Source organism: Oncorhynchus gorbuscha, linkage group LG20 (genome assembly GCF_021184085.1).
Source record: "Oncorhynchus gorbuscha isolate QuinsamMale2020 ecotype Even-year linkage group LG20, OgorEven_v1.0, whole genome shotgun sequence".
In the NCBI taxonomy this organism is placed as follows: Eukaryota; Metazoa; Chordata; class Actinopteri; order Salmoniformes; family Salmonidae; genus Oncorhynchus; species Oncorhynchus gorbuscha.
The window spans coordinates 33,103,157-33,247,335 of NC_060192.1; the positions used below are offsets into that span (position 1 = coordinate 33,103,157).

At 44.1% G+C, this 144,179-nt stretch overlaps 6 protein-coding genes across 10 annotated transcripts in view; 4 read left to right on the top strand and 2 right to left on the bottom strand.

Annotated features, from left to right (window-relative positions):
- Positions 1–3,020, top strand: part of LOC124006692 (RAC-beta serine/threonine-protein kinase-like) — a 15,100-nt gene extending 12,080 nt beyond the window's left edge. For 3 of the 5 annotated variants that reach the window (XM_046316768.1, XM_046316769.1, XM_046316770.1), the window contains exons 13-14: positions 331–433; positions 534–3,020. In XM_046316768.1, coding sequence (XP_046172724.1) covers positions 331–433; positions 534–613 — 183 coding nt within the window. In that variant the 3' untranslated portion in view covers positions 614–3,020. The remainder of the gene's footprint in view (positions 1–330; positions 434–533) is intronic. The other 2 variants (XR_006833821.1, XR_006833820.1) reach the window with 2 other exon arrangements.
- Positions 3,021–17,340: 14,320 nt separating this feature from the next.
- Positions 17,341–27,684, top strand: LOC124006682 (serine-rich adhesin for platelets-like). The gene is made up of 5 exons (XM_046316745.1): positions 17,341–17,524; positions 17,629–17,703; positions 21,244–21,461; positions 22,967–23,388; positions 24,596–27,684. Exons 3-5 carry the CDS (start codon positions 21,251–21,253, stop codon positions 25,931–25,933), a joined length of 1,971 nt encoding a protein of 656 aa, XP_046172701.1. The 5' UTR covers positions 17,341–17,524; positions 17,629–17,703; positions 21,244–21,250; the 3' UTR covers positions 25,934–27,684.
- Positions 27,685–32,650: 4,966 nt separating this feature from the next.
- Positions 32,651–42,757, top strand: sumf2 (sulfatase modifying factor 2). Its single transcript, XM_046316747.1, has 9 exons — positions 32,651–32,907; positions 33,002–33,149; positions 36,544–36,658; positions 36,787–36,831; positions 36,917–37,067; positions 37,261–37,316; positions 39,146–39,230; positions 41,449–41,590; positions 42,433–42,757. The coding sequence occupies exons 1-9, from the start codon at positions 32,820–32,822 to the stop codon at positions 42,509–42,511; spliced, it is 909 nt and encodes a 302-aa protein (XP_046172703.1). The 5' UTR covers positions 32,651–32,819; the 3' UTR covers positions 42,512–42,757.
- Positions 42,758–58,376: 15,619 nt separating this feature from the next.
- bicdl2l (bicaudal-D-related protein 2-like) lies at positions 58,377–68,627 on the top strand. Its single transcript, XM_046316724.1, has 6 exons — positions 58,377–59,168; positions 59,731–59,850; positions 62,593–62,751; positions 64,768–64,859; positions 65,057–65,177; positions 67,215–68,627. Exons 1-6 carry the CDS (start codon positions 58,605–58,607, stop codon positions 67,512–67,514), a joined length of 1,356 nt encoding a protein of 451 aa, XP_046172680.1. The 5' UTR covers positions 58,377–58,604; the 3' UTR covers positions 67,515–68,627.
- Positions 68,628–69,356: 729 nt separating this feature from the next.
- Positions 69,357–86,031, bottom strand: abhd11 (abhydrolase domain containing 11). The gene is made up of 6 exons (XM_046316725.1): positions 85,799–86,031; positions 83,625–83,760; positions 79,947–80,120; positions 77,896–78,066; positions 74,718–74,899; positions 69,357–74,380 (listed from the first exon to the last, which is right to left on the bottom strand). Exons 1-6 carry the CDS (start codon positions 85,924–85,926, stop codon positions 74,245–74,247), a joined length of 927 nt encoding a protein of 308 aa, XP_046172681.1. The 5' UTR covers positions 85,927–86,031; the 3' UTR covers positions 69,357–74,244.
- A 14,046-nt stretch (positions 86,032–100,077) lies between these two features.
- Positions 100,078–122,396, bottom strand: LOC124006841 (claudin-3-like). Its single transcript, XM_046317030.1, has 2 exons — positions 121,360–122,396; positions 100,078–100,936 (listed from the first exon to the last, which is right to left on the bottom strand). Exons 1-2 carry the CDS (start codon positions 121,845–121,847, stop codon positions 100,279–100,281), a joined length of 1,146 nt encoding a protein of 381 aa, XP_046172986.1. The 5' UTR covers positions 121,848–122,396; the 3' UTR covers positions 100,078–100,278.
- Between the last annotated feature and the right edge of the window lie 21,783 nt (positions 122,397–144,179).

A 144,179-nucleotide genomic window follows, 5' to 3' on the forward strand; every position in this document is an offset into this window, starting at 1 on the left:
TCTGGGATTCGATCCAGCAACCTTTCGGTTACTGGCCCAACGCTCTAACCACTAGGCTACCTGCCGCCGTTTTTGCAGTCATGCTGGGCAGATCAGATCAATGGGCTAGTTCCACGTTGACTGCCATCTGACTGATCCCTGAATGACCTTGCATCATAAATAAGTAAAGTAAGTAGTCTGTTTCTGTAGCGCGAGGCAGCTTGAAATACAGGTACGCCCCCTGGACAGGACACTAGTCTATCGCAGGGCCTTACACCCTAATCCCTCTTGATGCTGAGTGCCAAGCAGACCATTTGCCAATCAATCACTGCTTGCTCTCTCCCTCCTCAGCTGACTCCGCCCTTCAAGCCTCAGGTGACGTCAGAGACTGATACACGTTACTTCGACGACGAGTTCACGGCACAGACCATCACCGTCACGCCTCCAGACAAGTGTGAGTTCATGTGTGTGCCTGTTGGTGTGTGTGTGACACAATATGCCACCAAGCATGCTTTTAGAGGTGATGTTGACTGAGTGTTTTCTTCGTGTTCTAGATACCAACCTGGACTGTGGCATCCCCAACCAGCCAGCACACTTCCCCCAGTTCTCTTACTCTGCCAGCATACGAGAGTGACCCCGTCTTTACCATACACACTGAAGATATGCATAGCGCATCAGTTCACACTCTCATCCACACACACACACACACACACTTTCTTGTAAAAAAAAAAGACTGCAAGCTTGAGACTCCACAGGCCAATGGATCTCTGGTCACAGCGGGGATTTAAGTGCCTAGTCTTGCAGCCATCTTGTCTGCTCAAACCCCGTCTACACTACAGTCACGCACAACAGCAGCCTGTGAACTGCACAGGACCTCAGTCAATACCTCATATCGTCAACATCAGCAGCAGTAGCATATCATCCAGGACACTACTGCTCCTCACTGGAAGGTCTAGTACAGGGCTGCCCATCCCTCTTCCTGGAGATCTACCGTCCTGTGGGTTTTCAGTTCAACCCTCTTCCTGGAGATCTACCGTCCTGTGGGTTTTCAGTTCAACCCTAATTTAAAACACCTGATTCTACTAATTAGCTGCTCAACAAGACCTTAACTAGCTGAATCAGAACGGCTAAATTAGGGTTGGACTGAACCTGCAGGACAGTAGATCTCCAGGAAGAGGGTTGGGCAGCCCTGGTCTAGTACCTATAGGTGGTCCTATAGGACACTACTGCTCCTCACAGGGAGGACTAGGACCTATAGGTGCTAGTAGTGTCCTATAGGAGGACTAGGACCTATAGGTGCTAGTAGTGTCCTATAGGACACTACTGCTCCTCACAGGGAGAACTAGGACCTATAGGTGGTCCTATAGGACACTACTGCTCCTCACAGGGAAGACTAGTACCTATAGGTGATCCTATAGGACACTACTGCTCCTCACAGGGAGGACTAGGACCTATAGGTGATCCTATAGGACACTACTGCTCCTCACAGGGAGGACTAGGACCTATAGGTGATCCTATAGGACATTACTGCTCCTCACAGGGAGGACTAGGACCTATAGGTGGTCCTATAGGACACTACTGCTCCTCACAGGGAGGACTAGGACCTATAGGTGGTCCTATAGGACACTACTGCTCCTCACAGGGAGGACTAGGACCTATAGGTGGTCCTATAGGACACTACTGCTCCTCACAGGGAGGACTAGGACCTATAGGTGGTCCTATAGGACACTACTGCTCCTCTGATTTGGATGGAATTGAGACACTGATCTCTTACACTCAGTTTTCTTTCTTTCTTATCCTCGCTCTCTCATTTTTGTTCTGTGTCTGTCGCTCCCTCTTTTCCCCTCTCTGTACCCCCTCGTCCTTCTCACGCTAACCCACTCACTCACACTGCTGGGTAGAAGAAAAAAAACACTGAACTGATTCTTGTTTTCACAAATGAGAAAGAAAAGTTTTCTCTCACTCTCTCATTGTTACAGTTTATAAGGAGTCATATTTCTGTGATTTATCCAAGTGCTCTTTTCTGTAACTAGCTGTTACCAATAGTGTTGAAGTGGTCCTACTGGAGGGGGGCAGGGCGGTCGTGGTAAACTATGAAGCTGTTTCTCTGTCAATGTGTTTGTGTGCTTGGAGAAAAGGTGGGACAACCAAAACTGAATGTCTGCATTTTGTGTTTGTATGTGTGCGTATGTCAGTGAAGTCGTGTGAGCGCTCAAATGTAAGCGACCTTGACGTGCATTGGTATCAGTAGAATAATTAACGACATCACACAACAGAGTTTTTCCGACTCGGAGCTCAAAAACCTACTCTGTATTTCCAAAAAGCGATGCAGGAGGGAGTACTACTTTAACTGTAAAATTCAGTGAAATGAATTAGTATTGCGCTTTTTATGACTGGGATCGTTGTGAACAGAACACAAAGTTGCTACAGAGAAAATGTATGAATGAATTACTGTACAAGGTGTGTAGGTACGGATTTGTAAACCCTGTTTTTAGTTCAGGACTTGTCTCAACACATCTGGTCTTTGATCAAGAGGCACCAGGCATGTGATTTACAACGGTCGACTAGCACTTAGTTACTTAAGCAGACCTCTTTACTCGAATTATGAGATTTGTATGTTTTATTCTTGTTATTTTGTTGCTTCGTTTCCTTTTTCAAATGTCATAAACGTCTGCTGTACTATCAAAAATGTCCGCACAGGTGGTGTTGAGTGGATCAGTGACGGGGCTCCGTTCTGGCCACAACATCAGGTGTGTGTTGAATGTAGTGATCACGCCTGCTCCTCTTCGTATGCTGTCTGACTGCTGACAGTCACTGGTCAACGAGATCCAGGTTTTTCTCTGTCCTGATAGTCATGTGAGCCTTGAGTCCATTGTGTGCCATTTGGAAATAGTTTCTGAGAATAACTATTATTGTTTTTTTTTTTTTTGTCTAGTTCTGTTGTTTTCCACCTCACTGTTTCCCTGACCCCTTTTGAAGACATAGCTACTCATTCAACATTCATAAATGTTTAATTCAATGAAATATTATTTCAATTTAAATTGTGTGTATTTGTGTTTTGTGAGACAGCTGTGTGCTTGTATGTCTGCGCATGCTTGCATTTGTACTGTATTGCCTATATACACATTCATGCTATAATGTAATCATGAAGTGCTTTAATAGGCTAGTCAAAGATTTTATCACCTCCCATCTTAACTGACACCCTAATCCCACTACAATTTGCATACCACCCCAACAGATCCACGGATGACAGAATCGCCATTGCGATGCACGTTGCCCTATCCCACCTGGACAAGAGAAATACCTACAGTACCAGTCAAATGTTTGGACACACCTACTCATTCAAGGGTTTTTATTTATTTCACTACTTTTAGAAAAATAGTGAAGTCATCAAAACCTATGAAATAACACATGGAATCATGTAGTAACAAAAAAAGTGTAAATCGAAATATATTTGAGATTCTTCAAAGTAGCCACCCTTTGCCTTGATGACAGCTTTGCACGCTTGGCATTCTCTCAACCAGCTTCACCTGGAATGCTTTTCCAACAGTCTTGAAGGAGTTCCCACATATGCTGAGCACTTGTTGGCTGCTTTTCCTTCACTCTGCGGTCCATCTCATCCCAAACCATCTCAATTGGGTTGAGGTTGGGTGATTGTGGAAGCCAGGTCATCTGATGCAGCCCTCCATCACTCTTCTTCTAGGTCAAATAGCCCTTACACAACCTGGAGGTGTGTTGGGTCATTGTCCTGTTGAAAAACAAATGATTGGATGGCGTATCGCTGCAGAATGCTGTGATAGCCATGCTGGTTAAGTGTGCCTTGAATTCTAAATAAATCACTGACAGTGTCACCAGCAAAGCACCCCCACAACATCACACCTCCTCCTCCATGCTTCACGGTGGGAACCACACATGCAGAGATCATCTGTTCACCTACTCTGTGGCTCACAAAGACATGGCAATGGAACCAAAAATAAAATTTTTTGACTAAAGGCCACCAATAAGAAGAAAAGACTTGCAATTGCTTGTGTTTCTTGGCCAAAGCAAGTCTTTTCTTCTTATTGGTGGCCTTTAGCCATGTTTTCATTATAGCAAATCAACCATGAAGGTCTGATTCACGCAATCTCCTCTGAACAGTTGATGTTGAGATATTTCTGTTACTTGAACTCTGTGGAACATTTATTTGTGCTGCAATTTCTGAGGCTGGTAACTCTAATGAACTTATTATCTGCAGCAGAGGTAGCTCTGGGTCTTCCTTTCCTGTGGTGGTCCTCATGAGAGCCAGTTTCATCATAGCGCTTGATGGTTTTTGCGACTGCACTTGAAGAAACTTTCAAAGTTCTTGATATTTTCCAGGTTGACTGACCTTCGTGTCTTAAAGTAATGATGGACTGTTGTTTCTCTTTGCTTATTTTTTAAATATTTTTTGTAATTTTTTTAACCTTTATTTAACCAGGCAAGTTAAGAACACATTCTTATTTTCAATGACGGCCTGGGAACAGCGGGTTAACTGCCTGTTCAGGGGCAGAACGACAGATTTGTACCTTGTCAGCTCGGGGGTTTGAACTCGCAACCTTCAGGTTACTAGTCCAACGCTCTAACCACTAGGCTAAGCTGTTCTTGCCATAATATGAGCTTGGTCTTTTACCAAATAGGACTATTTTCTGTATACCCCCTACCTTGTCACAACACAACTGATTGGCTCATATGTATCAAGAAAAGAAATTCCACAAATGAACTTTTAACAAGGCACACCTGTTATTTCAAATGTATTCCAGGTGACTAACTCATGAAGCTGGTTGAGAGAATGCCAAGTGTGTGCAAACCTGTAGTCAAGGCAAAGGTTGGCTACTTTGAAGAATCTCGTATTAAATATATTTAGATTTGTTTAGCACTTTTCTTGTTACTACATGATTCCATGTGTGTTATTTCATAGTTTTGATGTCTTCACTACTATTCTACAATGTAGAACCCTGGAATGAGTAGGTGCCCAAACTTTTGACTGGTACTGTATGTAAGACTGTTGTTCATTGACTACAGTTTAGCCTTCAACACCATAGTGCCCTCCAAGCTCATCACTAAGCTCTGGGTCCTGGGTCTGACTCCCTCCCTGTGCAACTGGGACCAGGGGCCTCGTTTTATCAGTCATGCGTAGGCACAAATCTGTGCATAAATCATGAGTAGTTTTTAATTTCCACACGAAGTGTAAGATTTATCAATATGAATGTTTTCTTGAGAGTGTGCCATGTGGTGGAATAAGGCAACTGCTTGTCAAGCGTAGTCTGAATGGGAAAAATACAGTGCATTTGGAAAGTATTCAGCCCCCTTGACTTTTTTCACATTTTGTTACATTACAGCTGTATTCTAAAATAGATTAAATACCCCCCCCCCTCAATAATCTACACATAATACCCCATAATCACAAAGCGAAAACAGGTTTTTAGAAATATTTGCTAATTTATTCAACATAAAATAAACTTATTTACATAAGTATTCAGACCCTTTGCTATGAGACTTTAAATTGAATTCAAGTGCATCCTATTTACATTTATCATCCTTGAGATGTTTCTAGAACTTGATTGGAGTCCACCTGTGGCAAATTCAATTGATTGGACATGATTTGGAAAGGCACACACCTGTCTGTATAAGGTCTCACAGTTGACAGTGCATGACAGAGCAAAAACCAAGCGATGATGTCAAGGTACAGAATGTAGAGTGCCAAGACAGGATTGTGTCGAGGTACAGATCTGGGGAAGGGTACCAAAACATTTCTGCAGCATTGAAGGTCCCCAAGAACACAGTGGCCTCCATCATTGTTAAATGAAAGAAGTTTGGAACCACCAAGACTCTTCCTAGAGCTGGCCGCCTGGCCAAACTGAGCAATCGGGGGAGAAGTGCCTTGGTCAGGGAGGTGACCACCAACCCGATTGTCATTCTGACAGAGCTCCAGAGTTCCTCTGTGGAGATGGGAGAAACTTCCAGAAGGACAACTATCTTCAGCACTCCACCAATCAGGCTTTTATGGTAGAGTGGCCAGACAGAAGCCACTCCTCGGTAAAAGGCACATGATAGCCTGCTTGGAGCTTGCCAAAAGGCAACTAAAGACTCTCAGACCATGAGAAACAAGATTTTCTGGTCTGATGAAACCAAGATTGAACTCTTTGGACTGAATGCCAAGCGTCACGTCTTAAGGAAACCTGGCATCATCCCTACAGTGAAGTGTGTTGGCAGCATCATGCTGTGGGCATGTTTTTCTGTGGCAGGGACTGTGAGACTAGTCAGGATTGGGGGAAGATGAACATGGAAAAGTACAGCGAGATCCTTGATGAAATCCTGCTCCAGAGCACTCAGGACCTCAGACTGGGGCAAAGGTTCACCTTCCAACACGACAATGACCCTAAGCACACAGCCAAGACAACGCAGATGTAACTTTAGGACAAGTCTCTGAATGTCCTTGAGTGGCCAAGCCAGAGCCCCGACTTGAACCCAATCGAATATCTCTAGAGAGACCTGGAAATAGCTCCAGTTGCAGAGAAGATTGAGAGAAACTCCCCACATACAGGTGTGCCAAGCTTGTAGCATCATACCCAAGAAGACTCGAGGCTGTAATCACTGCCCAAGGTGCTTCAACAAAGTACTGACTAAAGGGTCTGAATACTTATGTAAATGTGATATTTCAGTTTTTATATTTAATGCATTTGCACAAAAAAAATAATCTAATCCTGTTTTTGCTTTGTTATTATAGGATATTGTGTGTGGATTGATGAGGGGAAAAAACAATTGAATCCATTTTAGAGTAAGGATGTAACATAACAAAATGTGAAATAAATAATTCAATCATTTTTCGATTTCATTGTATTTCCATTGTGAATTCAAGCAACCTATCTTGACAGACTATATCATATAATTTGACCACATTGGTGCATTTGTTACAATAATAATCCACATAAAGTACAGTCATCTGTTAAATTAGAGACCTGTAGAAAAGTGAAACCATTGTAGACATACTATAAAAAACTGAGATGATGAGAAATTGAATGAGAGATGGTTGATCTTGGTCTATTGAAAGATTTGGCAAGCTTCATTTAGCAGAGAGCGCGGTTTTAGAGACAGGTTTGTTTTTTATAGGTGGGACTTTTTTTTGCAGAAAGTACAGATTGGCTCCTCAGATATTGTTTCTCAAAACCAATCGCATAATATTTGCGAGGACTTAAAACCTACTTTAAGAAGGCAAACGCATGCCATTTAGGTGCACATCCATGTGCTATCCACCCTGGGGGTTTTGGTAATGGACACTTCTGGTATTTGGTATATTATTAGGACCCCATTAGCTGTTGCGTGAGAGGCAGCTTCTCTTCCTGGAGAAAACATGACATAATACAGAACAGTAATAGACAAGAACAGCTCAAGGACAGAATTACATACATTTTAAAATTGACCCACACAGCCTACATATCAACACATACTGTACACTCAAAATATCTAGGTCAAATAGGGGAGAGGCGTTGTTCCATGAGCTGTTGCTTTATCTGTTTTTTTAAACCAGATTTGCTGTTCATTTGAGCAATATGAGATGGGAAAGGAATTCCATGCAATAGTGGTTCTATATAGTACTGTACTCTTTCTTGAATTTGTTCTGGATTTGGGGACTGTGAAAAGACCCCTGGTGGCATGTCTGGTGGGGTAAGTGTGTGTGTCAGAGCTGTGTGTAAGTTGACTATGGAAACTATTTGGAATTTTCAACACAATGTTTCTTATAAAATGAAGAAGTGATGCAGTCAGTCTGTCCTCAACTCTTAGCCAAAAGAGACTGGCATGGATAGAATTTATATTAGGCTTCTGATTACAATGAAGAGCAAGACGTGCTGCTCTGATCTGGAACAGCTGCAGCTTAACTAGGTCTTTCTTTGCAGCACTGGACCACATGACCACAGGACAATAATCAAGATAAGACCAAACTAGAGTCTGCAGCACTTGCTTTTTGAAGTGTTGTATATTCCCCATGGGCTGTAAAGGGATGAATTTGACCCTATATGGTTTCAAATTAAAATAGCTACGGTCATGCACGAGCACTAAGGCTGAGAACAATTAGTATGTATCAATGGTGATCTCCTACCATTGTGTGTATAATGATGGTAGAATTGTTTGATAAATAACACTTTTTCTATGCATAAGAACATTCTAAATTCTGTTCGTAAGTTATAGTTTTTGCACAATATTGATAAATGAGTCCCCCAGACTTCCTGGCAGGCCAACCCCAGGTGCTGAAGGTAGGCAACAACACCTCTACCACACTGATCCTCAACATGGGGGCCCAACAGGGATACGTGCTCAGTATAGAATACAGTTTAAACATATGAGATGAGTAATGCCAGATATGTAAACATTAAGTGAATGAGATACAGTAGAATAGTATAGAATACAGTATATACAGTTGAAGTCGGAAGTTTACATACACTTAGGTTGGAGTCATTAAAACTAGTTTTTCAACCACTCCACACATTTCTTGTTAACAAACTATAGTTTTGGCAAGTCGGTTAGGACATCTACTTTGTGCATGACACAAGTCATTTTTCAAACAATTGTTTACAGACAGATTATTTAACTTGTAATTTTCCAGTGGGTCAGAAGTTCACATACACTAAGTTGACTGTGCCTTTAAACAGCTTGGAAAATTCCAGAAAATTATGTCATAGCTTTAGAAGCACTGATAGGCTAATTGACAACATTTGAGTCAATTGGAGGTGTTCCTGTGGATGTATTTCAAGGCCTACCTTCAATCTCAGTGGCTCTTTGCTTGACATCATGGGAAAACCAAAATAAATCAGCCAAGACTGCAGAAAAAAAATTGTAGACAAGTCTGGTTCATCCTTGGGGGCAATTTCAAAACACCTGAGGGTAACACGTTCATCTGTACAAACAACTGTACGCAAGTATAAACACCATGGGCCCACACAGCCGTCATACCACTCAGGAAGGAGACACGTTCTGTCTCCTAGAGAAGAACATACTTTGGTGCGAAAAGTGCAAATCAATCCCAGAACAACAGCAAAGGACCTTGGAAGATGCTGGAGGAAACAGGTACAAAAGTATCTATATCTACATTGAAACAAGTCCTATATCAACATAACGTGAAATGCCGCTCAGCAAGGAAGAAGCCACTGCTCCAATACCGCCATAAAAAAGCCAGACTACGGTTTGCAACTGCACATGGGGGCAAAGATCGTACTTTTTGGAGAAATGTCCTCTGGTCTGATGATACAAAAAAAAGAACTGTTTGGCCATAATGACCATCATTATGTTTGGAAGAAAAATTGGGAGGCTTGCAAGCTGAAGAACACCATCCCAACTGTGAAGCACGGGGGTGGCAGCATCATGTTGTGGGGGTGCTTTGCTACAGGAGGGACTGGTGCACTTCACGAAATAGATGGCATCATGAGGGAGGGAAATGATGTGGATATATTGAAGCAGCATCTCAAGACATCAGTGTTAAGTTAAAGCTTGGTCGCAAATGGGTCTTCCAAATGGACAATGACCCCAAGCATACTTCCAAAGTTGTGGCAAAATGGCTTAAGGACAACAAAGTCAAGGTATGGGAGTGGCCATCACAAAGCCCTGACCTCAATCCCATAGAAAATTTGTGGGCAGAACTGAAAAAGCGTGTGCCTACAAACCTGACTCGGTTACACCAGCTCTGTCAGGAAGAATGGGCCAAAATTCACCCAACTTATTGTGGGAAGATTGTGGAAGGCTTCCTGAAACGTTTATCCAAGTTAAACAATTTAAAGACCATGCTACCAAATATTAATTGAGTGTATGTAAACTTCTGACCCACTGTGAATGTGGTGAAAGAAATAAAAGCTGAAATAAATCATTCTCTCTATTTTCAATTCCTGTCATGCCGGTGAATGAGGACCCAACAGCGACTTGGCGAAAACAGAGTATTTAATCCAGAATAAACTTTACAAAACAAAAAGCATAATACTACACGTAAAGACAAGAACAGACTGGAGACTTGATCGAGAACTGCAGGTTGCCTCGGGAAGGCACTTGAACCTAGCAGACTCAGACACCTGCTCACCACGCAGCATCTGAGGGAAACACGACACGACAGGGCAAAACATAGACACAGCACGGTGAATTATATATGAGGATCCGACAGGGCAGGTACGGGAAACAAGGAGAGAAATAGGGACTCTAATCAGGGAAAAGGATCGGGAACAGGTGTGGGAAGACTAAATGATGATTAGGGGAATAGGAACAGCTGGGAGCAGGAACGGAACGATAGAGAGAAGAGAGAGCGAGAGAGTGAGAGAGGGAGGGGGAGAGAGAGGGATAGAAAGAGGGAAAGAACCTAATAAGACCAGCAGAGGGAAACGAATAGAATGGGAAGCACAGGGACAAGACATGATAATAAATGACAAAACATGACAGTACCCCCACTCACCGAGCGCCTCCTGGCGCACTCGAGGAGGAATCCTGGCGGCAACGGAGGAAATCATCAATGAGTGAACGGTCCAGCACGTCCCGAGACGGAACCCAACTCCTCTCCTCAGGACCGTAACCCTCCCAATCCACTAAGTATTGGTGACCCCGTCCCCGAGAACGCATGTCCATGATCTTATGTACCTTGTAAATAGGTGCGCTCGACAAGGACGGGAGGGGGGGAGGGAAGACGAACGGGGGTGCGAAGAAAAGGCTTAACACAGGAGACATGGAAGACAGGATGGACGCGACGAAGATGTCGCGGAAGAAGCAGTCGCACAGCGACAGGATTGACGACCTGGGAGACACGGAACGGACCAATGAACCGCGGAGTCAACTTACGAGAAGCTGTCGTAAGAGGAAGGTTGCGAGTGGAAAGCCACACTCTCTGGCCGCAACAATACCTAGGACTCTTAATCCTGCGTTTATTGGCGGCTCTCACAGTCTGTGCCCTGTAGCGGCAAAGTGCAGACCTCACCCTCCTCCAGGTGCGCTCACAACGTTGGACAAACGCTTGAGCGGAGGGAACGCTGGACTCGGCAAGCTGGGAAGAGAATAGAGGAGGCTGGTAACCCAGACTACTCTGAAACGGAGATAACCCGGTAGCAGACGAAGGAAGCGAGTTGTGAGCGTATTCTGCCCAGGGGAGCTGTTCTGCCCAAGACGCAGGGTTTCTGAAAGAAAGGCTGCGTAGTATGCGACCAATCGTCTGATTGGCCCTCTCTGCTTGACCGTTAGACTGGGGATGAAACCCGGAAGAGAGACTGACGGACGCACCAATCAAACGACAGAACTCCCTCCAAAACTGTGACGTGAATTGCGGGCCTCTGTCTGAAACGGCGTCTAACGGGAGGCCATGAATTCTGAACACATTCTCGATAATGATTTGTGCCGTCTCCTTAGCGGAAGGAAGTTTAGCGAGGGGAATGAAATGTGCCGCCTTAGAGAACCTATCGACAACCGTAAGAATCACAGTCTTCCCCGCAGACAAAGGCAGACCGGTAATGAAGTCTAGGGCGATGTGAGACCATGGTCGAGAAGGAATGGGGAGCGGTCTGAGACGACCGGCAGGAGGAGAGTTACCCGACTTAGTCTGCGCGCAGTCCGAACAAGCAGCCACGAAACGGCGCGTGTCACGCTCCTGAGTCGGCCACCAAAATCGCTGGCGAATAGACGCAAGAGTGCCTCGAACACCGGGATGACCAGCTAACTTGGCAGAGTGAGCCCACTGAAGAACAGCCAGACGAGTGGAAACAGGAACGAAAAGGAGGTTACTAGGACAAGCGCGCGGCGACGCAGTGTGCGTGAGTGCTTGCTTAACCTGTCTTTCAATTCCCCAGACTGTCAACCCGACAACACGCCCATAAGGAAGAATCCCCTCGGGATCAGTAGAAGCCACAGAAGAACTAAACAGACGGGATAAGGCATCAGGCTTGGTGTTCTTGCTACCCGGACGGTAAGAAATCACAAACTCGAAACGAGCGAAAAACAACGCCCAACGAGCTTGACGGGCATTAAGTCGTTTGGCAGAACGGATGTACTCAAGGTTCTTATGGTCTGTCAAACGACAAAAGGAACGGTCGCCCCTCCAACCACTGTCGCCATTCGCCTAGGGCTAAGCGGATGGCGAGCAGTTCACGGTTACCCACATCATAGTTGCGCTCAGATGGCGACAGGCGATGAGAAAAATAAGCGCAAGGATGAACCTTATCGTCAGACTGGAAGCGCTGGGATAGAATGGCTCCCACGCCTACCTCTGAAGCGTCAACCTCGACAATGAATTGTCTAGTGACGTCAGGAGTAACGAGGATAGGAGCGGACGTAAAACGTTCTTTTAGAAGATCAAAAGCTCCCTGGGCGGAACCGGACCACTTAAAACACGTCTTGACAGAAGTAAGAGCTGTGAGAGGGGCAGCAACTTGACCGAAATTACGAATGAAACGCCGATAGAAATTAGCGAAACCTAAAAAGCGCTGCAACTCGACACGTGACCTTGGAACGGGCCAATCACTGACAGCTTGGACCTTAGCGGAATCCATCTGAATGCCTTCAGCGGAAATAACGGAACCGAGAAAAGTAACGGAGGAGACATGAAAAGAGCACTTCTCAGCCTTTACGTAGAGACAATTCTCTAAAAGGCGCTGTAGAACACGTCGAACGTGCTGAACATGAATCTCGAGTGACGGTGAAAAAATCAGGATATCGTCAAGATAGACAAAAACAAAGATGTTCAGCATGTCTCTCAGAACATCATTAACTAATGCCTGAAAAACAGCTGGCGCATTGGCGAGACCAAACGGCAGAACCCGGTACTCAAAATGCCCTAACGGAGTGTTAAACGCCGTTTTCCACTCGTCCCCCTCTCTGATGCGCACGAGATGGTAAGCGTTACGAAGGTCCAACTTAGTAAAGCACCTGGCTCCCTGCAGAATCTCGAAGGCTGATGACATAAGGGGAAGCGGATAACGATTCTTAACCGTTATGTCATTCAGCCCTCGATAATCCACGCAGGGGCGCAGAGTACCGTCCTTCTTCTTAACAAAAAGAACCCCGCCCCGGCCGGAGAGGAAGAAGGCACTATGGTACCGGCGTCAAGAGACACAGATAAATAATCCTCGAGAGCCTTACGTTCGGGAGCCGACAGAGAGTATAGTCTACCCCGAGGAGGAGTGGTCCCCGGAAGGAGATCAATACTACAATCATACGACCGGTGAGGAGGAAGGGAGTTGGCTCGGGACCGACTGAAGACCGTGCGCAGATCATGATATTCCTCCGGCACTCCTGTCAAATCGCCAGGTTCCTCCTGAGAAGTGGGGACAGAAGAAATGGGAGGGATGGCAGACATTAAGCACTTCACATGACAAGATACGTTCCAGGATAGGATAGAATTACAAGACCAATTAATAGAAGGATTATGACATACTAGCCAGGGATGACCCAAAACAACAGGTGTGAAAGGTGAACGAAAAATCAAAAAGAAATAGTCTCACTGTGGTTACCAGATACTGTGAGAGTTAAAGGTAGTGTCTCAAATCTGATACTGGGAAGATGACTACCATCTAAGGCAAACATGGGCGTAGGCTTGTCTAACTGTCTGAAAGGAATGTTATGTTTCCGAACCCATGCTTCGTCCATGAAACAACCCTCAGCCCCAGAGTCAATCAAGGCACTGCATGTAGCACCCGAACCGGTCCAGCGTAGATGGACCGACATAGTAGTACAAGATCTAGATGAAGAGACCTGAGTAGTAGCGCTCACCAGTAGCCCTCCGCTTACTGATGGGCTCTGGCCTCTTACTGGACATGAATTAACAAAATGTCCATCAAATCCGCAATAGAGGCACAGGCGGTTGGTGATCCTCCGTTCCCTCTCCTTAGTCGAGATGCGAATCCCTCCCAGCTGCATGGGCTCAGTCTCAGAGCCAGAGGAGGGAGATGGTTGCGATGCGGAGCAGGGAAACACCGTTGATGCGAGCTCTCTTCCACGAGCCTGGTGACGAAGATCTATCCGTCGTTCTATGCGGATGGCGAGAGCAATCAAAGAGTCCACACTGGAAGGAACCTCCCGAGAGAGAATCTCATCTTTGACCACTGTGTGGAGTCCCTCCAGAAAACGAGCGAGCAGCGCCGGCTCGTTCCAGTCACTAGAGGCAGCAAGAGTACGAAACTCTATTGAGTAATCCGTTATGGATCGATCACCTTGGCATAGGGAAGCCAGGACCCTAGAAGCCTCCCCACCAAAAACTGAACGGTCAAAAACCCGAATCATCTCCTCTTTAAAGTTCTGGTAATTGTTAGAACAATCAGCCCTTGCCTCCCAGATAGCTGTGCCCCACTCTCGGGCCCGGCCAGTAAGGAGTGAAATGACGTAAGCAACCCGAGCTCTCTCTCTAGAGTATGTGTTGGGTTGGAGAGAGAACACAATCTCACACTGGGTGAGAAAGGAGCGGCACTCAGTGGGCTGCCCGGAGTAGCAAGGTGGGTTATTAACCCTAGGTTCTGGAGACTCGGCAGGCCAGGAAGTAACAGGTGGCACGAGACGAAGACTCTGGAACTGTCCAGAGAGGTCGGAAACCTGAGCGGCCAGGCTCTCCACGGCATGGCGAGCAGCAGACAATTCCTGCTCGTGTCTGCCGAGCATGGCTCCTTGGATCTCGACGGCAGTGTTACGAGCGTCTGTAGTCGCTGGGTCCATTCCTCGGTCGGATCCTTCTGTCATGCCGGTGAATGAGGACCCAACAGCGACTTGGCGAAAACAGAGTATTTAATCCAGAATAAACTTTACAAAACAAAAAGCATAATACTACACGTAAAGACAAGAACAGACTGGAGACTTGATCGAGAACTGCAGGTTGCCTCGGGAAGGCACTTGAACCTAGCAGACTCAGACACCTGCTCACCACGCAGCATCTGAGGGAAACACGACACGACAGGGCAAAACATAGACACAGCACGGTGAATTATATATGAGGATCCGACAGGGCAGGTACGGGAAACAAGGAGAGAAATAGGGACTCTAATCAGGGAAAAGGATCGGGAACAGGTGTGGGAAGACTAAATGATGATTAGGGGAATAGGAACAGCTGGGAGCAGGAACGGAACGATAGAGAGAAGAGAGAGCGAGAGAGTGAGAGAGGGAGGGGGAGAGAGAGGGATAGAAAGAGGGAAAGAACCTAATAAGACCAGCAGAGGGAAACGAATAGAATGGGAAGCACAGGGACAAGACATGATAATAAATGACAAAACATGACAATTCCAATCAAGGGGCTCTATTGGCATGGAAAACATGTGTTAACATTGCCAAAGCAAGTCAGGTAGATAATATACAAAAGTGATATTATCATTCTGACATTTCACATTCTTAATATAAAGTGGTGATCCTAACTCATTCCTAAAACAGGGAATTTCTGATAGGATTAAATGTCAGGTATTGTGAAAAACTGAGTTTAAATGTATTTGGCTAAGGTGTATGTAAACTTCTGACTTCAACTTGTGAGATGAGTCCTTTCACACCGACAGTGTGGTGAAGGAGGGGCACCAGCAGCTCTTCAACCTCTGAGGCTGAAGAAATTTGATTGGTCACCCGAGCCATGGTCTGTTCACCCCACTACCATCTAGAAGACGGAGACAGTACAGGTGCATCAAAGCTGGGACAGACAGACTGATAAACAGCTTCTATCACCAGACTATCAGACTGTTCAACAGCCACCACTAGACTGCCTCTGTCTCGTGCCCTACCATCTGCCCAGTACCCTACTCTGCCCCTGACACTGTCACCAGCCGGCTACCACCGGGTACTCTACCCTGCAACATAGGGTCTGCAGCTCTATGTCCATAGTAATTGAACACGGGTCACTTTAATAATGTTTCCATACTATTTATATATCTACTGCTGTCCTAAATGTTTTCTTTTTTCTTGTCTTTTTTATTAGAGTGTGTTTATTGACATTTACTGCATTGGTTGATATGAACTAGGAACATAAGCATTTTGTTGCTCTGTTTTTTACTGCGAGAGGACACGTTAGAGAGAAATGTCCCCTGATCTGTCCTGTTAGAGAGAAATGTCCTTAATGAGGACACGGGGAGGATTGCTACACTGCCTCCTCTAAACAGGAAGTCACGTCCACGTGCTTTGACTACTCAGTCCCCTCAAATGTCCGGACCCTGCACTACAATTGCCCCACATCCGCCATCCCACTTCTGTCACAACGTAGGAAACGTCGGGGCAGGGAAGCGAACGGCACCAATGGAGCTGTTTAAACGGTTAAGTGCCTTGCTATAGGGCACAACGGTAGTAGAAGGCAACAAGGATACTGATACATTCCTGACCTGCCAAGAATGTGTGAACAAAATTCAACAAAATGATTTACTGTATCACTATTGTCAACATATTATTCAATCTTCTAACACACACACACACATACACACATATTTATTCACACAGAGCAAGAATCAGAATTTATGACAATAATTAATTAATCAGAATGAATGATATCAAGTTGGCTATAATTGCTCATAATATATGTGGTCTTTATTGTGTAAACATAACTACCATGTCCTTGCATATGTTGTTCGTTAACGAATAGTATAACAGAGTAATGAAATTGTACTCAAGTCTCTGGAGTGGTTTTCAGCGAATGTGTATGACCACATCCCCGAGACACACGAGCCACCCTGGTGCTTTTACGCACTCACCGCGTGGAACATGTGCGCTCGAGGAGCTTGGCCACGCCTCTGAAATGCTTTCACATGTTGCCGCACACGTTCATACCGTTCGCACCCTTGCAAAACTCAAATCTGTGGTCTCTCGTCCATGTGGGTCTCGCTGTAGCTGCTTCACAGCACACCTGAGAAAATACCCGACGGGATTATGACGATGTCTCATTCATAAACTCTTAGTTCAATTTAATCTCAAATGCAACATGGTGCCATCCCTACATGAATGGTTTTGAGCCTAGTGTGAGCTACATGAATACGTAAAAAATATATGCCTTGCTCATTGTCATTTGGTAACGTATCTATGAATAGCCTACTGCCCGTGTGTGTGTGTGTGTGTGTGTGTGTGTGTGTGTGTGTGTGTGTGTGTGTGTGTGTGTGTGTGTGTGTGTGTGTGTGTGTGTGTGTGTGTGTGTGTGTGTGTGTGTGTGTGTGTGTGTGTGTGTGTGTGTGTGTGTGTGTGTCTGTGGCAGACACATGCGCTCCCCTACACTTCGCTCTGATTTGAGCCTAAATCCCGCCTACTTTTCAGTATACCTCCTCACGTGGATTAAACCATGTTGCCGCCCGCACACGTGTTTACGCACGGGATTGGCCACAGCACTGCTGTCTATGATGGGTACGTCACTGCTGACCGGGGCATCACCACTAGGCTATTACTATTCAGATAAGGAGGAGGGTCTATGCGTAATGCACATCATCATGGAGGCTTTTTGTACGGACAGGGCGTATAGGTGCATTGCCAGTTACAATGTATCGACTCTAGAACTCAGCGACAACATTAACGGGTGTTTGAAATACTTTTACATTGTTATTCTGGATGAGGATGCCCTACCGAGCAGGAGGTAAAACATTTTTCTACAGGATGGTACCCTAGCTAGGACTTGAAACTTGAGGAAAACAGTTATCTACATGATTCAAAGATGCTTTGGTTGGTATCTGCCTATAGACTGAACGCTTGTAAAGGTCCTAGGGCGGTGATGTTGACAAGGCAGACGGTTTAAGGACAAGGACAGAATAAATGGTAAGACAAATTATAACATTGGCTTCATAATGATTATACTTCATACTTTTGCATGCATATCTCCAAATATCAACAGTTTAATAATTTAAGGAGTTTGTTCCAATATCCCCAACTCTATAGCCTACTGTTTAAACAGGTCACGCTACCAATTTAGTGCGTTTTGTGAAGTGTAACTTGGTCCCCAAAAAATAACTTTGTTCAACTTCATAAAAAAACGTTTTCCAATTTTATGAGTTAAAAAAAATATATTTCTACTACAGTAAGTACCTGTTAAGTACCAACTAAAATAATAGGTTTGACCTCACAGTCTTGATTTAATCTAAAATCAAACATAAATCCCCTTGTGACGTGGGATTGGAAGCTTGTTGTGTGCAACCGGGAGTGGCAATTAAATGCAAGCTTCACAAAGACCATTTTATTGTTAAAACATTCTAGCATGTCTATCTATGGGTAACCGGGTTGACGTGTTATACCCGACCCCAGGGCCATGCACAGACCTTTTGGGGGGCAGGTGCTGAAACTGTAAAAAGGGTCACTGTGGTCACAGACTTGTTGAGCAATTATGACTTTTATTATTTAGTTACATAAAAACAATAGATGGCATCTTAATGGTTAATTAAATAAAAACATATTTAATGTAGATTTAATGACGACTTGGGGGCAATGGATTCAGAACAACAATGACCAAAGCTGTACATTTTATTTTACCCAAAACAAAAGGGCACTTTAGAGACTGGAAGGGAAAGGGGCATGTGCTCTGTACAGGTAGAGCTCTATCTGCGCACGTGCCTGCTCAACCCGCTCAGTTTTCCACCACAAAACATCAGAAAATGGCAAAAAAAGAGTAGAATCAGCTCACCTGCTTTCACACTATGGTTTGACTATTAGTTCTATTATTAATCTATTATCTATTATTAATGAGAGTTCAGTTCACGTAACAGGGTTGACCTTAAAATAAGGGACACATGTAAACTAATCACTAATTACGTGAAATAAATAATAATCTTCAGAAATGACTTTTTCAAAGCAGGAGCATAACTTGGGTTTTACAATGATGGTACAAAACCTGGAACTTTAGCAAGTCTGATGTATTGATTTATCCATGTGGTCTATATTAATAGGGCACTTCATTTAATATAACAGGCGTTTAAAATGCCTTATTGGTGCACAACTTGTACTTAAAATATCAAAGGGATGCAAAAGGAACTCTTTTGGTGGAACGACCCAAATACTACTTTATGAAAACTTAGTGAGGGCTTTTAGTCTTTTGCTTATGGCCAGCTGACTAAACCCAACTCCACGATTTACGATGGAGTTGAGCGGCGACTATTGTTTGCGGACTTGACCTCCGACATCACACAAAGTGAAGTTTCTATCAAAAACGACTGATTTCAGCACCCTGATTTCAGCACTCTGATTTCTGTGTATTCTTTGGATGCTGAAATCAGTCGTTTTTTGATTAAAAACTTCATTTTTATGTGACGTCAGAGGTCCAGTTCGCCCATAATAGCCGCTGTTCAACTCCATCGTAAATCGCGGAGTTGAGTTTTTAACAGTTATTTAACTCGGCAAGTCAGTTAAAACTTCTTAAGGATCGGACCCTTTTTTTCAATTTTCCCCTAAAATAACTCACCCTAATCTAACTGCCTGTAGCGCAGGACCGAAAATGACACACCCTAATCTAACTGCCTGTAGTTCATGACCCGAAGCAAGGACATTCATATTCTTGATCCCATTTGAAAGGAAACACTGAAGTTTGTGGAAATGTGAAAGGAATGTAGGAGAATATAACACATTAGATCTGGTAAAAGATAATACAAAGAAGAAAATAGGTAAATATATATATATTTCCATCATCTTTGAAATGCAAGAGAAAGGCCATTATCTGACTAATGACTCTAGGCACAATTAAAATGTTGGCCACTAGATGGCAGCAGTGTATGTGCAAAGTTTTGGACTGATCCAAGGAACCATTGCATTTCTGTTTAAAATGTTGTATCAAGTCTGCCCAAATGTGCCTAATTGGTCAATATTTACATTTTCAAGTACATAACTGTGCACTCTCAAACAATAGCATGGTATGTTTTCACTGTAATAGCTACTGTAAATTGGACAGTGCAGTCAGATTAACAATAATTTAAGCTTTCTGCCCATATAAGATATGTCGATGTCTTGGGACATTTTCTTGTTACTTACAACATTATGCTACTAACATTAGCGCAACCGTCCCAAGGGTGGGACACCGATCTGTAGAGATGTTTATTAAGTACAAATTCTTATTTACAATGACAGCCTACCCTGCCCAAACCCAGACGATGCTGGGCCAATTGTGCGCCGCCCTATGGGACTACCAATCACGGGCCGGTTGTGATAGAGCCTGGAGTCGAACCAGGGTCTGTAGTGACGCCTCTAGCACTGAGATGCAGTGCCTTAGACCCGCTGCGCCCACTCAGGAGTTTAATCATTTAGATTATGATAAGGAAACAATGAGTGATCCATGGTCTTCAGACCTGACAACCAAACTAAATTGTTCTGTGTACTAGGCTATGCTTTTATATTATGAGGATGCTAAATATTCTGTGCATCGTGCACACGTGTCAATGGGGGTTGTTATTTCTATGTAGCAGCTATAGTGCCACTGCCAGCCAGCAATTACATAACACGGTTGGAGGAGGTACTTTGCACAGAGGCTGTCTAGCCACAGATGATCTTATCAAGTTACTCCTCCCTCATCCGCATGCAGGTCCTAGGGTGTTTACTCATAGGCTACGCCACGTTACAGCGGCTTATAGCAAACATGTGAGCCCTTACTCAGCGCTGCTTACTCCAATTACCCAATTACTCGCTATTCAAGTCATGCTGGATGTGCATTGTGGTGATGTAGATTTGTATATCCCTTTTTTTTTAAATGTGGCAACAGCAAATTGCTTAGATCATTAGGAAGTAAGAAAATGGTGTCCCATGTTTCTCCCCACATTCGTGATCCATAAACTGATGGAACTGTAAGATGTAGGCTAATGAAAAAGTGATATTTGATGTCCTTAATCAATCAACCTCTTGGGGACCATTGCTCTATCGTGTTGGTACTCCAGCATAAATATCTATTCTGATACCCTCAGGTTGAGCTTTAATAGTGATAAGCTGGGGATCATTTAATTCACAGGTCTGTTATATAAAGTGGAGCTGGTGTCATGTATATGCTGGTGAAGGCTGTAATGTCAAAATCCATTGCTTTTTTTTTGAGCAATTAAGAAGCATTTTTTTGTCCTCTCTGGGAGTGTCTGAATATCTCGTGCGCATCCAGTTAGTTCCTCAGTTCATATGCCTATTTTGGACTATGAGGTCACAAGCATATACTTTTCTCCTTTGTACACACTAGCCATCCATGCCCGAATCACAGTAGGGATATATGAAAGCATCTTTACTCTACTGAGTTATAGCTGAACCAGCCACGTAGCCCAGCATTAGTCATCAAGTTGATCAGGAGGACACCTGGTGTCATTGCGGTGTACATGTTTCTCACTGCTCTCCTCCCTGAAGGTCCGTGATGCCAAAGGAGCAGGCACATTTTGGGGAGTGGCCCGAGCGCGTACCCCAGGGCACCTCTAAGAATGCCAAGGATAAGAGTAACAGTGCCACTCTGCGGGCATCCCAGTGTGGCACTCACAGAGACCAGGAGGGTAGGAGAATGGGCATGAACGGGAGGATGTCACTGTCTGACTCGGAGAAGGACTCAGAGAAAGACTCCGGATACTCTGGTGAGTAACTCTCTACTTTTGGCCACAAGTAACATAGTTACTAATTTTGTCCCCCAGCAAACATTGGCACCATGTGGCCCAGGGTTGGGGTCAATTTGAATTGGCCCATAGAGATGTATAGAGATCATTACATGGAAATAACTCATATTGCATGGACACTGCCATTGAGGTCTTCCTCCATTTTAAAGTAGTCATTTGTGTGGGGATTCCTATGAGTTGGCAGTCATTAGCCAATGATCAGAGTATTGTTTTCTTTAAATTGGGTTGCCTATGGTTTGTAAATGGCTTTAAGCTATATGACCGCCATCTAGTGGCCACAAAAAAAGTTAAGACACAAGATTTACTGCAGGTGGCGGTAAGTCACCAATATTAGTTTTATACATTTTCAAACGTCAAAAGAATACAAATATTGACTGCTTTAAAATGGAGATAGCCTCAATGGCTATCTCAATTTACAGACAACATAATGGCTCAGATATAACGTGTTCTCTACACATCTCTATGAATTGGCCCCACCCCACAGGAAGCTAAATTTGAATTGAAGGAAGTAGAATTTAATTAAAAATAAACCAATTCAACTGAGACGTAAAACATGGAAGTCTCATTAATTTGATAAATCTTTCATTAAAATGATATGTCACCAATTCATGCAAAGAATACACATACCATTTAAAATATTAGTTTGATTTTAACTCCGATGTCAAACAGTATTTTCTTTGTAATGAGATGTTATATTGTTCCCTCCCATACTGCAGTGTTTGATTATTGCATTATGGGAATGTGTTTTTTTTTTACATTAAGGGATTTATTATAGACAACACACAACATAATCTTAACATATTTATAGACCACTGTAATTGTTTAAAATAGTTTTAGGAGAATGAGTTGTAATAATGAAATATTTCAATCTTATGCTACATGATATTGGTAACCATACATTGTCAAAAATGTTTTTCATCTTCGTTACATTGGCCCTAATGCCTTCACTTTGTGTGAGCAGCCCATATCTGTTGAGGGTAGCCCTCACTTTGCCTGCAATAAACGCACCCTTTCGATCAACTGCCACTATTGGGCTCATTTATGTACCAATATGAGTTCATGGTCTTAGCCCTACAAAAAACAGTTTACAACCAGGAAATGGAATCATTAAAACATTGGGACCAGCTGGGTTTGCGTACAGCACATACTGGAGGAAAGGGAAAGAGGATACCTAGTGAGTTGCACAACTGAATGCATTCAACCGAAACGTCTTCCACATTTAACCTACCGCTCTGAATCAGAGCAGTCATAATGGTATCGTAAATTCACCCAGCTACTTTAAAAGATGAATTGCACCAACTAAGTTGCTCTGGATAGGAGTGTCTGTTAAATGACTCATGTATATAGTGGCTGTCTCAACAGGATGAATCTCCTCCCTCTTTTGTTTCTCTCCCTTTATCTCTTACTCTTTCTCTATTTATTTCTTCTCTCTCGCTCTCTCACCTCCTTCCAACCCTCTTCCACAGAGACTGGTTCAGACTCGGTGCAGAATGATCTGGATGACCAGCGTAGCAGCTCCCAGAACCACCGAGCCCACAGCAGTAGCAGCTCCCAGAACCACCGGGCCCACAGCAGTAGCAGCTCCCTAAACCACCGGGCCCACAGCAGTAGCAGCTCCCTGAACCACCGGGCCCACAGCAGTAGCAGCTCACTGGACCACCGGGCCCACAGCAGTAGCAGCTCCCTGAACCACCGAGCCCACAGCAGTAGCAGCTCCCTGAACCATCGAGCCCACAGCAGTAGCAGCTCCCTGAACCACCGGGCCCACAGCAGTAGCAGCTCACTGAACCACCGGGCCCACAGCAGTAGCAGCTCCCTGGGCCACAACATGCCCTCGTTTGAGGAGCAAAACCCCATCTACGTCATCAAGAACCTGGTGGTTAAACCGGTGAGACACTTTGGTTAGCATTGTAGATTACTATAATGTTTGGTTAGCGTTGTAGATGACCATAATGTTTGGTTAGCGTTGTAGATGACCATAATGTTTGGTTAGCGTTGTAGATGACCATAATGTTTGGTTAGCGTTGTAGATTACCATAATGTTTGGTTAGCGTTGTAGATTACCATAATGTTTGGTTAGCGTTGTAGATTACCATAATGTTTGGTTAGCGTTGGAGATTACCATAATGTTTGGTTAGCGTTGGAGATTACCATAATGTTTGGTTAGCGTTGGAGATGACCATAATGTTTGGTTAGCGTTGGAGATGACCATAATGTTTGGTTAGCCCATAATGTTTGGTTAGCGTTGGAGATGACCATAATGTTTGGTTAGCGTTGGAGATGACCATAATGTTTGGTTAGCGTTGTAGATGACCATAATGTTTGGTTAGCGTTGGAGATGACCATAATGTTTGGTTAGCGTTGGAGATGACCATAATGTTTGGTTAGCGTTGGAGATGACCATAATGTTTGGTTAGCGTTGTAGATGACCATAATGTTTGGTTAGCGTTGGAGATGACCATAATGTTTGGTTAGCGTTGTAGATGACCATAATGTTTGGTTAGCGTTGTAGATGACCATAATGTTTGGTTAGCGTTGTAGATGACCATAATGTTTGGTTAGCGTTGTAGATGACCATAATGTTTGGTTAGCGTTGGAGATGACCATAATGTTTGTTTAGTTAGATGACCATAATGTTTGGTTAGAGATGACCATAATGTTTGGTTAGCGTTGGAGATGACCATAATGTTTGGTTAGCGTTGGAGATGACCATAATGTTTGGTTAGCGTTGTAGATTACCATAATGTTTGGTTAGCGTTGTAGATGACCATAATGTTTGGTTAGCGTTGTAGATGACCATAATGTTTGGTTAGCGTTGTAGATGACCATAATGTTTGGTTAGCGTTGTAGATGACCATAATGTTTGGTTAGCGTTGTAGATGACCATAATGTTTGGTTATCGTTGTAGATTACCATAATGTTTGGTTAGTGGTTGCATTGTCTTGAGGTTACCCTCGGGACAATAATTTGTTCATAGCATCCTTTCCTCATCCTCTTCCTGCTCCTGTTTGTTTAATGTGATCTGTGAAAGTAACCACCTCCCCATGTCTTCTCTGTCACAATACACCCCTGTTTATAACCTCCTGATGGTATAGTCTGGACCAGAGCAACTACTGCACAGAACCCTGGCGTGGGGGGGAGGATGGGACAGTCTGTCTGGTTCCAAGGCCCCCACCCAGCTCCTACTCATCCAAAAACCAGGGGTACCCTCCACCGTCCCTGCCCACAACAATCCACAGGGCCAGTCCAAGAAAGGGGGCAGTAGAAGCAACAAGAACCCTAACAGCAAGAACTCGTACCTCCCCATCCTCAACTCCTACCCCCGCATTGCCCCCCACCCGAGGAAGGAAGGCTCAGAGCAGAGCAGAGAGGGTGCAGGGGATGTGAAGGAGAAGAGCATAGAGGGCCAGAGCCGGAGCAAGAGGGTGTGTACGGAGGACAAGAGAGAAGCAGTGTCCACCACCACTCATCTTCGACCACAGCAGCACCAACACCACCAGCGAGAGAGCAGAACCCAATCTTATTACAAAGTCAGCAGCAGCCGAAGCTCCTCCTCCCACCTCCCTCACCATTCCATGGGTGGCCCTGCCTCCTCCACCCAGCAGGGATCTCACTACTGCCACCAACATGCCAAACCCAGCCCCTCTCCCTCCCACTCCAACGGTATTGGCTCCCCATCCGTCATCAGCTCCCAAAAATCCTCCTCCACCACATCCTCCTCGTCCTCCGCCGATAGCTGGGCCCCAGAGGCCACAGTAGACCTGTCCAACTGCTTGTCTGACTGCTCGTTGGTGCGTCAGCGGCGCTTCCTCAACACGGCAGAGATCCTGAGCCAGTCGGGCCTGCTGGCCATCACGCTGCGCACCAAGGAGCTGCTGCGCCAGAATGCCGCCACCGAGAAAGAGCTGGCTCAGCTCCGCCAGCACGCCCAGCTACTCTGCTTGGCGGCCCAGACCGGCCAAGAGGCCACCCAGCAAGGACCTAACGAAGGTCCCAGCCCCATGGACAAGCTGCTCCAAGCCATGTCCCAATCGGGACGCTACCCGAGCCTCGACTGGACCTACTTTAATGCCAACAGCAACAACCGTCCCGAGAAAGGAGACGAGGCTCAGAAAGACATCAGGGACAGTAATAACAACGACAAGCGTAGCCCGTCTCAGAATCCGTTGGTGGAGGCGCCCCTTGGTAACCATGACGATAGCACATCACCTCCGTCGCCACTTTTCGCCCTGTCTCCTGACCCAGAGGACTGTCCCGATGTTCTCGGCAGCTTGCTCTCCATCTCTCCATCTCCCCCTCCCCAAAGGCGGGGCCGGAGACATGGGGAGGCGCTAAGCCCCTGTGTGACCCCACCATGCCCCCGGATAGCTCCACCCACCGGGCCTATTTACTCTAGCGCTTATGGGGAGGGGCCTCCATGGGGGACATTTTGATGGAGGAGCATGTGCCACTGTAGGGGGAGAAGCTAAGGAGCGAGGGGAATGCACTGAACTGTGCAAAACTGTGAAACCCTTAACTGTATTTCATCTGATGGACTCTTTTTTTGTTGTTGCTGTTGACTCTACTACCACACTTAAATAATTATCACAATATTGTTTCTTTTATTGATCTAATTAGCCGGGGTATTTCAATAATGAGAACATACAAATATGCTTCGTAGGGGACGTTGTAAACAAACATGAGGGTCCATGAATGGATTACCCAATTCAGTACATTACATTCCAGCACATCTATCATTAAATGTATGGAATAGAATTATTCAACATAGAAAGGTTATCTCGGTTGTAGTTTTCTTAAAACCCTTGGTAAAACGATAACAGCACACGAGGATACTATACTAGGGTACTAGGGGCTTTTCAACATAATGGGAAAATGAACACAGACCATTTCATTATCCGTTTGCTCAGGCTTTCTGATGCTCCTTGACTGCTTCAGTGGCGCTGACAGTGTGAAAGGGGACTTTGACCTCAACCGACCGTCAGGGTAATCTCCAATGAACTCCCTCATGCCATGGTCAGTGCTACTGTGCTCTCTGGTCGTTTTGAGTGTTAAAGCCATTCTCAGAATAAAGAATGGCCTGCATGTAGCCTTGTATATTGCAGCTCTGAAGTGCTTTATATATTGTGGGCCATGTTCTCTCTTTGTTCACAGTCATATTACCAGCCAGCAGTTGTTGTAGAAAGTTTGGGATGTGCATATTTTGCACGCTTCATTGAATCCAAGGACATGGGTTGGGAAGAGATTCTGGTGTAACATGAGACTAGAGTCAGATATCATGGAGACAGACACTGTACTAGAGGCACATTGGTCATAATACCTGATCGAATTGTAGTTAGGCTATACAGTAGTCAGACTATTTTGATGTGCATGGCACTGGGATATCACTGGTTATTTCTGTATAATTTGGTATGCTCCGTTGATCCTATTTGTAAGTGTGTTACCTAAAATGCAGTCTGATTGGATTATGATTATGGCATACATGTCCGTGCCCATACATGTAATATATGTTTGTCTGCAGCTTTATGGTGGATTAAAGGAGCAATCCGCATTTCAAACAAAAGTTTTTGCCTAAAGAAATGTAAACACTCTCAAAAGAAGAGATATAGCTATGGATGCAAGGACCGAACATCGTTGAGATCAACATTATAGTCTTAACCATGTTGAGGCTATAAGTGGTTTTTTAAACAATTATATTGTTTACAAACAACATATTATAAAAAGGTTACATTTTCAGTTCAGATGGGAATCTACAGTTGAAGTTCATGAGACATTTATACTGTGTACAAAACATTAAGAACGACTACCTTCTATTGAGTTGAACTTTCATCTGAATTCACCTGGTCAGTCAAGTCATGGACAGAGCAGGTGTGTATAATGTTTTGTACACTCAGTGTATAAGTTTAGATTTGTCAAGAATCAATAGCATCATTCATTGGAAAGTCAAATGTATGTAGCAATCTCAGCTTGTACAGTTGTGAAATTTGACTGGCTCTATGGAAACACAAAACTATAGGACTTCAGTTATTGTAGATAGAATTAGAAGTGAATTTGAAGATAGAAAATGTATGCACCTGTGTCAAACCAGGTGTAGTTTCCTCCTGCTTTCGGCTCCTGAACACGCAGACATTAACATGATGTAGTAAAGAGCTCCAATTCATTCAATAAATACAAATGACTTCATTTATTTGGAGGTCTGTGTTGTGGTTTAATGTGGGTGATATGGTGATGTTTCCCCCATCGGTGCTTAACTATTTACATAATCAGAATTACGGAAGTGACATGGAAAAGCCACTGACTACCTCTGACAGCCACGAATAAAAGACAGGGACTATAACAAACGTAGTAATCACAGCCATGAATAAAAGTTAGTCACCAAAACGGTCATCAATAAGCTGAAACATCAATAAGCTGGATCCCTCTTTGGCCCTCTGGCCCAGGGACTATTATCTACAGAACTTTAGCACGTCAGATGTGTCAACAACAAAGTGTTCCAGAACGGAACCCCCAGTCAGGGTGAAGGTGACAGCATCTCGTTTTGTGTCTGTAGTTTGTTTCTCAGGAGGACCACTCTGGATAAACTTCACATACTGTAGATAGTGAACCTGGGACTGCCCAGATATAATGCAGAGATAATAAAGAAACAGTCAGACTGACACCTGATCTTTAACTGGAGGGACACATGTTGCGAGGACCAAACAGCCGTCTTGTTCTTAGATGTCTGAGGCATTGACCTGCTCACTGTCTTAGTCCACCTGGTTTCTCCACTGAGGCTTCTCAAGCCAGCATGAGTGTCCAGAGTACTTTCTGAGGTCATGGACTCCTCTACGTCTGGAGTATGCCTGAGGTCCTGGACGCCTCTACGTCTGAAGTACTTTCTGAGGTCATGGACTCCTCTACGTCTGGAGTATGCCTGAGGTCCTGGACTCCTCTACGTCTGGAGTATGCCTGAGGTCCTGGACTCCTCTACGTCTGGAGTATGCCTGAGGTCCTGGACTCCTCTACGTCTGGAGTATGCCTGAGGTCCTGGACTCCTCTACGTCTGGAGTATGCCTGAGGTCATGGACTTCTATGTCTGGAGTATGTGTTGTCGTCCCCCCTCCCCGAGTGTGCGGGAACTCCATAGTGGGCTGTGTGGGGAAGCTCAGTGTGTGTCCCCCGGCCAGACACAAAGACCAGAAGCTTCTTGACGGTCAGAGACTCGCATCCCTGAAGAAGACACAAACAAAGACAATATGACCGAGGATGAATCTTAAGAGGCTGACGTACTCCTAAACATAATACATTACTATTCATATATAAAAACATTCTCTCCTTCATCTCCTCTATTAGGCCTGTTTCCAGGACCCAGATTCAGCTGTGTCCTGAACTAAAAATCATCCCTGAAACATGATGATGAATCAGTTGCATTGAAGATTGATGACATTTTCCTTACACTCCACCCCAATAAGCCAGTCCCTCCAGTAGCCATACGTTATGTTCTCAGCTATTCTCTCATCACTACCGGGGGCTGAGAAGTTCACGTGGAAGGTCTACTGCAGAGAGAGGTCTGGCTAGTAACATCTGCTTGAATACAGCAAGATGCCTCTAGCAAGCCCAGAGTAGCCAGTCCTCCTTTCATTTGGTTTAAACAACAAAAAGGACAACACAGAGTGAGGGATGTGCACAAGAGACTGAGCTTATAAAAGTAATTACTGTAAAGGGTTTTATCTCACTGCTGTGCCAAAAGTGACGAAGCCCAACTCAGCAGTTATTGTACAAAACATACTTACTGGTCCACATGACAACCAAACATCCAAATAGCCCCTCGCAGCAAACTGCACAATGTCTTCCCTGTCCTCCCATGTCTGGACAGGGCTGAGGACCCCCAGCGGATGCAGAATTAAAGACTCCTCCTCCATGACCTCACTAGCAGCCTCCAGGGTTGTGGCCGCCTTAAGCTGTGGGTTGAATGACACCATATCACAATGCAAATCACAAACCCAGGCCTGTATTCACAAAGCATCTCAGAGTAATAATAATAATAATAATAATAATATATGCCATTTAGCAGACGCTTTTATCCAAAGCGACTTACAGTCATGTGTGCATACATTCTACGTATGGGTGGTCCCGGGGATCGAACCCACTACCCTGGCGATACAAGCGCCATGCTCTACCAACTGAGCTACAGAAGGACCGAGTAGGAGTGCTGATCTAGGATCAGTTTCCCATTTTAGATCATAATGAATAAGAGTATACAGGTCACTGCCAAAATAAAGGAAACACTTACTTACTGCCTTTGTCAGTCGATAGGAACATTAGCCCGAGCTATTTAGGAGGGATATCACACCTGGCACAAATGGTTGTCTAGTTCTGTTTTTCCTGCTGGGGGGTACTCTATACCTGCGCCCAGAGGGGAGTAGTTCAAAGTCCGGGTACAGGGGGTGGCTTGGGTGAGCCTTGTGGAGGGCCCTGACCTTAAAGATCTCATCCAGGCCTGTCTGTTTGACTCCAAGTACCTAGTGGAGGGCCCTGACCTTAAAGATCTCATCCAGACCTGTCTGTTTGACTCCAAGTACCTTGTGGAGGGCCCTGACCTTAAAGATCTCATCCAGACCTGTCTGTCTGACTCCAAGTACCTTGTGGAGGGCCCTGACCTTAAAGATCTCATCCAGGCCTGTCTGTTTGACTCCAAGTACCTTGTGGAGGGTCCTGACCTTAAAGATCTCATCCAGGCCTGTCTGTTTGACTCCAAGTACCTTGCTTGCTGTGGTGATAATCCTTCTCAGCATGTTTCTCAGGCTGACAGTGGCATTGCCAAACCAACCAACAATACAAAACGTTTAAATACTCTAAATACTCACACTTGAGTAAATGGGGGATAAAAAGTAGATTGAGAGCAGGTTCTTCCAGAGTTAATTAAGCAATTAACATCCCATTATGTGAAGGGTCATGTATAACAATGCAGGACAGGCATTGTTTGTTTGCTTACAATGGCTTTGCCCCCATAGGATGACAATGCCCCATCCATATGGCACGTGTGGTCACTGAATGGTTTGATGAGCATGAAAACAATGTAAGCCACATGATGTGTCCGTCTCAGTCACCAGATCTCAACCCAATTGAACACGTATGGAAGATTCTGGAGCAGAGCCTGAGACAGCATTTTCCACCACAATCAACAAAACACCAAATTATGGAATTTCTCATGGAAGAATGGTGTTGTATCCCTCCAACAGAGTTCCAGACACTTGTAGAATCTATGCCACGGTACACTGAAGCTGTTCTGGCTCTTGGTGGCCTAACGCTCTAATAAGAGACTAACTATTGGCATTTCCTTTATTTTTGCAGTTACCTGTATGTACAGGAAGGACCTGATCCAAGATCAGCACTCCTAGTCTGAGAAGCTATGTGAATACAAGCCCAGGGCTCAGGCTACAAACACAAACCATTATATACGGCAAAGAACACATGAACATGTCACGTGCCTTCTCCAGCCTGGCTCGTATTTCCTCGTGTGATCTCGTCCAGGGCCACAGGAGCAGACGGAAGACCACAGATCATGTCAAACGTTCTCCTGGACAGGAAGTGGGGCCATATCTCACCACTCAGACACTGGTCATGCTCTCCACCAGCCTGTACATTATCCCAGGCTGACAGTAAAACATGGTACGAGTTAATACCACCTTATTAAAATAAGGGGGGGGGGTTTACTATGGGAAGCACATAAGAGGCCACCAATCTATGTAGTAATATACCATATAGGACCTTATAGTTCACTCTGCTTGGAGTACACTGAAAGTGATACAACAGGACAGAGTTCTAGGATTAGATAGAAAGTGTCATATTTGAACATATAAACAGTGTGATCTTACAATACTAGTGCAATACTAGGCTTTTGCAGTGGTCTGGCCCCTGGAACAAACAACAGTCTTGGATGGCTGCCATCAACAGCTGAATGAACTCCTGTGTTTAAGCATGTTGGTCGACTGAGCCCACACATTGAACCTCTGAGGTTGAATAGTTTCCAGCTGAATGCCTTGGTGGCAGAGCGGAGTACGTCCTTTCGTAAATTAATCGGGGTGTTCTCTTCCATGTTCTCCGGATGGGACACCTGGGAGGCCAAGGCAGACAGCAGTGTACCTGTAGGTGAACCCTACGATAAAAACAGAAGAAAAAAAAACAATGACATGATACGGAGACATCGTTTAGAGGAGAGAGGATATAGGCTGGGAAAATGTAACAGCACCCTGGGCAAAGACTAGCGTTGCCTAATACATCAGACTGATACCATCGTTACCCCAAGGATATTCCACTCTCTAGCAATGATTCCAGAACTTTCCATTGCATTCTTGTCTTTGGTATTATGAAATCATAGATAAGCAAAGGCCTGAAATCTGGTGGAAATAAATAACAAATATGTAGGCCTGATCTCGTGTATGATGATGCCAACTTCAGATATACTTACTCTTCTGTCGTCATGATGGTCTTCTCCTCTTGGCTTCGACAGTAGGAAACGGGGCATGTTGGCTGTTCTACAGTTGTTGGGGGCAGGTGAGGAGAAGAGCACTTCATGGGTGACAGAGAGAAAGACTCCTGAAATTCATAAAGAAAAAGTTAGGCTCACAAAAGTCCAACTGTCAACCTTCAAGTATTCATTTCGATCATAAAAACGTGTAGACTTGGCTTATTGTCACTTAAAGTTTAACTTGATCGTGCAGCTTCAACCTCCTACAGGTGGCAGAAATGATGCCCAGACCAGAGCTTGTTTTCCCAAAAGAATCGTTGTACAATCATCTTTCCTTCATTTCATTTAAATGGAATTAAGAATATTTTAGTACTATGATGCTTTTGGGAAATCCAGGCGAGGACAGGAGGATGTTAGCCTGAGATCAGAAATTGCAACAGATTACGCCAATTCTATTGCAAAACACAAACGGAACAAAGTCGAGAGGGATCTGAATTTGTCCCAAATACACTCGTGATTCCATACCAAACGTCGACTAAAGTTATGGAACTTTGTTCTCCAAGCGTGACGAGAAAGGCAAGTCAGATTTACACAAAATTCCTGATTAATTTAACGCTAACACGCTTGAACTATATATGGAAATGATGCACAAGTGAGTCAACGTTTCGTTGTTTCCAAGGGGAACTGTTTTTTCAGTCGGACCACAGTTTCCGGTCCGTCAGTGAAAATAGTCCGACTGTAATTGTTTCAGGGTTCAGTGTAAAGCTGAAGAAGTATATATACAGAAAACATTGGCTACTTAGAGAGCGTGGCTCTATGGTGCTCAAAGTACATGAACGTACTTACCCAGGACCTGCACATTCCACTGGTTCATGAAAACACGATCGCCTTATCAATTTATAACCATGAACCTCAGAATAGTACTTATTTTGTGCCTCTCCGCTCTGTCTTGCATCGCAGGTAAGGAACATTCACTGATGCTAATCAACTTTTTCGGCACAATTAAATAATACAACAGATACAGCTTCACAACTGTAAATCTTTGACTCTGCAGACGATGAAGGAATGGTGAAAATTCCAGGAGGAAAGATGACGATGGGGACGAACTCAGCCGACGGCAGGGACGGAGAATCACCCACGAAAGAAGTGACAGTCGATCCATTCAGTATCGATAAATATCCCGTCACTAATTCTGACTTCAGGTAACTTACTTTGATACAGCGATGATGATACTTCCCAGTAAGAAACATTACGTTGTAAGGATGTATAAAATACTTATTTTCCAGACGTTGAAGTTGGGTTAATTTTAAGTAATCTAAAAAACTGAAAATGTGTATTTTCTGGACGTTGAAAATACTTTTTTTTATTTTTTCCCCCGGAAAATGAAATCAGGTTAATTTTCGGTTCTGTCTTTTTTTGGTAATTTATACTATGGCCATACTTCAACTGCACATACATTCTCAAGGAAGTAAGGATTATATCAAAATTACAATGTTTTTATCCATTTAATATAGGAAGGAGGAACCAATGGAAGATTGCAACATAGAATATATATTATTGCCCCCATCTGTCACATGGATAATATATTAGCTTTTTTTTCAGCTTTAAAACGGGCAGTGATGATGTTCAAAGTAGTCCAACCGACAGAATAAACCTACAGACTACTTCAACTACAATAACATTCTCAGTAATGTTCTTTATTTTCTTGTTAGGACTGTGATACTGTACATTGCTGTTGAATGCTCTGGATAAGAGTGTGCTGGATGAACAAAATGTAAATGTAAACATTCACAAGGCCGCGGGGCCTGACGGATTACCAGGGTACTAAGAGCATGCGTAGACCAACTGGCAAGTGTCTTCACTGACATTTTCAACCTCTCCCTGACTGAGTCTGTAATACCTACTTGTTTCAAGCAGACCACCGTTGTCCCTGTGCCCAAGTAACCTGCCTAAATGATTATCGCCCCGTAGCACTCACGTCGATAGCCATGAAGTGCTTTGAAAGGCTGGTCACGGCTCACATCAAATCCATAATCCCGGAAACCCTAGACCCACTCCAATTCGCATACATCCACAGATGGCGCAATCTCACTGGACTTCCTGACGGGCCGCCCCCAGGTGGTAAGGGTAGGCAACAACACATCTGCCACGCTGATCCTCAACATGTGGGCCCCTTAGGGGTGCGTGTTTAGTTCCCTCCTGTTCTCTCTGTTCACCCACTGCATGGCGAAGCACGGTTCCAAGACCATCATTAAGTTTGCTGACGACACAACAGTGGTAGGCCTGATCACCGACAACAATGAGACAGCCTATAGGGAGGAGGTCCGAGACCTGTCAGTGTGGTGTCAGGACAACAACCTCTCTCTCAACGTGAGCAAGACAAAGGAGCTGATCGTGGACTACAGGAAAAGGAGGGCCGAACAGGCTCCCATTCACATTTTACATTTACATTTAAGTCATTTAGCAGACGCTCTTATCCAGAGCGACTTACAAATTGGTGCATTCACCTTATGACATCCAGTGGAACAGTCACTTTACAATAGTGCATCTAAAACTTAAGGGGGGGGGGTGAGAGGGATTACTTATCCTATCCTAGGTATTCCTTAAAGAGGTGGGGTTTCAGGTGTCTCCGGAAGGTTGTGATTGACTCCGCTGTCCTGGCGTCGTGAGGGAGTTTGTTCCACCATTGGGGAGCCACATCAACGGGGCTGTAGTTGAGTGGTTTGAAAGTTTCAAGTTCCTTGGTGTCCACATCACCCTCAAACTACCATGGTCAAACACCGCAAGACAGTCTTGAAGAGGGCATGACAAAACCTTTTCTCCCTCAGGACACTAAAAAGATTCGGTGTGGGTCCCCAGAACCACAAAAAGTTCTACAGCTGCACCATTGAGAGCATCCTGACCGGTTGCACTGTTATGGCAACTGCTCGGCCTCCAACCGTAAGGCGCTACAGAGGGTAGTGCGTACGGCCCAGTATTTCACTGGGGCCAAGCTTCCTACTAGTGTCACATCTGCTCCTGCAACACCCTCTAGTGCTCATCTTGTGTCTTCTTGACCTGCTTGCCACTCCCCCAGTGCTCTCTCCCTGTGTTTGTGATTGTGTGGGCGGTGACAGGTGTGCTGGAGTCAGAGCAGGTCCCCTCCAGCTGCAAGCTGTTCCATAATCAAGACCTCTACAAATACTCAGTCCTGCCACTTCCACACTGCCAGATCGTAATCTCTGCTCAGTCAGTCCATGTTACCAGCCATTTGTTCCTGTTGTCCTGTGGTGCCTGTTTTCCCTTGCCTGACGCTGTTTTCCTCTCTGCTACAGTTCTACCCGCTCTGACTATGGTCCCTGTCTCCAGTCCAACTTCTTGTCAGTACTGCTACTCTGTCCCGGATTCCCCACTCTACGCTCCCTTGGAGTCCCCTTTGGACCTGATTACCCTGTTCAAACAGCTCTCGCTCCAGCCTCAGCCTCCGCACCTGGTTTCCGGCAACCTGCCCGAGCTTCCCCTAGCCTGTGCACAATCTTCCCTCCGTGTTTCAATAAATACCTTGGTTACCTCATCCCAGTTTTCTCGTCTGAGTCTGCTCTTGGGTTCACCTGTTCCGCTCCACGTACCTTTATACTAGGCTTTGTCAGAGGAAGGCCCAAAAAATTGTCAAAGACTCCAGTCACCCATGTCATAGACTGTTGTCTCTGCTACCGCACGGCAAGCGGTACCGGAGCGCCAAGTCTAGGACCAAAAGGCTCCTTAACAGCTTCTACCCCAAGCGATAAGACTGCTGAACAATTAATCAATTGGCCACCGGACTATTTACATTGACACCCCCCCTCTTAGTTTTTACGTTGCTGCTACTCACTGTTTATTATCTATACACATTCACTTTACACCTACCTACATGTACAAATGACATAACCTGTACCACCCGCCGCACATTGACTTGATACATGTACCCCCTGTATATAGGCTCATATATTTTAATGTGTTACTTTTAATTTTTAAAAATTACTTTAGTGTATTTAGTAAATATTTTCTTAACTATATGTCTTGAAATGCATTGTTGGTTAAAGGCTTGTAAGTAGTATTTCACAGTAAGGTCTACCTACACCTGTTGTATTTGGCGCATGTGACAAACTTTGATTTGATGTGTTGCACAAGTTTGAACAGCACAGTGAAGTATGGCACAGAGTACACTATGGTACAGTTTAATTTAGTAAAGTACAGTACGGTTTAGTTCAGTAGAGAACAGAGTAAACTTTGCTTTACTGTGCTGTACTTTACTTTTCTTGACTGTACTGTATTGTACTACACTCTTCTGTGTTCTACAGTACTATGCTGTCCAAACTTGTGAGAAATAATGTACGTCTATGTTTGGCCCAAACCGAGGCCGGTCCGGACCAGGTCTGAACCAAACACAGACGTCTATGAATGGTTCAGATCTGGTCTGGTCCGGACAAAAAAATCTATGTTCGTGGACGTTGAAATTGAGGCATGTCCGCACCAAGATGGCCAAAAGACAGTCTATGCTCGGTCGGTTTGTATGTGGGTACACTAGTTGACACTGCAAACTGAGAATATTGAAGTGGTTTATTGTCTTCATCCCAGGGAGTTTGTCAGGGCACAGAAATACAAGACTGAAGCGGAGACCTTCGGCTGGAGTTTTGTGTTCCAGGACTTTGTGTCTGAAGACCTGAAGAGCAAAGTCACAGAGAAAATAGAGGTGTGTTGAAAGTCACTTCTGCATTTCATATCAAACATCTCTCACACTGATAGGTGAAAGCTAAGTCGTTTTTTTCAGGGGGGTTCCTTCTGAATTGTGATAATGATTAACTCCTTTCACCCCTGAAGTCAGCACCTTGGTGGATGCCAGTCGAGCGGGTGTTTTGGAGGCAGGTAATGAAGTAATTTTTTAAGTTTTTCCCTCCCCCCCTGTACCTTATATCTGGACTACCTGACTCCTCTCCATGTGTTTGTCCAGCCTGCAGGTCCTGGTTCTGGGATCCGGGAGCGTCTGGACTCCCCAGTGGTCCAGGTGAGCTGGAACGATGCCCAGGCCTTCTGCAGCTGGAGGGGGAGGAGGCTGCCCAGCGAGGAGGAGTGGGAGTGGGCTGCGCGTGGGGGTCTGCAGGGTGAGTGGGGCTCGCTAACAAAAATAAAAAATAAATTGTAGTGGGATTGTCTTTGGTACAATGCCGGCTGGGGTGGATCTCCACAAAGAATAAGACATATCTCACCAAATAATAAGAAGCCATGGAATTAGAATTCTAAATCTTGTTAAGTGTTAATAGCCATGATGATAACAGAACCCCTTCTTCGCTCCAGGTAGAACGTATCCCTGGGGAAATAAATTCCAGGCCAACCGCTCCAACCTGTGGCAGGTCAGACGAATGACATCACATTCACCACCCTGAAATGAACATTCTAACGTTCTTCTCAACCCTCTCAGTAATTCTTTACAAATATATATTTGGTTTGTGTGTTCTAAAGCCAAAGTTAAAACTTACATAACCTACATCCTACACAAGTTACCATGTTAGGATTTGCTCAAAAATATTTTATTCATGATTTATAAAGTGTTTACAATTAGTATCCCTTGTACTGTTGACTTAAATCATCAGTAAGGTTATATCACATAGCAGTATATGTCGTTATCAATAAAATATCACATTAAGGTGCAGAGTGTTCAATTTGTCTGCTGGGGGACAAGGAGACTCACAGCTCTGCAAAAACCATTGACAACTGTGCAGTTTTCATTGTTAAATAAATGTTAATTATTTGGTTGAAATATCATCACCTCTTGAAGCGCAGAATCAGAACTTCAAATGTTAGATTATTCCATGCAAAACAATTACAACAAGTAACTGCATGCTTTTCATCAGTAAATATAAATTCATCATGTAACTTCAGATACGTGAGGGTAGCCTCACGATATCTTTCATGGTCACCATTAATTGGATATTTGAGTGATATAAAAAGTGAACTATACCTGAGAAGTATGAGTGGTTTAGGTTCATTTCCCATTATTTGTGGGCTCTGCCTATCAAGCAGAGCTGAATTAAAAGATCCCAGAAATGTTCTATGCACACAAAAATATGATTTCTCTCGAACTTTGTGCACAAATTTGTTTACTTCCCTGTTAGTGAGCATTTCTCCTTTGCCAAGATTTGTGTCATGCTTAGAATGTGCTCCCCCATTGTTATAAATTGAAAGTTCTGAAAAGTTCCATACCAGTTAATAGTTGATGTGGTTACTAAAACAGCTGTAACTCTAGATTGGTAGTAGATATTTCTGTTCTTATTTCAGATTTGAAGAGCAGAGAAGTAGACCAAGGTGTCATATCCTCCTAAGTTTTTGTCTAAAGTGTTGAGAAAGTTGTCAAAATGGCAGTTGTTTGAGAAAATTAAGACAAAGTTGTTGATGCGATTACTAAAACAGCTATATCGTTAGATCTGCACAAGATATGTCTGTTCCAGATGTGAATAACAGAAATGTAGACAAAGATGTCATAACCTCTGACTTTTTGTCTAACTTGTTCAGAAAGTGGCCAAAATGTCAGTTGTTTATAAAAAGTTACAGAAAATGTTGTTGATGCGGTCACTTATACGGCTGTAACGTTTGATCGGAACCAGATAATTCAGTTATTATTTCTGATTTGAATAGTAGAGAGGTAGAGGAAGATGTCATACCATCCAACTTGTGTTTAGGAAAGTGGTCAAAGTTGCTGATTTGTTGCATTTACAGTGAATGGAAGTTGGAAGTGATGATGTCACAATGGGGAGCTTTTTTCAAAAGTAAAATTAAAGTGAATGATGATGGACAAAAAGAATGATAAAAAAATGTAGTTTAAAAAGTATAAATAATAGCAAAAAGTGGTATGCAACCACACTATTCCAGTCTGCACATTTTTAAGTTTGAATGGCATTACTATCTTAAATGGTGTAAGAGGAGTAGCGTGCAGAATAATAATAAGAGGAAGTATGATGAAGATTTAAAGTTGGGACTTTTGCTTCACAATTCCCACCTAAATAGTTAGCCTATAACATGTATTTAACAATCCCTTGAAAACGGCACGTAGTTGGTTTTAGAGGAGCTGGAGGGTCTCCTTGCTCCTCAGCAGCCAAATCAAACACTATTGTGACGTTATATTGATTACAACCTGTTATAAATGAGACATATTATCCTGTTGTGTTTTGTATGTGTGTTTCAGGGCCTTTTCCCTGATGGAGACACAGCAGAGGACGGTTACCATGGTATCGCCCCTGTCACTGCTTTCCCTCCTCAGAACAGTTTTGGTAAATATCCCTTTATACAGCCTTAAACCCAGCTTAGTAACGGGAGAATCAGAGCATCACCATTTTCTTGATCCATATCCAATTCATTCAGATTTACATAGTAGTGGCCAGGAGTAGTATATAGGATTAGTGGCCAGGAGTAGTGTAAGTCGCTCTGGATAAGAGCGTCTGCTAAATGACTTAAATGTAAATGTAAATGTGTATAGGGAGTAGTGGCCAGGAATAGTGTATAGGAGAAGTGGCCAGGATTAGTGTATAGGAGTAGTGGCCAGGATTAGTGTATAGGAGTAGTGGCCAGGAGTAGTGTATAGGAGTAGTGGCCAGGAGTAGTGTATAGGGAGTAGTGGCCAGGGGGAGTGTATAGGAGTAGTGGCCAGGAGTAGTGTATAGGGAGTAGTGTATAGGGAGTAGTGGTCAGGGGTAGTGGCCAGGAGTAGTGTATAGGGAGTAGTGTATAGGAGTAGTGGCCAGGATTAGTGTATAGGAGTAGTGGCCAGGATTAATGTATAGGGAGTAGTGGCCAGGGGTAGTGTATAGGGAGTAGTGGTCAGGGGTAGTGGCCAGGAGTAGTGTATAGGGAGTAGTGTATAGGAGTAGTGGCCAGGATTAGTGTATAGGAGTAGTGGCCAGGATTAATGTATAGGAGTAGTGGCCAGGGGTAGTGTATAGGGAGTAGTGGTCAGGAGTAGTGTATAGGGAGTAGTGTATAGGGAGTAGTGTATAGGGAGTAGTGGCCAGGAGTAGTGGCCAGGAGTAGTGTATAGGGAGTAGTGGCCAGGGGTAGTGTATAGGGAGTAGTGGTCAGGGGTAGTGTATAGGGAGTAGTGTATAGGGAGTAGAGGCCAGGGGTAGTGTATAGGGAGTAGTGGCCAGGAGTAGTGTATAGGGAGTAGTGGTCAGGGTAGTGTATAGGGAGTGTATAGGGAGTAGTGGCCAGGGGTAGTGTATAGGAGTAGTGTATAGGGAGTAGTGGCCAGGGGTAGTGTATAGGGAGTAGTGGTCAGGGGTAGTGGCCAGGAGTAGTGTATAGGAGTAGTGGCCAGGAGTAGTGTATAGGGAGTAGAGGCCAGGGGTAGTGTATAGGGAGTAGTGGCCAGGAGTAGTGTATAGGGAGTAGAGGCCAGGGATAGTGTATAGGGAGTAGAGGCCAGGGGTAGTGTATAGGGGGTAGTGGCCAGGAGTAGTGTATAGGGAGTAGTGGTCAGGGGTAGTGGCCAGGAGTAGTGTATAGGAGTAGTGTATAGGGAGTAGAGGCCAGGAGTAGTGTATAGGGGGTAGTGGCCAGGAGTAGTGTATAGGGAGTAGAGGCCAGGGGTATTGTATAGGGAGTAGTGTATAGGGAGTAGTGGCCAGGAGTAGTGTATAGGGAGTAGTGTCCAGGGGTAGTGTATAGGGAGTTGTGTATAGGGAGTAGTGTCCAGGGGTAGTGTATAGGGAGTAGTGGCTAGGGGTAGTGTATAGGGAGTAGTGTCCAGGGGTAGTGTATAGGGAGTAGTGTCCAGGGGTAGTGTATAGGGAGTAGTGGCCAGGGGTATTGTATAGGGAGTAGTGTCCAGGGGTAGTGTATAGGGAGTAGTGGCCAGGGGTATTGTATAGGGAGAAGTGGTCAGGAGTAGTGTATAGGGAGTAGTGGTCAGGGGTAGTGTATAGGAGTAGTTTCCAGGGGTAGTGTATAGGGAGTAGTGGCCAGGAGTAGTGTATAGGGAGTAGTGTCCAGGGGTAGTGTATAGGGAGTAGTGGTCAGGGGTAGTGTATAGGAGTAGTTTCCAGGGGTAGTGTATAGGAGTAGTGGCCAGGAGTAGTGTATAGGGAGTAGTTTCCAGGGGTAGTGTATAGGAGTAGTTGCCAGGAGTAGTGTATAGGAGTAGTTGCCAGGAGTAGTGTATAGGGGGTAGTGGTCAGGGGTAGTGTATAGGGAGTAGTGTATAGGGGGTAGTGGTCAGGGGTAGTGTATAGGGAGTAGTGTATAGGGAGTCGTGGCCAGGAGTAGTTGCCAGGGGTAGTGTATAGGAGTAGTTGCCAGGGGTAGTGTATAGGGAGTAGTGGCCAGGGGTAGTGTATAGGAGTAGTGTATAGGTAAGTGACAGCACAATGATCTTGCCTGGACTGCCGGTTGAAGAACAAAAGTCACGTAGGAGTGACTCCACAGACATTGGACAATGAGCCAGGGGTCCATTTATATTTGGTCATCAGTTTGTCTCTCTGTCCCCTCCCTCAGGACTATATGACATGATAGGAAATGCATGGGAGTGGACATCTACACCCTTCCCTGGAGGACGACCAATGTTCGTGCTGCGTGGTGGTTCCTGGATCGACACGGAAGATGGATCAGCCAATCACAAGGCTCGAATCACGACCAGGCAAGTGAACGTTTAGGATGCAAAGCTTACCCAGTAGGCATACGACGTGATAAAGACGTATTTTACTTGTTGAAATCTGGTCGGGACGTCTTATGCCCCCATTGCATGTAATATACTAGAAACATTCCAATTATTACAATTTTTGAGTAATTCTCTGTTCCAGCAGGGTTTGCATGATTCAGCTTGTCAAACAACTGGCCGAGCGCACCAAAGCGGGTTAGGGTCTTGTGGCATACTGTATCCAGTCAACACGCTGGGCTCAGGCCTAATCCGAGACTCGGCATGGACTCGGACAGAAGGGGGTTCATGCAGGCCGAGCTCTTCCCGAGTCCGTCAGAGTTATATTACCCGAGCTCCAGCTAATGGTACCCGGGTCGAGTCCACTTCAGTTTATCCGGCCCAATTAACTTTTTCAGCAGCCATATGATGTTTCTATTCGGCAGTTGTTAAAATACCAGTTTTAAAAAATTAAGAAATGTTATATATTTCACCCCCAAGTCATGGAAAGGGAAAGGGTGATGCCTAGTCAGTTGTCCAACTGAATGTATTCAACTTAAATGTGTCTTCCGCATTTAACCCAACCCCTCTGAATCAGAGAGGTGCAGGGGGCTGCCTTAATCAATCTCCACATCATCGGTGCCCGGGGAGCAGTTGTTGGGGGGGGTTAACTGCCCTGCTCAGGGGCAGAACGACAGATTTTTACCTTGTCAGCTTGGGTTTCGATCCAGTAACCTTTCGGTTTTCAATGTATAGAATGAGGGTTTGAGGATCAGTTGCTGTTACTTTACTTGGAAAGTGTGGGTGTTGAAATGGGACTGTGTTTTGATTCTGTGTTTCTACAGGATGGGGAACACTCCGGACTCGGCTTCTGATAACCTGGGCTTCAGGTGTGCTGCCAGGAAGGACAAAACGGAGCTGTAGGGACCAATAAACGAAGACGATAAAAATTATGCCACAAGGGAGAGCAAGATAGCAACCAGTTATAGGTACTATGCAGTGACCATAGCATTTAGTAAAGTCAAGACTCAGACAGTGGTGATGATGTTGATAATGTGCAGGAACATTTTTCTCCTGTGGAGACCTGGGCTCAAATCAATCTGCTTAACCTATGTGTCTTTTTCTACAAACTACTGTAATACAAGCAATAAACAAGATTTTACATTAAGATGTTGTAAAATGTACTTACTTACAACCATTTTTCACACTTTGTCATTGTGCACTAAGAATATGGGACCAGATACTAAACTTTTGACTACTTAAATACAAGTAAGTGAATTTGTCCCAATACTTTTGGTCCCCTAAAATGGGGGAACTATGAGCAAAAAGTGCTGTAATTTTCTAAACGGTTCAAACCTACATGGATGAAAATACCCTCAAGTTAAAGCTGACAGTCTGCACTTTAACCTCCCATAGTCAAGTGTATCATTTCAAATCTAAGGTGCTGGAGTACAGAGCCAAAACAACAACCAAAATGTGTCACTGTCCCAATACTTTTGGAGCTCACTGTAAGTGATGACACAAAGTAGGACTGAACCGAGCTGTAGGGCAATTCCATGGTAACAGAGTGATGCCGACACTAAGATTATTCATTTTAAAATGGTTTGAAACAAACCATACAACTCTATGCACAAGCACTACTTTTAACCATTTGCGATCATAGGGTTCTTAGAGCACTCATCTGTGCGTGGTCTTCTGAGTTGGGCCTCTGGGAGATTTAATGCTGACAGTAGATTTACGATGCCTTTGGTGATAACCTAAAAGACCCCATTCCATAGCATGAGTTGGTGTTTGTGTGCCGGGAGGTACCAGGGTGGAGATGGCTCGGGAATGGATAATAATGAGAGGAACCTTGTTTTGGGGGCCAGACCCTGGTTTCCACACAATGAGAACAGTCTTTACAGCAGACACTGTCTTCTGTGAATTATTCATTTATTTCATACAAATCCTAACCTTTTGACCCAATCCACACATCTGTTGTTTGTCATGTAGACTAAGGGGGTGTATCTTTGCTATAAAAGATTTTTGTATCCTTTGTGTCGGGGCTCTCAACGAATCATCTAAGGATGGTTCGTCGACCAGCCATCGTTATTGCAGAGCACTCACATCATCCACTTATGTATGTGGTGTGACATGTTTTCCTTATTAATAAGTGAATAAATATATAGTTGAAGTATAACTGTGATAAGTAGGCAAGTCAGTTAACTAGGCAAGTCAATTAAGAACAAATTCTTATTTACAATGACAGCCAAGGAACAAGTGGGTTAACTGCCTTGTTCAGGGGCAGAACGACAGATTTTTACCTTGTCAGCGCGGGGATTTAATCTAGCAACCTTTACGGTTACTGGCCCAACGCTCTAACTCTAGGCTACCTGCCGCCCCACTTGTCTGTTAGCATGGCTCAGTATTGTAAAGCTTGCTGTCATTTCATGCCCAACCAACCTTGCGGAGAGCTATCCTATAGGTTTTCACTTCATCCCTTACCTACCTACACTACTTACCTACACTGCGCAGTAGCTAGGTTTCCAATCCGATTGGCAACAAACTTTCATGTGAATATTCTCAAATCCGCATGAAGAAAATATGCACATTTTCCCACCAGTGGTGTGTTTCAACCAAACTGACTTAGTGCACACAAAATGTACTTCTTCACTTATGTTTTCATGTACTGAGATAAAAATGTCATTTTCAATGTGTTTCCATCGCATTTTCAACTCTACCGATAGTTTTGTCACAAACTGTTTTATTAAATAGAAATTGTGCTTCCTCCAGTCTTGGCACATGCACACTAGCCAACAGCTCACAGATACAGTGTGGGTAGGCTGTGCGGGTAGGTTAGTCTACATCAGTGCTTCCCAAACGTTTTATTGGCCCGTACCACTTCAAACATTCAACCTCTAGCTGCGTACTCCCTCTAGCACCAGGATCAGCACACTCTCAAGTGTTTTTTTTGTTGCCACACACACACACTATTTTTTGTAATTTTTTAAATATTTTTTTATTTCACCTTTATTTAACCAGGTAGGTTGAGATCAAGTTCTCATTTACAACTACTACCTGGCCAAGATAAAGCAAAGCAGTGTGACAGAAACAACAACACAGAGTTACATGGAATAAACAAGTGTACAGTCAATAACACAATAGAAAAAAAGTCTATATACAGTGTGTGCAAATGGCATGAGGAGGTATGGCAATAAATAGGCCAAAGTCATTACAATTTAGCAGATTAACACTGGAGTGATAGATGAGCAGATGATGAGCGATGGTGTGTAAGTAGTGATACTGGTGTGCAAAAGAGCAGAAAAGTAAACAAAAACAATATGGGGATGAGGTAGGTAGATTGGGTGGGCTGTTTACAGATGGACTATGAACAGCTGCAGCGATCGGTTAGCTGCTCAGATAGCTGATGTTTAAAGTTAGTGAAGGAAATGTAAGTTTCCAACTTCAGCGATTTTTGCAATTCGTTCCAGTCACTGGCAACAGAGGACTGGAAGGAAGGGTGGCCAAAGGAGGTGTTGGCTTTGGGGATGACCAGTGAGATATATCTACTGGAGCGCGTGCTACGGGTGGGTGTTGTTATCGTGACCAGTGAGCTGAGATAAGGCGGAGCCTTAGCTAGCATAGACTTGTAGATGACCTGGAGCCAGTGTGTCTAGTGACGAATATGTAGCCAGGGCCAGCCGACTAGAGCATACAGGTCGTTGTGGTGGGTAGTATAAGGCGCTTTGGTACAAAACGGATGGCACTGTGATAGACTGCATCCAATTTGCTGAGTAGAGTATTGGAAGCTATTTTGTAGATGACATCGCCGAAGTCGAGGATCGGTAGGATAGTCAGTTTTACTAGGGTAAGTTTGGCGGCGTGAGTGAAGGAGGCTTTGTTGCGACATAGAAAGCCGATTTGATTTTGGATTGGAGATGTTTGATATGAGTCTGGAAGGATAGTTTACAGTCTAGCCAGACACCTAGGTATTTGTAGTTGTCCACTTATTCTAGGTCAGAACCGTCCAGAGTAATGATGCTAGTCGGGCGGGCGGGTGCGGGCAGCGAACGATTGAAAAGCATGCATTTGGTTTTGCTAGCGTTTAAGAGCAGTTGGAGGCCACGGAAGGAGTGTTGTATGGCATTGAAGCTCGTTTGGAGGTTAGTTAACACAGTGTCCAGAGAAGGGCCAGATGTATACAGAATGGTGTTGTCTGCGTAGAGGTGGATGAGGTAATCACCTGCAGCAAGAGCGACATCGTTGATATTTTCAGAGAAAAGAGTCGGCATGAGAATTGATTTTACACACCGAACTCTATCTGTAAAGTAGTTGGTGGACCAGGCGAGGCAGTCATTTGAGAAACCAAGGCTATTGAGTCTGCCAATAAGAATACGGTTATGATATCGTTTAGGACCTTGAGCGTGGCTGAGGTGCACCCGTGACCAGCTCGGAAACCGGATTGCACAGCAGAGAAGGTACGGTGGGATTCGAAATGGTTGGTGATCTGTTTATTAACTTGGCTTTCAAAAACTTTAGAAAGGCAGGGCAGGAAAGATATGTCTGTAACAGTTTGGGTCTCGAGTGTCACCCACTTTGAAGAGGGGGATGACTGCGGCATCTTTCCAATCTTTAGGAATCTCGGACGAAATGAGAGAGAGGTTGAACAGACTGGTAAGGGGTTGCAACAATGGCGGCTGATAATTTTAGAAAGAGAGGGTCCAGATTGTCTAGCCCAGCTGATTTGTACGGGTCCAGGTTTTGCACCTCTTTCAGAACATCTGCGATCTGGATTTGGGTGAAGGAGAAGATGGGGAGGCTCGGGCAAGTAGCTGCGAGGGGTGCGGAGCTGTTGGCCGGGTTTGGGGTAGCCAGGAGGAAAGCATGGCCAGCCGTAGAGAAATGCTAATTGCAATTTTCGATTATCATGGATTTATCGGTGGTGGCCGTGTCACCTAGCCTCAGTGCAGTGGGCAGCTGGGAGGAGGTGCTCTTGTTCCCCATGGACTTTACAGTGTCCCAAAACTTTTTGGAGTTAGAGCTACAGGATGCAAATTTCTGTTTGAAAAAGCTAGCCTTTGCTTTCCTGACTGACTGTGTGTATTGGTTCCTGACTTCCCTGAACAGTTGCATATCGCGGGGACTATTCGATGCTATTGCAGTCCGCCACAGGATGTTTTTGTGCTGGTCAAGGGCAGTCAGGTCTGGAATGAACCAAGGGCTATATCTGTTCTTAGTTCTACATTTTTGAAGGGGGCATGCTTATTTAAGATGGTGAGGAAATTACTTTTAAAGAACGACCAGGCAACCTCGACTGACGGGATGAGGTCAATATCCTTCCAGGATACTTGGGCCAGGTCGATTAGAAAGGCCTGCTTGCAGAAGTGTTTTAGGGGGGATTTGACAGTGATGAGGGGTGGTCATTTGACCGCGGACCCATAGCGGATGCATGCAATGAGGCAGTGATCGCTGAGATCCTGATTGAAAACAATAGACGTGTATTTGGAGGGCAAGTTGGTCAGGATAATATCTATAAGGGTGCCCATGTTTACGGATTTAGGGTTGTACCTGGTGGGTTCCTTGATAATTTGTGTGAGATTGAGGGCATCTAGCTTAGATTGTAGGACTGCTGGGGTGTTAAGCATACCCCAGTTTAGGTCACCTAACAGAACTTACTCTGAAGATAGATGGGGGTCAATCAATTCACATATGGTGTCCAGGGCACAGCTGGGAGCTGAGGGGGGTCTATAACAGGCGGCAACAGTGAGAGACTTATATCTGGAGAGATTCATTTTTAAAATTAGAAGCTTGAACTGCAAAAGTAACAAAGCCTACCATCAGTAACACACTACGCCACCAGGGACTCAAATCCTGCAGTGCCAGACGTGTCCCCCTGCTTAAGCCAGTACATGTCCAGGCCCGTCTGAAGTTTGCTAGAGAGCATTTGGATGATCCAGAAGAAGATTGGGAGAATGTCATATGGTCAGATGAAACCAAAATATAACTTTTTGGTAAAAACTCAACTCGTCATGTTTGGAGGACAAAGAATGCTGAGTTGCATCCAAAGAACACTATACCTACTGTGAAGCATGGGGGTGGAAACATCGTGCTTTGGGGCTGTTTTTCTGCGAAGGGACCAGGACGACTGATCCGTGTAAAGGAAAGAATGAATGGGTCCATGTATCGTGAGATTGAGTGAAAACCTCCTTCCATGGGCATTAAAGATTAAACGTGGCTGGGTCTTTCAGCATGACAATGATCCCAAACACACCGCCCGGGCAACGAAGGAGTGGCTTCGTAAGAAGCATTTCCAGGTCCTGGAGTGGACTAGCCAGTCTCCAGATTTCAACCCCATAGAAGGCCTACCTCGTCGCAGCTCATTTGCTTGCACACTTAGAGATAAGTGTTAATGATATAACAACAAACATTGTGAATTTACTGAACATAATGTAATAATGTTTCTGTATGGTTAAAAAGTCTAAACTCATGTCGGCATTCATTATTATTGAATGAGAATGCAGTTCTCATTCTTGTCGGAACTAGAAGCACAAGCATTTCGCTACACTCGCATTAACATCTGCTAACCATGTGTATGTGACAAATAAAATTTGATTTGATTTGATTTGATTTACCCAGTTACACAAATCCACAAGGAGCCAGTAGAAAACATATCTATTTAGCCAGTCAGCCATATCAGCTATGGTTTAAAAAAAACACACATCACGAAAGAGAGACACCACAGCACTACATAAAGAGAGACCTAAGACGACAACATAGCGTGGCAGAAACACATGACAACACAACATGACGACAACATGGTAGCAACACAACATGGCAGCAGCACATAACAGGGTACAAACATTGTTGGGCACAGACAACAGCACAAAGGGCAAGACTGTAGAGACAACAATACATCACGCAAGGCAGCCACAGCTGTCAGTAAGAGTGTCCATGATTGAGTCTTTGAATGAAGAGATTGAGATACAACTGTCCAGTTTGAGTGTTTAATGCAGCTCGTTCCAGTCGCTAGCTGCAGCAAACTGAAAAGTCAAGCGACCCAGGGATGTGTGTGCTTTGGGGACATTCAACAGAATGTGACTGGCATAATAGGTGTGGTATGTGGAGGATTAGGGCTGCAGTCGATATCTCAGATAGGGGGGAGTGAGACCTAAATACGCAACAACCAGTTGGTCTTGCGACGGGTATACAGAGATTTTGTTCAGCAAGAACAGTGACAGGCAGGGAAAGTTTTGGGGAAATAATTTGGTGACATCTTATGGTCTTTATGTGAATTACAGGGGTATAGTTACCCCCTACTACCCTTGGCCTATGTGAATTATTAATAATACAAAATCATGCTGGCAAAAGCCTTACGAGTTGACCATTTAGAAACCTTTTATGGATACTTGGCAAATGCATGGTCAGAATAAGAACTACACCAGACTGTTGTTGATGCAGGGTTCATTATAGCATGGTAAGGGCATATAGCCTACATGTTTTTTTTACACACATCCAAAATAATAACAGGAGCTGTCTAAAATAATGTAATAGCCTAAGTAGATAAAACGGGGATGTCCGCTCACTCATACCATACAGACTAATATTTATTTCAAAGTGATCTCAAGAGCCAAACCCTATTGCTAGTCTTGATTACTTGGCAAATGCATTGGGCAGGACAAAAAAACAGCCTACATTGAGAGGAGAGGTTATGCCTGGTTTAGAGGTTATGGGCACAAAAAGCACATCTCCCTTGTTCCATGTTTATACCCCTTACAAAAAAAGTTAGCAGTTTTGAAACAGCACTTAAGGTGCAGTAACTGCAGTCTACTGTGGTATTTTGGACATAGTAATTTCAGATTACACTGCAAAAATTACTGTAGTAAAAAAAACTATTATCTTGAATGCAGTATTTGCAGCATAGTTCAGAGCGCAATGTTTTTTCACAAGGGTGGGCATAAGACAGTTTTCCTACTTTTCAGCTCAATGCCTTTTTGAACATATGAACTTTCATGTGCCTTAATGACCAAGTCATATCTAATCTGTAAAACTAAATCAAATGTGAAATCAAGAAGTTGTTTAGCAAACACAGAAAATACAAAACCTGCCCATGATTGGTTGAGATAGTGAGGGGGCTGGGACTTTCACTGAGAAAGAGAGTCCACTCAATGCTTATTTTTCACATGGCACGTCCTGTTCTCTGCTACCTCGGACATTTGAAAGATAAATCATTAGATTTAATCATATTTTTCTTCATGGACAACATCCGAAGTGTACCTACAGCTTTCAATAACAGTGTTGTTCTGAATACAGCTGCTGGTATCGATACAGCTTGTGTGTCTACTGTACTGTTGGAAAACGCAGTCTGCTTGAAGCCGAGTGGGAATGATTATTTAGAAAAGGTTTCAGTCTGCCATGAATCATCATCATAATCCAGACACTGCAGGTAAACTTGCTACTTACGTTATTGCCTCAACTGTATCAAAACTTAGTGTTCATTGTTAGCTATTAGTTAGTTAGGTAACGTTAATCAGGTAACAGGTAAGTTATTGCCAGCTAGCTACAGTGGCTGAGCTGGCCAGTTACATTGTGCTGTTAATGTTGATTGCTGATGTGCTAAATCATGCATGACATGATGATAATCTTTACCGAGAGACTGAAAAACAGCTTCTATCTCAAGGCCATCAGACTGTTAAATAGCCATCACTAGCACATAGAGGCTGCTGCCTATATACATAAAAGTGAAATCACTGGCCACTTTAATAAATGGAACACAAGTCACTTTGATAATGTCTATATATCTTGCATTACTCATCTCATATGTATGTACTGTATCCTATATTATTCTATCTTGTTCTATGTCGCTCTGACATTGCTTGTCCATGTATTTTTATATTCTTAATTCCATTCCTTTACTAGATGTGTGTATTGGGTATATGTTGTGTAATTGTTAGATATTACTTGTTAGATATTACTGCACTGTCGGAGCCAGAAGCACAAGCATTTTGCTACACCCGCAATAACATCTTCTACAATACACTTTGATTTGATTTGAAATAGCCACTGTGCTGTGAATGCTAATTGATTAGTGAGCTAATCAAACCCAATGTTAAGTGATAGGGACACATGCTAAGCTAACTAGCCACAATGAAATGATAGTTAAATACAGTGAGGGAAAAAAGTATTTGATCCCCTGCTGATTTTGTACGTTTGCCCACTGACAAAGAAATGATCAGTCTATAATTTTAATGGTGGATTTATTTGAACAGTGAGAGACAGAATAACAACAACAACAACAAAAACGCATGTCAAAAATGTTATAAACTGATTTGCATTATAATGAGGGAAATAAGTATTTGACCCCCTCTCAATCAGAAATATTTCTGGCTCCCAGGTGTCTTTTATACAGGTAACGAGCTGAGATTTTGGAGCACACTCTTAAAGGGAGTGCTCCTAATCTTAGCTTGTTACCTGTATAAAAGACACCTGTCCACAGAAGCAATCAATCAGATTCCAAACTCTCCACCATGGCCAAGACCAAAGAGTTCTCCAAGGATGTCAGGGACAAGATTGTAGACCTACACAAGGCTGGAATGGGCTACAAGACCATCGCCAAGCAGCTTGGTGAGAAGGTGACAACAGTTGGTGCGATTATTCGCAAATGGAAGAAACAAAATAACTGTCAATCTCCCTCGGCCTGGGGCTCCATGCAAGATGTCACCTCGTGGAGTTGCAATGATCATGAGAACGGTGAGGAATCAGCCCAGAACTACACAGGAGGATCTTTTCAATGATCTCAAGGCAGCTGGGACCATAGTCACCAAGAAAACAATTGGTAACACACTACGCCGTGAAGGACTGAAATCCTGCAGCGCCCACAAGGTCCCCCTGCTCAAGAAAGCACATATACATGCCTGTCTGAAGTTTGCTAATGAACATCTGAATGATTCAGAGGACAACTGGGTGAAAGTGTTGTGGTCAGATGAGACCAAAATAGAGCTCTTTGGCATCAACTCAACTCGCCATGTTTGGAGGAGGAGGAATGCTGCCTATGACCCCAAGAACACCATCCCCACTGTCAAACATGGAGGTGGAAACATTATGCTTTGGGGATGTTTTTCTGCTAAGGGGACAGAACAACTTCATCGCATCAAAGGGACGATGGACGGGGCAATGTACCGTCAAATCTTGGGTGAGAACCTCCTTCCCTCAGCCAGGGCATTGAAAATGTGTCGTGGATGGGTATTCCAGCATGACAATGACCCAGAACACACGGCTAATGCAACAAAGGAGTGGCTCAAGAAGAAGCACATTAAGTTCCTGGAGTGGCCTACCCAGTCTCCAGAGCTTAATCCCATAGAACATCTGTGGAGTGAGCTGAAGGTTCGAGTTGCCAAACGTCAGCCTCGAAACCTTAATGACTTGGAGAAGATCTGCAAAGAGGAGTGAGACAAAATCCCTCCTGAGATGTGTGCGAACCTGGTGGCCAGCTACAAGAAACGTCTAACCTCTGTGATTACCAACAAGGGTTTTGCCAGGGGTCAAATATTAATTTCCCTCATTAAAATGCAAATCAATTTATAACATTTTTGACATGCGTTTTTCTGGATTTTTGTTGTTATTCTGTTCAAATAAACCTACCATTCAAATTATAGACGGATCATTTCTTTGTCAGTGGGCAAACGTACAAAATCAGCAGGGGATCAAATACTTTTTTCCCTCACTATAGCGATCTACATTGAACAAAAATATAAACACAACATGCAAACAATTTCAGCGATTTTACTGAGTTACAGTTCATACAAGGAAGTCAGTCAATTAAAATCAATGCTTTAGGCCCTAATCTATGGCTTTCGTATGACTGTGAGTACAGATATGCATTTGTTGGTCACAGATACCTTTAAAGGAAATGTAGGGTCGTGGATCAGAAAACCAGTCAGTATCTGGTGTGACCACTATTTCCCTGGTGCAGCGAGACACATCTCCTTCCTTCAGGACCATGCCTCAGGAGTAGCTGGCATGATGACTCCTTGCTGTCCCCAGTCCACCTGGTCATGCTGCTGCTCCAGTTTCAACTGTTCTGCCTGTGATTATTATTATTTGACCATGCTAGTCATTTATGAACATTTGAACATCTTGGCCATGTTCTGTTATAATCTCCACCCGGCACAGCCAGAAGAGGACTGGCCACCCCTAATAGCCTGGTTCCTCTCTAGGTTTCTTCCTAGGTTTTGGCCTTTGTAGGGAGTTTTTCCTAGCCACTGTGCTTCTACACCTGCATTGCTTGCTGTTTGGGGTTTTAGGCTGGGTTTCTGTACAGCACTTTGAGATGTCAGCTGATGTACGAAGGGCTATATAAATACATTTGATTTGGCCGGCCGGGATGTCCTTGTCCCATCTCTCTCTAGTGACTCCATGTGACAGGCCTGGCACATGCACGCTGACTTCGGTCACCAACTGTACAGTGTTTCCACACAGTAATGTATTTATTTAAATTGACTGATTTCCTCATATGAACTGTAACTCAGTAAAATCTGTGAAATTGCTGCATGTTGGGTTTATATTTTTGTTCAGTATATGGACATTGGACATTACATGTCCTGCTTCAAAGTGCAGGACAGAAATAGGCTCTCAGGCTAGATTCATTTGTTCATACCTACCTCGTAGGTTGGCTCTGTACCGATACTCCTTGTATGTAGTCTGGCTATTGTTATTATTATTAGTTTTTACTCATTGTAGGGAAAGTGCTCTTGAGTAAGCATTTTACGGTAAAGTCTACAGCTGTTGTTTTCAGTGCCTGTGACATAAAATCGGATTTGATCCTGACCTGAACCAAAGTCACAACGGATCTAATTTGATAGACCTAAGCCTGTGTGTTTGTGTGTTTTAAGTTTTTCCTTATTGTAGGCTGCCACCTTTAGTGGTCTTTTACTCTTGAAATATTTTATTTTTTATTTATATACCTCACTGCTTTAGCGCATGGCCAGAGTCACGTGTTCTCATGGGAATTATTTAAGAGATCCGTTGCTTAAGAGCGTGTGAACGAGGCTAAATGGGCATAAAACACTAGCTGGTCAATGTGAAAGGTTATCTTTATTATACAACAATAGGCAATTTAATACTGCTAATGGTTTGCCAAATGGGGGAACTTGGTGAGATAACGTTCAGAGAATCCATTTAGGCAGTTTCGTAAAAATATAACTTTTCTAAATATGTTTCCCAATGATTAATGTAGAGCAAGTGTGAAAATCGCAGCAAAATGTTTAAATGTCCGTTTCTCCTAAATGGCATTATACTTGTATCAATTTTAAAAGCAGCATTACCTTCCCATGTTTCTTCAATTACAAGGTATGATAAACCATTTAGAAGTCTGTACTTTTATCCATAAAATAAATAAATAAAAATCTAATTTTGGGACATAAACCCGAAAAAAAGATGGTGGGTCACATGTAAGACAGGTAAATTACCAATCAAGGTGCTAAAATAGAGAACTTGCTTTAACAGATTGAATAAGCAAACGACCGTGGGATTGACAATTGCACTGGTTTAACGCCAGCGAAAAATGGAACCCAGTGGGTAAAAGCAGGTGAGCTGGTTCTACTCTTTTTGGCAGTATTCTGGTGTTTTGTGGTAAACTTAGAGGGTCAAGCGTAGCATGGCAACCCTGTTACCTATACATAGATAGACAGGCTAGAAATGCTTTTTGTGATGCATTTGAATTTATGGTTTATTTTAAGATTAAATCGCTACTTTATTTGGCACTTAATAAGTGACTGTTGTGGGGGTTGTAGAGCAAAATCACCGACATGTACATGAGTCATCTTTTAATATGTTCTATGTCAAACCGTTCGGACATTAGACATTTTCGTGGGAGGACACCTTTTCTGGATGTATCATGTTCTGACAAACACCACTTTAGCTCCGCCACCATTGTGTTGAATTTAAACTCCGCCAATGCAAGAAAACATATACCTTTAGCTTTAAATGGGGAATTTTAATTATGTTAATTTGATTTCCATAGGGCCCGCGAAAATTGACTCGAGGGTTAAGGGGGCTGATTTGAATTTCCTGATTTGGCCTAGCTTTTAGTCTTGATCATTGATCATTAAACCTCTAGTGACTCCCCATCCCGCATGAGGGAGCGTAATCATCGACTGACACTAATTAGCATAACGCAACGGACATAAATATTCCTAGAAAATATTCCTATTCATGAAAATCAAAATATAGAAGTAAAATATATTGAGACACAGCTTAGCCTTTGTAAAACACCCTGTCATCTCAGATTTTCAAAATATGCTTTACAGCCAAAGCTAGACAAGCATTTGTGTAAATTTATCGATAGCCTAGCATAGCATTTTGTCCAGCTAGCAGAAGGTAACTTGGTCACGGAAATCAGAAAAGCAATCAAATTAAATCGTTTACCTTTGATGAGCTTCTGATGTTTTCACTCATGAGACTCCCACAGTTAGATAGCCAATGTTCCTTTTTTCCCAAAAATATTATTTTTGTAGGCGAAATAGCTCCGTTTGTTCTTCACGTTTGGCTGAGAAATCGGCCAGAAATCGCAGTCACGAAACGCCGAAAAATATTCCAAATAGCTCCATAATATCAACAGAAACATGGCAAATGTTGTTTATAATCAATCCTCAAGGTGTTTTGGTGGCTTCTTAGTAGGATAGAGAGAAACAATGGCCGCATTTGTCCTTTACGCACCAAACACTCAGAGCTTCAGCTGACCACTGACTCAATGTTGACGTTCAGGCTCATTTTTCTAAATAAAAGCCTGAAACTATGTATTGTGACACTAGACACGTTAGGGAAGCCATAGAAAAGGAATCTGGTTGATATCTCATTCACTGCTCAATAGGGACACATAGGAACGCAGAGCCTTCTAAATAAGAGTCCCTTCCTGTTTGGATTTTTCTCAGGCTTTCGCCTGCAACATCAGTTCTGTTATACTCACAGACAATATTTTTACAGTTTTGAGTGTTTTCTATCCTAAGCTGTCAATTATATGCATATTCTAGCATCTTGTCCTGACAAAATATCCCGTTTACTACGGGAACATTATTTTTCCAAAAATGAAAATACTGCCCCCTAGTTACAAAAGGTTAAGAAATTAAGCGGCCATGACTGAAACTAGACAAGAGTTGTCTTGGAGGTGGTCTGTACGTGGCAAGCGTTTGTACATTCACTCTGCCAAAACCATACACCGTTATAGCCGCTCACCCATCTAGATAACTGAGAAACAGTCTAACCAGGTCTCGAAGTCGCCAAGGCCAACTTCTTTCTACAATTCGCTTCAGCCGGCTAGTGTGCGAACAGGGCAAAGTTGGTTTGACATTGGATAGCTTATCTCTGGGGCTAGTTACGGGATCGTCAATAAATGACAATGTAAATGTGACTATTTTTTGGTTGTCTCATTAAATGCTTTCAATATTTATATGAATTTCTACAATTTGTAGTTTGTAAGGAGTTAAGTCAATTTGAAATATGGAGCTATTGACATTTAAAAGATATTGTATTAAGTATATTGTGTAATTTACTGATGGCCCCCTAACCAGCCCTGTAGAGATATCGAATGTCAAACCATATTGACCATTACTTGAGCGCTGTGGGCTTGTGGGCAGGGTTGAAATAAACCCAAACAGAGGAACACTGCTAAAATCCGTGACGTACATTTTTTTTCTTATCTCACAAATCTTCATTTTGGACGAGACTTTATGACCCAAATTATCCTATTTACACTTTGTAGTAAATTCTAACACTATAATAAATGTTTCTGACTCATGTCACAGGCCGGTTTCAAAACGAGAACTTGTTTTTTAGGGGCAGTCGCTCTTTAACCTCATGTTTTTTATGAAGCTGAACAAGTGCTCTTTATGACAAATGTTAAAATTAAAATGATGTGAAATCAAGTTATATATCCAGTACAAGTCAAAAGTTTGGACAAAATCTCATTCAAGGTTTAAATTTTTTTTTTTATACAATGTTCTACATTGTATAATCATGAAGACATCAAAACTATGAAATGACACATATGGAATCATGTAGTAACCAAAAAAGTGTTACAACAAATCAAAATATTTTATATTTCAGATTCTTCAAAGTAGCCACCTTTTGCCTTGATGACAGCTTTGCACACACTTGGTATTCTTCAACCAGCTTCATGAGGTAGTCAACTGGAATGCATTTCAATTAACAGGTGTGCCTTGTTAAGTTAATTTCTGGAATTTATTTCCTTCTTAATGCATTTTAGCCAATCAGTTGTGTTGTGACAAGGTATGGGTTGGGGGTATACAGAAGATAGCCCTATTTGGTAAAAGTCCATATTATGGCAAGAACAGCTCAAATAAGCAAAGGGAAATGACAGTCCATTATTTTAAGACACAAAGGTCAGTCAATCCGCAAAATGTCAAGAACTTTGAAAGTGCATTCGGAAAAACCATAAAGCGCTCTGATGAAACTGGCTCTCATGAGGACCGCCACAGGAAAGGAAGCCCCAGATTTACCTCTCCTGCACAGGATAAGTTCATTATAGTTACCAGCCTCAGAAATTGCAGCCCAAATAAATTCAGACATCTCAGCATCAACTGTTCAAGAGGAGACTGTGTGAATCAAGCCTTCATGGTAAAATTGCTACAAAGAAACCATTACTAAGGGACACCAATAAGAAGACTTGCTTGGGTCAAGAAACACAAGCAATGGACATTAGACTGGTGGAAATCTGTCCTTTGGACTGATAAATCAACATTTTAGATTTTTAGTTCCAACCTCTGTGTCTTTGTGAGATGCAGAGTAGGTGAACGGATGATCTCTGCATGTGTGGTTCCCACCATGAAGCATGGAGGAGGAGGTGTGGGGGTGCTTTGCTGGTGACACTGTCAGGGATTTATTTAGAATTCAAGGCATGCTTAACCAGCATGGCTCCCACATCATTCTGCAGCGCTACGCCATCCCATCTGGTTTGATCTTAGTCCCACTATCATTTGTTTTTCAACAGGAAAATGACCCAACACACATCCAGGCTGTGTAAGGGCTATTTGACCAAGAAGAAGAGTGACCGAGTGCTGCATCAGAGGACCTGGCCTGTACAATCACCCGACCTCAACCCAATTGGGTGGTTTGGAATGAGTTGGACTGCAGGGTGATGTAAAAGCAGCCAAGTGCTCAGCATATGTGGGAACTCCTTCAAGACTGTTGGAAAAGCATTCCAGGTGAAGCTGGTTGAGAGAATGCCAAGAGAGTGAAAAGCTGTCATCAAGACAAAGGGTGGCTACTTTGAAGAATCTAAAATATTTTGATTTGTTTAACACTTTTTTTGTAGTTACTACATGACTCCTTGTGTTCTTTATTCTACAATGTAGAAAATAGTAAAAATAAAGAAAAACCCTTGAATGAGTAGGTTTGTCCAAACATTTTACTGGTACTGTATATATTTTTTTTACCAAGTAGCACTTCTGAAAAGGCACCGAATTGGTGGAACAACCTCTCTCTTTTGTACTCTCCCTCCCATGTCTTGCCTCTTATCTCTCTTACACACTTGCTCCTCATCCCTTCTGAAAAGGTGCCTGTGTAGCTTGGCGTTGTTATATGACAGGGCAGTATAAACAGATAGGTATCGTACGTCATGTCTGTAATCTGTCTCTGATTGTGTAAGGACATCAAAGGTCCATTTCTCTGAATCCCTGACATGTTGACGTGTCCGTATCCAGGCTACCATCACCGTAGCAATAGAAGTTGAAGGGAAAAAAGGTGAGGGTGCAGCCTCCTCTGACATCACTTGATGACATCACAAAAGATATGTTGGTCCTATTCTGGTTACTCAAAGTTCAGGAAAAACGAGTTGGCAGACATTCTCTGTGTTTTGTTCCCTCCCCTTCTCGCGCTCTCTTTTTCTCTCACTGTCATAGCCTCTTCTCACTGCCAGTCATTGTTTTTGTCCCAGTGAGATTGTGAGCTCCTCTCTTCAATTCTTTCTCTCGAACTCTCCTGTTGTCGGTTTGGTGTTTGGTGGTTGTGACCCCTCTATTATGCCATGGGAGACCCTGTGCCTTTCTCCATCCTGAACGAGAGACTGAGACCACAGTTTACTGCCATGGAACAACTCTGCTACTCCCTGCACACCCTGGAAGATGGACACCAGCTGCCTGGCATTGTCAGTGGCAGTTCAACCACACGGTCTACAATACTGAGAGATGAAATACAAACACAGGATGATTCAAGCTCAACCACGACCGAACCAGAGGATGACCCAGAGAAGGAGGATGTGGTCACAGAAAGGTTGACTTCTCTGACCGAAGAGGGGGACAACTGTCATGATCTGTTGACCATGACCAGTACCTGCTTGATGCAATCTTTGACCGCAGAAGATGCTGGTCCTGATGGTTCTGGTGAGCTGACTGTGGTCAAGGAGAGTTTGGCCATAGAGAATGGCGATCCAGGTGTTTTGACCATGGTCAGTGAGGGAGATGGTTCTGATGAGGTCAGTGAGGATAAGAGCCCTTTCAGACGGAGCTACATAGACCGAATCTTACCGGACCTCATCAGGAGTGGACAACAGATCAGCAGACGCAGAACATTAGGACCAGTGTCCGACACGGTGAGAGAGTGAGGGCCGGACAAAAATAAAATGTGTGTGCTGTGCGGCCAATAAATTATATTGAATATAATTTGACGCAGTACTTATGGTTTTCAAAGATCTTGGACCAGAACAGATCTTTCACCTCGTTCAGTACAAATGTGTCATACTCTGCTATAGAATGTTATCAGCTCATAGAGACAGGTTTGATTTGTGGCTGAAGGGAATGTTGTTGTCGCTCGTTGGGCTCTTATCAGTTAGGGACCTGGTGTATCTGTGTGCGTGTGTAATATGAGCTGTCGCATGCGTATCCAGTACAACAGGATTTGTCTCTGCTGTGTCTCATCTTCCAGGAATCTGGATTAGCACCGTTTACCACCGTGCCTGAGTTTTTCATGACAACATTTATTCTTAGCTGAAGGTTGTGTATGTGTGAGCATGGTTAAAGGTAGTGCCTCGGGTGGTGTGTGTGTGTGTTTTGCATGTAACACTGTTGGTGTGTCTAGTTGAAGGGAAGAGGAAATTCAGCAACACTTGTAGGAATTTGTTAAACATGCTTCTTTACAAACGTGCTTGTGTGTAGTTGAAGGAAGTGCGTCGGGAGGTGGCGCTGTCAGTGAGACGCAGTCTGAGGCTGAAGGCTCAGGTGGACAAACTACAGGAGAACAGAGACGAACCGGGATGGATCCAACACAGGGAGAAGGTAACACACACACTTCAAATACAGTCAAGCATAACCATACATTTGACAGGTAATTTCAAAGGTCATGCAATTGTTGAAACAAGATCAGTGTGATGTATAAAGGCTGAATAACAAGAATCACATGACAACAGGGCTTGAATGGAGGCTCTGGAAGTAGGCTAACAGGAGTGAATCCTTTCTGTTTCTGTGAAGCACGTCACCTTTAGAAGTCTGTGTTTATGTTGAACTCTTAACCCTCCCTCCCTCCATCCATCCTTCTCTCACCCCCTCCCTCCATCCATCCTTCTCTCACCCCCTCCCTCCATCCATCCTTCTCTCACCCCTCCCTCCATCCTTCCTTCTCTCACCCCCTCCCTCCATCCATCCTTCTCTCACCCCTCCCTCCCTCCATCCTTCCTTCTCTCACCCCCTCCATCCATCCATCCATCCTTCTCTCACCCCTCCATCCATCCATCCTTCTCTCACCCCCTCCCTCCCTCCATCCTCCTTCTCCCCCCTCCCTCCCTCCATCCTTCCTTCTCCCCCCCTCCCTCCCTCCATCCTTCCTTCTCTCACCCCCTCCCTCCCTCCATCCTTCCTTCTCTCACCCCCTCCCTCCCTCCATCCTTCCTTCTCTCACCCCTCCCTCCATCCATCCTTCTCTCACCCCCTCCCTCCCTCCATCCTTCCTTCTCTCACCCCCCCTCCATCCATCCTTCTCTCACCCCCCCTCCCTCCTTCTCTCACCCCCCCCTCCCTCCTTCTCTCACCCCCTCCCTCCCTCCATCCTTTTCCCTCACCCCCTCCCTCCCTCCTTCTCTCACCCCCTCCCTCCCTCCCTCCATCCTTCTCTCACCCCCTCCCTCCCTCCATCCATCCTTCTCTCACCCCCTCCCTCCCTCCCTCCATCCTTCTTCTCACCCCCTCCCTCCCTCCATCCATCCTTCTCTCACCCCCTCCCTCCCTCCCTCCCTCCTCCATCCTTCTCTCACCCCCTCCCTCCCTCCCTCCATCCTTCTCTCACCCCCTCCCTCCCTCCATCCATCCTTCTCTCACCCCCTCCCTCCCCCATCCATCCTTCTCTCACCCCCTCCCTCCCTCCATCCATCCTTCTCTCACCCCCCCTCCCTCCATCCATCCTTCTCTCACCCCCTCCCTCCCTCCATCCATCCTTCTCTCACCCCTCCCTCCCTCCATCCATCCTTCTCTCACCCCTCCCTCCATCCATCCTTCTCTCACCCCCCCCGACAGGAAATACAGCTCTGCCTCGGGTTCTGCTGTGGTACAAGTGGTTGCACAGCCTTTCCTCTATATGGAGGCTGTGCTCACTGCTCCTGTACTTTTTCAAAGTTTTTCTAAGGTTTTAATCAGTAACCGTGGTCAAATAGTTTTCAATGGTGTACTGTCAATTTAGAGCCAGATAGTACAGGATTTTGCTTTGTGCTTGTTTTTCCCAATAGGTAATGTAGTTTTTGTTTTGACTGTGTCATTTGGTTTATTCTGATTGATTGGATGTTCTGGTCCTGAGGCTTCAGTGTGTTAGTAGAACCAGGTTTGTGAACTCAGCCCCAGGACCAGCTGGATGAGGGAAATATTTTCTTGCATTGCAGGGCTTGGTAAATTATTTGAAGGGGTCACTATATTTTAGATATTTTCAAAACTTCATTGCTCTTTTTTGAGTTGTTATGAGTGGATATTGGCCTAATTCTGCCCTGCGTGCATTGTTGTAGATTTCCTCTGGACATGTACTGTAGGTGTTTGCCCCATTGAGTGAAATCTTGTTTTGCAAGTGGACTCCACACCTCGCTGCCATAAAGTACAATTGATTCAATGATACATTCAATTTGTTTTTGCCAAACTAGACGAGGTATTTCTATTTGGATTCGTTTTTTAGTGCTTTCTCTCCCAATTCATTCACTGACTCATTTAGGCGTCCAGTTGAGCTTATTTTGAAACCTAAGTAATTGTTGTGTGTGCAGTACTCTGTATATTTTGTACCAATCGAGATCTTCTCTGGAAAATCATTGTTTTAGTTTTTTTGGGTTTTACTGCCAAGGCCCAGGTCTGGAACATGCATGGAAACATGCATGGAAACAGGTGAATTAACACTCAGTTAGCAGGCTCAAGCAAGTGAAAACCCACATGGTAGCAAAAACTAACTAGCAGAAATGGTTAAGTTACAAATTATTTAAACACACTTTGCTGTAGGCTACTATTCACTAATGAACAAAAAATAATGTATGTCATAAATATTGTAATCAACTTACCAGAAAGAATGTAGTATTTGGCTCAGACAGTGTAGTAGTGTGGGCTCTGTAGCATCTCATTAGTGTGCAAGATCTTGAGTATCAGCTGTACATGTGATGGAAGAATGCACTGTGCATGCAGAGGGTTGCAATTCCATTGGATTGGGGATAGTTTAACCAAAATATGCCACAAGACTTAGAATTGCCTTGTGTATCCCACAAAAAAAGATTCACTGTTATAAGCTAACTTTTTTTGTTGGTGAATTTAAGAAAAATTCTCCAAATTCCAGGGATTAACTTCCTAGAAAGCTAACTGACAAATTCCGACCTAGCTATAGCACGATTAAGATATTTAAAAAAAAATCTAACTCACTGTCAATCTTGTCCTCGATCTTCAGTTGTATGATTTGATTACTTATATTTTGTAGCACATTTTCATTGTGATCTTAAAAACAAGAAGTTGTAAAAGTCAGGAGCTGTTCTTCTGCATGAATGTCTTGACTGTTTCTCTCTCCAGGTTACAGAGGAGGTTCAGTCCGTTCTGAGGTTGTTGCTTCCTCTGACAGAAGCAGAGTCCAGCATAGTAGAACCATCTGTTCAGGAGAACAGTCTGGACACAGCACTGGTCCTGCTGCAGAACGTCGCACGCAAACTAGCTCTCAGCCACACAGCACAGGTGAACCTAAACTAGCTCTCAGCCACACAGCACAGGTGAACCTAAACTCGCTCTCAGCCACACAGCACAGGTGAACCTAAACTCGCTCTCAGCCACACAGCACAGGTGAACCTAAACTCGCTCTCAGCCACACAGCACAGGTGAACCTAAACTAGCTCTCAGCCACACAGCACAGGTGAACCTAAACTCGCTCTCAGCCACACAGCACAGGTGAACCTAAACTAGCTCTCAGCCACACAGCACAGGTGAACCTAAACTAGTGCTCAGCCACACAGCACAGGTGAACCTAAACTAGCGCTCAGCCACACAGCACAGGTGAACCTAAACTAGCGCTCAGCCACACAGCACAGGTGAACCTAAACTAGCGCTCAGCCACACAGCACAGGTGAACCTAAACTAGCGCTCAGCCACACAGCACAGGTGAACCTAAACTAGCTCTCAGCCACACAGCACAGGTGAACCTAAACTAGCTCTCAGCCACACAGCACAGGTGAACCTAAACTAGCGCTCAGCCACACAGCACAGGTGAACCTAAACTAGCTCTCAGCCACACAGCACAGGTGAACCTAAACTAGCTCTCAGCCACACAGCACAGGTGAACCTAAACTCGCTCTCAGCCACACAGCACAGGTGAACCTAAACTAGCTCTCAGCCACACAGCACAGGTGAACCTAAACTAGCTCTCAGCCACACAGCACAGGTGAACCTAAACTAGCTCAGCCACACAGCACAGGTGAACCTAAACTAGCTCTCAGCCACACAGCACAGGTGAACCTAAACTAGCTCTCAGCCACACAGCACAGGTGAACCTAAACTAGCGCTCAGCCACACAGCACAGGTGAACCTAAACTAGCTCTCAGCCACACAGCACAGGTGAACCTAAACTAGCTCTCAGCCACACAGCACAGGTGAACCTAAACTAGCTCTCAGCCACACAGCACAGGTGAACCTAAACTAGCTCTCAGCCACACAGCACAGGTGAACCTAAACTAGCTCTCAGCCACACAGCACAGTTGAACCTAAACTAGCTCTCAGCCACACAGCACAAGTTCGGCCAGGGTCCTCAAGGATGCATTTAGTTCCTCAGTTTTTAGTGAATGTGACCCAGGCTTGCACTCACACCTCTTAGGTGAGCTTAGATCCCACCCCCACAGGCAAACCCATAGAATACAAAGATGAGTAAATCTATGCCTATCCAACAGTAGCTCAGAGGCTAACAGTTCATGTCAGGTGAGTTTAGACACCGCCCCTCAGGTGAGCCAAGACTGGTTCAGTTCAGGTATGTGACCTGATGGGTTCAGTTAGCTCAACCTTGTTTCAATGGAATTTTAATTACTCTGTGGCATTTAAATAACTCCCAGGCATAATGCATCACCACATGACACCCAGGCGTAATGCATCACCACATGACTACCAGGCGTAATGCATCACCACATGAAACCCAGGCGTAATGCATCACCACATGAAACCCAGGCGTAATGCATCACCACGTGACTCCCAGGCGTAATGCATCACCACGTGACTCCCAGGCATAATGCATCACCACGTGACTCCCAGGCATAATGCATCACCACGTGACTCCCAGGCTTAATGCATCACCACATAAAACCCAGGCGTAATGCATCACCACATGACTCCCAGGCATAATGCATCACCACATGAAACCCAGGCATAATGCATCACCACATGACTCCCAGGCATAATGCATCACCACATGACTCCCAGGCATAATGCATCACCACATGACTCCCAGGTGTAATGCATCACCACATGAAACCCAGGTGTAATGCATCACCACATGAAACCCAGGTGTAATGCATCACCACATGAAACCCAGGTGTAATGCATCACCACATACACGGAAGGTCAGAATACATCAGCAAAGATTTTATTCCAACTAGCAGAAGAACTGATGTCATCAATAGTAAGAAGCACCCTTTTATGTCCATGTATTCCATAACTGTGTGAATATAAATAAAACAAACCTGCCTTTTTTTCTCCCAACCACTTCCCCAGGATTCCCAGTTCTGGGTTAAAAAAGGGAATGGTATGGATGACAGTGCTGTTTTACAACAGGCACTACGGGACAGAGACGATGCCATGGACAAGTGAGTGCACACACACACACACACACACACACACACACACACACACACACACACACACACACACACACACACACACACACACACACACACAGCAAAGAGAATTGTCAATGCCTCCTCTAAGAGGGAACTGCATTGTTCCTGTAGAAAAATGACACATTGATGTTTTGTTTAGTTTTTTTCCCCTTCCTGTTGAACAGGAAGAAGGCCATGGAGGCGGAGCTTCTCCGCAGTAAGACAGAGATGATGTTACTGAACAACCAGCTGTTGGAGGCTGTGCAGAAACGACTGGAGCTCTCACTGGAACTAGAGGCCTGGAAGGTACTAAAAGATGGTGGGAGGAGAGAAAGAGAGAGCGAGTCGGAAAAATTGATATGTCTGAGACATACAGTAGCAACATATGGGCTCAGCTGGGGTTTGGTTACGGTGGAAAACAAGCTCTCACTAATGAGGGACAATGGCAAATTACCCATGGGTTCACACACACGGTATAATGCATCCAGCCGGTACATGTCACCAGCTGGTATCCTAGCATGATAATGGAGTAATCGAGGCTGGGGCCATCTGGTGGTGAGGGACCAACTTCCTCTAATGGTGCAATATGACATGACATACACCAAAGTGACCAGAAGTATGTGGACACCTGCTCGTCGAAAATCTAATTCCAAAATCATGGGCATTAATATAGAGATTGTCCTCCCCTTTACTGGTATGACGGCCTCCGGTCTTCGGATCATTACAGCGGGGACTTGCTTCCCTTCAGCCACAGGAGCATTAGTGAGGTCAGGCTTTGATGTTGGGCGATTAGGCCTGGCTCACAGTTGGCATTCCAATTTATCCCTAAGGTGTTCGATAGGGTTGAGTTCAGGGCTCTGTGCAGGCCAGTCAAGTTCTTCCACACCAATCTCGACAAACCATATCTGTTTGGACCTCACTTTGTGCACGATCATTGTGATGCTGAAACAAGAAAGGGCCTTCCCCAAACTGTTGCCACAATGTTGGAATCATAGAATGCCATTGTATGCTGTAGCGTTAAGATTTCCCTTCACTGGAACTAAGGGACCTAGCCCGAACCATGAAAAACAGCCCCAGACCATTATTCCTCCTCCACCAAACTTTAGTTGGCACTATACATTTGGGCAGGTAACGTTCTCCTGGCATCTGCCAAACCCAGATTAGTCTGTCGAATTGCCAGATGGTGAAGTGTGATTCATCGCGCTAGAGTCCAATGGCGGATAGCTAGCCGACGCTTGGCATTGCGCATGGTGATCTTAGGCTTGTGTGTGACTGCTCGGCCATAGAAATCCATTTATGGCCTCCCGAGTGGCTCAGTGTTGGGGCGTCACAACAGCCTGGGGTTCGATCCCAGGCCGTGACCGGGAGTCCCATAGGGCGACACACATTGGCCCAGCATCATCTGGGCTAGGGGAGAGTTTGGCAGGGGGGGCTTTACTTGACTCATCTCACACTAGTGACTCCTTGTGGCGGGCCGGGCATCTGCAGGCTGACTTCTGTCGTAATTTGAAAGGTGTTTCACACATTGGTGCAGCTGGCTTCGGGGTTAAGTGAGCGTGTGTTAAGAAACGCGGTTTGGTAGGTCATGTTCCGGAGGACGCATGACTTGACTTTTGCCTCTGCCAAGCCCGTTGGGGAGTTGCAGTGATGAGACAAGTTCGTAATCACAAAATTGGTGAGAAATAAACGAAGAATCCGATTTCATGACGCACCTGAAGTACAGTTCTTGTGCTGACGTTGCTTCCAGAGGCAGTTTGGAACTTGGTAGTGAGTGATGCAACGGAGGACAGACAATTTTTACTCACTTCAGCAGTCCCGTTCTGTGAGCTTGTGTGGCCTACCACTTCGTGGCTGATCTGTTGTTGCTCCTAGAAGTTTCCACTTCACAATAACAGCACTTACAGTTGACCGGGGCAGATCTAGCAGGGCAGACATTTTATGAACTGAAAGGTGGCATCCTATGACGGTGCCATGTTGAAAGTCACTGAGCATTAGTGAGTTCACACACATTAATTTTTTTACCATTACATCAATGGTCAGAGTGTGTACCAAGTTTGGTGTCTAAGGCCTCGATCACACCGAAAGAGTCATTGTATTTTTCGTACACCGGAAGTGCATTCATTTCCAATGGTATGTTGGATTTATCGAATGTATGCGTGGACGGTTTGACAGAACTGGTAGCAAAGTGTGAATGTTGAACTTTTGTTGCACACATCTTGATGACGTAGGTATTATCAAAGGTAAAACATAAATACAACTGCCATAATGAGAAATAATCCATCAATATTGTCTGTTTTTTTACCATTAGTCAATAAATATGTCAAATGTATTTCCGTGTGTCAGGACGACATCCAGCGGATCCTGCAGCAGCAGCTCCAGAGCCAGCAGGAAGCAGAACAAGCCCAGAGGAAACCCTCCCGTCTGGGGCTGCTGAGGAGAACTAAAGAACCCCCACACCAGAGGCCAGCCTTCACCCCTGCACCCTCTCCGGCCCTACAACGCACCCCTGTTACCTGGAGGGACAGGCTGAAGAGGGGGAAGACTGGTCGTCATGGTGACCAGGAGGCAGCGCAGGCGTCACCGGTGTCGCGGTCGTCGAGTAGCAGCAGCAGACTGGAGGGGTTTCATACCATAGACTTATAATACAACATGAGAGGGACAAATCATTGCTACTTGATACATTTTTCAAACTGTTGATTCCTACTGGGAGAGATACATGGATTACACACATTCACAATGAGTATAAATCTCTACTTGAGGAAAACATTCATAGTACATTTGGGTTGTAGAGTCTCTCCATCTGTAATCATTAATTTAACTATAACGCGTGTCTTTGATTAAAGTAATTGAAACGTCCTTCCAAATGCTGAGCGTGCTGTTTATTCTAGTCGAGGATACAAGTACACAGCTAAAAATTTTGGATGAAACAGCCACAATGTCCCAAGGATATCACAATTTACCAAGTGCAGACTAACTGGTATGAGACAGGAAGACAAGACGTTCGTTTTTTTCCCCCTTCAATTTTAATATACATCAGTAATACATCATTAAATATTTCTCAATTATTCACCCAATGTATCTCAAACTACATAACATTTGACATTGAATGAACGTTACTGTGGCAAAGTTAAAATGCATAGGCCTATCGACAACTGAACCAGAGGATGAAAAGGCATGCTCATAGTAAAATAGACTAAATTACTGTTTGTCAATTTCAACATGAACATAAATAAATTAAACATTTCATCTCATACCTGGGTTAAATTGGTTCAATTAGTATTGGTTTTATTTCAAATACTTTAGGTGTGCGCTTGATTGAGCTTGTACAGTGTTAATGGAATAGTCCCAAAAGTGCAAAGCCCATCAACCCAGGTTCAATATCTGTAAATCTTTCCCCTAGACACATTCTTGACCAACAGAAAGCCAATATGAACCCTGGGGTCTGAGTATGATTGGTAGGGGATTGCCTAGCTACTCAATTACAACTATTTTAGTTAAAACAAGGGTAAGCTTGTTCAACACGAACCATTCTGATATATTTAGTTATTTAAACCTGGCATCCAATGGAGTACACTTTTTGTTTAACTTCCAACTGATCAAAATACTTTCAACTACAAAAATTAAACACACTAGGACCCTTTTGGGGCTATGAGTTACTGTGATAAAATATAACTGGCAACACGGAGACCAGTCTCAAAGCTGCTGGATAACTGCGGAAAACTTGGTACAAATTTTACAGAGATGAAAAAGAGATGAACAAAAAAGCCTCAGAGGCACAAACACACAGACAGACTGAGCTGCAGTATCACCGATTGTACTTTTCCCTAGACACACACAAGCACCAAAACATTTCACTGAAGAACAAACCCGACCACAGAGGAAATCTGATAAGATTAAGGACAATATGAGTTAGATTTTTGCAGCATATCTGACATACACATGAACACTAAAACATGGCAGGCCAATTCTGATCTTTTGCCCAATTATTTGCGAGACATCTGATTGGTCAAATGACATATCAGAATTGGGCTGCCTGTGTAAATGCAGCCTTTGTCTACAGAGTCAAAGTGATTCATATACTTGAATAAATGACCATTGAAACAGACGCTAGTAGATTATCACAAACAGAGTACACAGTTCATTTTTTACAAAATGCCCACTCACAACACAGAAGAGTAGAGAATATTACCCAGAGTGTAGTGTAGAGCATTGGGTTTTCCAACTCCAGTCCGAGAGAGTGAAGGCTTTTGTTCTAACCCTGCACTAAACACACCAGTTTCAAGTATTCATGGCCTTCTGTCTGGAACTTGATTAGTTGAATAAGGTGTTAGTGTTGGGAGTCAGGACCCACCGTCCTAGGGATCTCCAGAGTGTGTTAGTGTAGGGCTGGAACAAAACCCTGCAGGTCCAGTAGATTCCCCAGGACCAGAGTAGGACCCCCTCTGCTGTAGAGTAGCCTGGGAGATACAGGAGATAATACAGTACCTGGAAAGATATAGCTTTATTAGCGCTTAAATGGCATAGAAAGGTAGCTATTTAGCTATCTGAATGACATCACACTATAAAAAAGGTCAAACATGTTACACTACATGTAATCTAGTAGTACGACAAAAACAAAAATACTGAAATTAAGTCCAAAGACTACGGGTCAGATTTACTAAGCGTTTGCATCAATTGCAACACCTTTTTTCCCCAGCTGAGGACAAGATACCAAAAAAACAAAAAACAGCTTTAACACTAGGCTACACTGTGTGCTTTCACTTCCATGTCTTATTCCATTCGGTAACAATCATTTTACAACTTTGTTCTCCTTTCCGGCTAATTCCCACAGGCTTAGTAACATAGCGCACACAAAACACACCATGTATAAAAGCGATTGCACACAGCAACACAACAGCCCCGATCTCTGGGGAGCCGTAGATGTTCCTTCACTGACATCCACATGTCAGTTCAGACAGAACCAGAGCACTTATTCATGAGTGCTCATCTAGGATCAGGTTCACCCTTTGTTCATACGCTATTCACTATGATCTAAAAAGGAAAAACTGATCCTAGATCAGCACCCTAATCTATGGTTCAGCGCTGCAGTTGTACTTTACATTCCCTCTGCTTGAGAGGTCCTGTCTTTAGTCCAGACTTCTAATATAAAACAATTAGGGCCCGTATTCATAAAGCATTGTAGGATTAGGAGTGCTGATATATGCACACACACATACTCTTCCCCCCTGGGGTTGCCTGGCTACCCAAGCACCTTGCTCCAGCCAAACACTACACCCACGGGTGTTAATTGTTAATTGCTTCTCCGCAATGAGTCTAAATTTGAGTACTTCCACAACGATTTCTAGAACAGAAAACCATTCTAACCGTTCTGATTGGTCCCAGAAACAGATGGGTTGGGCCAGAGCCAGAACACACACACACTGTTAAAGCAGAGGTTTGATTAGTTAAGAGATGAGCCAATCTCTGATTACTTTGTTTTGTACAACACCCCTCTTTGACATCACCGCAAACAACTTCAATATCTAGGTTTCCATCCAATTGGCGACAGACTTTCACGTGAATATTTTAAAAATCTGCAGAGATGAGTTTCCATCAAATGGACTTGTTGTAGATAAAAGGCTGTGCGTGATGACGTAGTGCACATAAAAATACCTTTTGCGGATTCACATATACCCAATAAATAAGTTAAATGGGTTTCCATGGCACTTTCAACTCCAGGCCTACTGATGGTTTTGTCACAAAAAAATGTTGCGTTATATAGCGAATGTGGCCACTCTGGTATTGGCTTGTGCACTTTAGTCAACAGCTCAGATCAGTGGTCACCAACCTTTGAGTCAAGATCACTTTCGCAGTCAAAATGTTACACGATACTGCTCAGGATTATTATTATTTTTTTAAGCACGACTTAAGAAAATGTAACATTATTAACCCAATAAAAGCAGTCCTGTAAGAATGAGGTTTGTGCAGTAGGCCTAATATATTAACACAGCATATTGGCTATATGCCTGGCCTGGCAATATTTAAAACTTGAGATTTGATTACAAAATAGATCAGTTGGTGTAGCACTTGCAAGGCAGAGCGGAGCATAGTGTTGAATACATATTTTTAACATGAACTCGTTCCTAAAAAAGAGCAGCTCTTTGCTGTATTCTTTGAGTCTCTCTGTGGTTATGGTTTTACAAGTTATTACATCTAAGTTGGGCTAGTATCAAACTTTGCTATGGCCTGGGGTCGTGGAAGCTCTTTAGGCACTGTGATTTGATATATCGATTGGCCGCCCGAGTAGGCACACTCGATTTAGCCACAGATCTCCCAGTTCAACTTTTCAGACAACTGAAATGCTTCAAAAATGGGGAACACTTTGCTTACCCGGTGCGCAGGGCTTCTCAAACCAAGCGCACCTCTCGCCAACATGAATTTAAAAGGAGCGCAAGCCTTTATCACAGCCTTTAACGTTGGATTTTCCTCAGAAATGTTTTGTGATCGACGAGGAATGCCTTGAAGATCGACCTGTTCTGAATGATTATGGACTAAAGAGAAAGATCATTTTTATTTGTCAAATGGCAGCCAAACATCGATCAGCGTGTCACTAGAATAAGAACCTCAATATTTATTGGAAAGCAGCATCAAGCTAATCCCCTTGCACTGTCACCACCATGTGAAGTTCCTCATAACTTATTTCATATGAAGCCTAATAAACTGCATGCTTTCCCGAGTCGTAATGGAAGGACCCCCAGTTCTCGCATAATACATTTTATGACAAAAAGATCCCACCTTGTCTAGCGTATTTTGTTTAGTCTACATTTGGAAAGTTCACTGACAAATTAGCTTTTTCCATCAAGGCTATCGTGGCATTTTTTTTATCCGACACGTACTATAAATCACATTCAGAAAAAAAGGGTTGATGGAAGCATGCCTGGTTAATGATGGCAGTCAGACTGAAGTATGTAGCGAACGTCAGGCAAAAACAGGGGCACACTGATCCTAGATCAGTACTCCTACTCCCGAGATGCTTTGTAAATAATGCTTTAGCTGTGCTTTACATTCTCTCCGCTTGGCTCGTCTTTAGGCCAGGCTTCACTTCTCGGCCAGCACTATCAACCAGGGTTCCAACCACAGAACGAGATTATATTTCTATATCGCCGATCCTCCTGTTCTGCCAAGCTCCCTGCTGAATCACCCCTCTAGACTACCCATCCCAGAGACACAGTCTGGCTGCTTTAGAGATCACACCATATTCCCCATACTGTAGGGTTAGAACTGCGATGTATCTCAGGCATTGTCTCAAATTAGACACCCTATTTCCTTGACGCACTACGTCACACGTGTCAAACTCGTTCCACGGAGGGCCACTCCTCCCTTGTACTTGATTGAGGAATTAAGGTCATTAATTAGTAAGGAACTCACCTGGTTGTCTAGGTCTTAACCTGCAGACACTAGGCACTCAGTGGAATGAGTTTGACATCCCTGGACAACATAGTGCACTATATTAAGGCTGTTATGACACCCTATTCCCTACATAGTGCACTGCTTTTAAAGCTGCAATATGTACATTTTTGGGCGATCTGACCAAATTCAGATAAACATTTAAGTTCTAGATCTGTCATTCTCATTGAAAGCAAGTCTAAGAAGTGGTAGATCTGTTCTGTGTGCGCTATTTCTATGCTCCCCGTGCTTAAGTTACATTTCTTTTGTTGCATCTTTTACTTTCAGATTTGAACACCAGTTTCAAACAGCTAAAAAATTGAATATTTTAGGTTATGGATTATTTCACAGCAGTTTAGATGGTACAATGATTCTCCACACTATACTTCCCTGTTTGTTACAAACTGACATTAGGCAAGCTATTAGAATTTTTGCAACCAGGAAATGGCACAGCAGTTTCCGAATAGTGCATCTTTAAACTAGTGCACTATATGGGATACAGGGTGTCATTTGAGACGTAGCCACATACATACAGAACATGTCCAGACTAGACTATATAAGACCTGGCTCAAAGCCTTTCTTCAATGCCGATTTACATCAACCTGATTAGAGTAGAATGGTACTGTGCAACAATGACGAGAGGATCTTTGGATTAGTAACTCATACCTAAAAACACTCCCTCATTTAAAAACAAACTGTCAATCTACTTTAAATATAATCTCAACCTCTTACTACCCAACTATCTACTTTTCTTAATATTTACATATCTATTAAGTACGGTAATACAGGATTTACACAAATCCTTGATTACAATATGGCGGTTAAAGGAGCTATATGTAACTCGTTGTCAATTTCACAAGAGATGGTCCGTCTTTTATTGACCAATAAGAAGGCTGCACCATTAGAATGCAATTTTTTGTGAGACCAATAACCTTTTTTGGGGAACAAAATATGATGAAACTGTCATCCCACTATTACTATAGATAAATTAAGGTCATTTTCCATACAGCTCCTTTAAGCGCAAGATAAACAGCATGGAAAGAAAGAGTGAGTTTGGTCCAGGGTTAGCAATATTAGCATTGTCTACTAAGATGGCTGTGCCTCCTCTGGTTTGAAGCTCTACCTACTGGCTGTTTTAAGAGGTGGACCCCAGTGTGAGTGGGCAGAGTCTAACAGGCCTTTCACATTATTCGCACAAGGCGTTTTGCTCAGAGCGAGAACACCACGCACATACGTTGGAAAGGTCGAACAATTATTTGAACTTTGACGAGTGCAGGCAACAGCAGTGACCGACACCCTCAGAGCCTTCGCAACACAGCATGCCCTTTGGAGCGTGTTCTTTTCCGCCATTGGATAACAGTGGCTTTGTGCTGTGCCGTATTAGTGTGAATAATGTTAAAGGCCAGCGGTTGTCCTGTAATTAGGTGGTGGAGAGGGTTGGAGCAGGGTAGGATTAGTAATTAGGTGGTGGAGAGGGTTGGAGCAGGGTAGGATTAGTAATTAGGTGGTGGAGAGGATTGGAGCAGGGTAGGATTAGTAATTAGGTGGTGGAGAGGATTGGAGCAGGGTAGGAATAGTAATTAGGTGGTGGAGAGGGTTGGAGCAGGGTAGGATTAGTAATTAGGTGGTGGAGAGGGTTGGAGCAGGGTAGGATTAGTAATTAGGTGGTGGAGAGGGTTGGAGCAGGGTAGGAATAGTAATTAGGTGGTGGAGAGGGTTGGAGCAGGGTAAGATTAGTAATTAGGTGGTGGAGGGTGGAGAGGGTTGGAGCAGGGTAGGATTAGTAATTAGGTGGTGGAGAGGGTTGGAGCAGGGTAGGATTAGTAATTAGGTGGATGGAGAGGGTTGGAGCAGGGTAGGATTAGTAATTAGGTGGATGGAGAGGGTTGGAGCAGGGTAGGATTAGTAATTAGGTGGTGGTGGATGGAGAGGGTTGGAGCAGGGTAGGTTAGGGCTGCAGGAAGGAGCTGATGGAGCTGATGAAGTCCAGGGGTTTGTCTGCGTGGATCCAGTGGCTGGCGTCTGGGATGTACTGGATGTCTGCACATGGGAACAACCGCTGGATCTCTGGATAGTCCTCAGAACTGAGAGGGAGAGAGCAGAGGGAGAGAGCAGAGCGAGAGAGCAGAGCGAGAGAGCAGAGCGAGAGAGCAGAGCGAGAGAGCAGAGCGAGAGAGCAGAGAGCGAGAGAGCAGAGGGAGAGAAAGGAGGGCGAGAAAGGAGGGAGAGAAAGGAGGGAGAGAAAGGAGGGAGAGAAAGGAGGGAGAGAAAGGAGGGAGAGAAAGGAGGGCGAGAGAGACAAAAGATGGAAGAGAGAAGAGTCAAAGTAGGGAAACAGAAGACACCAAATCATAGAAATAATACAAAAGTCTTACACCAATGACAGCTATTAAAAACTTTATAACAGATGACATCTTATACCTGATGTAGGCAGAACTTGCTCCGCCCAGGAAGAGGGTGGGGCCCTCGTATGTGGTTTCGAAGGTAGGGAAGCTCATGATGTCATCAAGGTGTGCGGCAATGGCGTCCAGATTGACTCTCCAGGCGTAGTGTCCGTTCTGCTCCACCAGGTTGGTCAGCAGGAACTGGCGCACTGAGCGCTCCTGAACACAGGAAGGAACCACACCATTACTACACAAACTATCACCGGGTTATGTCCTCGAAATTGTGTTTTACATTCCCTACGTCATTACAGTAGTTGTATGTTCAATTACATAGCCTTTCAGCTGTCAGACGATTGGGTTGCTACAGTTTTAGTGAGATGATAGGGACAAGTAGTGTGAACCCTGGGTGGTATTAGCAGTAATACTTGTATTTATTAAGGATCCCTATTAGCTGCTGCCTTATGGGTTCCATTAACATAAGGTAGTTCTATACACACACAACTTAAAATATTAACAGACACTACATTTCATAACACATTGTGTTCCCTCAGGCCACTACTCTACTGTCACATACAGTTGAAGTCAGAAGTTTACATACACCTTAGCCAAATACATTTAAACTCAGTTTCACAATTCCTGACATTTAAACCTAGTAAAAATTCCATATTTTAGGTCAGTTAGGATCATCACTTTATTTTAAGAATGTGAAATGTCAGAATAATAGTAGACAGAATGATTTATTTAATCTTTTATTTCTTTCATTAGATTCCCAGTGGGTCAGAAGTTTACATGCACTCAATTAGTATTTGGTAGCATTGCCTTTAAATTGTTTAAATTGGGTCAAATGTGTCAGGTAGCCTTCCATTCCTCCTGACAGAGCTGGTCTAACAGAGTCAGGTTTGTAGACCTCCTTGCTCGCACACTTTTCCAGTTCTGCCCACAAATTTTCTATGAGATTGAGGTTAGGGATTTGTGATGTCCACTCCAGTACCTTGACTTTTTGTCCTTAAGCCATTTTGCTACAATTTGGTAAGTATGCTTTAGGTCATTGTCCATTTGGAAGACCCATTTGTGATCAAGCTTAAATTTCCTGACTGATGTCTAGAGATGCTGCTTCAATATATCCACATCATTTCCCTCCATCATGATGCCATCTATTCTGTGAAGTGCACCAGTCCCTCCTGCAGCAAAGCACCCCCACAACATGATGCTGCCACCCCCGTGCTTCAGCGTTGGGATGGTGTTCTTCAGCTTGCAAGCCTCGCCCTTTCTCCTCCAAACATAACATTATGGCCAAACAGTTCTACTTTTGTATCATCAGACCAGAGGACATTTCTCCAAAAAGAATGGTCTTTGTCCCCATGTGCAGTTGCAAACCGTAGTCTGGCTTTTTTAATGGTGGTTTTGGAGCAGTGGCTTCTTCCTTGCTGAGCAGCCTTTCAGGTGATGTCGATATAGGACTTGTTTTACTGTGGATATAGATACTTTTGTACCCGTTTCCTCCAGCATCTTCACAAGGTCCTTTGCTGTTGTTCTGTGATTGCTTTGCACTTTTCTCACCAAAGTACGTTCATCTCTAGGATACAGAACGCGTCTCCTTCCTGAGCGGTATGGCGGCTGTGATCCCATGGCGTTTACTTGTTCATCTGTACAAACAACAGTACGCGTGGTACCTTCAGGCGTTTGGAAATTGCTCCCAAGAATGAACCAGACACGTGGATGTCTACAATTTGTTTTCTGGGGACTTGGCCGACTTGATTTTCCCATGATGTCAAGCAAAGAGCCACTGAGTTTGAAGGTAAGGCCTTGATGTACATCCACAGGTACACGTCCAATTGACTCAAATAGCCTATCAGAAGCTTCTAAAGTCAAACATCATGTTCTGGAATTTTCCAAGCTGTTTAAAGGCACAGTCAACTTAGCGTTTGTAAACAATTATTGGAAAAATGACTTGTGTCATGCACAAAGTAGATGTCCTAACTGACTTGCTAAAAATGTAGTTTGTTAACAAGACAATTGTGGAGTGGTTGAAAATGAGTTTTAATGACTCCAACCTAAGTGTATGTAATCTTCCGACTTCAACTGTATGTACTATGCTTATTGGTCATAGTATGGATATAGTTAGTATGCCAAAAGTTCCCGGATGTCGTACTACATTCGCCAAAATACTAAGTATACAAGCAGTGGACACTATTTCCGTGCTTTTAGGGCGCATAATGCAATTCTTCCGAAAATGGTGCGTGGCTTCACAAACCTTTTCAGATTTGAAGAAAATGGAGGAAAATATGCAGCCCAAGTTCAATGAGAGCGGATACAAATTCATTGCTTTAACCAATTACAACAAGTGTTAAGAAAATGTTGAGCAATTTAGTAAAGTAATAACTTTTCAAATACATTCCAAGTTATGTTGACTGACAATTTGTTAGCTACACTGTCCTTTACAGACCGCATAACATATTACAGCAGTATGTACCATATGTTAGCAAGCTACCTAATGTTAGTTGGCTACCAATACGTCAAACTTGCAAGTATATTAACAACATGCTAACAATCCAACATTTATTGACTTGATTATTCACGTCATTCTTAGCTAAGCGGGATAGCTGTTGTGCGTTCAATGGACATTGTTAATTCAATGCATTCGTAAATTCACTCTGGCTATCTACTCCGATTTCAGAGCACTCGAGTCTGATTGTGCCAGAAAGCTGGGATCAACCCCTACTCCTCGGCCAGATTGTCCAGATTGTGCGCTCTGAACGCTCAGAGAACAAAACTCTCTGAATTTACAAACGCCCAGAGCACACGCTGGCACTCCAGATTGAATTAACAAACACACCCAAAGTCATAAGATGTTAGAGTAATATATTACTAGCTAGACAAGCTAGCAAGAGGTTTCATAACAATCAACATCAGGTAGACAGGCGTAGCGCTAGTACGCTCAACTGAAAGGATAAGTTTACAATATACTAAAATGAACTAATAATATATAGTCATTAAGTATGTAGTATACAGTATGGGTATTCAAACACAGCTCTGATGTTAATAACAGTAGTGTGAACCCTGGTGGTAATAACAGTAGTGTGAACCCTGGTGGTAATAACAGTAGTGTGAACCCTGGTGGTAATAACAGTAGTGTGAACCCTGGTGGTAATAACAGTAGTGTGAACCCTGGTGGTAATAACAGTAGTGATAGCCAGTGAGGAGCTTGCCCTAACCTTGACCAGTTTGCGTAGCTGGTCCTCGGCCATGCGGCGGGCGGTCGAGCGAGGGATGTCGCTAGAGATATTCACATCCTTCATGGCCTGGATGTAGGAGTGGAAGTTGGTACGGGTGGTGGTCTGGGCTGGACTGATGTCCACCACCACCAACCTCTCCACCAGGCCAGGCTACCGGTGAGATATGAGGAAAGGAAGGAGAAGGGGGTGATTGACGGGAGGGGTAGAGTGATGAAGAGACAGGTAGAAGGAGGGAGAGAGAAGAGCGGAGGAAATGAGAACTGGAAAAAAAAAAGTTCTGCCCCCTCTATACAATGGGAAGTGTGACCACTTCAGTTTCTAAAATCTTCTTAAGAGGCGTAGAGTAGAAGTAAATTAACCCACAAATGTGAATATCATTATATACCGTATACAGGGAATTTGGAGAGTATTCATACAGACTTTCCCAACATTGTTACGTTACAGCCTTACTCTAAAATTGGTCGTGTTTCCACAATCAACACCCCATAATGACAAAACGAAAACAGGTTTAGACATTTTTGCAAACTTAAATCAAACAGAAATACCTTATTTACATAAGTATTTAGACCCATTGCTACGAGACTCAGATTTGATTTCAGATACATCCTGTTTCCATGGATCATCCTTGAGATCTACAACTTGATTCAATTGATTGGATATGATTTAGAAAGGTACACACCTGTCTATAAAAAAGTCCCACAGTTGACAGTGCAAAAACCAAGCCATGAGGTTGAAGGAATTGTCCACAGAGCTCCGAGACAGATCTGGGGAAGGGTACCAAAACATTTCTGCAGCATTGAAGGTTCCCTAGAAAACAGTGGCCTCCATAATTCTTAAATGGAAGAAGTTTTGAATCACCAAGACTCTTCCTAGTGCTGGCTGCCCGGCCAAACCGAGCAATCAGGGGAGAAGGGCCTTCGTCAGGGAGGTGACCAAAAACCTGATGATCACTGACAGAGCTCCAGAGTTCCTCCGTGGAGATAGGAGAAACATCTCTGCAGCACTCCACCAATCAAGCCTTTATGGTAGAGTGGCCAGACGGAAGCCACTCTTCAGTAAAAGGCACATGACAGGCTGCTTGGAGTTTGCCAAAAGGCACCTAAAGGACTCTGACCACGAGAAACAAGATTCTCTGGTCTGATGAAATCAAAATGTAACTCTTTAGCCTGAATGCCAAGCGTCATGTCTGGAGGAAACGTGGCACCATCCCTATGGTGAAGCACGGTGGTGGCAGCATCATGCTGTGAAGTTGTTTTTCAGCGGCACAGACTGGGAGACTAGTCAGGATCGAGGGAAAGATGAACGGAGCAAAGTACAAAAAAGATCCTTGATGAAACCTGCTCCAAAGTGCTCAGGACCTCAGAAAGATCATCTTCTAAGAAAATGCAGGAGTGGCTTCGGAACAAGTCTCTGAATGTCCTTGTGTGGTCCAGCCAGAGCCCGGATTTGAACCAGATCGAACATCTCTGGAGAGCCCTCAAAATAGTTGTGTAGCGACTCTCCCGATCCAACCTGACAGAGCTTGAGGGGATGTGCAGAGAAGAACGGGAGAAACTCTCCAAATGCAGGTGCGCCAAGCTTGTAGTGTCATACCAAAGAAGACTCAAGACTTTAAATCGCTGCCAAAGTTGCTTCAGCGAACTGAGTAATGCATCTGAATATTTATGTAAATGTGTATTTCATTTTTTTGCATAAAAAAAATATATATTTTTAGAAATGTTTGCAAATGTAGTTCTGCTTTGTCAGTATGAGGTACCGTGTGTAGATGGATGAGGAATAAGGCTGTAACGTAAAAAAAGGGGTCTGAATACTTGTGATTGCGTTTGTGAATTTGATGATATAATCTAAAAGTGCATTCAAAAAAGGTATTGGGACTGTAAGGAAGTAAGGCGAGATGGGCAGTCACTTTCCCATGGTACAGTGCAGCAGTAATCATTGCAGGTTTCTACTGTAATTAGTGCAGTTTCAAGCGGCACAGAGACCACAGTGTAGTAAGGATTCATATTGATGTTCCGGGGTCGTTTGTTCACCTGCGACAGGGCTGTAGTCATGGCGACCTTGCCCCCCATGCTGTGGCCAATCAGGACGCACTTCCCGATGTGCAGCTGGGCGAGCAAGTGCGTCAAGTCATTGGTCATCGCCTCATAGGTCAGATCGGTGCTGTGTGTGCTGGTACCGTGGTTACGGGCGTCGACCGTCAGCACCTGACTGGACAAAGGACAGTTAGGACACTAGGGAGGGGTGGAGAGGAGGAGAAGAGGGAAGGCACAGGGCTATAGGCTAGATAGAAGACTACAGTTCAGTCCTTCGTGATCACCCATTGAAAGGAAGGACAGTAGGGATTCATTGGGGTGAGAGTAGGGTGAGAGGACAGGGAGAGTAGGGTGAGAGGACAGGGAGAGTAGGGTGAGAGGACAGGGAGAGTAGGGTGAGAGGACAGGGAGAGTAGGGTGAGAGGACAGGGAGAGTAGGGTGGGCGTAGAGGGAGAGTAGGGTGAGAGGAGAGGATGAGAGGAGAGGGAGAGTAGGATGAGAGGAGAGGGAGAGTAGGATGAGAGGAGAGGGAGAGTAGGATGAGAGGAGAGGGAGAGTAGGGTGGGTGTAGAGAGAGAAGGATGAGAGGAGAGGGAGAGTAGGGTGGGCGTAGAGGGAGAGTAGGATGAGAGGAGAGGGAGAGTAGGATGAGAGGAGAGGGAGAGTAGGGTGGGCGTAGAGAGAGAAGGATGAGAGGAGAGGGAGAGTAGGGTGGGCGTAGAGCGAGAGTAGGGTGAGAGGCGAGCGAGAGTAGGGTGAGAGGCGAGCGAGAGTAGGGTGAGAGGCGAGCGAGAGTAGGGTGAGAGGCGAGCGAGAGTAGGGTGAGAGGCGAGCGAGAGTAGGATGAGAGGAGAGGGAGAGTAGGGTGGGCGTAGAGAGAGAAGGATGAGAGGAGAGGGAGAGTAGGGTGGGCGTAGAGGGAGAGTAGGATGAGAGGAGAGGGAGAGTAGGGTGAGAGGAGAGGGAGAGTAGGGTGAGAGGCGAGGGAGAGTAGGGTGAGAGGCGAGGAGAGGCGAGGGAGAGTAGGGTGAGGTGAGAGGCGAGGGAGAGTAGGGTGAGAGGCGAGGAGAGTAGGGTGAGAGGCGAGGGAGAGTGAGGGTGAGAGAGGCGAGCGAGAGTAGGGTGAGAGGCGAGGAGAGTAGGGTGAGAGGCGAGGAGAGTAGGATGAGAGGCGAGGAGAGTAGGGTGAGAGGCGAGAGAGTAGGATGAGAGGCGAGGAGAGTAGGATGAGAGGCGAGGGAGAGTAGGATGAGAGGCGAGGGAGAGTAGGATGAGAGGCGAGAGAGTAGGATGAGAGGCGAGGGAGAGTAGGATGAGAGGCGAGGGAGAGTAGGATGAGAGGCGAGGGAGAGTAGGATGAGAGGCGAGGGAGAGTAGGATGAGAGGCGAGGGAGAGTAGGGTGAGAGGCGAGGGAGAGTAGGGTGAGAGGCGAGGGAGAGTAGGGTGAGAGGCGAGGGAGAGTAGGGTGAGAGGCGAGGGAGAGTAGGGTGAGAGGCGAGGGAGAGTAGGATGAGAGGCGGGAGGAGAGTAGGATGAGAGGCGAGGGAGAGTAGGATGAGAGGCGAGGAGAGTAGGATGAGAGGCGAGGAGAGTAGGATGAGAGGCGAGGGAGAGTAGGATGAGAGGCGAGGGAGAGTAGGATGAGAGGCGAGAGTAGGATGAGGAGAGAGGCGAGGGAGAGTAGGATGAGAGGCGAGGGAGAGTAGGATGAGAGGCGAGGGAGAGTAGGATGAGAGGCGAGGGAGAGTAGGATGAGAGGCGAGGGAGAGTAGGATGAGAGGCGAGGGAGAGTAGGATGAGAGGCGAGGGAGAGTAGGATGAGAGGCGAGGGAGAGTAGGATGAGAGGCGAGGGAGAGTAGGATGAGAGGCGAGGGAGAGTAGGATGAGAGGCGAGGGAGAGTAGGATGAGAGGCGAGGGAGAGTAGGATGAGAGGCGAGGGAGAGTAGGATGAGAGGCGAGGGAGAGTAGGATGAGAGGCGAGGGAGAGTAGGATGAGAGGCGAGGGAGAGTAGGATGAGAGGCGAGGGAGAGTAGGATGAGAGGCGGGTACAGGCCATAATCCTGCTGGTATTCATTTCTCACTGGCACTTAACTGCATTACGGTCGCTGATTGTAACACATATCTGGTTTCACAACCCTCAACAAATAGAAAGCATGAATAAAACAGCCACCCTCGAAGACCCGAGTTGTGCATAACTGGCTGTATGTGAGAGAATAACTGAGCCTTATCAGCATGGCTTCAGATAAATCAGAATTGAGTGTATAGAATGTATTATTTACCCGGTTGTTTAGAGAGACAGCCTCGTGTTGAGACCAAGGCATATACAGCCTCGTGTTGAGACCAAGGCATATACAGCCTAGTGTTGAGACCAAGGCATATACAGCCTCGTGTTGAGACCAAGGCATATACAGCCTCGTGTTGAGACCAAGGCATATACAGCCTCGTGTTGAGACCAAGGCATATACAGCCTAGTGTTGAGACCAAGGCATATACAGCCTAGTGTTGAGACCAAGGCATATACAGCCTAGTGTTGAGACCAAGGCATATACAGCCTAGTGTTGAGACCAAGGCATATACAGCCTAGTGTTGAGACCAAGGCATATACAGCCTAGTGTTGAGACCAAGGCATATACAGCCTAGTGTTGAGACCAAGGCATATACAGCCTAGTGTTGAGACCAAGGCATATACAGCCTAGTGTTGAGACCAAGGCATATACAGCCTAGTGTTGAGACCAAGGCATATACAGCCAGCCTAGTGTTGAGACCAAGGCAGTACAGCCTAGTTGAGACCAAGGCATATACAGCCTAGTGTTGAGACCAAGGCATGTACAGCCTAGTGTTGAGACCAAGGCATGTACAACCTAGTGTTGAGACCAAGGCATGTACAACCTAGTGTTGAGACCAAGGCATGTACAACCTAGTGTTGAGACCAAGGCATATACAGCCTAGTGTTGAGACCAAGGCATATACAGCCTAGTGTTGAGACCAAGGCATGTACAGCCTAGTGTTGAGACCAAGGCATATACAGCCTAGTGTTGAGACCAAGGCATATACAGCCTAGTGTTGAGACCAAGGCATATACAGCCTAGTGTTGAGACCAAGGCATATACAGCCTAGTGTTGAGACCAAGGCATATACAGCCTAGTGTTGAGACCAAGGCATATACAGCCTAGTGTTGAGACCAAGGCATATACAGCCTAGTGTATCCCCCCACCTCATGTGTTAGCCATCCTGGATTTACAGTCTAACATTAACATGTGTTGCTCTTTGTGGTAAATAATTGTACATTTACATTTTAGTCGCTCTTATTCAGAGCAATTATTATTATTATTTTTTACCTTTATTTAACTAGGCAAGTCAGTTAAGAACAAATTCTTATTTACAATGACGGCCTAGGAACAGTGGGTTAACTGCCTGTTCAGGGGCAGAACGACAGATTTGTACCTTGTCAGCTCGGGGGTTTGAACTTGCAACCTTCCGGTTACTAGTCCAACAATAAGAGTTAAGTGCCTTGCTCAACAGCACATTGACCAAATTTTACACCTAGTCGCCTCTGGGATTCGAACTAGCATCCTTTCGGTTACCTGCACAACGCTCTTAACCACCAGGCTACCTGCCGCCCATGTAATATTTCTGAAACGGTTGTCTGCCTTGTGAGACTATGCGTTACCTTTCGGCCTGTCCTCTGCACCAGGGACTTGGCTATAGAGTGGAAGTTGGACTTGCTGCCAAACAGCCCATGGAGGAACACCAGGGGGGTGCCGTCCCCTGTCCCGTCAAACACGTCATAGGTTAGGTTCACAGGGCTGCAACAGACAATAGAATAACACATTGTTAAAGTTAACATACTTTTGTGTATGTAAATGCTTTCAAAATTAGTGGATTTGGCTATTTCAGCAATACCAGTTGCTGACAGGTGTATAAAATCGAGCACACAGCCATGCAATCTCCATAGAGAAACATTTGCAGTAGAATGAATTTACCGTAGAGCTCAAAGACTATCAATGTGGCACTGTCATAGGATGTCACCTTTCCAACAAGTCAGTTTGTCAAATTTCTGCCCTGGTCAACTAAGCGCTGTTATTGTGAAGTGGAAATGTTTAGGAGCAACAACGACTCAGCTGCGAAGTGGTAGGCCACACAAGCTCACAGAACGGGACTGTCTAGTCCTGAAGCGCATAGCTCGTCTGTCCTCGGCTGCAACACTCACTACAGAGTTTCAAAACTGCCTCTGGAAGCAATGCAGCACAATAACTGTTCTTCGGGAGCTTCATCAAATGGGTTTCCATGGCCGAGCAGCTGCACAGAAGCCTAAGATAACCATACACAATGCCAAGCGTTGGTTGGAGTGGTGTAAAGCTCACCGCCATTGGACTCTGGAGCAGTGGAAACGCGTTCTCTGGCTTAATGTACAAATGACCTCGACAAACCTGTACCCCTGCACATTGACTCGTTGCCCCCTGTATATAGCCTCATTATTGTCATTTTATTGTGTTACTCTTTATTATTTTTACTTTAGTTTATTTGGTAAATATTTTCTTAACTCTTCTTGAACTGCACTGTTGGCTTGTAAGTAAGCATTTCATGTGACAAATCACGCTTCATTATCTGGCAGGCCGATGTATGAATCTGAGTTTGGCGGTTGTCAGGAGAACGCTACCTGCCCCAATACATAGAGCCAACTGTAAAGTTTGGCGGAGGAGGAATAATGGACTTGGGCTGCATTTCATGATTCGGACTAAGCCCCTTAGTTCCAGGGAAGGGAAATCTTGACGCTACAGCACACAATGACATTCTAGACGATTGTGTGCTTCAACTTTGTGGCAACAGTTTGGGGAAGGCCCTTTCCTGTTTCAGCATGACAATGCTCCCGTGCACAAAGCGAGGTCCATACAGAAATGGTTTGTCAAGATCGGTGTGGAAGAACTTGACTGGCCTCCACAGAGCCCTGACCTCAACCCCATCAAACACCTTAGGGATGAATTGGAATGCTGACTGCGAGCAACGTGTGCGTCCTACCTCACTAATACTTTTGTGGCTGAATGGAATAAAGTCCCAAACATCTAGTGGAAAGCCTTCCCAGAAGAGTGGAGGCTATTATAGCAGCAAAGGGAGGGATCAACTCCATATTAATGCCCATGATTTTGGAATGAGATGTTCGACGAGCAGATGTCCACATACTTTCGGTCATGTCGTGTATTTGATCATAAAATAACTATCTTCACAGGGGTGCAACAGAGGAAAGAGACAATGACGTTAATGAATTGTTAACGTATCCTTGGTAATGAATTCGGCTAAGAAATGTAGTTAACAAAACAAGTAACTGACTGTGTCAACATGATATTCTCATTCAAAGATGTAACTGATTTACCATAACGTTACATTGCTAACCTAGGACAGTCAAACACTGAGTAGGGCCGGGGTCATTGTTGGAATGCTGGCCTAGCTGGTTAGCTAGCTAGATGAAATGCTAGTAAAATATTGGGCTTTAGATTTGGCAACACACAATAAAATAAATGCAAGAAACTTCGGATGGGCACTCATTACTTATCATACAAGAGCAAATTTAGAAATATATTAATTTAGTCCACAACCAAGTGTACTGCTAAGGTTAGTTAGCTAACTACCATTAGCTATCCATCTAAATACAATACCCTAGCTACCCCTAAATAACACAAACATACACAAATAAAGATCGATGATAACCAATTTCTCCTATAATGTTGTTATTCGGTGCATTTACATGAACGTTACGTAGCTAAAGAAGATAGCTAGCTAGAATGTGTCAACTCGTTGTCAATTTATTAGCCTGGACTGTAGCAAGTAGAGGGCATTTAACGTTACCTGGTCGAGCCAACCGCCCGAGTCATCCGCAGCACTCCACCGCTGAAATCCTGCTGTCCGGTTACAAACCGACATGTTGCCCGTCCGCAGAGAAGTCCTCTCGAGAGTAAGCGACAGAAAACACTCATGACAAGGTAGGCTCGTTGAATTTTCTTCCAGGCTGACCGACAACATACGCTTTTCTATTCTGCAGATTTCGGAGCAAAGAAAATCATTCTCTGACTGACATTAGAGGAGAATGAGTCGTCACTAGTTACCACAGCCACAAAATCATACACCCCGCCCATTTTTAAAATGACAATTTTCACTTCTTAAAATGTAACCCTAACATTAACCACATCTTAATACTATCCTTAAGTTAGCAGCGAGATGATCAACCTTAAATACTTTCCTACTACCCCAATAAGCTAATAACATTAGTTATATATCCAAGGCATCTTACCTGCCTCCACTAGTAAAGCACATTGATTTACATGTTTTATTTATTTAACTAGGCAAGTCAGATAATTAAGAACAAAAAAAATGTCATACACTTTTATTATTATTATTATATATTACGATACAGCCCAGGTTTCTTTGTGTCTGTGTTATCTAGTGGAAACTAAGTGTGGGAGGAGCTGAATTGGCCTAAACTGACGCTTTTCGTCATGACGCAAAACGCAGGTCTGGGCTGACGTTAACGTTCCGTTGTCAGCACGTAACACATGTTGACGAACCGATGGCGCCAGATCATAACAACGAATCAATCAATCAAACAACACATAAATTACATTTTAATTTTGGTCAATCTCATCTACTAGCGTCGAGCGACTTACATTAAACTGAGGTAGATAAAAGTTCAAACAACCACATATCACAGTCATTGCAATGCACACATTTCCTCTGCAAAAGCAGCTAATAAAAACGATTGACAAAAAAAAAACAAAAAAACATTCATACCCCTTGATTTATTCCACATTTTGTCACACTACAGCCTGAATTCAAAAAGGATATTGGTTCGAATCCAAGGCGTATCACTATCCGGCCATGATTGGGCGTCCCATAGAGCGGAGCACAATTGGCCTAGCTTTGGCCGGGGTAGGCCATCATTGTAAATAAGAATTTGTTCTTTAACTGACTTGCCTAGTTAAATAAAATAAAAATGTACTAGTGGAGGCAGGTAAGATGCCTTGGATATATACAAATTGTCATTAGCTTATTGGGGTAGGATGAAAGTCTTTGAGGTTGAGCATCCCACTGCTACTGTTCTAGATGACTGTTGGGAATATACTAGTAGACAAGGTAGTGGTTTTGGTTGGAAAGCTTGCTGATGAGCGTGGTATGGGAGAATTAGTTGTTGGCCCTACTGTGGTGGTAGGGGATGTTTCTGCATGGTTACTCCCAGATCCTGTTGTTGATCTAACCTTGGTAGAGAAAAGGAAAGATTGGTCAGTAGTCCATGACATAGGGAAACTGGTTGGCAATTACATTGGTAGAAGGTTTTATGCATTTTTACCAAGATAGTGGGCGCACAGGAGCAGCCGTTTGTGTTCCTGAATTTGATGTGCAGATATGTAGAACACTAACAGATGAACTGTCAGTATACTCAGTTGAACTGTTGGTGATAATAGTTGCCCTTCAGTGGGTAGAGGACGTACAACCTGTTAGAATTATAGGATGCTCAGATTCTCTGTCTGTATTGAATAGTTTATCATCTGGTAAATCTCATAGGAGTGATCTACTATTAGAGGTATTCATGTTATTATGGAGAATTGAGAGACTGGGTGTAGTAGTAAGATTCTGCTGGGTCCCAGCTCATTCATGTGTGGAAGGGAATGAAAATGTGGACCAGTTAGCCAAAATAGCTAACATTTATTTGATATTAATGTTCCACTGGGTAGAGGTGAGGCCAAATGTAAGATCAGAGCCATTTTGACAGATGTGTGGCAGAAGAGATGGGACTCTGACCATTTATATGCCGTCCAAAGAAAGGTTAGTGGACCAAGTTTGGCTAGGGTTAGCAGTCGTTGTAAATAAGAATTTGTTCTTAACTGACTTGCCTGGTTAAATAAAGGTTAAATAAAAAGTACAAACAATTTAAACAATTGAAGCTACAGTTTGTGAGAGGCAGGGCAGGCAGAACTACAGTATGTAGTAGGCCTATCTACCACCATCAGTTGTAGAATAGCCTGGGCCCTAAACAAGACTAATCTCGTCCACCAGTGGGCACTCTTTCTACTTGCATTAACAGTTGAGCTGGGGATGAGGCTAAAACAACATGCTCTAGTAGTGAGCTGATGCATGCATGTCTCTTCTCCTTCCCTGCCCCTCATCTGAGGATCGTTAAAGTTGATTTAGGATCAGGTTTTGTGTGCCGTGTGTTCTCTCTGTGGCCTCTGCTGCCATGGTCTGATCTATGACGAGCTGAAACCAACAAAGAGAAAAACACCATCAGTTTAGAGAAGTCTGAGCTTAAGGTCCCGTCTCTCTTTTACTGGTCCATTGCTATGGGATGTTTACCAAGATAGAGCAGGCGATGCATGCCGTCACCATGGTGATGACATGACACAGAGGCCCAACGGGAGGAGGAGGGGAAGCAATCCAACCGAAACTCTTGGTCAACTCTCTCTCCCCCCGCCTCTCTCTCATTCGCTTTCTCTCCTTATCTCTCTCGCTCTGTGTTTGCAGAGTGTGCTATGTATCTTCACACACTGACAGAACACATTCAGTCCCAGCCAAGATCTGTTCTATGTGCTCTATTTCTATGCTTCACATTTTGTTTGTGTGTCTTTTACTTTCGTATTGTATTGAACACCAGCTTCAAACAGCTGAAACAACAATATGTTTGGTTATGGAAAATATATTAAACAGCGGTTTAGACTGTACAATGATTCCCTACACTATACTAGCTTATTTTGTCACATAAACGCCAAATCCTGACTCTAGCATCAGCATGATGCAACAGGAACAGGTTTTCCATTTCTCAATAGCCGCTTCTTGTTGTTTTTAGCTGATAGGAGTGGGTCGTCTGCTGCAATAGCCCATCCTTGACCAGGAACGATGAGTTGTGTGTTCCGTGATGCTGTTCTGCACACCACTGTTGTACTGCGCCATTATTTTCCAGTTTGTGGCCCGCCTTTTAGCTTGCATGAATCTTTCTGTTGTCCTTCCACCTCTCATCAAGGAGCTGTTTTCACCCAGAAGGCTGCCGCTGACTGGATGTTTTTTGTTTGTCACACTGTTCTCTGTAAACCCTAGACACTGTCGTGTGTGAAAAGCCCAGGATGCCATCCGTTCCGGAGACACTGGAACCGGTGCGCCTGGTGCCAACGATCATACCACTCTCAAAGTCACTTAGGACACCTGTTTGCCCATTCCAACGTTCAATCAAACAGCAACTGAATGTCTCGATGCCTGTCTGCCTGCTTTATATAGCAAGCCATGGCCACATGACTCACTCTCTGTAGGAGCGAGCCATTATTGTGAACGAGGTAAGGTACCTAATAAACTGAGAATACATGTGAACAGGAATAATAGTGACCTGGAGGTATGATAAAGGGCCCTGTGGTCGAGGGCGGTGCATTTGCCATACCAGACGGTGATGCAACCAGTCAGGATGCTCTCCATGGCGCAGATGTAAAAGTTTCTAGGGATCTTAGGTGCCATGACAAATGTGCTGGTGTTAAGCTAAGAGAGGGTCACTCTCCACTGTCGATGTGGATGGGGGTGTGCACCCGCCCCTGTTTCCTGAAGTCCATGATCAACTCCTTGGTTTTGCTGACGTTGTGGGAGAGGTTGTTGTTCTAGCACCACACTACCAGGTCTCTGACCTCCTCCCTGTAGGCTCTCTGATCATTGTTGGTGATCAGGCCGACCACCGTCGTTTCGTCAGCCAATTTGATGACTGAATTGGAGTCGTGCGTGGCCACAGAGTGGTGGGTATACAGGGAGTATAGGATGGGGCTAAGCCCCATGGGCCCCCCGTGTTGCGGGTCAGCGTGGCGGAGGTGTTGTTGCCTACTCTTACCACCTACGGTTGCCCCGTCAGGGAGTCTAGGATCCAGTTGCAGAAGGGGGTGTTCAGTCCCAGGGTCCTGAGTTGGTGACGAGCTTGGAAGGCACCATGGTGTTAAACGCTGAGCTGTTTTCGATGACCAGCATTTCACATAGGTATTCCTCTTTTCTAGGTGGGTGAGGGCAGAGTGGAATGTAATTGAGTTTGCGTTAGCAGTGGATCTGTTGGGGCAGTATGTAATTTAGATGATGGAGATGATGTGTGCCATGACTAGCCTTTTAAAGCACTTCATTATTACTGATGTGAGTGCTACAGGGCGGTAGTCATTGTGGGCAGGATGTCTTAGTGTTTTTGAGAACAGGAATGATGGTAGTCAGCATGAAACATGTGGAGATTACAGAGTGACATCAGGAGAGGTTCAAAATGTCAGTGAAGATGCCTGCCAGCTTGTCTGCGCACACCCTGGAATACTATCTGGCCCAGTGGTCTTACGAGTGTTGACCTGTTTAAAAACCTTACATCAGCCTTGAAGAGAGATATCAGTGGCCCTCATGTGGCCCTCTTTGTTGTTTTTGTTGAAGCATGGATAAAAGGCATTGATTATGTCTACCTCAAAAATAATAATTAGGCCTAGACAGGCCCACTGGGGTAAAGCTCAACAAGCCCATCTGGCATCTGCACTATGACCAGTCCATTCCTGAAGAAGAATGTCTTCTTTCTCTTTAGAAAGGCAGGCAGAACACTTCACTGTCTTGTGAGGCTTTCAGTCAGTGTCCTCACTGTAGCCTTAGGGGATGTTCTTATACCTGTTCAGTTAGTCATTTAAGTTATGAGTGTCCTCACAGTACCCTTATAGTCTCTTGTCTTGTATGTCTTGGAATGTGATGTCTGTTGTCTGTATACCGTACTAAATGAGGAGGATGTTGATATTTTTAATCTGACTAAGCCTTCCATAATTGCCCAGAGGGCATAAGAGAATTATATTGAATTGTAATGAGTGTGCTGTGTGCACTAGCCTTAAGAAGTAACCGACTGTTGACAGTTGGGTACCAGCTAGAAATACAGTAGCTATTCCAGCTCAGTGTTACTGTGGAGGTGGGATAGGGCACTGTTACTGTGGAGGTGGGATGGGGCACTGTTACTGTTACTGTTACTGTGGAGGTAGGATGGGATGGGGCACTGTTACTGTGGAGGTGGGATGGGGCACTGTTACTGTAGAGGTGGGATGGGGCACTGTTACTGTGGAGGTGGGATGGGGCACTATTACTGTAGAGGTGGGATGGGGCACTGTTACTGTTACTGTGGAGGTGGGATGGGGCACTGTTACTGTTACTGTGGAGGTGGGATGGGGCACTGTTACTGTGGAGGTGGGATGGGGCACTGTTACTGTAGAGGTGGGATGGGGCACTGTTACTGTTACTGTAGAGGTGGGATGGGGCACTGTTACTGTTACTGTAGAGGTGGGATGGGGGACTGTTACTGTGGAGGTGGGATGGGGCACTGTTACTGTAGAGGTGGGATGGGGCACTGTTACTGTTACTGTAGAGGTGGGATGGGGCACTGTTACTGTTACTGTAGAGGTGGGATGGGGCACTGTTACTGTTACTGTAGAGGTGGGATGGGGCACTTTTACTGTTACTGTGGAGGTGGGATGGGGCACTGTTACTGTGGAGGTGGGATGGGGCACTGTTACTGTAGAGGTGGGATGGGGCACTGTTACTGTTACTGTAGAGGTGGGATGGGGCACTGTTACTGTAGAGGTGGGATGGGGCACTGTTACTGTGGAGGTGGGATGGGGCACTGTTACTGTGGAGGTGGGATGGGGCACTGTTACTGTAGAGGTGGGATGGGGCACTGTTACTGTGGAGGTGGGATGGGGCACTGTTACTGTTACTGTGGAGGTGGGATGGGGCACTGTTACTGTTACTATGGAGGTGGGATGGGGCACTGTTACTGTGGAGGTGGGATGGGGCACTGCGTCAGTCTGACTGTGGAGGTGGGATGGGACACTGTGTCACTGTTACTGTGGAGGTGGGATGGGACACTGTTGACATTTTCGTTGAAACTATGGATCGGTTTTACGAAGATTAGGTAAAACCAGGAGTAGATTAACAGTCATCTCGAAATCCGCTGTCCATAAAACCGTCCCTGAGAGAGGGAGTCCCTGAGTTTTCTTTCAAACATCTGTTATCTTGTCCAATGGTACATCCAGGGTTGTGTGTGTGTGTCTGCCCCCATATCGCCACTGTGAAGGGAATAGGGTGCTATTTGGGACGTAGAGTTTGTAACACTGCTATGCCCTTCAACCACACCTGATGATCATCTCATATAGTCCAGATATTCGCAGCCTGCTCGCGGAGTCAGTTGAGTTGTCAGGATCAGATAATCCAACGGGAGTTATCTCTCTCACGCAAACAACCAATATTTCCTCTATAAGGGTTAAAGCATCTCTAATAACCTGCTGTGGATGGGGGTCCTTGAGGATGATTAAATAGGCGTCCCTATCAGATGCCTGTTGGACTTTGCTCTCTGTTCTTCGGATGTTGCCGGGCCAGCCATAATTCAGTGTCTCATCATTTACAAACACTCCATCTCTTCTTCCTCCTCCTGCTGTCCTCCTGTCGTACCTCACTGTTAGTTCCATGTATGTTGTCATACCTCACTGTTAGTTCCCTGTAAATATAACAATAGAAATACAAAATGTTGGGGTTGGACAGACCAGAAAATCAGGATCGGGCTGATATGGTCTGTCTGTCCGTCTGTTTGAATGTCAGCCTCATATTCCAACTGTTTAAAGTCAGCTGCTTGAGGATTGTGATGACGAGAGCATTTGTATAATCCTATAAAATAAAAAAAAAGATGTACACAAGCCAGTTTGAGGTTACAGTAAAATTAAAGGTAATGAATGCAATGTGAAGGTACAGAGCATCTGTATGGAGTTTGAATTTGAAAATGCATCAGTTGACATTAATTACAACTAGTGTGAATCCTTGTGTTCTCTAGCACCAGTTGAGAGAGCAGAATCTCCCTTCCTGCCTCTTTAGGTGAGATATGGGTGTGTTGCTTCCCTGGAGCAATGTTCCCATGGTAACAGTAGTGAGGACGGCTGCAGACATCAGGTAACTAGGACCAAGGAAACTCAAGATGTTACAATTTGATGATTAGAGTGGAGGGCAAGAAGTTGAGAGACCTCACTGTGTATGTGTGTATGTGTGTATGTTTGTGTGTGTGTGTATGTTTGTGTGTATATGTTTGTGTATGTGTGTTTGTGTGTATGTTTGTGTGTGTATGTTTGTGTGTGTGTGTGTGTGCGTGTGTGTGCATGCAAGCTGACGTGACAGGTGGTGTACAGTGAGGGAGAACTGTGACACACTGGTCTGGACAGGAGTCCGTTGCAGTATTCATGCAGATCTTTGATTGGCTCTCTCAAATATATATTTTATTTCCTGGGGGGTTAAGAATTGACATTGTTTGGATTTGAAAATCCAATAGCTGTACTGGTAGGGTGCAGCGCTCGGGGATGTGTGTGGTTGTACATGTAGGTATTTTAGTGAGAAAGACAGAGTAGAACCAATCAGTAAAAAATCACAATATGCTTGGGTGGGTGTGAGGACTTACTTAGAATATTGATTATTTCTGACACACATTGGGTGCTAGGGTGGTTCGAGGTGAGATAAAGTAAGCCCATCTTTGTTTAGGAGATTAGAAATGTCATGTTCAATGATGAAGTGAGCTCTCTGCTCAGCCTTGTTTGAATTGACATCGTTATAACCAAGGCTTTATGGTGTCCTTATTGACCAATCTAGGGCCTTTAGGAAAATGTGACAGAGGAGGTTATAGTTTAATGAATTGTATGGCCCAAATAATGGACATTGATAAGAACACCCCAGCAGCTTTGAAGAATTCCCAGAAATTACATTCTCAGAAATGTGTTGTACTCATAGGTTGCACTCGTACATCCATTACTCAGTCGTGTCATGCCACTCTTATGAACGTTCTCATCCATCACTCGGTCGTGTCATGCCACTCTTATGAACGTTCTCATCCATCACTCGGTCGTGTCATGCCACTCTTATGAACGTTCTCATCCATCACTCGGTCGTGTCATGCCACTCTTATGAACGTTCTCATCCATCACTCGGTCGTGTCATGCCACTCTTATGAACGTTCTCATCCATCACTCGGTCGTGTCATGCCACTCTTATGAACGTTCTCATCCATCACTCGGTCGTGTCATGCCACTCTTATGAACGTTCTCATCCATCACTCGGTCGTGTCATGCCACTCTTATGAACGTTCTCAACCATCACTCGGAACCACTCTTAGGAACGTTCTCATCCATCACTCGGTGCCACTCTTATGAACGTTCTCAACCATCACTCGGTCATGCCACTCTTATGAACGTTCTCATCCATCACTAGGTCGGCCACTCGAACGTGTCATACCACTCTTAGGAACGTTCTCATCCATCACTCGGTCGTGTCATGCCACTCTTATGAATGTTCTCAACCATCACTCGGTCGTGTCATGCCACTCTTATGAACGTTCTCATCCATCACTAGGTCGTGTCATGCCACTCTTATGAACATTCTCATCCATCACTCGGTCGTGTCATGCCACTCTTATGAACGTTCTCATCCATCACTCGGTCGTGTCATGCCACTCTTATGAACGTTCTCATCCATCACTCGGTCGTGTCATGCCACTCTTATGAACGTTCTCATCCATCACTCGGTCGTGTCATGCCACTCTTATGAACGTTCTCATCCATCACTCGGTCGTGTCATGCCACTCTTATGAACGTTCTTGAGCCGCTCTCTACCGTCGACGCAATAGTGGTGCCCAAAAGTCGTGATAAACCCAGTCATTTTGGACAGACACTAACGACTGTTTAGTCTAAATGACACTGTAGTGCCTGGAAATACAATGACATTGCTAAAGCATTTGTATTAAGTCTTTGCCAGCGTTAATGCAACAAAAAAAAAATCATTCTATGTTGAAGGAAATGATTGAAAAAATGTCAACGTATGTTTTCATGTAGTATAAGCACTCGGAAGCCGACCTTCGTTGGCATTAGCATTCTCATAGACTTTGACTGGGTGGGTTAGCTAGTTAGCATATTAGACTGTATCTAATAATGGTCGTTATCCATACAGGCTGTAGGACTATCCCTTTTCAATCAAAGATCAATGCTTGAAATGGCAATGTTGTTAGAAACAGAAGATCAATGACAAAAGTCAGATACGGTGGCAACATCTTTATGTAAACATTAGGATATTTGCTATCTGTGGTGCTTCAAAACTAACTAGCTAACCCTCCCAGTCAAAGTCTGAGAATGCCAATGCTAGCTAATGCTAGCTTCCAAGTGCTTATACTTTAATTTAATTTAATGAACATATCTTTCAAATTCTGTACATGTTATTTAGTAGATTTGACCAATGTCATTCATATTAACAATGTTTTGCTTGTTTGTGAATGGGCCTGAAGTAGGAAAACAAAAGCAACAAATTAGATACGCCCCCTTATTTTTTAAATGTAACCTTTATTTAACCTTTGTTGCCAGGCGTCATAAGGTGAATACCATATTCATACCCTATTCATGAATCAGCGATTGTGTACTATGTGTTCTGTGTGGAATGACACTCATATAATCTCATAAAACCCACATCAAGAGACTGACCCAGAAAACTTTCTACGGGCATTTAGTCTGCCTAGTATTTCTGTTTATATTCTTATTCCATCCCTTTACTTAGATCTGTGTGTATTAGATAGTTGTTGTGGAATTGTTAGATTTACTTGTTAGATATTACTGCACTGTCGGAAAATAGAAGCACAAGCATTTCGCTACACTCACAATAACACCTGCTAACTATGTGTATGTGACCAATAAAATCTGATTTGATTTGATAGCACTAGAATCAAATCAAATGTTATCGGCCACATATACATATTTAGCAGATGTTATTGCGGGTGTAGTGAAATGCTTGTGTTCCCAGCTCCAACAATTCACAACAACAATACACATAAATCTAAAAGTAAAATAATGGAATTAAGAAATGTATAAATATTAGAACAAGCAATGCACCACCCTCTGGAGAGCCCTGCGGTTGCGGGCGGTGCAGTTGCCGTGCCAGGCAGTGATACAGTCCGACAGGATGCACTCACTTGTGCATCTTTACCCTTTTCCCTGTATAAGATTGTTGTGGAGAACTCTATGTCAGTCGTATGGGAAGACAAACTAGGGCTGTGCACAAAATGGCACCCTTTTCCCTGTATAGTGTACTACTTTAGTTGAGCACCCTGGGCTGGGTTTCCTATAAGCATCTTTCATCCATTTAGTTTCAGTGGAATGAAGATGATCTCAGTGCTAAACCCAGCCCAGGTCAAGAGGAGTGCAGGTAACTGAGAAAATAAAGGAGACACTTGAGTTAATGAGGGATACAAAGTACATTGAAAGTATTTGCTTCCACACAGGTGTGGTTCCTGAGATAATTCATCAATTAACATCCCATCATGCTTAGGGTCTTGTATAAAATGCCCAGTGGCTTATTACTCAAAGGAGTATAGGGGGTTTAAAGGGTGTATGTGTGTGCGTGTGCGTCTGCGTGTGCGTGTGTGTGTGTGTGTGTGTGTGTGTAGGTGTGTGCTTGTGTGTGTCAGTCACCAGGTCTCAACCCAATTGAACACTAATGGGAGAAATTGGGGCGGTGCATGAAATTGCGTTTTCCACCACTATCAACAAAACATCAAATGATGGGATATCTCATTTGATGTATTTGAGCCATTTAGCTCTCATCCAGAGCTACTTACAGTCCATTCATCTTCAGATAGCTAGCTGGGATAACAACATATCAAAGTCATAGTAAGTACATTTCTCCTCAATAAAGAAGTTATCAGCCAAAGTGCTAGTTGGAAAAGAGCGGGAGCTGACTTCCCGTAGGGGCGGGACGTCCAGGAGACCGGAGCTGGCAGAACTGAGTGCTTGGGTTAGGATGTAGGGTTTGAGCATAGCCTGAAGGTGGGGAGGGACGTCCAGGAGACCAGAGCTGGCAGAACTGAGTGCTTGGGTTGGGATGTAGGGTTGAGCATAGCCTGAAGGTGGGGAGGGACGTCCAGGAGACCAGAGCTGGCAGAACTGAGTGCTTGGGTTGGGATGTAGGGTTGAGCATAGCCTGAAGGTGGGGAGGGACGTCCAGGAGACCAGAGCTGGCAGAACTGAGTGCTTGGGTTGGGATGTAGGGGTTTAGCATAGCCTGAAGGTGGGGAGGGACGTCCAGGAGACCGGAGCTGGCAGAAATGAGTGCTTGGGTTGGGATGTAGGGTTTGAGCATAGCCTGAAGGTGGGGAGGGGCAGTTCGCCTTACTGCTCCATTAGGTTGGCACTATGGTCTGGTAGTGGATGTGAGCTATGACTAGAAGCCAGTGGAGGATGCGGAGGAGTGGGGTGACATGGGTTGAACACCAGACGGGCTGCGGCGTTCTGACTGAGTTACAGGGGTACGATGGCACAAGCGGGGAGCCAAGCCAACAGTAGTCCAGACGGGAGATGCCAAGTGCCTGGATTAGGACCTTTGCCGCTTCCTGTGTGAGGAAAAGTCATACTTTACGGATGTTGTGGAGTATGAACCTGCACGAGGGAGTCACTGCTTTGATGTTTGTAGAGAATGACATGATCACGCCAAGTTTCTTTGCACTCGAAGTGGAAGAGTGGTACTGCATTCCTGCAATAGAAATCCAGACACTTGTAGAATCAATGCCAAAGCACATTGCAGCTTTTCTGACGGCTTAATAGTGCCCAACGCCCTACGAAGACACTTTATGTTGGTCTTTCCTTTATTTTGGCAGTTAACCTGTATACAGGAGATAGGGTGTCATTTCAGATGCAACCCAACTAATTTTTCCTCTCACCGTAACATTATCATATCAGTGTTTTCAATTGTGTTAATATGTTAATTTGGGACATGTTTATCAGGTGTTGTGTCATCAGAAGTACCAGGGGAAGTTCTACTGACAAATAATCATAGAAACACAATACAGATACTCTGAACAAGCAGTATCACTTCCCCATAGTGTTAGTAGAGAGAGAAACATGCAGAAGACACATTTCAGTTGTACAACTGTAATGTGTCTTCCACATTATATATATTTTTTTATTTATTTAACCTTTGTTTAACTAGGCAAGTCAGTTAAGAACACATTCTTATTTTCAATGACGGCCTAGGAACGGTGGGTTAACTGCCTTGTTCAGGGGCAGAACGACAGATTTTTTACCTTGTCAGCTCAGGGATTCCATCCAGCAACCTTTACCATTACTAGTCTAACGCTCCTACCCACAAGGCTACCTGCCTGTGAAGGAATAAGACTATGTATAGACTAATTATAGATAGTTACCTCTACCAGGAAGAGGTAAAGCTAGAGGTTGGAGGTATTTACCATGAAGGAAAAAAACTGCAAAATGACAACAGGGAATACATTTTCACATTTATTGAAGCATAGTAAAGGACAGCTGAATATGCAGAGACAAGCAGACCATTGTAAAACACAACATCATTCAAGCATTGTTGTCTTAACATATACGTATATAAAGACAATTTACAAGACACACATTCCATCAAACAATAAGTATTGAAACTAGTCATTGTGTTTTACATAAAAAACTAAAATGGCTGACTTATTTGAAATAAACAACTGAAGCTGTCCATTGTGGTTATATGGGCGTTTCTAGGTAAACCTGACTGCTTGCCTGCAGTTGAAAATGAAGACCTTAGACACACATGCCTTTTATTAGGTAGTCTCTCACCCTCTATGTACAAATCCACGCACGCACGCGCACGCACGCACACACACACACACACACACACACACACACACACACACACACACACACACACACACACACACACACACACACACACACACACACACACACACACACACACACACACACACACACACACACACACACACACACACACACACACACACACACACACACACACACACACACACACACACACACAGTACTACTCCCTGCTCACCAACAGGAGACTGACTGACTCCATACGTCACCTCAGACGATGGTCCTGCTTTACCATCACTCTCCTAACTATAATCAGTCTATACATAGTCTCATTCTTTTACAAATGACACTACACATGTCTTACTATTTACAAGACAAAAAGCATTTTCAGCATTAAAAAGCTATTCATTATTTGTATTTATTTTTTACTAAACAAATATTATTTCACCACACACAAACGCACACAGATGTGCGCAAACACACACAGGGAAATGCCTAAATAGAGTGGAACTGTGAAAAGGAAGGAATCTATGATATCATGACTTGACGCAGAATCTCTCACAACCAAATACATGCAAAAGATGCACGCACGCATGTGCACGCACACACACACACACACACACACACACACACACACACACACACACACACACACACACACACACACACACACACACACACACACACACACACACACACACACACACACACACACACACACACACACACACACACACACACACACACACACACACACACACACACACACACACATACTGAAACTCATTGCCTAATCTACGTAAAAACAGTGCTGGTCCTTCCTGGTCTGTGTTAATGAGACACAGTGAAACTTTTTAAACTGAACGTTTCAGTGAAAGAAAACCCCACCTCAACCAACAGTAAACTACACACGCAATAGGGACCTCCACACTGCAGTAGAAATATGAGCCCGCATGCTGTGTAACTGAAGCAGTTCTCCCAAGTACTTGAAAATCAAGACCCTTCAACTGTACGGTTTGCTGAAACAAAATAGCTTTGGTTTATGAGTTTGAAATGAGTGAATAACAACTAGAATTGAAACTATTTCATAAAATCAGTCATTACCAGTAGTCAACCTACCCCTTTGGGATTGTATGTACAGCATCTGGGTCTGACAGCCTCTACCACACTTCACACAAGCCTATATGAAGCTGAACAGAGACACCCAAGCGGAGGAAAAGCTAAGCAGTAACTTTAAAACACACATCCCTTCATATCGGAGTCTTTTCAGTAGGAGTTGTCTCCTAGTTACCTATCTATCTATCTATCTATCTATCTATCTATCTATCTATCTATCTATCTATCTATCTATCTATCTATCTATCTATCTATCTATCTATCTATCTATCTATCTATCTATCTATCTGTCTGTCTGTCTGTCTGTCTGTCTGTCTGTCTGTCTGTCTGTCTGTCTGTCTGTCTGTCTGTCTGTCTGTCTGTCTGTCTGTCTGTCTGTCTGTCTGTCTGTCTGTCTGTCTGTCTGTCTGTCTGTCTGTCTGTCTGTCTGTCTGTCTGTCTGTCTGTCTGTCTGTCTGTCTGTCTGTCTGTCTGTCTGTCTGTCTGTCTGTCTACTTCTCCTCTATCACTCTTCTTCCTGCCCTCTATCTTTTCTCCCCTCGTTCAATCATGCAGGTGAAATAGTTCCTCTCAGACGTAGTCTTTCTTGTCGTATCCCACTGCGCCCCCACTCACGCTGCGAGGGGCGGAGTAGGCCATGCGGGGGGGCTTGTACCTCTTCTCCTCCCTGGGGGGGCAGGAGCAGCACAGCATGGCTCCTCCAATAAGGAGCAGGGCCGCCGACCCCCAGCCGATGTAGAGTGAGGCTCCCAGCTCCCTCCTCTGGGACTCGACCATAAGGGGGTTGTAGAAGTCTCGGATGATGGTGTTGGCCGACCAGGAGACAGGGATGAGGACGAGGATACCGGCCAGGATGAAGAAGATTCCGGAGATGATCATGACTTTAGCTTTGGAGGATTCGTCATCGATGCAGTTGGTGCACTTGGCTCCGACGATGGAGACCATCACCGCTAGAATCCCCAGGACAATGGCGATGATAGTCATGGCTCTGGCAGCCTGAAGGTCCTGAGGTAAGGCCAGCATGGAGTCATAGATCTTACACTGCATCTGTCCCGTGCTCTGGGTCACACAGTTCATCCATAACCCTTCCCAGATGGTCTGGGCTGTAATGATGTTGGCTCCGATGAAGGCTGAAACCCTCCACATGGGCAAAGCACAGACCACGATGCCCAGGATGAATCCTATGACTCCCAGGGCGATGCCCACAATCTCCATCCCCATCGACATGCTGGCTTCCTGGGAGCGTCTCTCTTATACACGTGATCTACCTGGAGAAATGAGGATATGACTCAATTAAGGAATTCTAGAACCTCCTGAAATTCCAGAATTCAGCACAAAGAATGAACAGAGGATTCAGTCCAGCACTTTGTCCTAGGTTCTTTGTGTTCTGTTTTCTTCCTGTTGATGGCCCTGTGTATGACCACTCCCTTCTCTCTCTCTCTCTCTTTCTCTGTGTGTGGCGGGTGTGATGTAGCTAAGTGATGCTGCCACGGAAACTGACATCTTTTATAGTCTAGTGGAGGCAGGTAAGGATGGAGGGAGGAGTCCCCTGGTGATGATGTCACAGGGTGGCAGAACAGGTTGCTGAATGCTCTTCACAAAAACAACACCTGCCCATAGAGGAGGAGGAGAAGGGAGAAGAGGAAGGAGAGATGAGAGGAGGGAGGGAGCCAGAGGGGAGAGTTTCACCTGTAATCTGACTCCCTCTTGACTATTTGTTCCAGTAACATAGGGACAGACAGCGCATTGACAATTACCCAGGCCTTACCTGCTCTCAGTTCATGCCTTTCCGAAGAACAAACACCCTCTAAATGTTCGAAACAAGTGCGCTAAATCATGTCCTCTGACTGGATGTACTCTGTACCTTAGAGGTAATGGCTGGTACAGCTGGTGTCATCCTAATGGTTTGAACGTTTCACACAAAGACACATGGACAGGAAACAAATTTGGTTGGTTTGACAACAAACATTAGGCCAGTCAACCCCCCCCACACACACACTCTTCTCATCTCCTCCCTGTAGGTAAGCCAGAAATGGTAACAGTAGCTCATAGTGATACGTTCTACAGAGTCTGTTGTCCTCACTGAGTGGTTGGGCCTGTGACTACCTATAAGCTTTACTGTGACTAGCTATAGGCTTTACTGTGACTACCTATACGCTTTACTGTGACTACCTATAGGCTTTACTGTGACTACCTATAAGCTTTACTGTGACTACCTATAGGCTTTACTGTGACTACCTATAAGCTTTACTGTGACTACCTATAGGCTTTACTGTGACTACCTATACGCTTTACTGTGACTACCTATAGGCTTTACTGTGACTACCTGTAAGCTTTACTGTGACTACCTATATGCTTTACTGTGGTTACCTATACGCTTTACTGTGACTACCTATAGGCTTTACTGTGACTACCTATAGGCTTTACTGTGACTACCTATAGGCTTTACTGTGACTACCTATAGGCTTTACTGTGACTACCTATAAGCTTTACTGTGACTACCTATAGGCTTTACTGTGACTACCTATAAGCTTTACTGTGACTACCTATAGGCTTTACTGTGACTACCTATATGCTTTACTGTGGTTACCTATACGCTTTACTGTGACTACCTATAGGCTTTACTGTGACTACCTATAGGCTTTACTGTGACTACCTATAGGCTTTACTGTGACTACCTATAGGCTTTACTGTGACTACCTATAGGCTTTACTGTGACTTCCTATAAGCTTTACTGTGACTACCTATAGGCTTTACTGTGACTACCTATAGGCTTTACTGCTTTACTGTGACTACCTATAGGCTTTACTGTGACTACCTATAAGCTTTACTGTGACTACCTATTTTACTGTGACTACCTATAAGCTTTACTGTGACTACCTATAGGCTTTACTGTGACTACCTATAAGCTTTACTGTGACTACCTATAGGCTTTACTGTGACTACCTATAAGCTTTACTGTGACTACCTATAGGCTTTACTGTGGTTAACTATACACTTTACTGTGACTTCCTATAGGCTTTACTGTGACTACCTATAGGCTTTACTGTGACTACCTATAGGCTTTACTGTGACTACCTATAAGCTTTACTGTGACTACCTATAGGCTTTACTGTGAACTATACCTTTATGTGACTTCCTATAGGCTTTACTGTGACTACCTATAGGCTTTACTGTGACTTCCTATAAGCTTTACTGTGACTACCTATAGGCTTTACTGTGACTACCTATAGGCTTTACTGTGACTACCTATAGGCTTTACTGTGACTACCTATAGGCTTTACTGTGACTACCTATAGGCTTTACTGTGACTACCTATAGGCTTTACTGTGACTACCTATAGGCTTTACTGTGACTACCTATAGGCTTTACTGTGACTACCTATAGGCTTTACTGTGACTACCTATAGGCTTTACTGTGACTACCTATAAGCTTTACTGTGACTACCTATAGGCTTTACTGTGACTACCTATAGGCTTTACTGTGACTACCTATAGGCTTTATGACTTCACATAGAAACAAACACACACACCAAGGCAGATCAACGAGATCCCGTAATTTCCCTTCAAAATGTGAGTTTGCGCTCATTGCTGGGCCATCATTTAAAACAAACGTGTGAGCGCCAAGGAAAGCATATATCGCTGTTCTCAGGACCTTTTGAAATCAAAGTCTATTTCTAGTGATCAGGCTGGGCAGATACACTCAGGGCTCTTTTTTAACAAACCTAACACAACAGTACATTTTAGCGCTGACAAAAACGTTATAGGTTTGGGGGTGTGTCAAATCATTTTTGCTGTTTCTATGCTTGGTTTTTAATCAAATTTAACAAAATTGGGGGAAACCAATTGAGATTTATATGCACAAATGGCACATCTCTCCTTCCATGGGAACTGTGCTTCATGGCTCTATAGGCTGCGCTTCTGTTCTCAAAATCCATGCCATTATGGCATATGGGGCTGGAAAATGCCCCAGTTTTAACCTGACAAAATGGCTAAATAACGTGTTTGACACTTACGCCTCCTTAGCGCCAGCCAAAAAAATTGAGCCCTCAGTCACACTCAAGCAAACAAGCACACACACACACACACACACACACACACACACACACACACACACACACACACACACACACACACACACACACACACACACACACACACACACACACACACACACACACACACACACACACACACACACACACACACACACACACACACACACACACACACACACACACACACACACACACACACACACACACACACAGCAATAAGCATCACACTGTGATTCACCTAGGCCTACTGTGTAGCAACGTACACAATTACATTTTATGATCGTGATTTCTCACAGTAGATTCTTGGCTCCTTGACTCTAATGGTAATTATTCCTTTGTATAAGTCTACCTTTGTTTGTTTGTTTGTTTCTATGTGAATTAGAATTTATTAATAAAAGACAAATATGGAAAAAGGTTGACGTTGCTGTCAGAATTGTTGAGCCACCTTACTATTTAATATGTTGGCCTACTTCCTGCTTCCACATGGTGACATGGCCTTCCACAGCCAGCAGGTTTCTGTGTCAGTTCCTATAACAGAATAATTATGCGGGAAAACATTCCCAGATCCCTGAAAACCTGAAAAACTGCCCTTTGAGTAAATATGACCACAGAGAGAGAAAGAGAGAGCGAGTGAGAGAGAGAGAGAGAGAGAGAGAGAGAGAGAGAGAGAGAGAGAGAGAGAGAGAGAGAGAGAGAGAGAGAGAGAGAGAGCCAGACACCCTTAGCATACAAACCATGTACTCATCTCAGTATCGGTTATGAACTCACAGTCTACAGCTTCCTCCATATACCGAGTGACACATTAGAAATACCATGAAAAATTTCACTCACACTTTGTAGAATAAAGTCAGTTGTTTTCTGTCATAACTGTCAATAACTAATGTTCAGTTAACTCAATTTGCTGTTTTGGTCTTAGCTGTCAGTGAAGCACTAAAGCAGATGAATAGCGTTGAATTAAAGTGGGTACGTATTTGTATTGTGTTAAAACCTCTTAGGGAGGCTGCGAATTTTCGCAGCTTTTTGTTAAAAATCGCGCAACATTTCAGCGCCCTGCTATTCATGCCAGGAATATAGTATATGCATATGATTAGTATGTGTGGATAGAAAACACTCAGACGTTTCTAAAACTGGTTAAATCACGGCTGTGACTATAACAGAACGTGCGTTTCATCGAAAAGTGCAGGAAAATCTGATCACTGAAAATGGAAAAATATATCCATGCGCAACTTCAACCAATTGTTAAAAGTGACCCACATTAAATGGGGCCGAGGTTGCAATACCTACAGCTTCCACACGATGTCAACAGTCTTGTCATTTGTTTCGGATTTGTTTCTTGGTCAAACCGAAACAAGGGAGCTGATTTCTTCCGGTCTCCGACAGGATGTTTTGGTTGAGAAATATCCGGACATGATTTCAAGACGTGGAGCTATTGAATACACATCGCCCGTGATCATTTTGATAGATTATTAACGTTTACTAATACCTAAAGTTGCATTACAAAAGTATTTCGAAGTGTTTTGTGAAAGTTTATCGTCGACTTTTTAAATTTTAAAAAATGATGTTGCGTTATCAAACTCAGTTTTTTCCTTGATTACACAGTCTTCATAGATCGATATCTAGGCTATATATGCACCGATTTAATTTTAAAAAAGACCCAAATAAATGTTTATGGGACCTCTAGGAGTGCCAAGAAAGATCGTCAAAGGTAATGAATGTTTTATATTTTATTTCTGCGTTTTGGGTAGCGCCGGCTAACGCAAAATCTGTCGTGTTTGGTGACGTTGCAGTATTTTGGGGGTACATGCTATCAGATAATAGTTTCTCATGCTTTCGCCGAAAAGCATTTTACAAATCCGACTTGGTGGATAGATTCACAACGAGTGTAGCTTTAATTCACTGCCTTGAATGTGTATTTTAATGAAAGTTTAATGAAAGTTTGAGTTTTATCAAAAACTATAGGTGGCGCTCTGAAATTCCGCTGAGTGATGTTCCTGCATGGGAACTGTATTCTGCGACATCCTTAAGAAGTTTTAAGGATGGTGAATGAAGGCCTGTCACATGTTGTGATTGTGTTTTCATGTGTAAAGTAAAAGCCATATCTCAGACTGGCCAACCCAAATGTTGATGCTCCAGATACTCAACTAGTCTAAAGAAGAACAGTTTTTTTGCTTCTTTAATCAGAACAACCGTTTTCAGCTGTGCTAACATAATTTCAAAAGGGTTTTCTAATGATCAATTAGCCTTTTAAAATGATAAACTTGGATTAGCTAACACAACGTGCCATTGGAACACAGGAGTGATGGTTGCTGATAATGGGCCTCTGTACACCTACGTAGATATTCCATAAAAAAATCTGCCATTTCCAGCTACAATAGTCATTTACTGATTGAGCCTGCATTCCATAGACAAGATATGGTGTATGTTTAGAGCCTGGAGGAGCAGAACAGAGTCCTCAGTTTTCCTAATTGTCCTGATCTCTGGGAAACTAAGACAAGGTGGGGTTAATAATAACACCAGTGGCAGGTTACCAGGAGATGAACCCAGAGTGGATTATGATGGCCCTGCATGGGAAGGGAGCCACCACGGTTGAAGACTTTTTAGGTTTGTTATTTAAAGACCCGGTATTCTCTGTATGATTCAAGCACTCGGTCCGACAGTCAAGACTGTTGGATTAACGGCTTCATGAAGATGATTGTTTGAAGAAATGACCAAGTCTCTCTCAGTACTGAATTTCCACAACATTCTGTTGAGGCATGGCCCCTCACTGGCCAATCAGAACGTGATCCATGGCCCCTCATTGGCCAATCAGAACGTGCTCCATGGTGAAATATGTTGTTACTTCAGGTTGTGTATTTACGGTCTTCTATGTATTGCCTTGGAATCAATTCCAATTCCAATGTTATTCTGTTATAGTTTGTTAAATGGCTTACAGAAACAAAATAACAAAATGTAGATGTATCTTTGCTAAATACGTTAACTTGAACCATCATTGTTCTACAGTGCCCTTCGGAAAGTATTCAGACCCCTTGACCTTTTACACATTTTGTTACGTTACAGCCTTATTCTAAAATTGATAACATTTATCTTTTTCCTCATTAATCTACACACCATATCCCATAATGACGAAGCAAAAACAGTTTTATTTTTTCCCCCTAATTTATTACAAATTTAAACTGAAACATATAATTTACATAAGTATTCAGACGCTTTACTCAGTACTTTGTTGAAGCACCTTTGGCAGCGATTACAGCCTTGAGTCTTCTTGGGTATGGCGCTACAAGCTTGGCACACCTGTATTTCGGGAGTTTCTCACATTCTTCTCTGCAGATCCTCTCAAGCTCTGTCAGGTTGGATGGGGAGATTTGCTGCACAGCTATTTTCAGGTCTCTCCAGAGATGTTCGATTGTGTTCAAGTCCGAGCTCTGTCTGGGCTACTCAAGGACATTCACAGACTTGTCCCGAAGCCATTCCTGTATTGTCTTGGCTGTTTGCTTAGGGTCGTTGTCCTGTTGGAAGGTGAACCTTTGCCCCAGTCTGAGGTCCTGAGCTCTCTGGAGCAGGTAAAAAACAAATTCAAGGATCTCTCTGTTTCCTCCGTTCATCTTTACCTCGATGCTGACTAGTCTCTCAGTCCCTGCCGTTGAAAAACATCCCCACAGCATGATGCTGCCACCACCATGCTTTAATGTAGGGATGGTGCCAGGTTTCCTACAGACGTGACGCTTGGCATTTAGACTAGATAATCTTGTTTCTTATGGTCTGAGAGTCTTTATGTGCCTTTTGGAAATCTCTGAGCGGGATGTCATGTGCCTTTTACTAAGGAGTGACTTCCGTCTGGCCACTCGACCATAAAGGCCTGATTGGTGGAGTGCTGCAAAGATGGTTTTCCTTCTGGAAGGTTCTCCCATCTCCACAGACGAACTTTAGAGCTCTGTCAGAGTGACCATCGGGTTCTTGGACACCTCCCTGACCAAGGCCCTTCACCCCCGATTACTCAGTTTGGTCGGGCGGCCAGCTCTAGGAAGAGTCTTGGTGGCTCCAAACTTCTTCCATTTAAGAATGATGTTTGTTCTCTGGGACCTTCAACTTTGCAGAAATGTTTTGGTAACCTTCTCCAGATCTGTCTCGACACAATCCTGTCTCGGAGCTCTTCCGACAATTCCTTCGACCTCATGGCTTTAATTTTTTAAAACATTTTTTATTTATTTTTATTTATTGAATATTCAAAATATACTTGCAGTGAAACCGCTCAATAACTACATCATACCAGTCATTCAACAACTACATCATACCAGTCATCCAACAGACTACATCATACCAGTCATCCAACAACTACATCATACATCATACGTAGAATGTATGCACACATGACTGTAAGTCGCTTTGGATAAAAGCGTCTGCTAAATGGCATATATTATTATTATATTATTATTATTATTATTATACCAGTCATCCAACAGATTCCCATTCAATAACTACATCATACCAGTCATCCAATAACTACATCATACCAGTCATCCAATAACTACATCATACCAGTCATCCAACAGATTCCCATTCAATAACTACATCATACCAGTCATCTAACAGATTCCCATTCAATAACTACATCATACCAGTCATCTAACAGATTACATCATACCAGTCATCCAACAACTACATCATACCAGTCATCCAACAGATTCCCATTCAATAACTACATCATACCAGTCATCCAATAACTACATCATACCAGTCATCCAACAGATTCCCATTCAATAACTACATCATACCAGTCATCTAACAGATTCCCATTCAATAACTACATCATACCAGTCATCTAACAGATTCCCATTCAATAACTACATCATACCAGTCATCCAATAACTACATCATACCAGTCATCCAACAACTACATCATACCAGTCATCCAATAACTACATCATACCAGTCATCCAATAACTACATCATACCAGTCATCCAATAACTACATCATACCAGTCATCTAACAGATTCCCATTAAATAACTACATCATACCAGTCATCCAACAGACTACATCATACCAGTCATCCAACAACTACATCATATCAGTCATCCAACAGATTCCCATTCAATAACTACATCATACCAGTCATCCAATAACTACATCATACCAGTCATCCAACAGATTCCCATTCAATAACTACATCATACCAGTCATCCAATAACTACATCATACCAGTCATCTAACAGATTCCCATTCAATAACTACATCATACCAGTCATCTAACAAATTCCCATTCAATAACTACATCATACCAGTCATCCAATAACTACATCATACCAGTCATCCAATAACTACATCATACCAGTCATCCAATAACTACATCATACCAGTCATCTAACAGATTCCCATTCAATAACTACATCATACCAGTCATCCAATAACTACATCATACCAGTCATCCAATAACTACATCATACCAGTCATCCAATAACTACATCATACCAGTCATCCAATAACTACATCATACCAGTCATCCAATAACTACATCATACCAGTCATCCAATAACTACATCATACCAGTCATCTAACAGATTCCCATTCAATAACTACATCATACCAGTCATCCAATAACTACATCATACCAGTCATCCAATAACTACATCATACCAGTCATCCAATAACTACATCATACCAGTCATCCAATAACTACATCATACCAGTCATCCAATAACTATCATCAGTACCAGTCATCAATAACAATCAGATTAACAGATTCCCATTCAATAACTACATCATACCAGTCATCCAATAACTACATCATACCAGTCATCCAATAACTACATCATACCAGTCATCTAACAGATTCCCATTCAATAACTACATCATACCAGTCATCCAATAACTACATCATACCAGTCATCCAATAACTACATCATACCAGTCATCTAACAGATTCCCATTCAATAACTACATCATACCAGTCATCTAACAGATTCCCATTCAATAACAACATCATACCAGTCATCCAATAACTACATCATATCAGTCATCCAATAACTACATCATACCAGTCATCCAATAACTACATCATACCAGTCATCCAATAACTACATCATACCAGTCATCCAATAACTACATCATACCAGTCATCCAATAACTACATCATACCAGTCATCTAACAGATTCCCATTCAATAACTACATCATACCAGTCATCTAACAGATTCCCATTCAATAACTACATCATACCAGTCATCTAACAGATTCCCATTCAATAACTACATCATACCAGTCATCCAATAACTACATCATACCAGTCATCCAACAGATTCCCATTCAATAACTACATCATACCAGTCATCCAATAACTACATCATACCAGTCATCCAACAGATTCCCATTCAATAACTACATCATACCAGTCATCCAATAACTACATCATACCAGTCATCCAATAACTACATCATACCAGTCATCCAATAACTACATCATACCAGTCATCCAATAACTACATCATACCAGTCATCCAACAACTACATCATACCAGTCATCCAACAGATTCCCATTCAGCGAGGGTGCCCAGTCCGGGGCTCGCATCGAGGGTCCCCAGTCCGGGGTCGGTGACGAGGGTCCCCGCACCAGGGGCGCCACCAAATTGGGGTGAGCCAGAGGTGGAGCGGGGTCTACGTCCCTCACCAGAGCTGCCACCGCGGATAGATGCCCACCTAGACCCTCCCCTATAGGTTCAGGTTTTGCGGCCGGAGTCCGCACCTTTGGGGGGGGGGTTTATTTATGTTTTATTTCTCTATTACATTTGGTCAGGGTGTGATGTGGGGTGGGCATTCTATTGTTTTCTATGTTTCTTTATTTATATGTTTTGGCTGGGTATGGTTCTCAATCAGGGACAGCTGTCTATTGTTGTCTCTGATTGGAAATCATACTTAGGTAGCCCTTTTCCCTTCTTTCAGTGTGGGTAGTTAACTTTGTTAGAGGCATCATAGCCCTGTTAAGCGTCGTTTTGTATTGTTCGTTTTTGTTGGCGACATTCTAATAAAAAGGAATATGTACTGCGTTCTTCGTTTGTCAAAAGAGAGTCGGACCGAAATGCAGCGTGGTGGATACTCATGTCTTTAATAAATGAAGAGCGATATATGAAATAACTTATACAAAAGCAAAACAACAAACGGAACGTGAAAACCTAATTACAGCCTATCTGGTGAAACTACACAGAGACAGGAACAATCACCCACGAAATACAAAGTGAAACCCAGGCTACCTAAATACGTTTCCCCATCAGAGACAACAAGAATCACCTGACTGTGATTGAGAACCGCCTCCGGCAGCCAAGCCTATGCAACACCCCTACTCAGCCGCAATCCCAATAACTACAAAACCCCAATACGAAATACCACAAAATAAACCCATGTCACACCCTGGCCTGAACAAATATATAACGAAACACAAAAACCTATGACCAAGGCGTGACATGTACGCTCACCACGCTGCACCTTGGTCCACTTCTTACGACGCCCGTGACACCTGAACCCTCCAAGATCCTCCCACAGTTCCCCAAAAGCTGTTCCTCAACCATTCTAGACCCCCCCCCCCACAGTCCCCCCTCTACAGACAATTCCTTTGACCTCATGGCTTGGTTTTTGCTCTGACATGTGGGACCTTATATAGATGTGTGTCTTTCCAAACTAGGTCCAATCAATTTAATTTACCTCCAATCAAGTTGTAGAAACATCTCAAGGATGATCAATGGACACAGGATTTACCTGAGCTCAATTTCGAGTCTCATAGCAAATACTTCATACATTTTAGAATAAGAGTGTAACGTAACAAATTGTGGAAATAGTCAAGGCGTCTGAATACTTCCTGAAGGCACAGTAACTAATGGCTTCAATAGCATTCACACTGATAAAGGGGCTAGGCCGACTGTAAATTACATTATGGCTGAGCATGGACATGAAAAACATTGTCAATTAGCAAGATTACATTCATTACAGATGAAGGCCTAAAAAGAGAATTAATCATTTGAATCAAATTCTTTAAAAAAATAATTGTTTTAAATACTTATAGGTACCATCATTTTTCCTTGTGGCCATTTACCTTTTTATGAAATTGAGCACATTGATAGATATGTCAACTTTGAATAAGACTAACTTTACAGCCTATGGATTTGTTTGATGTCAGTCTTCATTGGCGACTACCTGGGGTGTGTTCATTACAGAAACCATTTACAATTAAAGAACAAAATGGAAGAAAACAGAGCAAACATTACAAAACGGTGAATTTGTCCAATAGAAACTCGTTTGCATTTTCCGTTTGGAGTAAACGGTTTCTGTTGCAAAATGTTCTGCAACAGACTAAACATTTTGCAACAGAATCGGCGTAATGATTACACCCCTGTGCTTGAAGACATCTGCAAGATGGTGCTGGGCTGCTAGCCGTAGTAAAATGACCTAGTGGCCTCATGGGTGGAATGTGTCATGATGTTGGCCTGTGGGTAAGGTTTATGACCCCCCCATAAATACCTTTCTCCCCTCTCTCTCTTGACCCTACTGAAGGACTCTTGAATAGCCTTTGTAAAACATAGAGAGTCTGGGAATATCAAACAAGTGGGGGCAAAGGAACCATATTTCAGTAATAGAACCAGTTGAAAATATGTGTTGGTACTTAATGAATATGATGTCAGTTCAGTTGTCATCTGAGACATTATAACTGATGACAGGACGACATAAACTGTATCTGGGAAGTCTACACATTGTAGTTATCAGATTCACATGGATTTGTTGTGCAATTTAAATGTTTGAATATGAGTCTATTTGTGAAAATATTAAATGTAATTTTTGCTTCCAAATGAGAGAATTGGGTTTTCATAAGGTTAGAGCTCTGCTCAATCAGTGGCCCGCCCCTGTGAAGAGACATTGGTCATAAACTATGAAACACACCCTTCTCTCCCTCCACTATATAAGCCCTTGACAAAAATGTAACCTTCTGTTCCGAGGTCGATAGGACGACAGTCCATACGTTAAAAAGGACTAACATGTCAACTACAGAACAAAGCCAACCTCAGCGTGGTATGAACATTGAACTCTTATTCACCAAATCAAATCAAATCAAATCAAATGTATTTATATAGCCCTTCGTACATCAGCTGATATCTCAAAGTGCTGTACAGAAACCCAGCCTAAAACCCCAAACAGCAAGCAATGCAGGTGTAGAAGCACGGCGGCTAGGAAAAACTCCCTAGAAAGGCCAAAACCTAGGAAGAAACCTAGAGAGGAACCAGGCTATGTGGGGTGACCAGTCCTCTTCTGGCTGTGCCGGGTGGAGATTGTAACAGAACATGGCCAAGATGTTCAAATGTTCATAAATGACCAGCATGGTCATGGGCCAGACTATACTCAATCATATGACCCACTGAAGAGATGAGTCTTCAGTAAAGACTTAAAGGTTGAGACGGAGTTTGCGTCTCTCACATGGGTAGGCAGACCATTCCATAAAAATGGAGCTCTGTAGGAGAAAGCACTGCCTCCAGCTGTTTGCTTTGAAATTCTAGGGACAATTAGGAGGCCTGCGTCTTGTGACCGTAGCGTACGTGTAGGTATGTACGGCAGGACCAAATCAGAGAGATGGGTAGGAGCAAGCCCATGTAATGCTTTTTAGGTTAGCAGTAAAACCTTGAAATCAGCCCTTGCCTTGACAGGAAGCCAGTGTAGGGAGGCTAGCACTGGAGTAATATGATCAAATTTTTGTGTTCTAGTCAGGATACTAGCAGCCGTATTTAGCACTAACTGAAGTTTATTTTGTCCTTTATCCAGGTAGCCGGAAAGTAGAGACTACAGATGTGATACCTCCTAGCCGTTGAGTTAGCAACAGCAGCTGTAGACATGGGCTAGGAAAGGACGGACGACGTACCCAGTCTAACACACAACGAAGATACTACAACGTATCCAATTTACCACCAGAGACATTCTTCCGAGGACAGGAAAATCTCTGTTGGCCAACACGGCCAGCATCTACGACCAACCTACCAAAGCTCAGCTCAGAGTAAATATTTATTGCATTTTACTTTTCCAAATGGGCGGTAATTTAGAATGCATAACATACTGTATTTACAATAGCATAGCTTTTCCCCTTTGTTCCTCAAGTCTTCCCGCTCTTTCACTCAAACCCAACCCCCGTTCCTTTGTGTAACTAGCCGTCATGTCGTCCACCAGGGACGTTTTCTGTGTGACATAATTTGCATTCTGTGTATATGTAATTCTGTGTGATTAGTTAGGTATTTAGTAAATAAATAATTAAACCCAATTTTGTTGCTGATTCAACTCGTTAGCCAGGGTTTGTGAAGATAACAAAGAATTTACAACTTTCAGATGAGACTGAAATAAGGTGACGATTAATATTGACTGCTATTGATGGAAAATATGACTAGGTCTTTAAGAGTTTATTCGGAAGATAACAGCTCTATAAATATTATTTTGTGGTGCCCCGACTTTCTAGTTAATTACATTTACATGATTAGCTCAATCAGGTAATATTAATTACAGAGAAAGGATTTTATAGAATAACATGTCATATCACTTAATTGGGCATAGCCAAAGACATGACAAATATTTTGAATATTCTTCATAATTAATCTATATTAATTAAATAAACACGCTGAAAATCCAGTGTTTCTATGTTAATTAAACAGTTTTGTTATATTTATGTCTTCTGTGCTCTATAAAAAGTGTAATATTGCAATGCAAACTAATTAAAATGTAACTCTATATCTGGCATGGTACAAGTGTCTTCTTTTTTGGAAGCCATTAAACCATGTGTGTGAGGTGTATACTTTAGTTTCAAAGTATATTTGTTTAAGGCTTCCTAGAAACACTCTTTGTGAACCTGATTTAGCCCACTGCAGTAAACGGTTAAATAATCAATTAATGTCAAATCAATTACAGTAAGTTGCACTGCAGTAAACGGTTAAATCAATTACAGTAAGTTGCACTGCAGTAAACGGTTAAATCAATTAATGTAAATTGCACTGCAGTAAACGGTTAAATAATCAATTAATGTCAAATCAATTACAGTAAGTTGCACTGCAGTAAACAGTTAAATCAATTACAGTAAATTGTCATTTTTGTTCTCTCACAGTTTACCATAAGGTGTAACAAATGACCAAACTACAATTCTAACTAGTGCTTAAGTAGTTTTCTGATCTAATATTGTTTTACTCTTACTTGAGTAGTTTATTACGAGGGCTACTTTTACTTTAGTCAATTACAAACTACAATGAGGCAAAAAAATATTTAGTCAGCCACCAATTGTGCAAGTTCTCCCACTTAAAAAGATGAGAGAGGCCTGTAATTTTCATCATAGGTACACTTCAACTATGACAGACAAAACGAGAGAAAAAATTTCAGAAAATCACATTGTAGGATTTTTAATTAATTTATTTGCAAATTATGGTGGAAAATAAGTATCATGGCGACATAATTACATTTTACATTTATTTATTGTTGTTGTTGTTAAAAAACAAACATTATATTGGATTTGTCCAACTACTGTGAAAAGTGTGGATGTGTCGTAAAAAAGAAGGAACAGAATCAGAACCAGGAATGAACGTGATCAATAGTGTTCGAGAACAGAACCATTATTTTAAATGCAAGGGAACCGGTTAATAACATTTATTTTACGTTCCAGAAATGTTTTTCAGTCCCACAAAAAAACTAAACAAAGCACCAAGGCAAAGCCCTCACTCTGTTACTCAGAAACATCTTCCAGTGTCCAGTGGTGCATATTCATGGGTGCCAAGGGCAGCCTGGCCAAGCTTCCCCAAAAAAACTACCAAGAAAACAAAGAAAAACATACAAAAATATACAAACAATAATGTAGCTTTTGTCGCTCCTTGTTTCACAAATGTCCTTCAATTTGCACGAGGTTGAATGCATCTCACCAGAGAAAGTATCAGAGCGAAAGAAACAATGCTCCCCTGTCTCTGTATGTGTAGCTTATCTATCTGGTGGTGTCTGGTCAAAAAGAGTATGACATTGTTACCGCCCGTAACATTGTAAGCAAGGGAAGCAAGTGATCATTTGGCCTCCCTTGATAAATTGCTCTATAAAATAATAGCCAGCCAGCGTTGAGCTTAACTGGGTGAGCTCAGCTGTGATTGGTCCTGGCGCACCATAAGAAAGTGTCAAGGGAAGCTAGTTTGGATTTGTTGCACACCAATCACACAGATAGAACAATTAGCTTTGCCAATCACATCACATCAGAAGCCAAACATCATCGACAGAAAAAAGCTTGAATTGTTGCATCTCATTGTGTCGTTGTCCTCCGGTGGCTAGCTAGCTAGCTAAAATCATCCTTTTCCTAAATTGACCATGGATGGCGACAGGGACTCTCTTTTAATGGCAACAATCAGAACATCAACAAAACATGCCAACAATGACTAAACCTTCTGCACAGACTGCAACAACTATATGTCAACACCAGGATACTGTCCAACTACTACACCAGACTGAGACAACTGACTATCAACACCAGGATACAGGCCAACTACTACACCAGACTGAGACAACTGACTATCAACACCAGGATACTCTTAAACTACTACACCAGACTGAGACAACTGACTATCAACACCAGGATACAGGCCAACTACTACATCAGACTGAGACAACTGACTTTCAACACCAGGATACTGTCCAACTACTACACCAGACTGAGACAACTGACTATCAACACCAGGATACAGGTCCAACTACTACATCAGACTGAGACAACTGACTATCAACACCAGGATACTCTTAAACTACTACACCAGACTGAGACAACTGACTATCAACACCAGGATACTCTTAAACTACTACACCAGACTGAGACAACTGACTATCAACACCAGGATACTCTTAAACTACTACACCAGACTGAGACAACTGACTATCAACACCAGGATACTGTCCAACTACTACACCAGACTGAGACAACTGACTATCAACACCAGGATACTCTTAAACTACTACACCAGACTGAGACAACTGACTATCAACACCAGGATACAGGCCAACTACTACATCAGACTGAGAAAACTGACTTTCAACACCAGGATACTGTCCAACTACTACATCAGACTGAGACAACTGAATGTCAACACCAGGATACAGGCCAACTACTACACCAGACTGAGACAACTGACTATCAACACCAGGATACTGTCCAACTACTACACCAGACTGAGACAACTGACTATCAACACCAGGATACTCTTAAACTACTACACCAGACTGAGACAACTGACTATCAACACCAGGATACTGTCCAACTACTACACCAGACTGAGACAACTGACTATCAACACCAGGATACAGGCCAACTACTGCACCAGACTGAGACAACTGACCATCAACATCAGGATACTGTCCAACTACTACACCAGACTGACACAACTGACTATCAACACCAGGATACTCTTAAACTACTACACCAGACTGAGACAACTGAATGTCAACACCAGGATACTCTTAAACTACTACACCAGACTGAGACAACTGACTATCAACACCAGGATACTCTTAAACTACTACACCGGCCATACAGAATGTGCTGACCTTCTGTTTCCTGGCCTGGTACGGGGGGTTGTCAGTGGCTAATAAGGGAATCCTCAGGCGGACTGTGAACCTCGGATCCAAGCTCTGCAGGCTGTAGTGCAGGGCACTTCAGGGCCTCTATGATAAACAGGCAAGGGACAAGGCCAAGTTCATCATAGAGGACCTCACACGCAATCTTGTCCAATGTTTTGAGCTGCTGCCCCCTGGAAGGACATTAAGGGTCCCATTGTTCAGCATGAACAGGAGCAGGGCCAGTTTCATTCCGTCAGCCATCGTGCTGCTGAGCAGTGGGAACGTAGGACAGATGCAGGCCCAATGCACGGTCAGACAGGAGGCAGCAGAGACTTTGTATATGTTCAAATGTTAAATGTGTAACTTGTGTAATACCTTTCCAACCTTAGGTGTGCTGTGCCCCTATCTATCCAGGTTATGGAAAACAACTTATTTTTTCAATGACTACCTGATTGGTGAAGTGAAGTAGTTTAGTGGTGTTAATATTCACCTGCAGCAGCACCTCTCCAGGCCTCTCCACTAAACCATGTGCCTCCACACCTCTCAGACCATAAGGAACTATTTAACTATTCAAATAGGGAAGCAGCAGTAGTCAATCAACCAGTCAGTCAGTCAGTCACCCAGTCAGCCATTCAGTCAGTATCTTTGCCAGCCTGTCTCTATCCCTGAGCCAGCCAGACCAGCTGAGTCACTGTGATTATGGAGTGTCCGTGCTTGTGTGTGTGTGTGTGTCTGTGTGTCTGTGTGATCTGCGTGAATTCTTTCCTCACACTTCCACTTTTTATGTTATTTCTTCCTATCTATTGTGTGTAAACGCACCACCATGGTTATTGAACCAATGACGGGTATGGTAGTCTGCTTTCCACCCAAACTGTTTAGATATGCTGTCAGAAAAAACACAATGCATGACAGTGATAGAATAGGTAAGTAAATAGATCATCAAAATGTCCTTGTATGTAAATTTCTCTTGTCTAACCCCACCTCACCCTCTTCTCTAAACCCACCTCACCCTCTTCTCTAAACCCACCTCTCTCTTGTCTAACCCCACCTCACCCTCTTCTCTAAACCCACCTCTCTCTTCTCTAACCCCTCACCCACCCTCTTCTCTAACCCCACTTCACACTCTTGTCTAACCCCACCTCACCCTCTTCTCTAATCCCACTTCACCGTCTTGTCTAACCCCTCACCCACCCTCTTCTCTAAACCCAGCTCATACCAATATGTCATACAAATGGTATTTGCCTGAATGTCACATGCTGTAATTTAAATGTGAATGTCTTCTCTCTGTCACACATGGGTGAAACTGAAACTCTGGGAAAGAGTTTACTTGGCTTCTCTGCAGCCTTTCCTCCTATGACTGTTGTTTACTCTGAATGGTAGATCCTTAGTGTCAAGTATTTACCTCACTCAGAAACACACACACACACACACACACACACACACACACACACACACACACACACACACACACACACACACACACACACACACACACACACACACACACACACACACACACACACACACACACACACACACACACACACACACACACACACACACACACACACACACACACACACACACACACATGACCTTTTACCGCAGCTCCCTCTATTTCACAATCAGTAAAACTAAACATACAGGTGAAAGAGACTGTACTTCCACATCCATCTGACATGTTGAAATACTTCCTATTAATTTGAGCTATTTTATTATTGGGGAACATTAAAGCGTCATATATTACATTTCAAAATAATGCAAAAAACACATTTTACTGAACAGAGTAAAACACTTTTATTATATAACCTGTTTTGTATGAATCATCAAACTGTAAACACAATATTTCCAGCCAAACAGAGGTCAATCATTTACAGTACAGGAGTTACACGTCCCATGGAAAGCTTATTCATTTAAAAAGGTCCCCGATTGTCTGTCAGTAAATGGATGACATACTGCAACAACAAAAACAGATATGATATCAAAGTCCAAACTTCATCTGAGTAGTTTTTTTTATACAGGTTCACTCTATGGTGAGAAGATAAGCTATAACATTTTATATGACCATGAATTCTCCCTCCTGCCCTCCTCTCAAACATCACAATGTCACTGCTGTCAATGCTCTTTGTATTCTGTAGTTTACTGCTACTGTGCCACCTTGTTGACCTGACTGTTTGGTTGCCCCAGCAACCCTGCAGTCTATTTTTGTTGTTTACATATCTTATAAAATAGATGTATATATTGTCCTAGTCTTACAGTACATATCATTGTTGAAACGTCTGTTGAACGGATTGGACTCTGATGCATAATCAATTTCCCCTTTCTCTTCCTCCCTCTATGGTTTTTAGACAACAGTTCAAATTCAATACCGGCTGTGTGCCGTCCTACCTCTTCTTCTGGCAACAGTACGAAGCCGAAAACTTTTGTTTGACATATTTCACATAACATTTGGAAACATACACATATGGAGTGATTCAAACCATTCAAAATAAGAATAGCACACTAAAAAAGTGCCCCAAAATGTAAAAAAAAACATTTAGTTCAGCTTTAGGCAGTGGTGGAAAATGTACCCAATTGTCATACTTGAGTAAAAGTAAAGATACCTTATTAGAAAATGACTCAAGTAAAAGTGAAAGTCACCAAGTAAAATACTACTTGAGTAAAAGTCTAAAAGTATTTGGTTTAAAATATTCTTAAGTATCAAAAGTAAAAGTAAAAGCAAAAATAATTTCAAATTCCTTATATTAAGCAAACCAGATGGCACAATTGTTCGTGTTTTTTAAATTTACGGACAGCCGGGGGCATATCCAACACTCAGACATAATTCAGAAACAAAGCATTTTTGTTAAGTGAGTCGCCAGATCAGAGGCAGTAGAGATGTCCAGGGATGTTCTCTTGTTAAGTGCCTGAATTGGATCATTTCTGTCCTGCTAAGCATTCAAAATGATTTTTTTGGGGGTGTCAGGGAAAATGTATAGAGTAAAAAGTACATCATTTTCTTTAGGAATGTAGTGAGGTAAAAGTCAAAGTTCTCAAAAATATAAATAGTAAAGTTAAGTACAGATACCCCCCAAAAATTCTTAAGTAGTACTTTAAAGTATTTTTTATTTCATTACACCACTGGCTTTAGGTCAAGTTGGTTGTGGTTCAGCAAGCAGTGACATTGTAAAAAAATCACATGATCTATTATTTAATCACCTGTATTGACAAGATACAGTATATTGCAAGTCTACAATAACTCTAGTTAATAAGACCATTGTGGCCTATAGTAGTGCTCAGTTTTGATGAGTATTTTGTATTTTATTAGGATCCTCATAGCTCTGGCTGAAGCAGCTACTCTTCCTGACGTCCACACAAAACATGACATAATACAGAACATCAATAGACAAGAACAGCTCATGGACAGAACAACACTTAAAATAAACAATAGAGCCCCTGGCAACTGAGTCCATGACAACTGAGTCCATGACAACAGAGTCCCTGACAACTGAGTCTCTGACAACTGAGTCTCTGACAACTGAGTCCATGACAACTGAGTCTCTGACAACTGAAAGTAAACCAGACAATATAAAACTACAAACAATTTTGTTTTGATTAGTGTATTAGGGCTTTTTTTTTCGGTCTCAGAGGAATAAGAGTAAACTTGATTCAGAGTTCAGGTCACCTCAAACCGTCCTAAGCTCAAGACATCTCCCTTTCCATGAAGGGAAGAAGGAGTTAAAGAATATGCCCATTCTCCTGGTATATTGAAACAAACAGTTGAAACAATCCCTTATATTCCAACATAAGAATCCCACAAATACCAACCCCCGCCGCCCCTTTCTCACACATAGTCTCTCCTGTTGTACGAGCTGGGGGCTGCAGACCGTGGAGTTGCGGAATACACCATCTGGCTCTGGGGGGGGATTGAGTACCTCGTAATGGGTTTGTCCTCCTGAGGAGGGCAGCTGCAGCAGAGGATAGCCCCCCCCACCAGCAGCAGCGCGGCTGCGGCCCAGCCCAGGTACAGCGCTGCCCCGATCTCCATCTTCTGTGCTGAGGGGATGATGGGGTTGTAGAACACCTGGATGATGGTGTGAGCCGACCAGGACACAGGCACTATCTGGGTCAGCGAAGCCAGGATAAAGGCCACTCCGGCAGACACCATCACCTTGGCCTTCACCCCCTCCTCCTCGATGCAGTTGGTACACTTAGCCCCAATGGTAGCCACGAGGAGAGCTATGACCCCCAGGATGATGGTGACCACAGTAAGAGCCCTGGCAGCCTGCAGGTCCTGGGGTAAGGCCAGCATGGAGTCGTAGACCTTACACTGCATCTGTCCCGTGCTCTGGAACACACAGCTCATCCATAACCCTTCCCAGTAGACCTGGGCTGTGACGATGTTGGCTCCGATGAAAGCTGTGACCCTCCACATGGGCAGAGCACAGCTCACTATGCTCAGTATCCAGCCCAGCACTGACAGGATCACACCCACTAGCTCCAGAGCAAACGACGCCATCGCACCACACTACTGGCTGAGTCCCACTGAGGATTAGGGTGGCACTTCTCTCTCTCTCACTTGCCTTTGTTCTCAGTCACTCACTCCACAGACGTCTTGATCGCTTTCCTTACTCTTCTCTCAGACCCTCACTTTTCAGCTGTGACTCTTTCACAGTCTCTTTATTTTGCTCTTGTCTTTCACGATCTCAGACTCTCACTCCCTCCCTCATTATTTCCTTATTTGTCTTGGTCTTATGTATCTCCAACTTCTTCCTTTTATATCTCCCTCACACGTCTTGGTTGTAACTATTTCTCACATTCTTTCACCCGTCACACACTCTCTTCTTCTCTCCTGTCTCCAGTTCTTTCCTCTCCTTCTCTTCTTCTCTCCTCTCTTCTTCTCTCCTTATCTTCTTTTCTCCTTCAGTCCTCTAGCAGATCACCTCTCCCTTGTCTACGTATCCAGGAATCGGAAGCTTCTCACAGTGCGTTCTCTGTGTGTGTATCTCTGTGTGCATTCTCTCAGGTACAGATATCCCGTTTTCTCTGCAGTTGAGATGTTGTTCACTCTTATCTTTATATATTTTATTGCAGCATGGTCAGGCCCACTGAAGCCATGACATCATACGCCAGGGCCAGCCAATCAGGTGTGGCCTGGACACCGGCCATTTTTACAGCGAGGGTGTGTGTGTGTGTGTGTGTGTGTGTGTGTGTGTGTGTGTGTGTGTGTGTGTGTGTGTGTGTGTGTGTGTGTGTGTGTGTGTGTGTGTGTGTGTGTGTGTGTGGGTTTCCTCGTAAAAGGGAGTAGTATTTATGGGTTAGCCTTTAGCCCATAGTAGCACTGTCCTCTGTGTTTTTATTGGTGTTAATAGGTAATAAGTAGCAGAGGCAGGGCTTGTTATGTGGTTGATAGGTAACCTGCTGGAAGGGAGGCAGGGCTTGTTATGTGGTTGATAGGTAACCTGATGGAAGGGGGGCTTGTTATGTGGTTGATAACCTGATGGAAGGGAGGCAGGGCTTGTTATGTAGTTGATAACCTGATGGAAGGGAGGCAGGGCTTGTTATGTGGTTGATAACCTGCTGGAAGGGAGGCAGGGCTTGTTATGTGGTTGATAGGTAACCTGATGGAAGGGGGGCTTGTTATGTGGTTGATAACCTGATGGAAGGGAGGCAGGGCTTGTTATGTGGTTGATAACCTGATGGAAGGGAGGCAGGGCTTGTTATGTGGTTGATAACCTGCTGGAAGGGAGGCAGGGCTTGTTATGTAGTTGATAACCTGCTAGAAGGGAGGCAGGGCTTGTTATGTGGTTGATAGGTAACCTGATGGAAGGGGGGCTTGTTATGTGGTTGATAACCTGATGGAAGGGAGGCAGGGCTTGTTATGTAGTTGATAACCTGATGGAAGGGAGGCAGGGCTTGTTATGTGGTTGATAACCTGACGAAAGGGAGGCAGGGCTTGTTATGTGGTTGATAGGTAACCTGATGGAAGGGAGGCAGGGCTTGTTATGTGGTTGATAACCTGCTGGAAGGGAGGCAGGGCTTGTTATGTGGTTGATAGGTAACCTGCTGGAAGGGGGGCTTGTTATGTGGTTGATAACCTGATGGAAGGGAGTTGTTATAATAAACCTGATGGAAGGGAGGCAGGGCTTGTTATGTGGTTGATAGGTAACCTGATGGAAGGGAGGCAGGGCTTGTTATGATAACCTGATGGAAGGGAGGCAGGGCTTGTTTTGTGGTTGATAACCTGCTAGAAGGGAGACAGGGCTTGTTATGTGGTTGATAACCTGATGGAAGGGAGACATGGCTTGTTATGTGGTTGATAACCTGATGGAAGGGAGGCAGGGCTTGTTATGTGGTTGATAAGGAACCTGCGATGGAAGGAAACAGAGGGCTTGTTATTATAACCTGTTAATAACCTGAGAAGGGAGGCAGGGCTTGTAGTTTGATAACCTGATGGAAGGGAACAGGGCTTGTTATGTGATAACCTGATGGAAGGGAGGCAGGGCTTGTTATGTGGTTGATAACCTGATGGAAGGGAGGTTATGTGGTTGATAACCTGATGGAAGGGAGGCAGGGCTTGTTATGTTGATAACCTGATGGAAGGGAGGCAAGGGATGGAAGGGGGCAGGGCTTGTTATGTGGTTGATAACCTGATGGAAGGAGGCCTGATAACCTGATGGAAGGGAGGCAGGGCTTGTTATGTGGTTGATTGTTATTGTTATGTGGTTGATAACCTGATGGAACCTGATGGAAGAAGGCAGGGCTTGTTATGTGGTTGATAACCTGATGGAAGGGAGGCAGGGCTTGTTATGTGGTTGATAGGTAATGGAAGGGAGGCAGGGCAGGGTTGATAACCTGATGGAAGGGAGAGCAGGGCTTGTTATGTGGTTGATAACCTGATGGAAGGGAGGCAGGGCTTGTTATGTGGTTGATAACCTGATAACCTGGAAGGGGCAGGCAGGGCTTTGTTATGTGGTTGATAGGTAACCTGATGGAAGGGAGGCAGGGCTTGTGGTTGATAACCTGATGGAAGGGAGGCAGGGCTTGTTATGTGGTTGAAACCCTTGTTATGTGGTTGATAACCTGATGGAAGAAGGGGGCTTGTTATGTGGTTGATAACCTGATGGAAGGGAGGCAGGGCTTGTTATGTGGTTGATAACCTGATGGAAGGGAGGCAGGGCTTGTTATGTGGAAGGGAGGCAGGGCTTGATAAGGGACAGGGCTTGATGTGGTTGATAACCTGATGGAAGGGAGGCAGGGCTTGTTATGTGGTTGATAGGTAACCTGATGGAAGCAGGCAGGGCTTGTTATGAGGTTGATATAACCTGATGGAAGGGAGGCAGGGCTTGTGGTTGATAACCTTGTTATGGATAACCTGATGGAAGGAGGCAGGGCTTGTTATGTGGTTGATAACCTGATGGAAGGGAGGCAGGGCTTGTTATGTGGTTGATAGGTAACCTGCTGGAAGGGGCTTGGAAGGGAGGCAGGGCTATGTGGTTGTAACCTGATGGAAGGGACTTGTTATGTGGTTGATGGATGGAAGGGAGGCAGGGCTTGTTATGTGGTTGATAACCTGATGGAAGGGAGGCAGGGCTTGTTATGTGGTTGATAGGTAACCTGATGGAAGGGGGCAGGGCTTGTTATGTGGTTGATAACCTGATGGAAGGGCAGGCAGGGTTGATAACCTGATGGAAGGGAGGCAGGGCTTGTTATGTGGTTGATAGGTAACCTGATGGAAGGGAGGCAGGGCTTGTTATGTGGTTGATAACCTGGGAAGGGAGGCAGGGCTTGTTATGTGGTTGATAACCTGATGGAAGGGAGGCAGGGCTTGTTATGTGGTTGATAACCTGATGGAAGGGAGGCAGGGCTTGTTATGTGGTTGATAACCTGATGGAAGGGAGGCAGGGCTTGTTATGTGGTTGATAACATTCTGATGGAAGGGAGGCAGGGCTTGTTATGTGGTTGATAACCTGATGGAAGGAGGCAGGGCTTGTTATGTGGTTTGATAACCTGTGGAAGGGAGGCAGGGCTTGTTATGTGGTTGATAACCTGATGGAAGGGAGGCAGGGCTTGTTATGTGGTTGATAACCTGATGGAAGGCAGGGCTTGTTATGTGGTTGATAACCTGATGGAAGGGAGGCAGGGCTTGTTATGTGGTTGATAACCTGATGGAAGGGAGGCAGGGCTGGTTATGTGGTTGATAACCTGAGGAAGGGAGGCAGGGCTTGTTATGTGGTTGATAACCTGCTGGAAGGAGGCAGGGCTTGTTATGTGGTTGATAACCCTGATGGAAGGAGGCAGGGCTTGTTATGTGGTTGATAACCTGATGGAAGGGAGGCAGGGCTTGTTATGTGGTTGATAGGATGGAAGGGAGGCAGGGCTTGTTAGGCAGGGCTTGTTATGGTTGATAGGTAACCTGATGGAAGGGAGGCAGGGCTTGTTATGTGGTTGATAACCTGATGGAAGGGAGGCAGGGCTTGTTATGTGGTTGATAGGTAACCTGATGGAAGGGAGGCTTGTTATGTGGTTGATAAACCTGATGGAAGGGAGGCAGGGCTGTTATGTAAACCTGATGGAAGGGAGGCAGGGCTTGTTATGTGGTTGATAACCTGATGGAAGGAAGGGTGTTGTTATGTGGTTGATAACCTGATGGAAGGGAGGCAGGGCTTGTTATGTGGTTGATAGGGAGGCAGGGCTAATAACCTGATGGAAGGGAGGCAGGGCTTGTTATGTGGTTGATAACCTGATGGAAGGGAGGCAGGGCTTGATAACCTGATGGAAGGAGGCAGGGCTTGTTATGTGGTTGATAAACCTGATGGAAGGGGCAGGGCTTGTTATGTGGTTGATAAACCTGATGGAAGGGAGGCAGGGCTTGTTATGTGTTGATAACCTGATGGAAGGGATAGGGCTTGTTATGATTGATAGGTAACCTGATGGAAGGGAGGCAAGATGGAAGGGAGGCAGGCTTGTTATGTGGTTGATAACCTGCTTATGTGGTTGATAACCTGATGGAAACCTGATGGAAGGGAGGGCTTGTTATGGGTTGATAACCTGATGGAAGGGAGGCAGGGCTTGTTATGTGGTTGATAACCTGATGGAAGGGAGGCAGGGCTTGTTATGGGCTTGTTATGTGGTTGATAACCTGATGGAAGGGAGGCAGGGCTTGTTGATGGAAGGGAGGCAGAAGGGAGGCTTGTTATGTGGTTGATAACCTGATGGAAGGGAGGCAGGGCTTGTTATGGCAACCTGATGGATAACCTGATGGAAGGGAGACAGGGCTTTATTGTTATGTGGTTGATAACCTGATGGAAGGGAGGCAGGGCTTGTTATGTGGTTGATAACCTAACCTGGAAGGGAGGCAGGGCTTGTTATGGAAGGGAAGGGAGGCAGGGCTTGTTATGTTGGTTGATAACCTGATGGAAGGGAGGCCTGATGGAAGGGCTTGTTATGTGGTTGATAACCTGATGGAAGGGAGACAGGGCTTGGCTTGTTATGTGATGGAAGGGAGGCAGGGCTTGTTATGTGGTTGATATGGAAGGGAGGCAGGGCTTGTTATGTGGTTGATAACCTGATGGAAGGGAGGCAGGGCTTGTTATGTGGTTGAACCTGATAACCTGATGGAAGGGGCTTGTTATGTGGTTGATAACCTGATGGAAGGGAGGCAGGGCTTGTTATGTGGTTGATAACCTGAACCTGATGGAAGGGAGACAGGGCTTGTTATGTGGTTGATAACCTGATGGAAGGGAGGCAGGGCTGGGTTGATAACCTGATGGAAGGGAGGCAGGGCTTGTTATGTGGTTGATAACCTGATGGAAGGGAGGCAGGGCTTGTTATGTGGTTGATAACCTGGAAGGGAGGCAGGGCTTGTTATGTGGTTGATAACCTGATGGAAGGGAGGCAGGGCTTGTTATGTGGTTGATGATGGAAGGAGGCAGGGCTTGTTATGTGGTTGATAACCTGATGGAAGGGAGGCAGGGCTTGTTATGTGGTTGATAGGTAACCTGATGAAGGGAGGCAGGGCTTGTTATGTGGTTGATAACCTGATGGAAGGGAGGCAGGGCTTGTTATGTGGTTGATAACCTGTTGTTATGTGGTTGATAGGTAACCTGCTGGACCTGATGGAAGGGATGGAAGGGCTTGTTATGTGGTTGATGGAAGGAGGCAGGGCTAATAACCTGATGGAAGGGAGGCAGGGCTTGTTATGTGGTTGATAAACCTGATGGAAGGGAGGCAGGGCTTGTTATGTGGTTGATAAACCTGTTGGAAGGGGGGCTTGTTATGTGGTTGATAACCTGATGGAAGGGAGGCAGGGCTTGTTATGTGGTTGATAACCTGATGGAAGGGAGGCAGGGCTTGTTATGTGGTTGATAACCTGATGGAAGGGAGGCAGGGCTTGTTATGTGGTTGATAACCTGATGGAAGGGAGGCAGGGCTTGTTATGTGGTTGATAACCTGATGGACGGGAGGCAGGGCTTGTTATGTGGTTGATAGATAACCTGATGGAAGGGAGGCTTGTTATGTGGTTGATAAACCTGATGGAAGGGAGGCAGGGCTTGTTATGTGGTATGATAGGTAACCTGATGGAAGGGAGGCAGGGCTTGTTATGTGGTTGATAAACCTGATGGAAGGGAGGCAGGGCTTGTTATGTGGTTGATAACCTGATGGAAGGGAGGCAGGGCTTGTTATGTGGTTGATAACCTGATGGAAGGGAAGGGCTTGTTATGTGGTTGATAACCTGAGGAAGGGAGGCAGGGCTTGTTATGTGGTTGATAACCTGATGGAAGGGAGGCAGGGCTTGTTATGTGGTTGATAGGTAACCTGCTGGAAGGGGGGCTTGTTATGTGGTTGATAACCTGATGGAAGGGAGGCAGGGCTTGTTATGTGGTTGATAGGTAACCTGATGGAAGGGAGGCAGGGCTTGTTATGTGGTTGATAGGTATCCTGATGGAAGGGGGGCTTGTTATGTGGTTGATAACCTGATGGAAGGGAGGCAGGGCTTGTTATGTGGTTGATAACCTGATGGAAGGGAGGCAGGGCTTGTTATGTGGTTGATAGGTAACCTGATGGAAGGGAGGCAGGGCTTGTTATGTGGTTGATAACCTGATGGAAGGGAGGCAGGGCTTGTTATGTGGTTGATAGGTAACCTGATGGAAGGGAGGCAGGGCTTGTTATGTGGTTGATAACCTGATGGAAGGGAGGCAGGGCTTGTTTTGTGGTTGATAACCTGCTAGAAGGGAGACAGGGCTTGTTATGTGGTTGATAACCTGATGGAAGGGAGACAGGGCTTGTTATGTGGTTGATAACCTGATGGAAGGGAGGCAGGGCTTGTTATGTGGTTGATAACCTGATGGAAGGGAGGCAGGGCTTGTTATGTGGTTGATAACCTGGTGGAAGGGAGGCAGGGCTTGTTATGTGGTTGATAACCTGATGGAAGGGAGGCAGGGCTTGTTATGTGGTTGATAACCTGATGGAAGGGAGGCAGGGCTTGTTATGTGGTTGATAGGTAACCTGCTGGAAGGGGGGCTTGTTATGTGGTTGATAAACTGATGGAAGGGAGGCAGGGCTTGTTATGTGGTTGATAACCTGATGGAAGGGAGGCAGGGCTTGTTATGTGGTTGATAGGTAACCTGCTAGAAGGGAGGCAGGGCTTGTTATGTGGTTGATAACCTGATGGAAGGGAGACAGGGCTTGTTATGTGGTTGATAACCTGATGGAAGGGAGGCAGGGCTTGTTATGTGGTTGATAGGTAACCTGATGGAAGGGAGGCAGGGCTTGTTATGTGGTTGATAGGTAATCTGATGGAAGGGAGGCAGGGCTTGTTATGTGGTTGATAACCTGATGGAAGGGAGGCAGGGCTTGTTATGTGGTTGATAGGTAACCTGATGGAAGGGAGGCAGGGCTTGTTATGTGGTTGATAACCTGATGGAAGGGAGGCAGGGCTTGTTTGATAACCTGATGGTTTTGTTGATAACCTGCTAGAAGGGAGACAGGGCTTGTTATGTGGTTGATAACCTGATGGAAGGGAGACAGGGCTTGTTATGTGGTTGATAACCTGATGGAAGGGAGGCAGGGCTTGTTATGTGGTTGATAACCTGATGGAAGGGAGGCAGGGCTTGTTATGTGGTTGATAACCTGGTGGAAGGGAGGCAGGGCTTGTTATGTGGTTGATAACCTGATGGAAGGGAGGCAGGGCTTGTTATGTGGTTGATAACCTGATGGAAGGGAGGCAGGGCTTGTTATGTGGTTGATAGGTAACCTGCTGGAAGGGGGGCTTGTTATGTGGTTGATAAACTGATGGAAGGGAGGCAGGGCTTGTTATGTGGTTGATAACCTGATGGAAGGGAGGCAGGGCTTGTTATGTGGTTGATAGGTAACCTGCTAGAAGGGAGGCAGGGCTTGATAACCTGGGAGGGAGACAGGGCTTGTTATGTGGTTGATAACCTGATGGAAGGGAGACAGGGCTTGTTATGTGGTTGATAGGTAACCTGATGGAAGGGGGGCAGGGCTTGTTATGTGGTTGATAACCTGATGGAAGGGAGGCAGGGCTTGTTATGTGGTTGATAACCTGATGGAAGGGAGGCAGGGCTTGTTATGTGGTTGATAGGTAACCTGATGGAACGGAGGCAGGGCTTGTTATGTGGTTGATAGGTAACCTGCTGGAAGGGGGGTTTGTTATGTGGTTGATAACCTGATGGACGGGAGGCAGAGCTTGTTATGTGGTTGATAACCTGCTGGAAGGGAGGCAGGGCTTGTTATGTGGTTGATAACCTGATGGAAGGGAGGCAGGACTTGTTATGTGGTTGATAGGTAACCTGATGGAAGGGAGGCAGGGCTTGTTATGTGGTTGATAACCTGATGGAAGGGAGGCAGGGCTTGTTATGTGGTTGATAGGTAACCTGATGGAAGGGAGGCAGGGCTTGTTATGTGGTTGATAGGTAACCTGATGGAAGGGAGGCAGGGCTTGTTATGTGGTTGATAGGTAACCTGATGGAAGGGAGGCAGGGCTTGTTATGTGGTTGATAGGTAACCTGATGGAAGGGAGGCAGGGCTTGTTATGTGGTTGATAACCTGATGGAAGGGAGGCAGGGCTTGTTATGTGGTTGATAACCTGATGGAAGGGAGGCAGGGCTTGTTATGTGGTTGATAACCTGCTGGAAGGGAGGCAGGGCTTGTTATGTGGTTGATAACCTGCTGGAAGGGAGGCAGGGCTTGTTATGTGGTTGATAGGTAACCTGATGGAAGGGAGGCAGGGCTTGTTATGTGGTTGATAACCTGATGGAAGGGAGGCAGGGCTTGTTATGTGGTTGATAACCTGATGGAAGGGAGGCAGGGCTTGTTATGTGGTTGATAACCTGCTGGAAGGGAGGCAGGGCTTGTTATGTGGTTGATAGGTAACCTGATGGAAGGGGGGCTTGTTATGTGGTTGATAACTTGCTAGAAGGGAGGCAGGGCTTGTTATGTGGTTGATAACCTGATGGAAGGGAGGCAGGGCTTGTTATGTGGTTGATAGGTAACCTGATGGAAGGGAGGCAGGGCTTGTTATGTGGTTGATAACCTGATGGAAGGGAGGCAGGGCTTGTTATGTGGTTGATAACCTGCTGGAAGGGAGGCAGGGCTTGTTATGTGGTTGATGGGTAACTTGATAGAATGGAGGCATGTGGTTGTAATGTGGTTGACAGGTAACCTGATGGGAGGCAGTGACGTTGAAACTAAGCTGGCTGCTGATAGCGTGTGTACTTGTGTGTCTTTGTCTACTGTGGCCTATTTGTGTACAAATAGGCTGCATGCTGACAATTCAAAAAATAGTATCTCAATCAATTCTCGGAGGGCTCGAGGTGGTGCACACTTTCATTCCAGCCCTGGACAAGCATACACGCCTGATTCAACTGACAGAACTCCCTCTCCCCATGCCTTTGTTGAGTTGAATCAGGTGTGTTAGCAACAAGCTCTCACAGTCTCACTGCAGAATTAGATGTTCATCCACTATCTCCAAACATCAGATTTCGAAGTTGCTCCAAATGTCAAATTTTGAAGTTAAGGGTTAAGTTTAGTCACTCATTAAGAATGGTTAAAGGTTAATGGTTAAAAGTTTACATTTAGTCACTCATTAAGAAAGGTTAAAGGTTCAACCTTCTGATCCAGAGTTATGGGATTAACCACATCTACCACCCACGTGCACAACGCCCTCGGAAAACCCAAACCTACTTGATGGTTTATAGCGCTCACTGTTGCCACTAGTGGCCGGTTTTTAATCAATCAATTCTATTTATAAACCCCTTTTTACATCAGCAGGTGTCACAAAGTGCTATACAGAAACCCAGCCTAAAACCCAAAACAGCACGCAATGCAGATGTAGAAGCAACCTTCTGATCCAGTCTTGGGATTTGAAGGAATTTCCCCACACCTCCAGGTGGTAAGGGTAGGTAACATCACATCCGCCACACTGTTCCGACAACACAGGGGCCCCTCAGGGGTACGTGCTCAGTCCCCTCCTGTACTCCCTGTTTACTCATGACTGCACGACCAGGCACAACTCCAACACCATCATTTAGTTTGCCGATTGGGTGGGACTACAGGAAAAGGAGGACCGAGCACACCCCCATTCTCATCGTCGGGCTGTAGTGGAGCAGGTTCAGAGCTTCAAGTTCCTTGGTGTCCACATCACCAAAAAACTAACAAGGACACCAAGACAGTCTTGAAGTGGGCACGACGAAACCTATTCCCTCTCAGGAGACTGAAAATATTTGTCATGGGTCCTCAGATCATCAAAAGGTTCTACAACTGCACCATCGAGAGCATCCTGACTGGATGCATCACTGCCTGGTATGGCAACTGCTCGGTATGGCAACTGCTGGTATGGCAACTGCAAGGCACTACAGAGGGTAATGCGTACAGCCCAGTACATCACTGGGGCCAAGCTTCCTGCCATACATGACCTCTATACCAGGTGGTGTCAGAGGAAGGCCCTAAAAAAAGACTCCAGCCACCCTAGTCGTGGAATGTTCTCTCTGCATGACAAGCGGTACTGGAGCGCCAAGTCTAGGTGCAAGACGCTTCTAAACAGCTTCTACCCCCAAGCCATAGGAATCCTGAACATCTAATCAAATGGCTACCCAGACTTGCCCCCCCCCCCACTGCTACTCTCTGTTATTATCTTATAACTCTACCTACATGTACATATTACCTCAAATACCTCGACTAACCGGTGCCCCCGCACACTGACTCTGTACCGGTAAACCTCTGTATATAGTCTCACTATTGTTATTTTATTGCTGCTCTTTAATTACTTGTTACTTTTATTTCTTAATCTTATTCATTTTTTTTAACAGCATTGCAGGTTAGGGGCTTGTATTAAACAATTCACTACAAGGTCTACACCTGTTGTATTCGGCGCTTGCGACTAATAACATTTGATTTGATTTGATTTGAAATAGCACCCTATTAGTGATTTTGAACAGTGCCCTATGGGAATAAGGTGTGACTTGGGACACAACCGTAATGCTGGCCAAATGATAGTGCCTGCAGCCACACCCACATTAATCTGTGCATGCAGGGCAAGCAATGTTTACAGGCCGAGATATGAAACGTCTTATTTTATTACAGTCCATAAAAATAAGCTTTCGCAACTTCTAAATCTAAATAAAAAGGAGTGAACCGAAACATATTTTACTAGGTCGTGATAAATGTGTTTATGGCGAATGGGTAACAAAATGTGTCATGAGTTTTATGATTTTTTCTGGTTATGAATGAGGTATATGGGTCACATGAACAGGCTACATGTTGGACGACAATAATAATATTTACAGTAATATTGTGTCATCGCATGTTTGACATAATCTCACACTTAACCTACAGTAGCTTTAGCCTGAGTGCCAGTCTGTATGTGCTTTAATTATACCAACTCTTTGTCACTCAATGTCAGGCCAAATGTTTTGCTTGACGCACAAACAGATGTGGGACCAGCCTACATAACTCTCTGTCTGCCTGTCCTATAGGACCATGAGGCAGACGTGGGACCAGCCTACATAACTCTCTGTCTGCCTGTCCTATAGGACCATGAGGCAGATGTGGGACCAGCCTACATAACTCTCTGTCTGCCTGTCCTATAGGACCATGAGTCAGACGTGGGACCAGCCTACATAACTCTCTGTCTGCCTGTCCTATAGGACCATGAGGCAGACGTGGGACCAGCCTACATAACTCTCTGTCTGCCTGTCCTATAGGACCATGAGGCAGACGTGGGACCAGCCTACATAACTCTCTGTTTGCCTGTCCTATAGGACCATGAGGCAGCTTGTTTTAAAGAGGCCAAATACCCCAAAATTGTTACATCTGCTCCTGCCATGCCCTCTACTTCTCATCCTGTGTCTCTCTAACCTGCCACCACTTCCCCAGTGCTTTCTCCCTCTTCCTCTGTGTGTGTGTGTGTGTGTGTGTGTGTGTGTGTGTGTGTGTGTGTGTGTGTGTGTGTGTGTGTGTGTGTGTGTGTGTGTGTGTGTGTGTGTGTGTGTGTGTGTGTGTGTGTGTGTGTGTGTGTGTGTGTGTGTGTGTGTGTGTGTGTGTGTGTGTGTGTGTGTGTGTGTGATTGTGTGGACGGAGACAGGTGTGCTGGAGGCACAGCAGATCCCCACCAGCTGCAACCTGATCCATATTCATGACGTCTACAAATACTCAGCCCTGCCACTTCATTGGACTAGTAACCGAAAGGTTGACAGATCGAATCCCCGAGCTGACAGGGTAAAAAAATGTGTTGTTCTGCCCCTGAACAAGGCAGTTAACCCACTGTTCCTAGGCCATCATTGAAAATAAGAATAGGTTTTTTAACTTGCCTAGTTAAATAAAGGTAAAATAAATAAACACAAAAAGCGTCCACGCTGCCAGATTGTAACCTCTGCTCAGTCAGTCTTTTTTGCCATTTGTTCCTGCTTAGATCCTGTTTTCCTGTTGTGCCTGTTTTCCTTTGCCTGATGCTGCTTTCCTCTCCTCTACAGTTCTACCCGCGCTGACTTGGGCCCCTGTCTCCAGTCCCACATCTCGTCAGTCCTGCTACTCTGTCCTGGACTCCCCACTCCACTGCGTCCTTGAATTCCTCTCCGGGGCTGCTTACCCAGTCCCAACTCCCCTCGCTCCAGACTCAGCCTCCACTCCAGGCTTCCTGAAACCTGCCCGAGCTTCCCCTGGCCTGCACCCTATCTCCCCCCATGTTTGAATAAATACCTTGGTTACCTCATCCCAGTCTCCTTGTCTGAGTCTGCTCTTGGGTTCACATGTTCTGCTCTGTGTTACAAAAATGTCTCTTTGTAGAAAGTGACGAGGACATCAGTGACTTAGTAAACATTTTAGATTATTTCATTGGTCGACTTCCGTTCGTCCTGCAGGGAATTTTCTGTTGCTTTTCGTTTTGCATTGCCCGCGGGTGGGTGGAGAATTAACTTTGGGACTAATGTCAAACTCTGTTCACCCGCAGCACCGTGCAATGCAAAATGAACAGTCACAGAAATCTCCCTGCAGGAGGAACGGAGGTTGACCAATGAGAGAATCGGAACGAATGAGCTGACTGAAACTACATGAGATAGATGAACATACAACAGTATCGACTGGAAAAGGGGAAACCAGACTGATATCCTGCATCCTAAATGGAACACTATTCCCTATGTAGTACACTTCTTTTGACCAGGCACTACATAGGGAATAGGGTGCCATTTGGGACACAAACACAGACTGGTTGGCTCTCTGTGATTTTTATTAGTTTAGTTTCATATGAACTCAGATGAGAAAAATATTAGGAGGGCCTGGCATTACCCAGAACACAACAATACATGAATCCACACAGTACGAGCCTCATGAGACCTATCAAATACTTGCTACAATATTATCTAACACTTTTACCCCTTTTTCTCCCCAATTGGTAGTTACAGTCTTGTCCCATCGCTGCAACTCCCATACAGACTTGGAAGAGGCGAAAGTCAAGAGCCATGTGTCCTCCGAAACACAATCCTTCTAAGTCACACTGCTTCTTGACACACTGCTTCCTAAATCCAGAAGCCAGCCAGACCTATGTGTCGGAGGAAACACCATACAACTGGCGATCGAAGTCAGCTTGCAGGTGCTGGCCAGCCACAACGAGTCGCTAGAGCGTGATCGGACAAGGAAATCCCGGCCGGCCAAACCCTCCCCTAACTTGGACGACACTGGGCCAATTGTCCGCCGCCTCATGGGTTTCCCGGTGACGGCCGTCTGGGATCAAACCTGGGGCTGTAATGCCACCTCAAGCACTGCTGCAGCGCCTCAGAAAGCTGTGCCACCCAAAATAAGTGTTTTTTAATTGAAAGTGTAATGGCAGAAAATAGTAATGGCAGAAAAGTGTCCAATATGAATGTTACATCTTTTGTTAATGAGAATTTTTTTCACAAAATTAAATTTCTGTACATTAATAGCTCAAAAACCGTTTCTGACACAATGTTTATATAATGATAGAGAGGCAACTAAAATATCTATTTGGAGACATCACTATAGACAAATCCAGTACTATTGGATCAACATTCGTGGTGTTGTGGGTGTTGTCCATACTGCAAGTCTGTGTGTGTGTGTGTGTGTGTGTGTGTGTGTGTGTGTGTGTGTGTGTGTGTGTGTGTGTGTGTGTGTGTGTGTGTGTGTGTGTGTGTGTGTGTGTGTGTGTGTGTGTGTGTGTGTGTGTGTGTGTGTGTGTGTGTGTGTGTGTGTGTGTGTGTGTGTGTGTGTGTGTGTGTGTGTGTGTTTCTGAGTGAGGTAAAGACTTGACAGTAAGGATCTACCATTCAGAGTGAACAGCAGTGATAGGAGGAAAGGCTGGAGATCGGCCAAGTAAACTCTTTCCCAGAGTTATGAGTGTTGTCCATAATGTAAGTCCATTCTCAAGCATTTTCTAATAACTGTTACCATAGCGACTGCAGGTTTGTGAGCTCTGTCTTATCAAGGGGTAAGATGAATTTGCACCAAACACTGATCTTAGATCAGGTACGTCTTTACTGCCCCTAATGGTTCATGTTAGGATCAGGACAATATAAGCTGATCCTAGATCAGAACTGCCAAGATCAAGAGTGTAGAGGTGTGTGTCAGGGTCAAGGCATGTGTTTAGACAAACCCTCAGGGCCAGAAAGTACTGGCTCAGCCTAGCCGTGAATAACCAGAAAAGAGAAAACATCATGTTTCGCCCTAGAACAGACACACAGCGCCTTGGACACACAGGCACACACACAAACACAAATTTAAGGTCGAAATGACCCACAACATCAGAACAGTACCTCCAGAAAGAATTCACACCTCTTGACTTTTTCCAGATTTTGTTATGTTACAACCTTAATTTGAAATAGATTACATAATGACAATACCCAATACTGTCAAAATTGAATTATGTTTTTAGAATTTTTGACAAATTAATTTAAAATGAAAAGCTGAAATGTCTTGAGTCAATAAATATTCAACCCCTTTGTTATGGCAAGCCTAAATAAGTTCAGGAGTAAAAATGTGATTAATCAAATCAAATCAAATATATTTATATAGCCCTTCATATATCAGCTGATATCTCAAAGTGCTGTACAGAAACCCAGCCTAAAACCCCAAACAGCAAGCAATGCAGGTGTAGAAGCACGGTGGCTAGGAAAAACTCCCTAGAAAGGCCAAAACCTAGGAAGAAACCTAGAGAGGAACCAGGCTATGAGGGGTGGTCAGTCCTCTTCTGGTTGTGCCGGGTGGAGATTATAACAGAACATGGCCAAGATGTTCAAATGTTCATAAATAACCAGCATGGTCAAATAATAATAATCACAGTAGTTGTCGAGGGTGCAACAAGTCAGCACCTCAGGAGTAAATGTCAGTTTGCTTTTCATAGCCGATCATTAAGAGTATCTCTACCACTCCTGCTGTCTCTAGAGAGTTGAAAACAGCAGGTCTGGGACAGGTCGCACGTCCAGTGAACAGGTCAGGGTTCCATAGCCGCAGGCAGAACAATTGGAACTGGAGCAGTAGCACAGCCAGGTGGACTGGGGACAGCAAGGAGTCATCATGCCAGATAGTCCTGAGGCATGGTCCTAGGGTTCAGGTCCTCCGAGAGAGAGAAAGAGAGAATTAGAGAGAGCATACTTAAATTCACACAGGACACCGGATAAGACAGGAGAAGTACTCCAGATATAACAAACTGAGCCTAGCCACCCGACACATAAACTACTGCAGCATAAATACTGGAGGCTGAGACAGGAGTGGTCAGGAGACACTGTGGCCCCATCCGATGATACCCACGGACAGGGCCAAACAGGAAGGATATAACCCCACCGACTTTGCCAAAGCACAGCCCCCACACCACTAGAGGGATATCTTCAACCTTCAACTTACTATCCTGAGACAAGGGCGAGTATTAACCACAAAGATCTCCGCCACGGCACAACCCAATGGGGGGCGCCAACCCAGACAGGAAGATCACATCAGTGACTCAACCCACTCAAGTGATGCACCCCTCCTAGGGACGGCATGAAAGAGCACCAGTAAGCCAGTGACTCAGCCCCTGTAATAGGGTAAGAGGCAGAGAATCCCAGTGGAAAGAGGGGAACCGGCCAGGCAGAGACAGCAAGGGCGGTTCATTGCTCCAGAGCCTTTCCGTTCACCTTCACACTCCTGGGCAGGACTACACTCAATCATGTGACCCGCTGAAGAGATGAGTCTTCAGTAAAGACTAAAAGGTTGAGACCGAGTCTGCGTCTCTCACATGGGTAGGCAGACCATTCCATAAAAAGGGAGCTCTATAGGAGAAAGCCCTGCCTCCAGCTGTTTGCTTAGAAATTATAGGGACAATTAGGAGGCCTGCGTCTTGTGACCGTAGCGTAAGTGTAGGTATGTACGGCAGGACCAAATCAGAGAGATAGGTAGGAGCAATCCCATGTAATGCTTTGTAGGTTAGCAGTAAAACCTTGAAATCAGCCCTTGCCTTAACAGGAAGCCAGCGTAGGGAGGCTAGCACTGGGGTAATATGATAATGTTTTTGGGGTTCTAGCCAGGATTCTAGCAGCCGTATTTAGCACTAACTGAAGTTTATTTAGTGCTTTATCTGGGTAGCCGGAAAGTAGAGCATTGCAGTAGTCTAACCTAGAAGTAACAAAAGCATGGATACATTTTTCTGCGTCATTTTTGGACAGAAAGTTTCAGATTTTTGCAATGTTACGTAGATGGAAAAAAGCTGTCCTTGAAACAGGCTTAATATGTTAGTCAAAAGAGAGATCAGGGTCCAGAGTAATGCCGAGGTCCTTCACAGTTTTATTTGAGACGACTGTACAACCATCAAGATTAATTGTCAGATTCAACAGAAGATCTCTTTGTTTCTTGGGACTTAGAACAAGCATCTCTGTTTTGTCCGAGTTTAAAAGTACAACGTTTGCAGCCATCCACTTCCTTATGTCTGAATCACAGGATTCTAGTGAGGGCAATTTTGGGGCTTCACCATGTTTCATTGAAATGTACAGATGTGTGTCATCCACATAGCAGTGAAAGTTAACATTATGTTTTCGAATGACATCCCCAATAGGTAAAATATATAGTGAAAACAGTAGTGGTCCTAAAACAGAACCTTGAGGAACACTGAAATTTACAGTTGATTTGTCAGAGGACAAACCATTCACAGAGACAAACTGATATCTTTCCGACAGATAAGATCTAAACCAGGCCAGAAATGGTCCGTGTAGACAAATTTGGGTTTCCAATCTCTCCATAAGAATGTGGTGTTCGATGGTATCAAAAGCAGCACTAAGGTCTAGGAGCACGAGGACAGATGCAGAGTCTCGGTCTGATGCCATTAAAAGGTAATTTACCACCTTCACAAGTGCAGTCTCAGTGCTATGATGGGGTCTAAAACCAGACTGAAGTATTTTGTATACATTGTTTGTCTTCAGGAAGGCAGTGAGTTGTTGCGCAACAGCTTTTTCAATTTTTTTTGAGAGGAATGGAAGATTCGATATAGGCCGATAGTTTTTTATATTTTCTGGGTCAAGGTTTGGCTTTTTCAAGAGAGGCTTTATTACTGCTACTTTTAGTGAGTTTGGTACACTTCCGGTGGATAGAGAGCTGTTTATTATGTTCAACATAGGAGGGCCATGCACAGGAAGCAGCTCTTTCAGTAGTTTAGTTGGAATAGGGTCCAGTATGCAGCTTGAAAGTTTAGAGGCCATGATTATTTTCATAATTTTGTCAAGATTTATAGTACTAAACCACTTGCGTGTCTCTCTTGATCCTAGGTCCTGGCAGAGTTGTGCAGACTCAGGACAACTGAGATTTGAAGGAATACGCAGATTTAAAGAGGAGTCCGCAATTTGCTTTCTAATAATTATGATCTTTTCCTCAAAGAGGTTCTTGAATTTATTACTGCTGAAGTGAAAGGCATGCTCACTTGGGGAATGCTGCTTTTTAGTTAGCTTTACGACAGTATCAAAAATAAATTTCGGATTGTTCTTATTTTCCTCAATTAAGTTGGATAAATAGGACGATCGAGCAGCAGTGAGGGCTCTTCGAAACTGCACGGTACTGTTCCAATTTCCAATGTTCCAATTTTCTGGAAGTTTGCTTCAGAGCTCGGGTATTTTCTGTATACCAGGGAGCTAGTTTCTTATGAGAAATGTTTTCATTTTTAGGGGTGCAACTGCATCTAGGGTATTGCGCAAGGTTAAATTGAGTTCCTCAGTTAGGTGGTTAACTGATTTTTGTCCTCTGACATCCTTGGGTAGGCAGAGGGAGTCTAGAAGGGCATCAAGGAATCTTTGTGTTGTCTGTGAATTTATAGCACAACTTTTGATGCTCCTTGGTTGGGGTCTGAGCAGATTATTTGTTGCAATTGCAAACGTAATAAAATGGTGGTCCGATAGTCCAGAATTATGAGGAAAAACATTAAGATCCACAACATTTATTCCATGGGACAAAACTAGGTCCAGAGTATGACTGCGCCAGTGAGTAGGTCCAGAGACATGTTGGACAAAACCCACTGAGTCGATGATGGCTCCGAAAGCCTTTTGGAGTGGGTCTGTGGACTTTTCCATGTGAATATTAAAGTTACCAAAAATGTGAATATTATCTGCTATGACTACAAGGTCCGATAGGAATTCAGGGAACTCAATGAGGAACGCTGTATATGGCCCAGGAGGCCAGTAAACAGTAGCTATAAAAAGTGATTGATTAGGCTGCATAGATTTCATGACTAGAAGCTCAAAATCGAAAACTGCATTTTTTTTTTTGTAAATTGAAATTTGCTATCATAAAGGTTAGCATCACCTCCGCCTTTGCAGGATGCACGGGGGATATATATCACTCGTGTAACCAGTAGGTGAGGCCTCATTTAACACAGTAAATTCATCAGGCTTAGGCCATGTTTCAGTCAGGCCAATCACATCAAGATTATGATCAGTGATTAGTTCATTGACTATAACTACCTTTGAAGTAAGGGATCTAACATTAAGTAGCCCTATTTTCAGATGTGAGGTAGCACGATCTCTTTCAATAATGGCAGGAATGGAGGAGGTCTTTATCCTAGTGAGATTGCTAAGGCGACCACCGCCATGTTTAGTTTTGCCCAACCTAGGTCGAGGCACAGACACGGTCTCAATGGGGATAGCTGAGCTGACTACACTGACTGTGCTAGTGGCAGACTCCACTTAGCTGGCAGGCTGGCTAACAGACTGCTGCCTGGCCTGCACCCTATTTCATTATTTCATTAACAAGTCACATAGTAAGTTGCATGGACTTACACTGTGTGCAGTAATAGGGTTTAACATAATCTAGGTACCCCACACAAACAATTATCAGTAAGGTCCCTCAGTCAAGCAGTACATTTCAAACACAGATTCAACCACAAAGAACTGAGGTTTTCCAATGCCTTGCAAATAAGGGCACCTATTGGTAGATGGGTAAAAATAAAGAAACAGACATTTAATATCCATTTGAGCGGTGAATTTATGCTTTACACTTTGGATGATGTATCAATACACCCAGTCGCAACTCAGTTGCCAGAGAGGAAGGAAACCACTCTGAGATTTCACCATGAGGCCAATTTGGACTTTAAAACAGTTACAGAGTTTATTGGCTGTGATAGGAGAAAACTGAGGATGGATCAACAACATTGTACTTACTCTACAATACTAAGGTACATGAAAGAGTCAAAAAAATAAGCCTGTACAGAATAAAGATATTCCAATACATGCATCCTGTTTGCAACAAGGCACTAAAGTAAAACAAACAAAAATCTGAACTTTATGTCCTGAATACAAAGCGTTTGGGGCAAATCCAAAACATCAGTGAGTACCACTCTTCATATTTTCAAGCATGGTGGTGGCTGTATCATGTTATGAATATGCTTTTACTATGAATTTTTTGGGATAAAAATAATCAGAATAGAGCTAAGCTCAGGCAGAATCCTAGAGGAAAACCTGGTTCCAAAAGACACTAGGAGACAAATTCACCTTCCAACAGGACAATAACCTAAAACACCATGCCAAATATATACTGTAATTCCTTACCAAGACAGCATTGAATGTTCCTGAGTGGCCTAGTTACAGCTTAAATCCAGTTCAAAATCTAGAGACTTGAAAATGGCTGTCAAGCAACAACCAACTTGACAGATCTTGAAGAATTTGTTTGAAGAATAATGTGCAAATATTGTAAAATCCAGGTGTGCAAAGCTCTTAGAGACTTATTTTTTTATTATCATTATTATATATATTTTTGAATATTGGAAACATATAATATACTTGCAGTGAAGCCGCTCAATAACTACATCATACCAGTCATCTAACAGATTCCCATTCAGAGTGACACAGACGCATCCAGGATCAATGCCCTGCTCAAGGGCATGTTGACCGATCTACCACCAGGCCACAAAACGTGAACCCGAACCATCCAAGATCCACCCCACAGTTCCCCCAGTAGCTGTCCCTCAACCATTAGAGACCCCTCCCACAGTCCCCCCAGTAGCTGTCCCTCAACCATTCGAGACCCCTCCCACAGTTCCCCCAGTAGCTGTCCCTCAACCATTAGAGACCCCTCCCACAGTTAGCTGTCCCTCAACCATTCGAGACCCCTCCCACAGTTCCCCCAGTAGCTGTCCCTCAACCATTAGAGACCCCTCCCACAGTTCCCCCAGTAGCTGTCCCTCAACCATTCGAGACCCCCCCACAGTTCCCCCAGTAGCTGTCCCTCAACCATTCGAGACCCCCCCACAGTTCCCCCAGTAGCTGTCCCTCAACCATTAGAGACCCCTCCCACAGTTCCCCCAGTAGCTGTCCCTCAACCATTCGAGACCCCCCCACAGTTCCCCCAGTAGCTGTCCCTCAACCATTAGAGACCCCTCCCACAGTCCCCCAGTAGCTGTCCCTCAACCATTAGAGACCCCTCCCACAGTTCCCCCAGTAGCTGTCCCTCCCCTCCCAAGTTCCATTGTCCCTCAACCATTCGAGACCCCCCCACAGTTCCCCCAGTAGCTGTCCCTCAACCATTCGAGACCCCCCCCACAGTTCCCCCAGTAGCTGTCCCCATCAACCATTCCCCCAGACCCCCCTCAACCACAGTTCCCCCAGTAGCTGTCCCTCAACCATTCGAGACCCCTCCCACAGTCCCCCCAGGAAGAAAAATTAAAAATACAATTAATTCCATTCCCACCCCCAAGAACCCCACAATGCACCAAACAATCAGGAGAATTAACTAAAGGGAACAAATTAAAAGACAGAATAAAACAGAAAACAACAATGCAAAAAAATATATACAACAAAATAATACATTTAAAACAAAGGACATCAAGGACAACTACAATCATAACAGCAATGCCAACTGTATATGTTTGTGTGCATGTCTGGCACTATTACATGTATGTGTGTGTTCTTGTATGTGTTTATTTGAATGAGAGTGTGTGTATATGCATGTGTACAAACACCTGCACGGCATCAGCCTCAGGCAAACCGGCATTAATTGTAAAAACACTGCCACTTAGTGTCATTAAGCTCCTCGAGATTTACCCAGAAAGATTCACAGCTGTAATCGCTGCCAAAGGTGATTTTAACATGTATTGACTCGGGGTGTGAATGCTTATGTAAATTAAATATTTATGTATTTCATTTTCAAGAAATTTGCTAACATTTCTAAAAACGTGTTTTCATTTTGTCACTATGGGTTATTGTGTGGAGATGGGTGAGAAAAATAATATATTTAATCCATTTTGAATTCAGGCACAACAAAATGTAAAATAAGTCAAATGGTATGATTACTTTCTGAAGGCACTGATGCATATTGATAATATTTCAACGTTTTTATTTTGCGGTAACTCACTTTTCTACTAACCATGTAAACTCAATCAGCCTGTGCTCAGCTGAAACGTGTGTATGCCTTCAGAATATTATTTTAACCTTTCTATTTTGCAGAGGATGGTGGCAGGTAGCCTAGTGGTTTGAGTGTTGGGCCAGTAACCGAAAGGTTGCTGGATCGAATCCCCTAGCTGACAAGGTGAAAAAGTGTCTTTCTGCCCCTGAACAAGGCAGTTCCCTGGGCCTTGCTCAGGGGTGCCCTGAATGTGGTTTAAGGCAGCCCCCTGCACCTCTGTGTTTCATAGGGGTTGGGTTAAATGCAGATGCTGCATTCAGTTGTATGAAATGGTGAAGTGGCTAATTCACATATCTATTGACCATTTAAACTGTCTCAGCTGAAACACGTCTGTGTGTGGATGACACCTGGGTTCTTTGCAATGATTATGTTCCCTGTAAAAAAACATTTGTTTGAATCAGCAGAACAACATAAACAAATAGTTAACAACAACCACACTTTGATATTGATGAGAAATGTGTATGATAGTTTG

Coding starts and splice junctions, on each gene's coding strand:
- LOC124006682 (XM_046316745.1), top strand. CDS start 21,251: ATGCCAAAGGAGCAGGCACATTTTGGGGAGTGGCCCGAGCGCGTACCC. Junction 21,462..22,966: donor GAAAGACTCCGGATACTCTG/GTGAGTAACTCT, acceptor CCTCTTCCACAG/AGACTGGTTCAGACTCGGTG. Junction 23,389..24,595: donor AGAACCTGGTGGTTAAACCG/GTGAGACACTTT, acceptor CTGATGGTATAG/TCTGGACCAGAGCAACTACT.
- sumf2 (XM_046316747.1), top strand. CDS start 32,820: ATGAAAACACGATCGCCTTATCAATTTATAACCATGAACCTCAGAATA. Junction 36,832..36,916: donor AGCGGGTGTTTTGGAGGCAG/GTAATGAAGTAA, acceptor GTGTTTGTCCAG/CCTGCAGGTCCTGGTTCTGG. Junction 39,231..41,448: donor CCCTCCTCAGAACAGTTTTG/GTAAATATCCCT, acceptor CCCCTCCCTCAG/GACTATATGACATGATAGGA.
- bicdl2l (XM_046316724.1), top strand. CDS start 58,605: ATGGGAGACCCTGTGCCTTTCTCCATCCTGAACGAGAGACTGAGACCA. Junction 64,860..65,056: donor AGAGACGATGCCATGGACAA/GTGAGTGCACAC, acceptor CCTGTTGAACAG/GAAGAAGGCCATGGAGGCGG. Junction 65,178..67,214: donor TGGAACTAGAGGCCTGGAAG/GTACTAAAAGAT, acceptor TCCGTGTGTCAG/GACGACATCCAGCGGATCCT.
- abhd11 (XM_046316725.1), bottom strand. CDS start 85,926: ATGAGTGTTTTCTGTCGCTTACTCTCGAGAGGACTTCTCTGCGGACGG. Junction 80,121..83,624: donor TGCAGAGGACAGGCCGAAAG/GTAACGCATAGT, acceptor TTGTCCAGTCAG/GTGCTGACGGTCGACGCCCG. Junction 74,381..74,717: donor GCAAGTTCTGCCTACATCAG/GTATAAGATGTC, acceptor TCTCCCTCTCAG/TTCTGAGGACTATCCAGAGA.
- LOC124006841 (XM_046317030.1), bottom strand. CDS start 121,847: ATGGCGTCGTTTGCTCTGGAGCTAGTGGGTGTGATCCTGTCAGTGCTG. Junction 100,937..121,359: donor AAGATGGAGATCGGGGCAGC/GCTGTACCTGGG, acceptor CCAGGAAGCCAG/CATGTCGATGGGGATGGAGA.